The sequence below is a fragment of the Acomys russatus genome, chromosome 20 (assembly GCF_903995435.1).
Source record: "Acomys russatus chromosome 20, mAcoRus1.1, whole genome shotgun sequence".
NCBI lineage: Eukaryota > Metazoa > Chordata > Mammalia > Rodentia > Muridae > Acomys > Acomys russatus.
In genome coordinates this window covers 1,124,542-1,268,720 of record NC_067156.1, presented here as the reverse complement: position 1 = coordinate 1,268,720, position 144,179 = coordinate 1,124,542, and the positions used below count along the sequence as shown (strand labels likewise).

The 144,179-nt window shown below is 42.5% G+C and overlaps 1 protein-coding gene across 1 annotated transcript; it reads right to left on the bottom strand.

Moving 5' to 3' along the window:
* Nucleotides 1-32,940: 32,940 nt before the first annotated feature.
* On the bottom strand, nt 32,941-132,941 carry Mib1 (MIB E3 ubiquitin protein ligase 1). The gene is made up of 21 exons (XM_051163085.1): nt 132,652-132,941; nt 107,531-107,702; nt 105,503-105,632; nt 101,121-101,225; nt 99,184-99,250; nt 96,621-96,825; nt 92,450-92,633; nt 86,283-86,427; nt 83,994-84,127; nt 82,217-82,324; nt 75,566-75,763; nt 72,761-72,912; nt 54,663-54,795; nt 53,256-53,342; nt 51,711-51,872; nt 48,966-49,147; nt 46,758-46,950; nt 44,654-44,732; nt 40,606-40,719; nt 37,704-37,804; nt 32,941-33,265 (listed from the first exon to the last, which is right to left on the bottom strand). Exons 1-21 carry the CDS (start codon nt 132,878-132,880, stop codon nt 33,125-33,127), a joined length of 3,021 nt encoding a protein of 1,006 aa, XP_051019042.1. The 5' UTR covers nt 132,881-132,941; the 3' UTR covers nt 32,941-33,124.
* Between the last annotated feature and the right edge of the window lie 11,238 nt (nt 132,942-144,179).

Sequence of the window (144,179 nt, the reverse complement as noted above, 5' to 3'; positions counted from 1 at the left end):
GTCCCTGCGCCAGTGGAACCCGGCTGATCTTTGGCCCACAGTGCTCCGCTGGCACAGGCTGCAGGAGCCAGGGCCACCGACAAGGCCCCCTAATCGGTCTCAGCAGTCACCTTGGAGACGGAGGCTTCTGGCTCTAGCCCTGTCCTTCCCTTACTGTCTATACAGCCCTTCAAATAAAAGGGGGGCATAAACGAATTCCGTGGGTTTTTCAAGCCTTAAAAAATGGTTTGGGGTTTTGTTTTGTTTAGGGGCATTTTTGTTTGGGGGTGTTTTGTTTTTTTGTTTTTTCTGTATTCACTATTTGTGTCGTATACGTATGAAGATGATCTGAGATGTGAGTAAGGATGTGTGTGTGCCACTAAGTGTCCAGAGGGCTACGTTGAGGACTCCATTCTCTCCTTCAAGGGATAGAGCGCAGGTCTCCAGATTTGGGCTTTTTCAGCACTGTCATCTTGCCAGTTCTGTTTTTTGTGGTTGTTTTTTAATTGATTGGTTGGTTGGTTGGTTGGTTGGTTGGTTTGGTTTTGGAGTCATCCTTGGCTATTAAATGAAGCTTTAAAAAGTAATTTTTTTTTCCGAGACAGAGTTTCTCTTTGTAGCCTTGCCTGTCCTGGAGTCACTTTGTAGACCAGGCTGGCCTCGAACTCATAGCAACCCACCTGCTTTTGCCTCCCGCGATTAAATGTGTGTGCCACCACGTAGCTATACAGTAAATATTTTGTTGTTGTTGTTGTTGTTTTGTTTTGTTTTTTGTTTTTCGAGACAAGGTTTCTCTTTGTAGCCTTGGCTGTCCTAGACTCGCTTTGTAGACCAGGCTGGCCTTGCTGCCTCCCGAGTGCTGGGATTAAAGGCGTGCGCCACTATGCCTAGTGTTAAAAAGTGAATTTTTAAGATGACATATTTACTGACCTGGCCGTAGTAACCATGAAAACTATATATGCATGTACATCAAAGTGCACTGCTATAAACTTAAAATAGACACAATATTTAAAATTTTCAATTAATTCAGATGACTCCGAAGAAAAGAATTCTCCATATTCTCCAAAGGTCCTTGTGCCCCCAATATTTTAAAATAAAATTTAAATGCAGTATGTCATTTGCTACATCAATAAAGGTTTTCACAATCATCTCTGACAAGCAGATGACAATAAACTTTCCCCACTTCTGCCCTCCCCCAATGAACATGCACTGAGTACAGAGTCTAGGCGGAGATGCCCTCCTGCAGAGCACCCCTCAAGCTTTGGCAGAACTGTCATGGGGGCGGATTTCCATCCTGTGGGGAGCACCGAACCTGTGGGACACTGAGGGGTGGCTGTATTCTCAGACAAATTGGCAAATGAGCTCAGCTCTTCTGACCCAGGAGGTAAATAGCAAAGCAAGGTGGTTTCTGCTAGCAAATGAGTCTTTGTTTCCTTTTCATTCTTTTTTTTTTTTTAACAATTTTTTTTTTTTGCGTTTGTGGGGATGTATAGCACTGGTGGGTGTGAGCCCCTGGTGGAGGCGCTGGGAATTGAACCTGGGTCTTCTGAAAGAGCAGTAAGAAGTCTTAACCCTGAGCCACTGCTCCAGCACCTCTTTAGCATGGCGACTCCATTGTAAACCTAACCCTGTAGCTTACACATCATGTGCCTCCCAACATGCATACATACACAAGACATAATTGTAAAAATAGTTTTTCTGCTCTATTTGTCTTTAGGACTGAGATAGCAGCACAGTTGATAGAGTGCTTGTTCAGCACACAGGAGGCCTGGCCTTGACCCCTAACCTTTGTAACTTTCCCATACATACATCCATATCTATGCACCACCATCATGTTCAATATTATTTGCTTTTTATTTTGGTTCATTTTTGGTTTTTACAACATGGCTCAGTGGAGTCTTGAATTTGCTATAATACAGTGGAGGATGGCCTTGAACTCCGGATTCTCCCTCTTCCATCTCCAAATGCCTGGATTATACCATCTACTGTGCCCAGCTTTGCTTCTCCTCACCCTCCACCTGCCTTTGCCTCCCAAGTGCTGAGATGAAAGGAGTGGGCCACCACCACCCCGCTTCCTGTGGTGGTTTTGAATGAAGAATGTCCCTTATAGGCTCCTGTCTTCAAATACTTGGTCCACAGCTGGTGCGCTGTTGGGGAAGATTGGCCTGCTAGGAGATGCAGGCTTGCTGACAGAAATTTTTCACCGACGGTAGGCTTTGAAGGATCGTAACTTTACCCCACTTCCTGTTTTCTCCCTCAGCTTCCTCTGTGTGGGTGAAGACCAGCTTCCTGCCCCCATGTCACACCTTCCCTGTCATGGCAGATCCCAACCCTGCTGGAACCGTAAGTTAACACAGAACTTTCTTTCCTTACCTCGCTTCTATCAGGGTATTTTATCATAGCAACTGAAAAGTAGCTGATCCACCAGCAAACCTGTAAGAATTATTGGAAAGCTCCAGGAAGAGAGGACCATGTCCTCACACAGCCTCACCCATCAAAGCAGCAGCCATGCATCTCAAAGAAAGCTGAGGGCCCCTGCGGAGTGCCACGCTATCTATTGCTGGTCTCTTTCCTGCCTCCCTCCCTCCACGTGGCTCACACCAGCTGACATGAAGACAACTACGTTATCAAAACACAGCACAGAACAAGAGCACCTGCATAATCACAGCCATGTTCCACATAAAGCAGCCTGGGCCCTTTCTTCAGATCCACCTCCTTTCTAAGGAAGTGCAGTATGTCAAGGCCAGGCTGTTATCAGCTGGATTGGTCCTTTTGTTCAGCAGCTATTTATCAAGCACCTACTGCAGCAGGCCCCACATTATCTTTAGGCTCTCTCAAGGAGCTGGCAGTGGGTACCAAGACCCACAAAATGAGATTACAGTCTACCTTCACCCAGGCATGCTGGTGCATAAACCCTAACCTGCAATCCCAGCAGTGGGGAGACAGAGGCAGGAAGATTGCGTCTGAAGCCAGTCTGGGAACTTATTGAAAGAAGTGGGGTGGGGAGCAGCTTACGGAAGAAGTATAGATTTAAACTGAATGCATTCCTTACAGTCTCTGATCGTCCACTTTCCTAGCCTGCCAAATGGGCACCGTAAGTAGCTAGCACATAGCAATGGTGTGTGAAACGGTTTGGTATGTTAAACGCTTGGCACAGAGGAAACGCTGTGTTACGCTAATCATTGAAAATCTCGATGGCCGGTCACGGTGGCACACGCCTTTAGTCCCAGCACTCAGGAGGTAGAGGAGTGAGTCTCTGAGTTCAAGGGCAGCCTGTTTTACAGAGGAGGAGAGAGTGAAAGTGGGGGGAGGGAGGAAGGGAGAGAGCCTCACGTTTCTGGCTCACCTATCGCATATCGCATAAACAAGTGGTTTGTCTTCCTGTAGCTGTAGATCAGCTCACAGATCCTACGAAGACAGAGGAAGCGGTTTCAGTCAGCTTTGTGTAACCGTAACGAAGTCTCTGAAACGAAGTTATAAAGAGAAAAGGTTCATTTTGCCTCAGGTTTGAAAGGTCATTCTTCTGGGGCCACACAGCACTTCATAGTCAAAGTATACAAACGGCAGAGCAAATCTATTCACCCCATATAGCCAAAAAGCAAAAGAGAGGCTGGCGTCCAGTGTTCCATCCAAGGCCACACCCACCACCCACTTCCACAAGTCCTTCCTCTTTTAGGCCACCGCACATCCAGCAGCGCCCCCTAGAGGCCAAGCCTCTGACATGCTGGTCTTTGGAGAAGCAGAACACAGTAGATCTTGGAGATTTTTACCAGGAATGAAAGAAGGAAGATGTTCACAACGGGAAATGAAAGAATCATATCAGTTACTTTGACAAAAAAAAAATGAATGCTTGGTAATCCTGACCACACATTGCACACTAGAATTACTGACAGAATCCTTTTAAAACTTGTTTGGGTTTAGCATTTGGGTTTGGTGGTGGCGAACTGAGACTTTTGCCTTTTGAGATAGCGTCTCACTCTGTAGCTACAGCCTAGCCTGGAACTGAGAGAAAGCCTCCCATTTTAGCCTCCCACGTTCAGGGGTTACGGGCTTGAACCACTATTCCCAGCTGAGGCAGACTGGTTTGCTACCTAAATGACCTTTCTAGGAGTCAACCACCAAAAGTCGATTGACGATGTGGCCTTAGCGGCATCTGTGAGTGCTGGATCCCACAGAAACAGAGTAGTGTCACGCTTCTGCCACACTTACTTCCTGTGTGCCAAGCATCATACCCAGAGCCCTGTGGGTTGGTGAGGCCCCAGCTGGATTCATGGAGGAAGAACTGGAGACAGGGCTGGGAAAGGTGTTAGGACTCAGTGACAGAGAAGCAGGGCCTAGGGAAAGCGAGAGTGCTGGAAAAAAACGCACACTCTTGTACTGAGGCCACAGAGAATGGACAAAGTCAAATCGATTTATTTATGTATCTATTTAATTACTGTGGGGGTGGGGAGTGAAACCAAGGCTGTGCACATGCTAGGATGGCACTGCCCTGTGGAGTTATAACTTTGTTTTTTTTGTTGTTGTTGCTGTTGTTGTTTGTTTGGGGTTTTTTGTTTGTTTGGGTCTTTTGTTTGTTTGTTTGTTTGTTTTTTGTTTTTGAGACAGGGTTTCTCTGTGTATCCTTGACTGTCCTGGACTCACTCTGTAGATCAGGCTGTCTTTGAACTCACCGCGATCTGCCTGCCTCTGCCTCCCGAGTGCTGGGATTAAAGGCGTGCGCCACCACCGCCCGGCAATGTAGAGTTATATCTTAGCTCACAACTTTACTTTAGAAAATAAAGAAAGTTTCACCGTTCCTGTGGCTTTCCTGTCCTCTGGAGCCAGGAGATATCCTGAGAGGTTGTCTTCGATAAGCTGCAAAATAAACAGTTTCCCAGCAGAAACAAGCAAGCCAAGCTGCTCTCTTACTGCAGAGGGCTTTAGGCAATGGGTAAAGCCCCTTCCTCCATTGTGTCACCTGAGAAACCAGCAACAAGTTCTCAGAGGAGGCCTGCAGACTCTTGGACTTGTCTTTGGGATAAATAGGCATAACAGGAACACAGTGTATGTGTGTGTGGTGTGTGTGTGTGTTTGGTTCCCATGGAGACCTCCCATCCTCCTCCTTTGGATTCCCAGTTGTAATGTCATCTAGATTTCAGGGCTAGCCTCTGACAGCTCTGACACATCTGAGCTGAGGCTAACCTCAGCCAGTCACTTGCAAACCTGCTAAGTTATATTCTACCTGCCAAGGCCTGCCTCCACTGAGATTTCCTCCCTGTCTACAGCGGGGCTACAACAACAGACGTGTCCTCTTCAGTTGGCTGACATGATTTCTTCTCTTGCAGCCTGCCCCATGACTCCAACTCTAACTCATAAAAAATAAAAATGAAACAGAAAAGCAGAAAGACAGAGGCCTCTGCTTGCTGTTTAGGTGTGAGGGCCTAAGCTAAACCCCCAGAAACCTCACGAAAAAGCTGGATGTGGTGGAGTGTGCTTGTACCGCAGCACTGAGAAGGTAGAGGCAGGTGGCCTGGGACTCCCTAGCCTATTTGGAGAGTTCTAGGTCAGTGAGAGACCCTGTACTCAAAACAAACAACAAAAAATGTGGACAGTACCTTGAGGAATGAAACCGAAGGACTTCTAGTTTATGATGGTTTAGAAGATGAAATTGTACTTAGGCCTCTGAATTTTTAAAATTTAATGTAAGAGTGTGTGTGTGTGTGTGTGCGCGCGCGCGCGCGCACGTGTGCAGAATGTGCACATGGTGGTGAGAGGACAACTTCAGGAGTAGGTTCTCTCCTTCCACTGTGGATTCCAAGCATCAGGCAGCCCAGTGAGCATCTCCCCAGACGACCTTGTGTTGTAATCTTCCCTTGTGATGTTGGTCCACAGTCAGAGCCTCTCTCCAGACAAAGGCCAGCAGAGGCCGCTGGCGAGATGAGCCTGTGGTGGGGGGCGGGGCACTGTCTGGGAGGCTGCAGGAGTCAAGGCATTTTCTAAGAGTTGTTTCACTTACAGTTATCTAGGGTTTGTTTGTTTTGGAGACAGAGCTCGAGTAAGCCCAGGTTGACCTTGTGGATAGTTGAAGATAACCTTGAACTAATTTGTATCTCCTACCCAAGTGCTGGGATTACTGGTCTATGCACTACAGCCAGTTTTCCATGGTGCTGAGGATTGAACCAGGTCCTCAAGCAGGATAGATAGACAATGGGCTGCATCCCAGCTCAGACACTGGCTTTACAATGAGAACAAACCTCATAAAATAAAAATGTAAAAAAAAAAAAAAAATCAAGGATCAACTATACTCTCAATTGAAAATTAAGACAAAAATGTTTAAAGCACCCTCTAGTGCCCCCCCCCCGCACCCCGCCCGCCTCAGTTCGCCTGCTTTCTCAGCTGGGACCCCTCAGCTGTTTGGTCTGTGTCCTGTCATACCATAATGAGGCCTCTCATTCACATGGTTGTATAGCATTTGACTTTTATATATATTTTCTTACTTAAAGCATTCAACCTAAGGCACTTAAATGTTAATTTCAAAATCTCAGGATATGAATTGAAACTGTTAAACCCTTTACATAGACACTACGGCTACAGTAGTTACTAAAGAGAACAGAGCCTCGGTTTACTCTGAACCATGTGGGCTTCATTTTCCAGTCTGAGCCCTCCTTGTCCTTCTGTTTGTTCATTTTTCTTTCTCTTACTATATTTTTCCAAGACAGGGTCTATGTAGCCTAGGCTGGCTTCAAACTAACTATATAGCCAAGGATGACTTTGAGGCCTCTGCATGCCGGAGAGGCATGCCGGTCTAGTCAGTGCTCTGGCTGGAATCCAGGGCCGCCTCACATCTAGGCCAGTCCCAACCCGATCCCCTGCCCCTGCCCCAGCCCCTGCCCCAGCCCCTGCCCCTGGTCTTGCCCCTGCCCCTGCCCCTGCCCCTGGCCCAGCCCCAGCCCCTGCCCCTGGCCTGCCCCTGCCCCAGCCCCTGCCCCTGCCCCAGCCCCTGCCCCTGCCCCTGGCCCAGCCCCAGCCCCAGCCCCTGCCCCTGCCCCAGCCCCTGCCCCTGCCCCTGCCCCAGCCCCAGCCCCAGCCCCTGCCCCTGCCCCTGCCCCAGCCCCAGCCCCTGCCCCAGCCCCAGCCCCTGCCCCTGCCCCTGCCCCAGCCCCAGCCCCAGCCCCTGGCCCTGGCCCTGCCCCAGCCCCCGCCCCTGCCCCAGCCCCAGCCCCTGCCCCTGCCTCTGCCCCAGCCCCAGCCCCAGCCCCTGGCCCTGGCCCTGCCCCAGCCCTAGTCCTGCCTTTTCTTTTTCTTTTAGCTAGCGGGCATGTACATTTTGGCCATTTCACTCACTTTAGCACCTCACCTAGAAAGGGCACTGTGAAGACTGGGAGTAAAATAGCTATCGACAGTCCCCGTGTTCTGTGTATCAGAACTTGGAGCATATGAAAGCGCTCTTTCCTCTGGTATCTAAAGAAAATTTGAGCGTCTGCAAATTCCACTTGCACTCCTCTGCACCCTTCCTCCACTGCCCGCAAACACAGCCGTCAGGGGCTGGCTCCGCTGGAGATTTACAGGGGAACATATCTGCATTTCTCTCTCCATCGTGGTCTGTTAATGTCCAGTTGGCTGAGGCTCAGGGCAAGGTGCCAGACCTAGATTTGGGGGTGAGGAGGGGGGAGGGGCGGGAGAGGATGGTCCAGAGAGATAGGAGCGGGTGTGATTTGGCAGCTGTGTGCGATCTGGCACGGGGTTTTACGTGCTGCGGTGTTCCGTCTCTTAAGCTCCGTACAGGCACTTAGAAGACCATTCATCACACAGAAGCATCAAGGCAGCACCTACTTGGCACCAGACGCACCCGAAGGTCTTTGAAAAATAGTATGTGAGCGAGAGGCCCAGGAACCGCAGCAGAGTGGCACCCTGTGGTACTAAGAGGTCATGCTGACACCCGCATTTCACGGGAAATTAGGCTATTTTCCTGTTTCTGACAATCAGAAAGATCGCTGGAGAGGCAGGATATTTTCTATCTGTTTTCATTGGAACAGTAAAAAGAATAGCAAGGACATACCTTGAAGCAAAAACATATTTCACAGAGAAATAAAATGATGAAAAAATGGTTGTTGAAATCTTTCACTTTTTCTCTTTGCCTTCCTTGATTTCTTTTCTTTTCTTTTTTTTTTTGTTTGTTTGTTTGTTTGTTTGTTTGTTTTTTTGTTTTGGTTTGTTTTGGTTTGGTTTTTTTGGTTTTTTTTTTTTGTGTGTGTGTGTGTTTTGTTGTTGTTGTTTGTTTTTTGAGACAGGGTTTCTCTGTGTAGCCTTGGCTGTCCTGGACTCGCTTTGTAGACCAGGCTGGCCTCGAACTCACAGCGATCCTCCTGCCTCTGCCTCCCAAGTGCTGGGATTAAAGGCGTGCGCCACCACCGCCCGGCTCTCCTTGATTTCTTATAATTCATAAGTAAAAGCAAAGAAAATTCTGCCCCTCCCCTCGGAGCCAATCTACCTCCTCCCCCACTTGCCAGCTTTTCAAGAATACTTTCCACCCTGCCCGAGGGAGGACTTCTGATAACACAGTGAGCTTGCTTCGCAGCAGGAAAAGTCTTCCCAGCACTGGGAGCTAGTAGGTGGGGGTGGGGTGGGAGGTAAGGGGTGGGTTGGGGGAGGTGGGGGGGATGGGGCGTGGGGGTGAAGTCAGCACTTGTGTGAGGACTCTTGCCGTGCCCTAACTGAACAGATAAGTGTGCTGTTTTTAAGACTCCAAGTAAAAACCTGGAGTCAGCTTTACAGGAAGAAGTCAGCAACAAATTGTGCAAGCATAAATTACCAGGCAGTGAAGCCAGACTGGGTTACATAGTTCCAGGCTAGCACTGGCTACAGTGTAAGACTCTATTTCATAAACAAATAAACAAATACAATCACGTGTTCCTTAAAAATAATTAGCCGGGCGTGGTGGCGCACGCCTTTAATCCCAGCACTCGGGAGGCAGAGGCAGGCGGATCGCTGTGATTTCGAGGCCAGTCTGGTCTACAAAGTGAGTCCAGGACAGCCAAGGCTACACAGAGAAACCCTGTCTCGAAAAACCAAAAAAAAAAAAAAAAAAAAAAAACCATAAAAATTAGTGAAAACAAAAATTGAGTTTCAAAAATATCAGGTAAGGCAACTTTTTGTCCCAGTATGATTTGCTGTTTAATTCTAGTTTCTGAAGGTCTAGGCACGTCCAGTTCCCACAGGGCAACTCTTTCCAAAACGTACCCAGCTGTCACTACATCCCAGTTCTGACCCCTGAAGCCATGTGCTCGGAGTCGGGGGGGGGGGGGGGGGGGGGGGAGCCCTACCTGGGGCAGAGGACACAAGCCATGCCTGCTATTGCTGCAAGCGGAACATGCCCAAACAGCCAATGGGTCGGCCCCAGCTCCTGCTGTCTTCCAGAGTTCTTACCACTCTGGTGAGTGATGGGCTCTGGCCATGTCCCAGTTTCCAGAGGAGGAGGAGGGGATGTGGCCGTGCAGCTGTGGGTGACAAGGCCAGCTTGGGGTCCAGGGGAAGGAGAAGTTAAGTCCGCTCTTCTCCCTGTTCCTCACAGGGCTTCAGGACAGCAGCACGACCAGTGACAGGTGAATGAAGCAGGCACATAGCATGCCCATGGGACACTGACTTAGATCCAGCTCAAACACCCTCCAGATTTACTGCTTGACTAAATAAGGAATTTGTGGTGGGAGCAAGGCTGGTGACTAGATCATCACTCTGTCAATAATCAAGGTGAAAGGGCTGCAGCGAATGGTGGCCACTTCCCTGGTATAAATCTTTGGTTTCTATTCCTAATGCTCCGAGAAGGACTGGTGGCACTTGTAGTGATGGCTCAGTGGGTAAAATACTAGGCACACAAACCTGAGTCCAGCATTCACATCCTGTCAGGCTCACTGGCACAAGCCTGTCATTCCACCACTGGGACGGTGAAGACAAGAGCGTCCTTGGTGCTCACTGGAGGGGTGGTCTAGCCAAATCAGTGAACCCCAAGTTCTGTGAAAGACCTTGTCTCAAGAAATGAGTTAGAGAGCAATTCAGGGGGCTGGTGAGATGGCTCAGTGCTTAAGAGTGCTGCCTGCTCTTCTAAAGGTCCTGAGTTCAATTCCCAGCAACCAGATAGTGGCTCACAGCTATCTGTAATGTGATCTGATGCCCTCTTCTGACCTACAGGTGTACATGCAGGCAGAACACTGTATACATAATAAATAAATAAATCTTTAAAAAAAGAGAGAAATCTATCATTAAAAAAAAGCAAACCAGGAGATTGGAATAGATGTGAGGACATCCTATTGGGACTCTAGGTTAGGAGAATGGGGACATAGAAGGATACAGAGGGTCCTAGAAACCTACAAGAAGAACATCATGATAGGTGGATCTGGGCCCAGGGGGGTCTGCTCAAACTACTGTATCAACTAAGGACAATACAAGCAGAAAACATCGAACCCCTACTCAGATCTAGCCAATGGACAGGACATTCTCCACAGTTGTGGAAGCCCCACATCGGGGACTGACTCTGACATGAACTCTGGTGCCCCATATTTGACCACTTCCCCTTGGTGAGGAGGCCTGGTGACACTCAGAGAAAGAATAAGCAGGCTACCAGTATGAGACTTGATAGGCTGTGACCATATAGTGGGGAAGGAGGTCCCCCTCGGTCACAGACCTAGGGGAGGGGAATAGGGTGAAAGAGTGAGGGAGGGTGGAATGGGAGGATACAAGTGATGGGATAACAATTGAGATATAATCTGAATAAATTAATTAAATTTTTAAAAAAGAGAACAATTCAAGAAGCACCTAGCGTTGACCTCTGGCCACACATACATGAGCACACATATGCATGAGCACACGCACATGAACACACCCAATTTTCAAAGAATAAAAGAAAAACATCAAGATGTCTAATCAATTTGCTGAAAAAATGAAAAATCATTTCAAATATGAGTTGCAGAGAGGCTGGCCCAGAGCCTACAATCAGAGTTTGGGGAACTCCATGAGGGTCTGTGCAGGAGATAACCATACCATCTCCACCCAGCCAGGGCGTCTCCAGTCTACTTAGGAGGATGCTGCCAAGAAATCTGCTCCTGGGGAGGAGTCAGAGCCACATCCATCAACATGCACTTTTTCGCCGACACACCCAGAACTATGATAGGCCAGAGAAAACGTTCTGGTCCTTGTCACCAGTTGTTTATAATCTGACTAAACAGTGATCAACTCACAGAAAATGCTTTGTAAGTGACTCGCTATGGCTGAACCTAAGCGCAGGCTAGCCCTGGATGGGTCTTTAGCAGATACTTGTTACAGACACGGCATTTGCAATCGTGTCATTCAGATAGAGGAAGATCTGTGGGCCTTAGAGTTGCAAGGAAAGCTCCTAGCTGGGGCCAGGACGTGGGATGTCTGCAAAGCAGGGAAGAATGGCCAGGAGTTCATTATTCCTTGGGAAGAAACTGTGCATAGCATCTATCCAAACAGGAGCTAATGCCTAGAGTAAGTAAAGAACCCAAACAAATCAACAGAAAATTAATAATAAGAATAATCCAATAAGAAAGTGATCTGAAGGGGCTGGAGAGATGGCTCAGAGGTTAAGAGTACTGTCTGCTCTTTCAAAGGTCCTGCATTCGATTCCCAGCAATCACATGGTGGCTCACAACCATCTATAATGAGATCTGGTGCCCTGTTTTGGTGTACGTGCAGACAAAAACACTGTATATATGATAAAGAGATAAATTTTTAAAAAAAGAAAATGATTTGAATAGACATTTTTCAGAAAAAGACACACAAACGGACAAGTGTGTGGAAAGCTATACACAACTATGTCACAGATTGTCTGGGAAAGCACAAGAGATGCCTTTCCTCAGTAAGAATGGCTGTTTTCAAAAGATAAAGAATCACAGCAGTGTAGAGAGGTAGAGAGAAATAAAAGCCTTGCACTCAGACGTAACTAGTACAGTATGGAGACCACTCAAAAACTGCTGTTCAGAACAACAAGATATGGTAACTTGTTCCCATACCCAGAGCTTCGGAGGCTGAGGCAGGAGGATCACCATGAGACAAAGGCTAGCCTGCACCTCAGAGTAAGATTCTGTCTCAAGAAATCAAAGTCAGAGCTGTGCGTGGTGGCGCACGCCTTTAATCACGGGAGGCAGGGTCAGGTGGATCGCTGTGAGTTCGAGGCCAGCCTGGTCTACAAAGTGAGTCTAGGACAGCCAAGGCTACACAGAGAAACCCTGTCTCAAAAGAAAAAGAAAGAAAGAAATCAAAGCCAGGAGCTGGAGGGCTGGCTCAGCAGTTAAGAGGACTTGTTCTTGCAGAGGACCATGGGTTTGGTTCCCAGCACCCATGTGGCAGCTCAAACCATCTGTAATACCAATTAGGGGATCTGACTCCCCTTTCTGGCCTCCAGCAGGTCCTGCATACAAGTGGTGCACGTAAATTCACACAAGCTCACACACATACATATACATAACAAGTAAAGCCAGGTGTGGTGTTGCATACCCTTTCTTCCTTTCTTTTTTTTTTTTTTTTTTTTGGGGGGGGTGTTTTTGGGGGGGCTAGGTTTTTAGCTCTTTAAGACAGGGTTTCTCTGTGTAGCTATGGCTGTCTTGGACTGCTTTGTAGACCAGGCTGGCCTCAGACTCACAGAGATCCACCTGCCTCTGTCTCCGAAATGTTGGGATTAGAGGTGTATGCCATCACACCAGGCTGGTGGTGTACACTTTTAATCCCAGCACATGGAAAGTAGAGGCAGGCAGATCTCTATGAGTTCTAGGCTAGCCTGGTCTATACAGTGAGGTCCAGACCAGCCACAGTTATCCAAAAATGACCACAAAAAGTGATAACGAAAAATAAATCTTTAAAAAAATTATATATATATATATTTAAAATAGTTCGATCCATCTGGTCTAGCAACCTCCACATCTTGGAACATACTCAGTGAGCTAAAGGTTATCTGCACGTCCATGTTCACTGTCACTCTACAAAGGATAGCCAAGACACAAAAGTCACCTAGCGTCCGTCAACAGATGAGCATGTATGAAACATATGGGACATAGACAGCACAGGACAGCATTCATCAGAAGCAAAAGGAAATGTTGCCGTTTGTGAGAACGTGGGTGAGCCTCGACGCTATGTGGAGGAGCCAGGCACAGAGAGACAGACAGTGCTCAACCCCACTCCAAACTTGGTCCCACAGAAGAGTTGAGAGCAATCAGTTTAGGAGAGACCTAGCTATTTTAACTTACCACTCCAGGGTGTGGTCATCCATGCAGGAGGCCCCAGCAGGAGCGGGAGGCAGAGAGAGGTGAGTGCATGTGTGCTTGCTGCTTAACGCATAGCCCAGGATGAATCCCAAGAGGGCCACGTAGCGTGGGCTGCTTCTTCAATTCCCAGCACTGCAGGCTCGCTCAGGACTGTCTCTAACTCCAGTTCCAGGGGGCGTGAGAACATGGATGTGCCTCGACACTATTGGAAGGAGCCAGGCATCTTCTCATCTCTTCAGGCACCAGGGATGCACATGGCGCACAGACATATGCAGACAAAACACTCATACACATAAAATAAATAAGAACCAGAAAAAGAAAAAGAAATGTCACCCATGGCCATGCTCACAGGCCACCCTGATTTAAAACTAGCTCTCTTTGTGGCTCTTTGAGATTCTAGATAATTGCCCTGAGGATGAAAACCAACCTCCAGGGGGCAGATAAAGCCCTCACCTCTTGTGCCGACACAGCTGGTTTATGGGTGGCTGGGACCAGACCCCAAGGCTTCATGTGAACCGAGCTGCACCCAGGACCCTCTGCTTCTGCCTTCTTTTCATCACTCTTTCTGTCAGCTGGAGGTAGACAACCCATGGGAACTTCTGAGCCAAGTCAGATAAGGGCACGTCAAGGACACGTTGATTCAGGGTTTAATTAGATAGATGCATTAATGCAAACCACGGGTATTTCTGTGTGAACCTGTTATTTTTAAAATAACTTAGGAGGCTTTGAGGAACACTCCGTCTGGTGTTGGGATGGAAGGGAGGTGGTCACCACTATGCTGTTGCTAAGGTGTCTGGCACTAGAACTGTGCAGGCTGAGCAGGAAGAAGGAGGTTGAAAACAAATGCAACTAGCTGTGGGGTCACCAGAGATTGCACTAACACCAGGTCAAAATGGAGGTGCATCCTGCTGTAAATGCAGCATGGGACGTTTATAACACATCCCTTCCTCTTTCTCCTCTTCCTCCCACTCTGCCTTTTCCCTTTTCCTCCTTCTCTTTTCTTTTGAGATGGGGTCTTGCTCTAACCTATAGCCCAGACTGGCCCCAAACTTACAGCAATCCTCCTGCCTCAGTCTCCCAGGGACTGAAATTATAGGCATGCACCATATTTCCTAGTTTTTCTTTCTAGTCAGTTGGAGGGCAGCCTGGACTACAAGGACTCCTCAAAAAAGAAAAAAGAAAAAAAAAAATGTCATCATGAAATTTGCAGGCAAATGGATAGAACTAGAAAAGATCATCCTGAGTGAGGTAACTCAGACCCAGAAAGACACACCTGGTATGTACTCACTTAAAAGTGGACTTCAGCCATATAGTACAGGACACCCATGCTATAATCCACAGACCCAAAGACGCTAAGTAACAAGGAGGGCCCAGTGGAGGATGCTTGAATCTTACTGAGAAGGGGAAATAAAACAGACATCTGAGGTGGATGGAGGGAGCGAACTGGGTAAAAGAGGAAGTGGGGAGGGGAGCAGGAGGGAATCGTGTGTGTAGAGGATGGTGGAAGACAGAAATGGCATCAGTCTGTGTGCTGGGCGGTATCTCTGGGACAAGCTAAGATCGAGGGCAGTGGAGTCTCCAAGGAGCAATAGGGGATACAGAACACGAACCTGTCACTTCCTGTAAGCAGGCAAGACTTCCAATGAAAAGACAGGGATACCAACCCAGCCAGAGGCAGAGGCAGGCAGATCTCTGTGAGTTGAAGGCCAGCCTAGTCTACAAAGCCAGTCCAGAACAGCCAAGGCTACTCTGTCGCTGGGGGGAGTGGGGGGCGCAGAAGTCAGGGATAAAGAGGGAGCAGAAAGTGAGGGAAGGGACTGGCCCAACTTGAATTCCATGCCATGAGAGACAGCCTACCCCTGACGCTATTAATTCTCCTATACTTGCAGACAGGAAGCTGACATAACTACCATCTGAATGGCTTCACCTAGCAGCTGATGAAAACAGATGCAGAGACCCCACAGCCAAACATTAGGGAGAACTTGAGGAATCTTGTGGGAGACGGGGAGGAAGGATTGAAAGAGCCAGAGAGGTCAAGGGCACCACAAGAAAACCTACAGAGTCAACTAACGGTGACCCATAGGGCCTCACAGAGACCGAACCACCAACCAGAGAGCATCCATGGGATGGGCCTAGCCACCCACACATGCGTAACAGATGCACAGCTTGGTCCTCATGTGGGACCTCTCATGGCAGGAGCAGGGGTCTCTGACTCTGCTGCCTGCCTTTGCATCCCTTTCCCCTGACTGAATGGCCTTGTCTAGCCTCAGTAGTAGATGTGCCCCAGTCCTACTGGGAGGACAGCAAGGGAGCGGGAGGGCGGGGGGGGGGGGCGTTGTTTACCCAAGAGAGACAACTTGCTCTCAGGCAGAGACTGCCAGCTGTTTACATGTCACATACTGCAGAAGCCATGGTGCCTGCCACTTTGATCATTTATTTCATCGTGCTCATTATAGCATTGCTGCCGTAGACATATTACCTCTTGTTCAAAACCTTTAGACACAGTAATGGTGAGATACAGGGTGTTTTACATTTCTCAGTTGCATTTATTTACCTTGTGTGCATGTATTATAGGTCAGAGGACAACTCGACCGTATCAGTTCTCGCTTTCTACCAGGTGGCTCTGGGTCTGAGATCAAACTCAGGTCATCAGGGGTTGGGACAAGCCCCTTTACCAGCTAAGCCATGGCATCAAGCCAAATATACTTGTTTTGTTTTAAGGTTTTTGTTTTTCAATTTGAACCTGGGTCCTCTGGAAGAGCAGTCAGTGCTCTTAAGCACTGAACCATCTCTCCAGCCCTGTTTCTGTTTTTAGTTGGGTGTTACTATATTTCATCTGTAGCAATTTTTGACTGGTACATCACTTACTGAAAAGCAAAGACTGAACTATAACTCCTTCTGCCTGTTTCCCACCACAGGGCAGGGTGAGGACAGAGGAAAGGTAGGAACAAGTGCAGTTGGAATAATTCATGTTAGAAGAAAGGATGCAACGCTGCTTAACATAGCAGTCTCAGCACTTGAGTCACCAGAATTTTACTGCCCCCTTGTGGTATAAAAATAGTGCAACTAAAGGACTCCAGAGACCATTTTCCCCAAAAATCCAAAGCCAAAAGGGAGGTAAACTGTAAAACCCTCTTGTTCCTTTGAGCCTCCCCGGGGTGCTTCCAGGATTGTTGTCTTTCGCGACACAATTCAGTGCTGTCAGCAAAGGCAGGGTGCGTTGTTAGGAGAGGGAGCTTCGGAACAACAGAATGGAAAGTGAGGAGGGGAGAGGAGAAGGGGCACAAGAAGGAGAAAAGGGAGAGGAGGAGGAGGTGGAGGAGAAGGAGGATGGAGAAGGAGAAGGATGGAGGAGGAGGATGGAGGAGGAGGAAAATGGAGAATGATGGAGAATGGAGGAGGAGGAGGAGGATGGAGGAGGAGGATGGAGAAGGAGAAGGATGGAGGAGGATGGAGGAGGAGGAAGATGGAGAAGGATGGAGGATGGAGAAGGAGGAGGAGGATGGAGGAGGAGGATGGAGGAGGAGGATGGAGAAGGAGGATGGAGAAGAATGGAGGAGGAGGATGGAGGAGGATGGAGGAGGAGGATGGAGGAGGAAGAGGAGAAGGATGGAGGAGGAGAATGGAGGGACAAGCGGGGAAGGAAAAGGAAACAATAGTTTGGAAGTCAGGCTTGGTGCTGCCCTCCTAAACCCTAACTCAGAGGTGAGGGAAAGAGGGTCAGAAGTCAAGGTCATGTTCATCTTGAGCAACTTCAAGGCTGACCTGGGCTATGTAAGAGCTTGCCCTCCTCCCCCTCCCCCAGATGAAGGAAGGTAAAGAAAACTGGGTGGACTTTAAGTACAGCTGCTAACAACAGAATAACTACATAACTTCGCTTCTCCGAGGCCCTCCCCCTTCACAGGTCACTGAGCCCTGCAGTGCTGACCTGTCAGTTCTGTGTGGGGCACAGGTGCCATTAAACACGAAGGCGTCACAGTTACTAGGTACCATGATGCTCAATAGTTACAGAGAGTGAGAGACAAATAGGTAAAGGAGCAAAATTGGCAGTGAGGCCAGTTTGACCCTCTCTGCAAACACGCAGAGGTGGACACACTTCCTGCATGGGAAGTCTGGCATCCCTCTTGCGGGGCCAAACTGTAGGTGCACAGTAGGGTGGCTGACCTGCCACCCCTGGCAGATGAGTGAAGACTGGGTGGCACCTCTGCTTCTCCCCAGAGGAGAGGAGATATGGGCTGAACAATAATGGACACTCACCTAAACGTGGAGAGACTAGGACCTTTTAAAAAAAAAAAAAACCACTTGGTTTGATCTCAGGACTGAGCTCCCAATTTTCAGGTCATCAATCCAGTGCAGGCAAGATGGTAACTTCGTAGGTCTCATTCCCAAGAAAGGGTTGAGGCCATGTCTCATGTAGTCCAGGTTGGCCTCAGACTACCAAGCTGTGGGTACTGCTATAGTAGCAAAATGGCAGAGGGCCCCAGTGTTCAATTCTAGACCGGGGAGGCAAAGCTGAAAATCAAAACAAAACCCTAGATCTTCTATGTGATGCTAAACACCACTAAAACAAAACCCATCAGGTGGAGGCTGGATGTGGTGTCTTACAGGAGACAGAGGTACCAATATTGACCTGATACCATCTTTCCTTCCAAATAACTTGTCAGCATCAGTTTACTGTCTTATTTTAACCAAACGGGTGCACTTCTAAACTTTTTTTCTCTTTTTCAAGACAGGGTTTCTTTGTGTCACCCTGGCTGTCCTGGACTCTCTTTGTAAACCAGGTTGGCCTCGAACTCGCAGTGATCCTCCTGCCTCTGCTTCCTGAGTAGCTCGTTTTCATTACTATAGCAAAGTAACTAAGACAGGCTACGTTTTAGAATAGAAGAGGATTTTGCCTCATGGTTCTGCAGATGTAAGGTCTAGGGCTTTATCTGATGCCCATCTTGCTGGAGAGTTCCACCATGGCATCAGCATCACACAGCTGGAGAGAGAGACAGGCACACTTAGTATCTACACATCTGTGTGCTCTCTCTCCTAATTCTTTTTAAAGTATTTTAGTTTTAGGTTTAATTTATGTAAGAGTGTCAGATCTTGGAGTTACAGACAGTTGTGAGCTGCCATGTGGGTGCTGAGAATTGAACCCAGGTCCTTTGGAAGAGCAGGTAGTGCTCTTAACCACTGAGTCATTTCTCCCGGCCCTCTCCTCTCTCTCTCTCTCTCTCTTTTTTAAAATTAATTTCTTTATTTTTTTTCTTAATTTTTATTTTATGTGCATTGGTGTTTTGCCTGCATGTATGTCTTGTGAAGGTGTCAGATCTTCGAGTTACAGGCAGTTGTGAGCTGTCATGTGGGTTCTGGGACTTGAACTCAGGTCCTCTTGAAGAGCAATCAGTGCTCTTAACCACTGAGCCGTCTCTCCAGCCCTCTCCCCTAATTCTTAAAGGGCCAATAGGATTCAACTCTGGAGTCCCACATTAATACCTCATGCAGCCCCAAGGTCCCACCACTAACACACCAGAGTGGAATTCAGATTTCACCTTACCTCACACAGTCAGGATGAAACTTCAACACACGGAGTAATAAAAACACAACGATTAAAGCGCAGCACACTACATTTTACACTCATGTTCTCACCTCACCCATCTTAGTTCTACATGTGATTTAAATAGTATACATCGGCCAGGCCGGCGATGCACATGTTTAGTCTCAGCACTTAAGAGGCAGGCAGATCTCTGTGAGTTCAAGGGCAGCCTGGTCTACATAGTAAGTTACAGGCCAAAAAGAGCTACATAGTGAAACTGCCTCAAAACAAAACAAAACAAAACACCAACAGCAACAAAACGTACTCCATATTAGCACAGTGACCATTTATATTTGGCCACATATTTACTTCTCTAGTATTTATCCTTAATTTCTCAATTTTACATTTTCAACAGTAAGCTCCAGCCAGGCCCAATGAATGACCTTATCTTAAAAACAAGGTAAGCCGGGTGTGGTGGCACACCCCTTTAATCCCAGCACTCGGGAGGCAGAGGCAGGTGGATCGCTGTGAGTTCAAGGCCAGCCTGGTCTGCAAAGTGAGTCCAGGATGGCTAAGGCTACACAGAGAAACCCTGTCTCGAAAAAAACAAAACAAAACAAAACAAAACAAAAAACAAGGTAAAAGGGAGCTGGAGAGATGGTTCTGTGGTTGCTGTTCTTTCAGGGCACCTGGGTTTGGTTCCCAGTGCCCATAGAGTGGCTCACAAGTGTCTGTAACTCCAGACTGTTTGTTTTTCTGAGACTGGATCTCACTATGTAGGCCTGGCTATCCCGAAGCTTGCCATGTAGAGCAGGCTGGCCTGAATTTCAGAGATCATTGGGCCCCTACCTCCCAAGTGCTAGGATTAAAGGTCTGCACTACCATACCCAGCTCCATACCTTTTTATGTAAGAAAGCAGACATTATTCAAAAACTACTCTCAGATTTTAAAAATAGATTTATTTTCAGAACAGTCCTGGGTTTACCAAAACGTTGACCAGACAGTATAGTCACCATACACTGCCTTACATGCAGCTTCTGCTATTATCGATATCTTCCAATAGTGTGGGGTCTTTTGTACATTTGATGAATCAAAACTAATACACGAGGGCGGTGAGACAGCCCAGTGGGTAAATGTTCTTGTCACAAAAGCCTGACAACCTGAGTTGAACTCCCATGAAAAGGAGGAGAGAGAACTGTCTCCACTAAGCTGTCCTTTGACCTCCACAAGCTCACAACAGACACAACAATAAATACATAAGCTCTAACACGATAGCACACTACTGTTGGTAGAAGTCCATACTCTGAAGCAGAGCTCGCTCTCAAGAGTGATGTGGAGGTTCTGGCAGGGGAGCACAGCTGCTTGTCCCTTTGACTGAACTGGTCCTCCCACTTCAGGGAAGGCTGTCCTCATCTGTCAAGCATGAACCTTCAAGAAGGACCCAAGAAGCAATGGGTCTCACCTAGCTCCTCAAGTCAGCCAAATCAAGCCTGTCAATCAATGTGGTGAGAAAGATGTCACAGACAGGGCTTCACATTCAAGGGGACAGACAGGATCTCCCTGTATAGCCCTGGCTGTCCTGGACTCGCTGCCTCCCTGAGTGCTGGGATTAGAGGCGTGCGCCACGGCACCCAGCCTTGGTGCGCCACTGCACCCAGCCGTGGTGCGCCACGGCACCCAGCCATGGTGCACCACGGCACCCAGCCATGAGGCACTCTTTACATGTCACTACACTATCCTCACTAAATAACTTCTCTGCCACAGATATTTTGTGTTCTGCTTATTCATCCGAGTCACCACCCAAACTCTGGCAACCGCGGATATTTTACTGTCTCCATAGTAGCACTTTTCTTGTGTACCAGACAGCTGGACTCACGCAGCGCCTTGACTTCTGCACAGCATCCTTCATTTGATGATGCTTAACACTCCTTTCTATTTCTGATTATTACACTGTATATGCTTACTTGTTGGGCCCTATGGCCGGATCTGTCAGCCCTCTGCGGCCCTGAGGACAAAGACCGAGCCTGGCTCGAGTTTCAGCAACAGTCTCGGGTAAATACTTCCGCATAGGAATGACAGCATGGTCCATCCTGGTGCGAGCCCCGCCTGCCAGCAGCCACAAACCAATTGGTGCCACTTTACATTCTGGGAGACGTCATATCTCTTGAGGCCTTATGCCCTGCCCACTCCCTATACTATATATATGAGAAACCTGCCACAATAAAGTTGAGATCTCACTGACAGTGTGTTTTTCCTCCGGGTGCCAGAGGAGGAGGCTGGGTCACTGACACTCACCATCCTGCTCAGCCCCCAGGGAGAGGAAATGGCAGGTCCGAATCCTCTCCCTTTCCAGCCTGACCTGCCGGGTAAGAGACCCGACACTTACTAACTTTTTGTCAATACCAGTTTTTGACAATTATAACTAAATATCCATGTTCTGTCTTGTGAGTAATTTTTTTAAAAGATCATTTATATAGTATTCGGCCTGAAGAGGGCACCAGATCTAACCCAGGGAAGGTGGGTTTAGTTCAACTCAAAGCTAAAGTAGGGCACCATCCACCATGACTACACCATGACTAGGAATTCATGGCAACAGGAACTTGAGGCACCCAGGCTCACTGCAGAGTCAGGAGGCAGGGAGCAATGACTTGATGTTCAACTAGGTGTCCCCTTTTTATTCAGTTCAGGACCCTAGTTCTTTTCTTTTTCTTTTTAAGATTTATTTGTTATGTTCACAGAGTTCTTCCTGAAGGCCAGAAGAGGGCATCAGATCACATTATAGATGGTTGTGAGCCACCATGTGGTTGCTGGGAATTGAACTCAGGACCTTTGGAAGAGCAGCCAGTGCTCTTAAACCTCTGAGCCATGTCTCCAGCCCCTTAGGACCCCATTTCATGAAATGGTGCCACCAAAGTTAAGGTAGTTCTTCTGACCTCAATTACCCTCATCTAGACAAGCTCTCAGGCATGGCCAGAGGCTGATCTATTCTAGACAAGCTCTCATAAGCATGCTCAGAGGCTTATCTCCCAGATAATTCTAAATTCTGCCAAATTACAGTCATTAACCATCACAACTCTACCCTTGTCAACTTGATACCTAAACACATTACTTTCTTTTTAAAAAATATTTATTTATTTATACAGCATTCTGCCTGAATATGTGCCTACATACCAGACAAAGGCACCAGACCTCATTATAGATGGTTGTGAGCCACCATGTGGTTGCTGGTAATTGAACTCAGGACCTTTGAAAGAACTGACAGTGCGCTTAACCTCTGAGCCAGCTCTCCAGCCCCCCAAACACATTACTTTCAAAGCATAATTTCCATCTCCACGGGCTCATGGCCATCTCATAATGCAAAGTCCTCATCATCTTTAACACTTCTAACACTGTTTTAAAAGTCCACGTCCCATCTGAGACTCATAAACCATGAACTCCTGTAAAAAAGAAAAAAGAAAAACCAAACAAATTACATACATAGACACTGGCATAGCACAAACGTTCCTATCCCAAAAGGGAAGAACAGAGGCAAAGCAAGGAAAGATGAAATGAAAGCAGGGCAAACATCAACTTCCATGTCTGGCATCTGGGAGTCACGACAAAAATCGTCTGTGCTTCAGATGATTTAGGTAGCTCCTTTTTCAGTTGTGGCACCTACAGCATATGGTGTATGGTTGGGCCAACTCTGCTGAGTGACTGCAGCTTTCTTCAGATGTCCCAAGGTCCTGGCATGTCCGATGTTCTGAGTCTCCACTGCAGCTTATGCTCAGACACAGAGACACACACCTGGACAACCCCTCTGATCCCTCATGCTCACTGCTGCCCCTGGGATGGGGCCTGACTCCCTTCGATCACAAGCTGCATTTGTTTCTGTGTGCTTGCCAGATGTTGCTTCTGAGCACCATTCTCCATTTATGCTCTTTCCTTTCTAGTGAATTTGCATTTCACAACACAGAGCCTTTAGTTGGTGGGGTCTTACCCTCACAAGCCAAGTTCCCACTGTCTTGTTTTTCTTAGCATTCATGTTTTTAAAAAAACTTCCATCAAAATGGCCCATTATGCTCTCCCTGCAGTACTCAAGGGCTTTCCTAGTCCAGTGTTTCCAATTTTCAAACCAGTTCCAAGGGCCTAAGAATCACAGTCAAGTTTATCATAGCACTAGACCTGCTTTTCAGTACCAAATTGCACTGTTTTCCTGATTGCTGTGATAGAATAAACACCTGACAAAAACAGCTCGCGGGAGAAGAGCTTATCTGGGTTAACAGTAGAGGTACAGTCAAGTTGTGGTAGCAAAGTCACGGCGGCAGAAGCGCAAAGTAGCTGGTCACCCTGCATCCAGGTGTATGTAGGTGGAGAGTAATGAACCCTGTCAACTAGCTTTCTCCTTTTCATTTCCTCCAGCGTCCTGGTCCACGTCGTGCCACCCAGTTAAGGTAGGTCTTCCCACTCTAATTACCCTCATCTAGGCCATTTTCACAGGCACAGTAGGGTAGCCTCACAGGCATGTCTCCTCGGTGAGTCTAGACCCTGTCCGGTTGACCACATTAACCATCACACTAACCATCTAAACCTGTCACTGAATACGAAGATCTCTCGGTTCCATCCATTTCTTGTCAAATGGCATTTCACTCTTTACAGCTGGGTTGTATGATAACATTTTTCTCTGTCCGATATCTGCTGGTGAGCTTCTGGCCGATTTTGGAACTTCAGCAGTTACATCTTAAATCCTGGAGTCAGAGAGTATTAATCCTCAAACTTTCTTATCTATCAACTTTAATGTCACTTTGTCAATAGTCACAAAACAAGTTTTGGTAGTATTTTTATTGATAGAATTCATAGATCAAGCTGGAAAAGACCCCAAGGATACCGTCTTTTTACTTACACACTTGGTATCTCTCTTAGGAAGTGTTCTTTCTGCTTCTATCTTTTGAAGAGACAGTAGGTAGTGAGAAACTGTGTCTCCCAGTTCTTGGAACTGCTAACCTCAAGAGTTCCACCCTAATTCCCAGAATAGTTACATACAAATTTACAGATATCAGATGTCCTCACAAGAAGTTCGCCCAGGCCAGATGTCTAATATCCATATGGATTCCAGCGATAAGCAACCCCACCTGCTTTGTGGTTTTTGCCTTTAAAACTAGCCTGTAACAGCTACTTGGGGTCCTTCACCTCCTGAGTGCTGAGGGACCCTGACACATCAACAACTGGGACTTCTGGTGTGTCAGTAATAAATTTTACCTATACCTCTCAGCTGGTGTGACTTGGGTGGTTTCTCGCGGTGACCCCCCCTTTCCGAATTGGACTCCCCAGGGTCTAACATTTTGGGCCAGGGTCCAACAGTAGCAAACATAATTTCTTCCATAAACATGTTATAGAATTTGGCATGAAATGGTCTGTTCCTATTGCTTACTTTATTTATTTTTTCTTTTTTGGTTTTTCAAAACAGGGTTTCTCTGTGTAGCCTTGGCTATCCTGGAATTCGCTCTATAGACCAGGCTGGCCTCGAACTCAGAGATCTACTTCCCTCTGCCTCCCAAGTGCTGGGATTAAAGGCGTGCACCAGCACTGCCTGGCCTATTGCTTATTTTTAAGGCAACTTCTTTGATAGCTATCCCAAGTCCCCAGTTCTCCTGGATGGGAACACCTTTCAAAGAATGAAACCACTTAAGTGGTAAAAATAATTAATCTGAATAAAACAAGAATAAAAAAAAAAACAAAGGGTAGAGTTGTTCGTAATGGTTTTTTTTTTTTTTCTTTTTAAACTGGGTCTCATGTAGCTCGGGTGGGCTTGAACTCACTATGCATGTGAGATGACTTTCTGCCTCTACTATGCACATGGCATGTGTGTACCCTGACTGGTTTCCATGTCACATCCATGACATCTATAATGATGCCATCGTCTTTATTTCTAGTGTCTCTTAATTGCCTATTTAACCTAGCTAATTTCTTTAGCTGATCATTTCAAGCTCTCGCTCTTAATATTAATTTTCCTCCAGTAAATTCCTACTTACAAGTTTGGGTTAGATTTTTTCCCCAAGTTCTGCTCAAATTTTTATTTCTTTTGATTAACTTGTTGCTCTTCTAGTTTCCTAAAGAGGCAGCTTGATAAATTTAGATGTTGATAACTTTTGTTTCTTTTGATTAACTTGTTCCTCCTCTACTTTCCTAGAGAGGAGGCTTGGTAAGTTTAGATCTTGATAATTTTCATTTCTTCTGATTAACTTGCTCCTCTTCTAGTTTCCTAGAAAGGAGGCTTGCTAAGTTTGGAAGCCATCAGTTTCCCTTGCAGGGAGGGATATATTCGCTGCTGTCTGCATGCGCCTGTGCGTGTGAACCACCTGGCCACCTCTGACTACTTGAGATCCCTTTCCTTGCACCTCCTAAATTCTATGAACATTTATATGAGCCACCATACCCAGTATCCAAAGTTGTCTTCACTTCTTGAGATTTCCCTGACCTCTGTGTGTGTGGCTTGGTCACCACTAACTTATGACTACGATTTTTAACCATCTCTCTAGAGTTCTAGTTTAATTCTATGTGGTCTGTGAGAACATGGTGTGTTGTTCTTTTAAGTGTATGTGAAGGTCCCAAATATCTCCTTCCTTACTAATGTCTCATGTGGGCCTGAGAATTTTGTGTACTCTGCTGTTGGGGTGAGTTACTCTGCAGATATCTGTGGGGAGCCATGCCAAATTCTGCCATGTCAAATCCTGTGCTTAGGCTGCATGCTGTGACCTTCGAGTTGCTGACCTTTGCCTCATGAGGTCTTGTGTTCTAGGCTATCCTTGGACTATTTACCTTTGAAAGAAGTAGGGAAGTCCCAACTTGGAACCACCCGGAGGATCAAGGAAGCTCTTACAGGGAAGTACTCAGAGAAATAGGAAGTTCTGGCAGGGAGTGATTCAGGTTATTGTATTCTTGCCTGGGGGCTAGGGTGAGTGGGATTAGAATAGATCCTATTGACCCTGCTCTCTATATATTATTAGTCAGCATTAAAGCGAGTCTTGATCAGAAATTTCTAGACATGACACGTTATTTCTCATGTCTCTGTACCCTACTTTCAATCCCCACTCCCCCTTTCAGGTGAACCCTGATTCAGTGTGTCCCACGGGCCAGGACACATCATTTGGCGCCCAAACAGGGACTGAAAACGTGGTTGGTCAGAGAAGTATGGTCTAAGGAATAGTTTATAGCCTTAAACTTAGAATTTTTGTGTTTAATTTTTGCTTATAAGAGACTTAACAATTTTCCAAACTGGTCTAGGGAATGGAGTTAATTCCAAACTCCCTAGCTACAAGGTATTTATAATTTTCTTGTTTCTTTGCTTAATTTTTACTTGAGATGTTTTTAAATTTTTTTTTAAATTCTCAAAAAAGAAATAAAATAGTTTTGTCCTTGGAACTAGACATTTACAGCTGGGAGTTTTCAGCTGAGATCAAACTAGTTAAACAAGCCCAGGCTACAATGTCCTTGAGGCAGATAATTTTAGACACTACTCCTAGCTACCTGCGGGCTCGCCTATTACAGAGCAGAGATGGCTACAGATACATAGCCGGTTGGAGAGGTGGAACTAGGAGGCTGATTAACACAGGCGGAACCCTGATTCGATTTGTCCCGTGGGTTTTCTTTGATTGCTTTCTGAACCTAGGGTCACACATTTTAGTCAAGTGCTCTACCATTGAAGTAAGAGCTGACGGTGCCTTACGCTCTACCATATGGGACCGTCCCTTGGATGTCCACCTCTTAGATTTGTTCAGACCAAACCTGTAATAACTCACCTACCACAGTTCTCTCAGTACTGGCTCCAACAGGAGTCTCTACTCCTGGGTGTCTCAGCAAGCTATGAGTCTCTTGACTACTTCTTTTAGCAATGGTTACTTGTCAAGTATGGTCAAAAAGTAAAGGCTCGCCTTGCTAGTTGTCTTTATTAAGCTAGGATTAACTTCACCAATAGTACTTTCTAAACTGCTAATGTTTTGCTCACATTAATATTAATTGATGAGATGGGAAAAAAGCATTTACATTGTTTTTAAAATTCTGTCTTTTAGACCGGTTGCAGTGACGCACACCTTTAATCACAGCACTTGGGAGGCAGAGGCAGGTGGACTGATGAGTTCAAGGCCAGCCTGGTCTACAAAGTGAGTTCAGGAGAGTCAGGGCTACCCAGAGAAAAAACAAAAAAACAAACAAAAATTCTTTTAGAAAAGGGCTCTATAAATGCAAGGGCTTATCAAGAGCATGCCAAAAGTGCCATGTCAGGGCATTGTACAGCAACAGCGGCGCCATCCAGTCTCCTTGCCATGTCACCCATTCACTGATGGCCTCTGTTCTGTATCTGGTCTTACACTTACACCTACAATCATTGTCATCATCATCGTCTCATCATCTCTCCAGAAAACAAAAGTGAGCTCATCAGTTACTGTTGGTTGTAAATGGGGAAGCTGTTAGCCAAATGCTCACTCTCAGCAGTTATTTTGGCTTTCTATTTACCTCATCTTCTGAACTACTGCTGCTCTAAAAGGGGGTGGGGTGGGGGGAGGGAGGGGGAGAGAGAGAGAGAGAGAGAGAGAGAGAGAGAGAGAGAAGAGTGTGTGTGTGTGTGTGTGTGTGTGTGTGTGTGTGTGTGTGTGTGTGTGTGTGTGTGTGTTTGAGTCCTTGATCTTTGATTAAGTCTATCTATTCAGGCTACTTTCCAAATGCACCTTAGTCCTGAAAGAGTAGGTGTTAGGATGTGAAAGCACCTTTGACTCTTGTTAGTCAGAGACCCCTGACATGTGAGCACTCACAATGAGAGCCTTCTAAATGTGGACGCTTAGTTTTTACACTGAGTTGGAAAGAGTTGTCCTTTTTCCTCAAAGATAACATTAATTTTCTTTCCAATAATAGGATTTTTCGGACACATTGAGATCTGCTCTCAAATGCCTTAGAAATAAAAATTCATTTATATTATTATAAAGAATAATTTCTAAAAAAAATCAGAGAAAAATACACCACATGTTTTATTAATGGTAAATGTTTGCATTTATTCTAAAAAGCTTAGTTTTTACTAAGCTTTTTTAAACAAAAGCTAATAAGCAAGAATCATTTTTCCATACAGAAACTTTATCCATAAACAAGACTTAAATTTATTCCAACATTGAAAGCTAAAAAGAACTGGAAAAGTAAAAAAGCAAAACACTTGAGTCAACCTTTTTTCTACCAGTTGAATATACTGTACTTAAAATGGCAGACACATACTGAAAGAAACACAAAAACATGCATTTAGTCTACAGATCAGCATTAAGAATGACATGCAATTCATGATTTCTTTTTACCTAATTAATTAACGAAGGGTTTGGCTTGGTTTGGCCTCCACTTGAGAGGAAGATGACCTGTTTCCCGAACTGATCCTTTCTGCCCTAGACAGGAGCATGAGCTCTCCTCTCCACAGCCTCCCTGTAAGGTGATGTGCATAATGACAGCAAACACCACTCTTCTGGTAACAGTGCCATGGCCTTGATAATCATTTTCACAAAACCAGAACCAAGTGCAGCGGCACAACACTTCCCTCAGAGAACGTGCAAATCCAGCACACACAGTCCTTAGCAGTGTGATTAGGAGCGCACTGGACACTGCCTACAAGGCTTTTAAGTGCTGCCAAGTTAATAGTTCTTTCAAGGCACTGAAGACGTATGCAGATGGAGTTTCCAAAATATATTAACAATTGCTTAAACTGTTAAAAAGCCCTGAGTCAGAACTTTCAATAGCTTCCTGAAACTGTACTCAGATAAAATGGCATATTTGCTTATTTCATAAAATATTAGAAAACCACTTTGCTTTTGAGAAAAGAAGTCATGTTTATGAAATAAAATCAAGAGAACTCTACAGGGCAGTCCAAATACTCAGCACCACATCTTTCCTAGGCAGTCTACACATCAATTCAAAACTTTTAGATTTAGGCACCAAATTAATGGGACAGGTCACTTTCCCTGTACTTCTATTGCTTAAGTTCTCAAAAAAAGAGGAAGGAAACCTAACTTTAACCTAAGGTTCTTTCCTTTTCACTAACAAATAAGACAAGATGCTAAAAGGGGAAAAGAAAAGCAATATTCTGGTAGAAAAGGAGGTAGAAAATGCCAAAGTAGCAACTTAACTTTATTAACTGTCCACTCCTATTTTACACTGTAGTTTACCCACCGCCAGCCATTCATCAGCCAGTGACGCTCAGGTGAAAGGATTTCTCCCTCACTGCAGTGAAGCAACATACATCAAACTACACTGAGCAGCCTTCTCACATTCAGGTTTAGAAACACAGCTGTAATTACCAACACTGCCGCGCACACGCATGCTTGTGTCAAAGGGCATACATGATTATCAAGTAGCATGGGCAAGCTCCTATTTTAACAGTCAAGCAAGCTAAACTAGGTTGCCATTTTCAAAGAAAAATGTGTTCTGAGACTTTGACAGGTACACTCAGTGACAATTGATGTTTATAACAAGGCACAAATTACTTGTGAAAATCTATTACCATCCCAATATAGCAGAAAACCAAACTCAACTCATATTTCTCATATTTAAAATATGTTTCTCACCTCTGGCTCAAAATGAAATAACAAACATTTTCAATTAATATACATGTAAAAATAACAATTACGGCAGAGGAGAGATGCCCTTCCCTCAAATTTTAGGAACCTGATATCTACCTAGGTTTGTATCTTGCAAACACAAATGACTCTCCTTGCTTTATTTGTAGTCAGAACCCTACTGTACAGAGGAAAGAAAGGAGGAGTATTTGAAGGATGCGGCATTTCAACTGTGCAGGATGACGTTCCACGCTTGTTTCCCAACAAAGGGAGTGACATGTTCAGAAGTCAGGATGACAAACTTTATGATATGTGGTTCTCATTGCAATAAAAAGCAAAACAAAAATGTATTCCATGAGCCAGTTTTTATATAAATTTTACTATAAACGTTTCAGACATTCTAAAAGGATAAGTACTTTTCCTTTTAGAGCTTAAAAAAGCAAGTTGTGTTAATCTGTAATTTACAAAATAAATGGCAAGCCATATGAAAAAAATTGACCTATAATCCTTTTTATTTTATAATTAAATATGCCCTCTCCACTAACACTGTGCAAATCCTACACACTGCTTCCCGCATCTGTGCTTATTGTTTTTTGTTTCCTATTTGTTGCAGCCCAATGTCCTAAACCAACTCTGTTCTACTTGGCACTGTCCTAGTTCACAAGTTTAACTCTTCCTAGTCCAAAACATGTCCAGAATTCAAAATAAGCAAAGAACATCTATGAGGCAACACATGATTACCCAAGATGCTCTTATGTGTAAAAATGACCCAGCAAGGTTTGAATTTTGAACTAGACAAATCTTAAGCAGCATGCATTTTCAACATTTTAAAGTAAAATGTTCTTTCAGGCTAAAATCACCAAAAATATAAATTTAAGAAGTTATTTCCAGTTAGTTTTACATTTCAGTAGACTTCTGGTTAATCTGCCATTATTAAATTACAAATACTTTAAGCATAATTCAGGCAACAAAACTAAATACTTGCCTAGTATAATATTCCTACACTAATATAAAATTATCTTGTCTTGAAAACCTTGCTCCCAGTAAAATTATGCATGTATACAGCCCAGGTAAGAATGTTAAACTGTGTGAACAAGGGCCATTGTGCTAGCACCGTCTGGCAAATTGTATATATTTAGAGTGAGAAAGCTGACAGTCTTAATTGAATAAAGGAGAAGATGTGGTAGGGCAAGGGGTGCAGAAAGGGAATCCAAATATTGTTCCCCACAGCTCTCCTGAGACAGCAGCAAGGGATGCTAACAGTGTCTCAGGATCTTGTCCTTCTGTCCAACTGCAGCACACACAGAGAGTGTACCAAGATGCTGACCTCCCCATCAGTCCCTAAAGTCCAATACTTTAAAAAATGAATGCATGTCATGTAAAAATAATTCTAAGGGAATTAAGACTTCTTCCGAGGCACAGGAAACAGAGTTTGGGTAACAAGAAGGAAATATACCCAAGGGGCCAAGTACTGTGATGAGACTAAGAGGTAGCAGTTTCAGAGAGTGGGGAGGAGTCACTGGCATGAGTCAGTTCTTGGTCTGTCTCCTGTAAACCTAAAACAAATTAACAATAACTTTAGGTTCCTGAAGACTGAATAGAAGACTATCTTGTATCCATAGCATAAACCCCAGGTCTCCAGCACTGCAGACTTTACAGCTTCCCTCACAGACAGTCTCCTAAAAGAATGTGCTCTGCCATGGAGGAGACATGCTGGAGCTCGTCAGCTCAGGAGACAGAGAACAGTGATGTGAGTGAGATGCAGCTGTTGCCCACGGGTTCTTGCATCCACAGACTGCAGCAGCCATCCCTCCTTGCCTGATGGCGAGGATAAAGAGTTGGGCAGCCTATGGCAAGGAAGAAAAGATCCTCACTTTGGCTATTTCCAAGGCTGTAAGAAGACAGCCTGTCTCTTTTATGTAAACATCATGTCATCAGATGTATTTTTTTAACTTCAAATTGTATTTAGAAAATAGCCTCATTGGTTCCTTACTACATAGCTAGAGTCAGAACATAACATTCCTAATTTGAAACTGATAAAGACTACTCCATCCAAAATGATTACCAGCTGTTCGATGTGGTGGGGTCCTCATCCTATAATCCCACAATTTGAAAGGCAGAGGCAGGAAGATCATGAGGTTGGGACCAGCCTGAGCTACACAGTAAGTTCCTGGCCAGCTTAGAATACATAGCGAGACTCTTTCTCAAAAACACAAAAGAGAAATATAGCAGTTACTCAGCTAACCGCGGATATGGAACTGCTGAGTCTGCAATGCAGCCAGCACAGCTCACTATGACGCCTGGCAAAGGTGGTGGCAAGTAAACCACCAGCAACAGAGTGTAGCCAGGCTAGACCCTGCTCTCCCACATTTAGTTGCTACAGCAGAAAAACAGAAACAAGCTGGACAGATTTAAATGGGGGGAATTATTCCTAAAGAACACTATACTTAAGTTTATACACAGTACATAGTAGACACTATTGTAAACAGCTATTTCTTATAGTCGAGCAGTGAGGAATCTCCAAACACTTATGCGTATATTTACGCTAGATACAAAGATTACTCATTTAAAGAAGATAAAATGCTTAGGCGTCTAGCCAAGTCAACATGTTATCACATGCTTTCCCATAAATGCCCCACACCCCCTTCTAAGTAACTACCTGACACTAAGCTATGTAGTATATCTGAGTCAATGGGGGCAGTTTAAAGAGTATTCATCTGTAGGTATGAAGAAAAACTATGTTCTTTATAGTAGAAACTACTATCTGAGAGAGAATGGAAGTAAGGCTTCTGATGAAGGTAGAATCTGTAACACTGTCAGAATTAACAGACGTACAGAGAAGATTGCTGCCTCTAACTGTGCATCACCCAGCTGAGCAGACCTCAGAGGCACAGACAGGATGGTGTGCATGCACTGATGAGACCAAGCCCAGGTCAGCTGTCACTGCACACAACGGAAATGACTTTTCACACATGTACAAATGGCTGGTCCAGCAGTGACAAGTTAACACAAGGAGTGCCGCAGTAGCGGTCAGGTAGGAGGTGCGCCTGCACCTTTCTGTGCTAGCCTTCAGTTCTTACTACAATTTTGCTTTTTCTTTTCACATCTACTGTTGATTTTGAAATTAGTCATTTATTTAAGTTTTCCTTTTAAGTCTAGAAAATAAGGTAATAAATCCATTATTCTCTTAGCCCATACTTCCACTTACCTAAAAATTCATAAACAATCATTTGGATAACTGCTAGTTATCTTGAAATACAAACTTTCCTTCAGTACTGACGTAGCCATGTGGCATCTCCACTACTTTTATCATTTAACACATGTGACACAGTCTGACTTGCCGCACTCACCTTAGGTATGACTTTTTGGAACAGCTATGTCAGTTCACTATGTGAAATCATGACAATCGTGAAATCATGACAGAATATTGACTTTTTAAGTCAAGTTCTAAGGTTTAACATATGTATAAATTAAAAAAGAAAAATGCAATAAAAACATGTGAAAGGAGGTCCTTAAAGAATTTTCCTCCTCAAAGCCAAAAGCAAATTTTCTATGAATTGCCATGGATTTGATTTAAGAGGGAAACACACACACACACACACACACACACGCGCGCGCGCGCGCAATCTCAAACACTGTATGATGTTTTCGTTGTGATGGTGGTACATCTATAGTCTAATTCCATTCTAAGAAGGAAATTATGAAATTACAGATTAGCCCATTAGATTAAACTTCCCATTAGCTTTAGAACTTACTAAGACCTCATGATCACATACTTTAGAACTAACAAAACACTCTGTGTTTCTTAATCAGTACAAAAGAATCCTCCGTTCAATTGCCTTGCGACAAATTGGGCATTCACTCATTCGGTCTCCACAGAGCTGGCATGTCCCGTGGCCACAGAGGAAAATCATGTTCTTCAGACGATCCAGACACACAGGGCACATTGTCTGAAATGTAAGGAGACAATGAGTAAATGTGAGCCATTAAGTATAACATGACAACTTTTTCATGTCATTAGTTTTCTCTTCTGGTTTTGAACAAATAAGCTATTGCTTTTCAGAAATAAAAATTTCAGGTTTTGTTTGTTTTTTGAGACAGGGTTTCTCTATGTAATAACTAGGGCTGTCCTGAACTTGCTTTGTCGACCAGGCTGGCCTCAAACTCACAGAGAATCGCCTGCCTTTGCTTCCCAAGTGCTGGGATTAAAGGTGTGTGCTGCTTTTTGTTTTTTGAGGGGGGATTTGAGACTAGGTGTTGTTATGGAGCCTTGGCTGGTGAACTCACTATGTCGACCAGGCTGCTTTCAGACCCAGAACAGATCTACCTGCCTCTGCCTCCCAAATACTGGAATTAAAAGTGTGTGCTACCACAGTCAAAAATATGGTTTTTTGGCTTTTTTGGTTTTTCGAGACAGGGTTTCTCTGTGTAGCCTTGGTGGCCCTGGACTCACTTTGTAGACCAGGCTGGCCTCGAACTCACAGCGATCCACCTGCCTCTGTCTCCCAAGTGCTGGGATTAAAGGCGTGCGCCACCACGCCCGGCTAAAAATATGTTAGTTATTTAAAAATTAGTTGTTCAAAAATTGTTCTATCAAAGCATCACTCCTACAAAACAGATATTAGTTATTCTTTCAAAATAGTATAAAAGTGATACATAAAACAGACATTACGAAGATCAGGAGACGCCTCAGAGGTTAAGTGCTCTTACTGCTCTTGCACAGGGCCTGAGTTTGGCTCGCAGCGCGCACACACTGGCTCACAGTTCCAGGGATCTGACCTCCACTGCCTTCTACATTTATGAGATGCACATAAACTCTTGCTCACAAATAAACATAACATAAATGAGAACACATCCTGAAAGTAACTATTATATAAGTAAATAATGCTAACTACAAAAGGAGATTGGTCAACGGATAAAAGCAGGCCTGCTGCACCTGAAGCCGACTTGCCACCTCCAGGTGCCCAGGTGTCTTTGTGTGGCACTGAAGTGGGGTGCAGTGGAGGAGGCCGCTGAAGGCCCTTGCTAGGCACTATGCTGGGCACAACACACCCAGTCCTCCTAGTAGTCACTTCCAGGCTAAGCCTGGTTCAGAACACCTTCAGGACACGTCAGCTGGCAGCGTGTGGCCCCGAGGTCTCACTGCACTACTCTGCTAATACGACTGAGGAAAACATTAGTTATGTGCTTTTGGCTACTCTAGTAAGAAGTCATGATTTTTTCATAAAACATACTTTACAAAACCCCATTTTACGGAAATGTAACACTTATTATGAGTTCTTTCTCCTTGCTAACATAGAAAGAAAATGAGCAGGGATGCCTGGATTACTACATGAGGCCTCAAGGCTATGGCAATGCAGCTAGTAACTTTGATGATACTAAGGCCACCATAAAAGACAAACAAAACTGCTACAATTATCCATCTTGAAATTTCAAAAAAAGCAAGATTGAGGGGGGGGGGTGTCACATTTTTAGATTTCTAGAAAGTCAGCCCCTTCATTTAGTGGCACTAACACAGCTTCATTCCACTAAAACTTTCAAGAACTCTGGGCCCCTAGGCTAGGGATGCAGCTCAGAGGTGGAGAACTTGCCCAGCATTTATGAGGCTGTAGCCTCTAGCCTCCATTCAGAGGGGGTGGGGGAGAAATCCTGTGTAATTAATAACTTGTATTTCTAAAAGGAAACACATTTGTGTTATTCTTTCTTTTCGCTTTGTTTTTCCAGACAGGGTTTCTCTGTGTGGCTCTGGCTGTCCTGGAACTCACTTAGTAAACCAGGCTGGCCCCTAACTCATGAAGATCTTTCTGTGTCTCATGGGAAAAAAACTGAAACACAGAGAGCTTCAAATTTTTTAAATCGTCTTATTTATTTAAAAAAAAAAAAGATTTATTTATGTATACAAGTGCTTTATCTGCATGCATGCACAACAGAAAAGGGCATTCAATAGTGAGCTGCCATGTAGGTGCCAAGAATTGAACTCAAGACCTCTAGAAACGAGGTCTTAACCTCTGAGCATCTCTCCAGGCCCAAAGCTGCTTTACTTTATGTTAGAATGAGTCAAAATGTTCCCACCTACATTAATAACCTTACATAAATATGAATGCAGGAAATGAAAAGGCTTCCCATAGCAAAAGCAGCTGTCAACAAGGAGACGATCTACAGTCTGTCATGGTGGCACATATGCTCCCAGCACTCTGGAAGCAGAGGCAGGAGGATCACTACAAGTCTGAGACCAGCCTGCAATACAATACCTGATGACGACCTTTGGCTTCCACGTAGATATACACATAACATGCACAGTCATAAACATATATACCTCATAACTAAAATAAAAAGAGGAGACAACTTCTATCAACTACATATTACACAGGAGATAAAACTCCAAAAAGTAAACAATTATCCAACCAACAAATGGATAAAAAATCAAATAGATAATTCTCAAAAGAAAAAAATACATGGCCAAGAAATATCTTAGAAAGTATTCAACATCAGGAAAATTAAAACTACTTTCATCGGCCGGGCGTGGTGGCGCACGCCTTTAATCCCAGCACTCGGGAGGCAGAGGCAGGCGGATCGTTGTGAGTTCGAGGCCAGCCTGGTCTACAAAGTGAGTCCAGGACAGCCAAGGGTACACAGAGAGACCCTGTCTCGAAAAACAAAACAAAACAAAACAAAACAAAACCAAAAAAAAACTACTTTCATCTCACTCAAGTCAGAACAGTTGCCAAAAAACAAAACAAAACCGTACTAGCAAGCATGTAGACAAAGAGAAATCCTATACATTGGTGGGGCACATGCTGATGCCACTGTTTACAGAAATTAGTATGAGGATTCTTTAAAAACAAACAAACAAACACCAACTAAAGCCAGAACTACTGTAGGATCTAGCTGTCCCACGCCTTGGACTCAGTATAGCACAGGTAACTACACCCACATTCATTGCTGCACTGCACACAGTACATGAACAGCCTAGGTGGCCATCAACAGACTGTGGTACATAGAGATGGAATTCCACCATGAAGAAGAATGACATGATGACACTGATAGGAAAGTGGAAGGAGCTGGAAACCCTGTTACAACATGAAGCGAGTCAGCCTCAAAAAGCCAAATATTTCTCATATGCATAATCTAGACGTAACTTTTTACAAGTGCATGTATATATCCATATTGATTAGATGTGAAGCAAAATGAGGAGTACGAGAGGGATATACGAAGGCAGGGGTCTAAGAACGCAATGGAACACAGGAGACAGAGAAGCAGTAAGAAAGCCTAAGCGGGGGTAGGGGATAGGGGACACCCAACAAGAGGAAGGAAGGCTGATCATGTAAGTATGGGGAGGGTGACAAATAAGAACAAAGAATAATATGTATTTATAGAAATGCCATAATGAAACCCACAATGTATACGCTGGGCAAGTGAGGACAGAGTTGAGACCCCCAGAACCCATGTAAAATCCAGGTCAGCACACCGATCCACTTGTAACCCCAGTGCACAGAAGGCAATCAAGGGATGCCTGGAGCAAACTGTAGCCACCCTAGCCACACAGTGAGCTCCAGGTTCAGGAGGGCAGCTGCCTCAACAAGGAAGGCAGAGAGCTATCAAGGAAAACACTTGTCAACCACACGCCTCTACATAATGTGCATACACATGCTCATGCACTTGCATACCTATGTGTACCTGCAAACATGCAAACATGTACAGATACCACACACTCAAACATATGCAAAAGGAAAGAGGGGAGACAAATGAGGAAAAAAAACCCTTTAAATCATTTATCTTTACTTAGTCACTATACAGCAATTATTGCTAAATCCTAATCTATAGGAAAAACCAGCTCCACAAAAAGTGTTTTCTCTCTTCAGATATGTGAACAAAGGCCTAGCATATACACGCATTGAGTTTTAAACTAGTTCTCACATGGTCATGAGTCATCTTGGGCAGTGGGTCTCATAACCCCTACATATACCTACATACTTTTATGTTCTATTAGAGAATATATACATAGAAATGTACACAAGACACAGAAGTCTACAACCTGACCAGACTTCCCTTTGCTTTTCCCTAGCAGAGAAGACGACTGCTCAGACTGTAACACTGATTTCCAGCAGGTCTGTGTCCTACACAGCACCCTGCTTGGGTCTGTCACAGGAACAGCTTTCCTGTATAGTCTCAGGAGCAGCATCTCTGTCTGCCCCCACTGACACCAACAGCCTCTCTGCACTCCTCACACAGCAGGCTGGAGCGGCACCTCGCTGAGGTTCTTAGGGTTTAGTGGCACTGGTGACTTGCTTTCACAAACTGTGACTCCTGGAGACTAGGCCATTACAGCAGCAGGCGCACATTCAGTGGCACAGTAAGTGGCACTGGGTGGAGGGATGCAATCATTACCTGCTCCTTAATGTCCTGCAGCTGCTGCTGCAGCTTCTGCACATCCGCGTTGACATTGGTGTTGTCCTTGTCCTTCTGCAGCACCGGGATATTCCCACTTGCTAGAACAGAATTCAAGAAAAGTCTTTTTAGTTATTACTGTTTTGACATAACTGTGGGGCTGAAGATTCTTGGTGGTGGGAATGCCTGCATCCACGTGCAAGGCGCTGAGCTCTGTAGGCTCCTCAACGCAGGAAAGGGGTGAAGGAGGCCGATGCTATCCACACTGAGACAGAAGATACAGTGGTGACACCCACATAATACCCATTTATAATCTTCAAGAGGAAGCAGATTTGGGGGGCTACAGAGAGTGCTCAGGAGCTAACAGCACACAATGTTGCTATAGAGAACCAGAATTTAGGTCTCAGCACCCATACTGAATGGCTCACAACCACTTGTAACTCTAGCTCCAGTGAGATGCAATGCCTCTGGCCTTCGTGGGCACCTACACATGCACAGACACACACACATACATATTTTTAAAATAAAAAAGGTGGTGGTGGGGAAAGAGGTCTGTAGCAAAAGAGAACTTCTAAGCTTTGCAAGGGGCTACTTGTTCCTCTGGCAAGCTCACAAGCATGTATGCTCCTTTTCTCTGCTCATGGGCCACTAGAACCACTGCAAAGTAGATACTGCAAGAGTCTCTTAGATGACTTAAAAAAGAAAATGTATCCTCCTTCCCTTCCTTTTCTTCTTTCTTTCTAGACAGGGTTCACACTGCCCAGCCTAGCCTTGAACTCACTATGTAGCCAAGGCTGGCCATGAATTCCTGATCCTTCTACTTCCACCTCCCAAGTAAGGTTCAGATTACAGGCAACCCTGTACAGCAGCCCACCATACTTGGACAACAATAGTGATGATGCTGATTCATATAAGGTCTTACTATGTAGCTCTGGCTGGCATGGAACTCATTATGATGCTACTGCTGCTGCTGCTGCTGCTGCTGCTGCTTATGATGATGATGATTCAGACTAGGTCTTACTATGTAGTGCTGGCTGTCCTGGAATTCACCATATGGAGTATGCTGGACTTAAAACTCAGAGATCTGCTGGCCTCTGCCTCTCAGGAGCTAGGATTAAAAGCATGTGCCAGAGCAGATGCAGAGACCCACAGCCAAACATTAGGTAGAGCTCAGGGAACCCCATGCAAGAGGGAGAAGAAGAACTGCAGAAGGCAGAGGGACTAGGACACCGTGAGAACACTCATAGAATCAACTAAGCAGGGCTCATAGGGGCTCACAGCGCCTGAAGTAGCCAAAGCTGCGGCCTCTGCATGTACGTGGCAGTTGTGTAGCGGGGTGTTCTTGTAGGACTCCTAGCAGTCCAAGTGGGGTAGATCTCTGGCTCTTGGGACTATTCTTGGGACCCTTTTTCTCCTACTGGCTTCTGCCATGTTTGGAGGATATCCCGGGAAGGCTGCTATTAATCTTCTGAAGGGAAATGGAGGAGTGGATGAGGGAGAGGGGATTACAGGACCCTCTTTTCTTTATGCCAAGAGTTCCTTATCGCTAAGGATCTGATCTGAAAGTTCAGAAGGCTGTGTTAAGAGCTCTCGGATTTTACCTTCCCTGCTCTGTCCAAACTTGGCCTTTTATTCCAGCTAATACCTGTGCCTGGGAATTTTATCCTTCTCTACTTGTGAAAAAGACAAGAGCTTTGGGCAGTGGTATATGTAGCAATGCTCTTCCTCATCTGTACAAAACATGCTTATAAAACCAAGAATCAAGGACACCATTCTCCACCTTTACGTAAGCTCCAGGCACTGAACCTGGGTGTCAGGCTTACACAGGAAGCTCTTTATCTGCTGAGCCAGCTCACTGACTGCTGTGGTTTGAAAAGAAACGGCCCCACAGGCCTACAGATTTGAATGCCTGGTCATCAGGGAATGTTCTACTTGACAGGATGAGGAGGTGTGGCCTTATTGGAGGAAGTGTGTCACTGGGTAGGCTCTGAGCTTCCAAACGCCCAAGCCAATTCCAGAGACTCTTCCTGCTGCGCATGGATCCATTTCCAGAACTGTCAACTACGTGTCTAGCACATGTGTACCTCCATGCAGCATGCCGATGACAATGACCCTGTGCGCAGGTCAGCGCCTGCCAGCATGAGCAGTGACTTTCACTCTCGTCTTTCTACTTGTCTGTGCTACAATTCAGCTTCCTTTACTCTGTCCCTAATAATTCTATTCTGTGCAACATACACCACTTACATGATTTTGGAAGCCTGCTATATGAAGGGACCAACTTAATTAACATTTGTAAACTGAAAAAGAAATTAAGTTGGAATTAGTGCCCCATTTCCAGATACACTAAGTTGGGCTGGTACACAGATTATTGGTAGAGTATATACCTAATTAATCTGACTCCCAGAAAGAGACACACATACACAGCCATTAAATTTCATCTTTAAAACAGAAAGCAAACATTTGTTAAGCAAGAACATAACATTCTTCATATTACAAAGCCGCAAAAGTCTGATGTTGGGGTGGCAAGACTCAGTGGTAAAAATGCCCGGTGCTGGCCCTGTAAGCCTAGATTCCCAGAAACCATGTAAAAGCTGAAGAGAGAACCAGTTCCATAGAGTTGTCCTCTGAATTCCACATGCACACTTACTAAGGCATACAGACACCCACATTACACACGCATATACACATTGTGAAAGTTTATAAGCATTCCACACACTAATTAAAAATCTAATTTTACATTTCTTGTAACTTTAAAAAACAAAACAAAACTCACCAAAAACCATATCTGTTCCTCTGTCAACCTAACTCACAAATCTTAGGTTGAATAAGGCAGCAGGAGAGAGTACTGGGGGATAACCCAACAAGAAAGGAAAGCAGGTAAATGCCGAGAGAAGACACTCACAGATATCATCAGCGGGGTCTTCTGAACTCTTCCCCCCACAGCACATGATGAAAGGCACCCTTCGTTCAACTACTGCCCGGCACTGCACACACTTTTTCATCAGGCTGGCACAGTCTGAAAACGAGTAACACTTCTTTAGCTACAATGTAAACAACATTGCCTTTCTCTGCTATATTTCTATTTAATATATTTCTATATTAACCATACACTGAAGTAAAGATAAAGAAACATACCAGATCCTATCTATACCAAGTTACTTGTTTTTGTTGTTTGAGACAGGGCTTTCTCTGTGTAGCCCTGGCTGTCCTGGACTTTACAGACCTGGCTGGCCTCGAACTCACATATATCAACCCGCCTCTGTCTACTTGAGTGCTGGGATTACAGATGTGTGCCACCACTGCCCAACAAGTTATAAAAAGAAATAAAAAGTCTACCTTATTGTCATGTTATTAACCTAAGATTGAGAATTGTCTGTTAGAACAAAGAACCTACTATGAAAACATTTTCTAATGTAACTGAATGGTGATTTTTTTTTTCAAATAAATATTTCCAAATCTTAGTGCTTAGTAGGGAATGGTGGTATACAATTATGATCCTGCTTCAAAAATCCAAAACAAAACCAATAAAAAAACAAAATAAGATCTTAAAGTTTAGGAAATGGAGAGAAATACTGTGGACACATATGCTGCCACACTCAGGCTGTAAGCATCTGAAATGAGGCAGGTATAGTGCACTGTCTGCACACACTGTGACACTTGTAGGCAGTCCCCAAGGAGCTTTGCTCTTTTCCCATTAGCTCGTTCTTGATATGCCTGTTCCAGGTCAACAGGACAAATCACTAAGAACTCACTGGGGAAAGTTCCTCTGCTTCGCTAAAATACAGCAGCTGGCCTAATACTAACTGCCTAAGTTAGAACACTTTCCACAGCACACGGCCTAATGCTAACTGCCTAAGTTAGAACACTTTCCACAGCACACGGTCTAACGCTAACTGCCTAAGAACACTTTCCACAGCACACGGCTCATTCTTCTTTTCCCATGTGTTCCTTCTGTCAGCTACCATGTACTTATCTCTAATGTACTGTTTAAGGAAAACACGAAAGTGTTTCCCCGAGACTACCTTTCTCATGATCAGTTTTCAAAGACTATAAGCTACATTTTACTAGCCTTTCTCAATATGGAAAACAAACACTGGGGCTGACGAGACAGCTTAGTGGTGATTAAGGACACTGGCTGCTTTTCATGAGGATCCCCACACATGGCAGCTAACACCCATCTGCGATCCAATCTCGGGGGACCTGGCTCCTTCTCTTGGCCACCTCAGGCCCTGCATGGACATAGTGCACAGGCATGCATTCCAGTAAAACACCCATATACATAGAATACAAATTTTAAAACCATTTTTTAAAAGATTTACTTATTATTATTATGTATACAGTGTTCTGCCTGCATGTACACCCACAAGCAAGAAAGAAGAGGGCATCAGATCCCATTATAGATGGTTGTGAGCTATCATGTGGTTGCTGGGAATTGAACTCAGAACCTTTCGAAGAGCAGTCAGTACCCTTAACCTCTGAGCCATCTCTCTAGCCTGAATTCTAAACTCCCCACCCCCACAGACAGGGTTTCTCTGTGTAGCCCTGGCTGTCCTGAACTCACTTTGTAGACCAGGATGGCCTTGAAATCACAGTGATCCACCTGCCTCTGCCTACCGAGTGCTGGGATTAAAGGCGTGCGCCACCACACATGGCTAATTTTAAAACTCTTAAAGAAAGAAAACTAGGCACAATATACATTATTGATTGTTGATATCACCTTACGTTTGAACTTGTTAATTAATTGCATAGCACGTCAACATGTTCTTTTTAAATCAGCATTTAGCATGCAAGTCTGCTTCATTTCAAACTTTATCAAAGCATGGAATCATGGATGCGGACAGGCTGAGTTACTACATCCAATGACTGACACCAAAACATGAACATTCAATGTCCTCACACTTGATTATGTAATATGCAGTAGGCAAGCACTAACAAGTTTGAGATTAGTCTTCAGTCTGAGGGCAGATTTTTTTCTTAAAGAATTAATGTATGACATACTAATCAAGTAGCACACCACCACAATTACATGAACTATAACTTTCTATAGTTATATCTTTCTAAAAATAGAGGTGAGTAGGTACTACAGAGGCCATGTGGCCTACAAAGCCAAAAAATACATTGAGTATTTGGCCTTGTACAGAAAAAGTTTGCCAACCTCTGACCTACAAAAGTTTACTTAAGTCTTTCATTGTGTCCTTCTGACAGCTGATGACAACAGCCTTTATACCAGGCCTTGGTAAACCGAAACAGTTACTTGAGGCAAACTGTTAACAGCATAAATCCTTGACCTTCTCTACTAGTTGTCTAGTTATTTACCAGAAGCAAACAAACAAACAAACAAACATACATATTCAGGGGACCTGTAAGATGGCTCAGTGGGTGAGGGCTGGAGAGGTAGCTCAGAGGTTAAGAGCACTATCTGTTCTTCCAATGTCCTGAGTTCAATTCCAGCAACCACATGGTGGCTCACAGCCATCTATCATGGATCTGGTCCCCTCTTCTGGCATGCAGGCACACATGTGGGCAGAATAAGTAAATAAATCTTTGGGGGTGAAAAAAAAGAGATGGCACAGTGGGTAAAGATACCTGTGGCCAAATTTGACCATGTGAGTTTGAGCCCTGGAACTTTCAGGGTGGAAGGAGGGAAGGGCTCCCTCAAGTGCCCTCTAATTCCCACACACATTAGGCACACACTCATATATACATATACAACCTATAGACATACAAAGAAATAAATAAATATAAAAAAAAATTTATCCCAACATTTAAAGGGCATGTATACCAACTGAGATTGAACTACCATGTAGTTAGCATACTCTATATGCTAACCAGATAACATATTAAAAACCAACACTTGTTGACTAACCTATTTTATAATATGAAATACTATTTTTAAAAGGTGTTAATCTTTTTGAGATCTTTTATTGATAAGTAAGAGAAATAAACAAAAAACAGCAAGAAAAGAGAATTTCACACCCTGAAAGCTGTGAGGGGTATAAAGAGCCACAGCCTTCACACTGTGCTTAGGGAGATGCTAAAGCAGTGCTTCTCAGCCTGTGGGTCCCGACCCCACCGGGAACTGAACAACCCTTTCCCAGGGGTCGCATATCTGATATTTACACTGCGATTCATAACAGTATCAAATCATAGTTATGAAGAAGCAGTGAAAATAATTTTGTGGTTGGGGCCACCACACATGAGGTGTTGCAGCATCAGGAAGGTTGAGGACCACGGAGTCAAAGCATCTTGAGAGCTTCAGCACTGTCCTCCTAAAGAAAGGATTTCTTAGACTTCTACCCCAAGAGCTAACAGAACAAGGTCACAGCCCCAAGCAGCATGTGCTGTGTGAGCCCGAGGAGTCGGACAGCCATACAGGAAAGGCAAGTTAAGGCGAAGACAAATGAAGGGACATTCAAACAATGTTATAGCAAAAAAGATGAGCTTTCTAATAGGAAATAAAGATTTCTAATATTTTTAGAAATAAGTTTTAACTGTGTGTGAAAATGATAGATCCTTTGTAGGAATACAAAAATAAACACAAAATACAGAATAAATTTTTAAAAATCCAGTCTGATAGAACACAGAATTTCAGTAGTCAAACTGTTCAGTATACTTACTCTATTGCTTAAAAGTAGAGACCAAGGCCGGGCGTGGTAGTGCATGCCTTTAATCCCAGCACTCGGGAGGCAGTGGCAGGCGGATCACTGTGAGTTCGAGGCCAGCCTGATCTACAAAGCGATTCTAGTACAGCCAAGGCTACACAGAGAAACCTTGTCTCAAAAAAACCCAAATAAATAAATAAATAAATAAATAGGTAGAGACCAAAAAGGCACTAAATGCTTGCCCAGATTTTCTGTACGTTATCCAATAAACAAATAAATCAAATATGTAAATTTTAATTTCTTCTATATTTATGCCATCACTGAGGAGGTTCCCAAAAGGCTACTTACTCTCACAAGCACACATGTGTCCACAAGGTTGAAAAAGAACAGCAGCTTTCTTGTCAGAGCACACCACACATTCTTCAATCTACAGCAAGAAAAACAGAGTGAACAACTGCAGAGAAAGTGCGAAACCCCAGCAGCGTGCACGCAGTGTGCTCCACCTGTACGGAAGCCCCGCCCTCTGCTCCTCTGCCGGCACCTGAGCTCGGCAGGCACTATTTCTGCATTCCTCTCCCTACTTGACACAAAGAGCTGTATATAAAGATTCCATTTCATCTGAGGTCAGGGACAAGGAGCTAAATGTTAATTTTCTTTAAAAAAATTTTTTAAGTTAATTTTTATTTTATTTATTTAGGTTTTTGAGACAGGGTTTCTCTGTGTGGCCGTGGCTGTCCTGGACTCACTTTGTAGATCAGGCTGACCTTGAACTCACAGAGATCCGCCTGCCTCTTGCCTCCCGGGTGCTGGGATTAAAGGCATGTGCCACCACACCCGGCTGAAGTTAGTTTTTAAAAGGAAATGTTAATAAACAAGTACTAAAACATTTGACTGTGAGAAAACTAAAAAACAACAAAATCTTACCCAGTTTAGTCAAACTGTTAAAAGTTCAAGAGGGGGAGTTTGTGTTACCTCCATCCAGGGAATTCTTCATAAAACCCACACTTTTAGGACCTCATCAATTCCCATGCTGCCTGGATCCCAAAGCTATTAGGCTATTCCTCACCCTCTCCCACCACTAAATCCTCAAGTCTTCTACAACCTATTCGTAATTTCCATCTGACGTCATCTACAATGTATAAACCTTGCCATGTACTGTGACAGCCATGACTCTAGCGCCCTTTTCCCTCTAGCTCATACCACTGAGTTTCGCATTTGTTTCCCAACAGTCTACTCACAGTATAGCCACATTTAACTTTTATTAGTGTTACTGTCCAGAAATGACCACCTGTAACACCATCCAACCACTAAAACACTATGCTCTTGCTAGCTTTCATATATGTGTGCTCTCGCAGCCTATGCCTCGGTGCTGTAGAAAGCTGGCATACCTGGCATACTAGTTTAGTGCAGCAAAACCTGGTTGGACTCTGATAGTCTTTTGTTTTGCTATTTTTTTGGTTTTTCAAGAGAAGGTTTCTCTGTGTAGCCCTCGCTGTCCAGACTCACTTTGCAGACCAGGCTGTCCTTGAACTCACAGAGATCTGCCTACCTCTGCCTCCCAAGTGCTAGGATTACAGGCTTTGCCACCGGCACCTGGCTTAGTCTCTTGATATTTTTGAACTCAAAAACTACCACCAATGCTAATAAATTATCTAATATTATGTATACAGGTTTAAAATAACAGAACAAATTCATTAAACAATCACTTATCTACCTTTTCTCCTATTTAAAAGAAAAGTATTTCTAAGTACAAATTTCCTCTTTCTGGGTTATTTCTTCAGGTTACAGTCTCATGAGAGGAACAGCTGAATGAAAGCATTTTGTGAGTCTGAGCAGAGAATGGACTTCTGGCCTCTTTGACTATTAGAACTTAAAATTAAAATCAACAAACAAAAGACTTTTATTTCCTAATTCAACAAAAAAAATCTGTATTAATTTGGAATTTATTTATACTTTCCTAATTACTAAAGAATCCAAATGATTTATCTAAAAACACCCTTTCCTCTAAATACTAATTTTACTATTTTTATTAAATGAAATTGTTGGTTCCCCCTTCATCCACTTGGTGTCACTATTTCCTTGTGGTCAAAACAGCTAATAACAGCCAATCTGTTGAGTTGGTTAAACATGTCTGCTTTTTACATTTTCCAGATTTAAAACTCCATAGTACACAATACAAAATAAAATTCAATGCATCTAAGTTGTAAATGGCTTTGAAAGAAGAACAGTAACTATTTTTTAACTACTATACTTTGATATAAAAAAGAAGTGTACACTAAGAAAATTAAGAGTTAAACTATGGCTTTCAAACTCTAATAATAATCAATGTGGCAAGGTACAGCAGTAAGATTAGACTAGAAATCAACTCACAAAACCTGCACTGAGCTCTTTACAGCAAGCCTGGTCATGGCCTCACAGAATCCCACGGCACAGCAGGGCAGCGGCTCATTACCTTTGTCCGGGACTGAACCTGCTCTTTACAGATGAGGCACTTCTTGACGCGCGGGGAGCACAGAGAACAGGTTGCAATGTGTGCACATGGGCCAAAGAGCGTGTCCCTCTTCATGTCTGAGCACACCATGCACTCCTCTAGGGTCTCAGAGTCGCTGCTGATCACACAAGGGCTCCGAGAACCCACCTGGCCACTGATAAAACAAAGGGTTTCAAACCAAGCCGATTTGGGTACACTAGACAAATTTGTTAACTTTCTAACATGCAGAATGTCATTAGTACAAATAAAGACAGGTTGTACTAAAAGATAAAATGTCAACAACTTTATGTCAAACCTTTTTTCCTATTTTTAAAAAAAGTTAAATTTGCTCATTTTCACAGCTCTACTGTTCAAAAGCATAGACCAAAAAAGTACTAAATGCTCCAGTTTTCCAAGTTATAAACCTCTCTGTATCTTCACAGTTTTCTAATATCAGTCAATCTTCAAATTAAATTAATACACAATGAAAAAGGTTGAATTTCTAATAAAGAACTTAAAACACAAGCAAAAGTTAACTTAGTGAGCCAGGTGAAGAGGTGCACACTTGTAGCCCCAGCACTCAGGAAGGCGGCAGGGCAGGTGGGACTCTTGAGTCAAGAGCATCCTGGTCTACAGAGTGAGTTCAAAGACAGCCAGGGCAACACACTGAGTCTCTGTCTCAATATAATCAAAAACTAATGTAAATGAAATTTAATTTAAAACACATTCTATGTATATAGAAAAAGCAGAAGAAACCACAGGAAAACAACAACAACAAAAAATCCTAAGTAGCACTATATTGCTATATTAATTTAAAAGCCTCACTAGAGTTCACAAAAAATGAAAACTTAAATAAGGTACTTCGGCTGCTGCTCTGCCATTCCATTGAATGTGTTGTTAAGGAGGATAAAATTCTACTATAGGAGCCGGGCGTGGTGGCGCACGCCTTTAATCCCAGCACTCAGGAGGCAGGGGCAGGCGGATCGCTGTGAGTTCGAGGCCAGCCTGGTCTACAAAGTGAGTCCAGGACAGCCAGGGCTACACAGAGAGACCCTGTCTCGGGGAAAAAAAAAAAACAAAACAAAACCTATTATAGAAAGGTAGACTACTTCTTATAAATACGCAGAAACAGGCAGGAAAATGCATGTATGTATAATGAATATAACTATAAAAAGTAAATGCAGGTTTAGAAACTTATGAATGTACATAAAGGTTCTATCATAAGACCCCACTGCTCAAGATCATTGCTTCAATAATGAGAATACCTTGTATCCATTTATAGATATATTGTACATTCCTATAACAGAAGGCTAAGTTCCTTAAAGATATACTTTAAAAAATAGATACATTAAAAAAAAAATTAAAATACATACATTAAAATACTTACATTGAGCTGGTAACCTAGCTCCGGCTCCCATTTAAACTATTTAAATTAAAAGAGAGCTGAAGAGATGTCGTAGTGGTTGAGAGAACGCACTGTTATTTCAGAGGACTCAAGCTCAGTGCCGAGCATCCCCAGCAGATGGTTTACAACCTCCCATAACTCCAGCTCCAAGCGGGTTCTGAAACTTTCTACCTCCACAGATAGACACACAAATAAAACTAATTAAAATTTTCTTCTTCTCTTTTCTTTTGGCTGTCCTGGACTCACTTTGTATACCAGGCTGGCCTCAGAATCAAAGAAATCCACCTGCCTCTGCATCCCCAAGCACTGGGATTAAAGGCGTGTGCCACCAGGGCTGGCATAAGTGGTTGGCTGTTTTGTTTATTCCATTAACCTTTTATTGTTATTATCTGTCTTCGAGGTCTTGGTGGAAGGTGCAAGAATCATTACAGACTTTCCATGAGAGCTGCTCTGTTCATGGAGAGTAAGCTGTTCTTCACTGGAAAATACTGCAACATTAATCACAGCATTTTCACTAGTAAGGCTTTTCCTTAAAACTCCAGATTGGCAGGATTTCCTAGAAGATCAAACTGGTCTAGAAAAGTTATTTAAGCTTATCGTAAGTAAAGTAGTATACATAATGTGGGACTGTAACATGAAATGAGGTTTTCTTCATAGAGGAAACGGTTCCCAGGAAGGAAGTGGCAGCGCAAAGGTCAAGACACCTACAATATCAGGTCCTCCATTACAGAGCTGCATGGCACGTACCAACAGTGTTGAGTTACACCATAACAGAAACTACACACCTGACTTTTTCCTTATGACATTTTCCCAGCGCTTTGCAGAGACTTGGGTCAGGACAGAGGTCAAGTGGTGATTGACCCTTCTTATTTCGAATGCTGAGGTCGGCACCATTGGCTGCCAAGAAACAAGCAATTGATGCTGCACTCTTCTTCTCAGCCCCCTGGGTACCAAGTCCCATTATTAACTGAAATCAAATGGAAAGAGTCATGGTTTTCCCTTATGCAAACCTGCCACCAACCATCACAACAGTAAGCATGTGTGTGCACTGGACATTTATGAGTTTTAGTCCTAATATGGACTGATTTCTGCCCACTCACATTTCCCTTGATTTTACCACATTTGAGAACTGACTGTCCAGTGTCCAAGTGGACCGACAGTGAGTAAACCCAGCTGGAGGCCTGCCTCCTACATGACTGACTCAGAGCCGGACACAGAACTGAAGTCAGGTCAATTAAGGCTGAGGATCTCAAGCGCAGGTTCTGGTTAAGAAGAAGTAACACTTTTGCTCCTGCTCAGTGTAGCTCTGGGGCTGCTACCAACCACCTCGCAACGCTTCTGAGCCAAGGCAGAACGAGAAGAACGAGAAGAACTATAATCTGATTGCGTTACCTGAGCTATGGACCCAAACATATCTGAGATTGTTAAAACAACTATCAAGACTCAGTGAGCATCCATATGGGCCATGCAGTGTTTTAAGTACTTTTATCATCTTATATAATAATCTAGGTGTGATTCTCTCAACTTTAAAATAAGGAAAAAGAAAAAAGAGGGCACAAAGGAGTTAAGAACAGAAACATTTTGGCCTCAGATTCACTTATACTCCTTAAAATGATAGTAAAATTCATTTGGAAGTGTAAAGGCTTAATTAAAATAGCCAAACAAAAGTACTTTGAGGCCTTCCATTGCCTGATTTCAGCATGAGCAAATGTTGAATTACAAAGCTACAAGGCGTGCATTGAGCAGGCCTCCCATAACTCAGAACACTGAGCAGGAGACCTCCAGACACACAGCTAACTCATCTTAGACAGAAGAGCAGGCACCAAGCAGAAAAAGACGCTTCTCAACAAACATGCAGGGACACCTGGTCATCCATCAGTGATAATGGCTTCAGTCTGTGCTGCGCTCTCCATAAAAGCAAGAAATCTGAGTGGTCTCCATTTTGCCAAAGATTTCTTAGGACACATGAAAAGTATACATAATAAAAGAAAAAGGTGTTTATATTTCCTCAACACTAAGGCAGTGCTGGGCATGGTGGCTCACATTCGTCACCCCAGGCACTCAATGGGTAAGGCAGAGGACTGAGAGTTTGAGGACAACTGGGCAAGACAGAGAGGCCTCGTCATAAAACAGCACTGTCCAAGGAAGGGAAGGAAGTACGCATGTGCAGTACAACTCTCTGCTTACCCAGGGCACTGCTGACAAGGACACACCAGACTGATTTTAGACTTCTGGGCCCATCTAAATTTAGAGAAGCATCTTGGGGGAAACAGTAGATCAAATGGAGCCCCATTTCTTACAGCCTTCTAAGAATGAAAATCAGGTTTTGGAAAAGGTAAAAAGGATCCAATATCCATTCTGGGACTCCTCTGCTCAGGAATACAGAATGTACAGACACAGCACAGCAGCCACTAAACACAACTGGTATCCCTGCACTTCTTATCTCTACTTGAAGGGCACAGCATCTCTGCAGTGTCTGGGAACTGTAGGGTATGTAATTATACAGGGCAGCTCTTATTGTTTTGATTATTTGAGACAGGGTCTCACTCTAGTCTAGGCTGCCTGGAACTCAAATATAGTACAATCTGGTCACAAATCCTGTCTCATTCTCCTAAGTGGGGGATTATAGTCAGGCGCTAGCACGCCTGTGTTTACATACATTAATTCTTGAAAAATATCACTGAATATTCTTGACTAAGCTATCACTTCTATATAAAAACACTGCACAATAAATTTTGTTCATACCAATACAAAAGCACTGGACCATCATTTATTATCTTCCACTATCATCCCCAAAAGAAGAGAAGGTGGCGGTGGCAGCAGCAGCAGCAGGAGCAATGCAAGCCACAGAGCAGGCAAAAATATGTACACGCCACATCCTTGATATCATCTTGTTTTCATATTATATAAACAATTATTGAATAATCAGAAGAAAACAAAAGACTTGGGAAGTGGGAGAGTGCTTACCTAGCAAGCATGAGGTCTAACTAACACCTCAAAAAAGAAAACACAGAATTCAAAAAATTTAATTAAAAATATTTGAGCATAGAGCTCATCAAATACATGTGGGATTGATCAAGTGAAAAGCTGGTAAAAATGAACAGGCATTAGGGGTTTCAAATCGAGACAACAACAGAGCCAGGTAGGGTGTGGTGGCGCACGCCTTTTATCCCAGCACTCGGGAGGCAGAGGCAGGTGGATTTCTGTTGAGTTTGAGGTCTACAAAGCGAGTCCAGGACAGACAGGACTGCACAGAGACCCTGTCTAAAAAAACCAAACAGACGGACAGACAGACAAATAAAACCACAACAGATATTCATTCCACCCATTTGTATTGCTGAAGTTATAAAGACCAAAATAACTCTTGGTAAGATGCAGAACAAAAGCACTTCATAGCAACCAGTAGTAGTATTAACTTTTTATAAAGCCAAGTACACCGCTGATAAAATGTTTTATCCAATACAAATCATATAAGCAGTAAATATAAAACACGGTCTCACTAGTAGTGACGGGACTTCATCTTTACTCACAGTGTTTTTTGATGGTTCCCAGGCAGCATCTACCTTGCCCACGTCTTGCATGTCCTGTAGCTGGCGTAGCTGAGACAAAGTGTGATGCCTCAAAGCCTCATGAAGAGGAGTGTCTCCATCCTTATCCTGAATGTCTAGCTTAGCACCTGCACGGACCAAAAGCTGAGGGAAAGCAAAGATCCTTTATTTGGATAGTGTCCACGCCTAGGAGAAACTGCAGCCTATCTGAAGTAACAGTGAACACTCTGGACCTATGTGAAAGTTGAAATTTCAAACAACAATAAATGTAAACACTGCTAAATCCCAATCACTTGGCAAAATCAGTTATTTACTATTTCATTATGTGACTTGTGCAGTAAATTGTAAATTCACTTTAGACTGTCCTTGTAGTGTTTTTTGTTTGTTTGTTTTCTGTAGTGTTTTTTAAATCCTCTTCCTAACCCTTTGTACAAATACCATCATCAAAGAGCTCTAACCAAAAGCATGCACAGAAACGAATCTCACTTTTTGTCTTGTTTTGTCTCTTTTTTGTTCTAACAAGTTATATAAAATATAATTCTAGGCCATACTTTTCAAACTTGAAAGCATCAGAACTACCTGAACACTTGCTAAACCATAAATTTATCCACCTTTGATGGTTAATTTTCATTGTCAACTTATCTGGATTTGGAGCCACCTGGGAGACACACCTCTGAGTAGGTGTGTCTTTGACAAAGTTTCTGGAGAGGTTTAACTAAGGACAGACTCACAGGGACTGTGTATGGCCCTGTGCAGTGGTCTGTGGTACCAGACTGAATAAAAAGGGAAAAGGAGAAAGTGAGCTGAGTATCAGCATTCAGCTCTCTTCTTTCTGACTAGGGGACACACTGTGACCAGCTACCTCATGTTCTACCTGCCATGACTTCCCTACACAACAGACTGCGTCATTTACTGTGAGCCAAAAGAAGCCCTTAGGTCGCTTTTTGTCAGGTGTTTTGTCACAGGAAAGAGAAAAGCAACTACTAAAGGACCCTGCCATGTTCCAGTCCTGCTGCTCTGAGGCAGAGTGCAAGGATTAACTTTCCTGTCACATTTCTAGGTGATATTGTGGCAGCTATTTTAGTCTCCAAACTTTTAAGAGTCACTGCTCTGTAAAAATATTTAAAGCAGACGGGCATGGTGGCACATGCCTTTAGTCCCAGCACAGGCAGGCTGACAGATGTGAGTTCGAGGCCAGGCTGGTCTACAAAGTGATTCTAGGATAGCCAAGGCTACACACAGAAACTCAGTCTCGAAAAACCAAAAGAAGGATGTAGTTAATTCAAATTAATCATCACTTTAAAATTTTCTTGCTTAATTTGAGAATTCAGAAATCTGAGAACATAATGCAGTCTTTGAACTAGATATTAACTCCTTACCCAACAGACACAAAATAAAGTTTTAAATTCCTTGGACTATGTCATTTTGAGAAGTGGAACACTGTATCATTTCAATTTTCATAAGACTCTAAACCTTAGTATAGTTAAAAAGCTATTATAGCTAATATTAACAAGGATAAATACTTACCCTAACGATCTGGGTATGCTGCCGCTCAACAGCGAGGTGTAGGGCCGTTTGCTGGTTCACATTCTGGATATCCAGGTTTGCGTTTCCCTAACAATGAACAGATTTTACGTGGTTATATCTGGGCAACAGTGAAGAACATACAAACTGTTAGCTATTGACAAGGAGTAAGTAGCTCTGTTGACTACTGTTTCATCCTTGGACGCTACTGACACAATTTTCACACAGACACTGAAAACTGGACGGACAAACAGCAAACCCATGGTTAGAACAGTTAATGTAGACGTAAGTGTTTCTTTTACAATAACTACCTTAAATCAGCTCATAGACAAAGTACAGTATGGAGCTGGCACTGTTCTCTTTCAATAGCCCTAACAGCAACTTCTATAAACTGTAAATGCCTCTGAAAAGCAATTGTGTCTCCACATAGGATTCAGACTGACATGACGTTCACTTCCTTCCTCAGTGAAAAGAAGGGAGAAGGAATCTGAGTAGCCATCAAGTCAGTAAGGTAGAGCAGGAAGTCCCATGCAGGCGCAGGGGAGCAGTGAGCTAGTGAAAGTACTGAAAGCAGCCGATACCACACACAAGGCAAAGAGGCAATGAATAGGATTATACACTTTGGGATCAAAGCACTACTTTGTCTTCAGCTCTGCTACTTACAAACCATGTAAACTTTTGTAAGCATTTCACCATTTAGCCCTTTTCTTCAGTTCCAAAATGGTGTCACAGTATAACCTATTTCACAGGGCTTATGTAAAGATTAAGAAATACAGCACAAAACTTTGCTAAGCATAATGCCTGCCATAGCAAACCAAAATTAAGAAAAGAGTCAGTGCTTCAAAGGAAGCCTCTTACTCCACCAGGTTAAGGCAGCCTAAGCACAACTCTGCTGGTCGCCTGCACTTTCGCTTGGGCAGAGCTGACACTCCAAGTCATGCCACAGTCTAGAAGACAGACCTGTCTTTGACTGGTCATGAGGTGCCTGATTCTCAGCTCATCCTGTTACGCCTGTTTAAATGTGAACACTGGGGAGATTATAAGCCAGTATTAAAGAGAGGCTGGCAAGATGCAGTTAAGTCTGCTGTGCTGAGTTGGTTTTCAAGGTCTCCATGATGGAAGGATGACATCATTTCCTGAACATTGTCTTTTGACCTCTACACATACACCACGGTGTAAACACAAATGAGGGGGTGGGGTAGACAGCCAGGTGTTAGCTAAGCCGGGGCCACACAACAAGACTGTTTCATGCAAACAAACAAAAATAATCCGTGTTAAAAAGCAGAGAATACATTGAGTTAATTTTCACCATCATGAGGGTTTTACTGCAGCCTATTAATATCCACTTGGTGAAATAAATTAAAGAATTAGAATGTTCTAAGTTTGTTGAAACATAACTGGCTCTCCTACCTGATGTACCAACAGTTCAGCCACTTCCACATGATTGTTCAGGGCAGCCAGGTGCAAGGCAGTATAACCATCATCTTTCTTCTCATCCACAATCCATGGTCTTGGTAATTTTGAGAGCAAAACACGCATTGCACTGAAAGGCAAATTTATATTGTCTTTACACTTGCATAATATGATCTTTGTTTTCTTTAGAAAATTATTCAAAAGAAATCTTGTAATCAAATGAAGACATCTTTTAAAAAAAATAAGAAAGAAAAAAATCATGTCCCTACAGACAGGCAGAAGTCATTGTTTTAATTCTCCAATATTTACTTTTGTGGTATTTTGAGAACTAAACAATCAGCATTTCCGGAATGGAGGCAGCATGGAATGCAAGTGCTAGAGAGGGACGATACTGTGAGAGGAAAAACTCCTAGGAGCAAAAGTCAGAAAGGATACAGTCTGGCTTTAGTTTCTACCCATAAAATAAGTAACAAGCCAGGCACAGTGGTGCATGCCTGTAATCCTAGCACTCGGGGAGGCAGCCTGGACTACAAAGTGAGTTCCAGGACAGCCAATGCTATACAGAGAAGCCCTGTCTAAATAAACCAAAAAACCAACCAAACAAACAAAAATCCCAAGACAACAACAAAAAACCCTGCTGTTATTCTTTTTTTGTTTTGTTTTTGATTTTCTGAGACAGGGTTTGTGTATGTAGCCCTGGCTGTCCTGAAACTCATTCTGTAGACCAGTCTGGCCTCGAACTCACATCGATCCATCTGCCTCTGCCTCCCGAGTGCTGGGATTAAAGGAGCTTGCTACCATGTCTGGCTTAAGTAACAACAGGAAATAAGAGCAAGCAAGTAGAAAACCAGTCATCAGACATACTTGGTAGCTTGTCAGGAATAACAGAATTAAAATCTGATATATGTTTAACTAATGCTAAAATTCAGTTTGGCTCATAATGCATAAAGTCACAAGCATAATTCAATACTTGCAGTTTTGAAATTGTTAATATTTTTAAAGCCAAAGAAAGTCAAAGATATCCTAAAGAACATGAAAGATTTAAAAGTCTCAGAAAACTAAAATATTAAGAAATGGGTGCTTCTTAAAGAAAAACAGCTGAGCATATCTTCAAAGAGAAAAAGGCAACTTTTCCTCACGAGAATATTTTGTATGGAAAACTCACTGAGGTGTCAGCCTCTAAAGTGACACTACGCCCAGAGGACTGGAATGCAAGTGTCTCTGGTGGCAGAGTTTTATGAATCCCACGTAGGAAGTTCAAAGAGTCTAAGAATAGGCTTTGACAGCACAGATGAGATGAGAGCCTGACTGCCTGAGTTGGACTCCAGGGACTCACATGGTGAAAGAAGAGAACCCACTCCTCCTCCAAGTTGTGCTCTGACCTCAACATGGGCATCATGGGGTATCCATGCACACATGTGAATACATGCTTATACACACACATAGACATACACTAAAAATAAATAAATAACTGCTTTTAAAAATTAAGCTTTGGGGGGCTGGAGAGATGGCTCAGAGGTTAGGAGCACTGACTGCTCTTCCAAAGGTCATGAGTTCAATTCCCAGCACCCACATGGTGGCTCACAGCCATCTATAATGAGATTTGTATACAAAATAAATAAATAAATCTTAAAAAAAAAAATTAAGCTTTGGAGCCAGGTATGGTGGTGTGCAACTTTAATCCCAGCACTTAAGAGGCAGAGACAAGCAGATTTCTCTAAGTTTGAAGCTAGCCTGGTCTACAAAAACGAGTCCAGGATAGCCAGGGCTCTTTTATAGAGAGAAAAACCTGTCTTGACAAACAAAAGGGAGAGTGAGGGTCAGAGTGGGGATTAAGCTTTGGAGGAACCAAGAACTTTTATACTTGAACTTATGCTGTCAAGTTTCTAAGTTTAATCATTTTGTTTTGTTTTGTTTTTTTGTTTTTAGAGTATTGCTATTTACGTAGGTAAGGCTGGTCAGAACTTTAATCTCCCTGCCTCAGCCTCCCAAGTGCTGGGATCACAAACATGAGGCACCATGCAGAACCCGACTCAGATGACGGAAAGTCACTGGTGACACACTACACTACACAATGTGTGCATATGACTGCAATATCATCACCGTCACGTCACACATCAGGCCACATGAGAAAAGACTTGTAAGATGTATAGTTTTTCTAAAAAGTTTAAAAGACATAAAAAGCATTAAAAAAAAGATTACTAAAAATAAAATGTTATGAGGATGTAGAGATAGTTCAGAAGCTAAGAACACTTGTTTTTTTTTTTTTTTTTTTGTTTTTCGAGACAGGGTCTCTCTGTGTAGCCTTGGCCATCCTGGACTCACTTTGTAGACCAGGCTGGCCTCGAACTCACAGCGATTCGCCTGCCTCTGCCTCCCGAGTGCTGGGATTAAAGGCGTGCGCCACCACGCCCGGCTTAAGAACACTTGTTATTCTTGCAGGGGACCCTGGCTTAAGAAATGGATGCTTCTTCCACCACACAGTGGCTCATGGCTGTCAGCAACTCCAATCCTTCTCCTCTTGACCTCTGGGGCACCAGGTACAAATGTATATAAATCATATACATAAATAAATCTAAAACAGCTTTTATGAAGAAATAAAATGTTATTACTTAAAAGCAATGTAAGAGGCTGGAGAGAGACCATGAGTGGTTAAGAACTCCACTCTTACGGATGACCTGGGTCCCGCTCCCTACACCCTTAGGCAGCTAACAACTGACTCCAACTCCACTTTCAGAGAATCTGATGTTCTCGCCTGGCCTCCTCGGGCATTGCGTGCATGTGGCTCACAGGCATGCATGCAGGCAAACACCCATGCACTTAAAATAATAAAAGGTGCCAGGTGTGGTGGAGCATGCCTTTGATTCCCGGCACTCAGGAGGCAGAGGCAGGTGGATTTCTACGATTTTGAGGCCAACGTGGTGTACGTAACAGCCAGGGCTCTGTCACACAGAGAAACCCAGTTTCCAAAAAACAAAAGGGGCATGGTGTGAGCATGTATGGGGTAATGTAAACCAGCCACAAGGCAATAGAACAACAAAATAGTAGATGGGGTGTGAGTCAGTTAATAGAATACTTCCCTAACAACACGTAAGGCAGAAGAACGGCACACGCTAGCACTCCTGGCATTCAGGAAGCAGCGGCAGGGAGACCAGAAGCTCAAATGCGCTCTCACCTGCACAGCACGGTCACCTTGAACTAAAGAGACACAGTCTCAAAAGGAAACAATAGCTAAAATCCACTGTTGACATTACTGACTTAAATCAAAGCTGTGTTACACTAAGAATTGATAGTGGTGAAGTGTGTTTAGTTTTAAATCTTTGTTTTCCCTAACTTGAAATGATTTATAAAGACTTTGACTGATAAATCTAAAACCAGGCAAGTTACAAGTTACTGGGAGAAGGACTAAGGCAAAAGAAGAACGCCACAGAAGACAGCTATCTTCTTGCAGTATAACTTTTGCAGTACCACTTAACCATGGATATAGTTCAATTAGCAACTTCTAAAAAAAATCAAACACTAAGACAGCATTTGGAATTCACTATCTGTGCAATCAAAGTTCAAAAGAAATACGGCATTATTTAGACCAAACGTTTCATTTTAAGTAGTTAGAAATTACAGTACTAGCAAAGTATTTTTATTTTAAAATTTATTTTTTGTGTATGAGTGTTTGGCTGAAAGGGTATGTGCATCCTGGTACCCACAAAGGTCAGAAGAGGTCCGCAGAGCTCCTGGAAATGGTGATGTTGTGAGTCTTCATGGCGACGCTGGGAACCAAACCAGGGTCTCTGCAAAAGCAGCCACTGCTCTTAACCACTGAGTCATCTCTGTAGCACCTCTAATGAAGCACTTTGAATGGAAATGGTCACTTCTGATTTCCTATAAACTGTTGTATTAGTGCATGAGATGAAGAAACTAACTGTTAAGTAAATTATGAACGGAGACAACACAGAGAAACTTGTGGAAGACATGCAGACATCTAATTGGGCTAAAGATTAAACTATGAAAATGAAATTACAATAAGAAACGATGAAAAGTATGTGTTTGGAAATTCAGTCTTTACTAACTGCAATGGTAAATAAAGAAGGCTGGGCTGGAAGGACGTCTGCTCTTCCAGAGGACCTGGAGTCAGCTCTCAGCACCCACAGAGCAGCTCAAAAACGTCTTTAACACCCTCGCCAGCATGTGGTGTCACTTGAATTTTTGATCTTAGCCATTCTGATGGGTGAAAGATGGAATCTCAGAGTCGTTTTGATTTATATTTCTCTGATGACTAAAGACGTTGAGCATTTCTTTAGGTGTTTCTCAGCCATTTGATATTCCTCTGTTGAGAATTCTCTGTTTAGTTCCAAGCCCCATTTCTTAATTGGGTTATTTGGTTTGGTGGTGGTTAATTTCTTGAGTTCTTTATATATTTTGGATATCAGACCTTTGTCAGATGTAGGGTTGGTGAAGATCTTTTCCCAGTCTCTAGGCTGTCGCTTTGTTCTGTTGACAGTGTCTCCTGCCTTACAGAAGCTTCTCAGCCTCATGAGGTCCCGTTTACTAATTGTTGACCTTAAGGCCTGGGCCGATGGTGTTCTGTTCAGGAAGTTGTCTCCTGTGCCAATGTGTTCCAGGCTCTTCCCCACTTTTTCTTCTAACTGATTCAGTGTCTCTGGTTTTATGTTGAGGTCTTTAATCTACTTGGACTTGAGTTTTGTGCATGGTGACAAATATGGGTCTAATTGCATTTTTCTACATGTAGACATCCAGTTAGACCAGCACCGTTTATTGAAGATGCTATCCTTTTTCCATCGAATAGATTTGGCTTCTTTGTCAAAAATCAAGTGACCGTGTGTGTGGATTCATTTCTGGGTCTTTGATTCGATTCCAATGATCGACCAGCCTATTGCTGTGCCAGTACCATGTTGTTTTAATTACTGTCTATAGTACAGCTTGAGATCGGGTATGGAGATTCTTCCCGAGGATCTTTATTTATATAGGATTGTCTTAGCTATTCTGGGTTCTTTGTATTTCCATATGAAGTTGAGAATTGATCTTTCAATGTCTTTAAAATATTGTATAGGTATTTTGATAGGGATTGCATTGAATCTATACATTGCTTTTGGTAAGATGGCCATTTTTACTATGTTAATGAACATGGGAGATCTTTCTATCTTCTGATGTCATCTTCAATCTCTTTCTTCAGAGACTTAAAGTTTTTTTTCAAACAAGTCCTTCACTTGCTTGGTTAGAGTTTCTCCTAGATATTTTATATTGTTCGTGGCTATCGTGAAGGGTGTAGTTTTCCTAATTTCTTCCTCTGCATGATTGTCATTTGTATATAGGAAGGCTACTGACTTTTTTGAGTTAATTTTGTATCCAGCCAATTTGCTGAAGGTGTTTATCAGCTGTAGGAGTCCTCTGGTAGAATTCTGGGGGTCACTTATGTACACTATCATATCTTATGCAAATAGGGATAATTTGATTTCCTCCTTTCCCATTTGGATCCCCTTGGTCTCCCTTTGTTGTCCTATTACTCTGGCTAGAACTTCAAGAACTATATTGAAGAGATATGGGGAAAGTGGGCAGCCTTGTCTGGTCCCCGATTTTAGAGGAATTTCCTTGAGTATCTCTCCCTTTAATTTGATGCTGACCCCCAACACCTGGATGAAGATGTGTGTCTCTGTTGCACATTGCTTCTGCTATTTCCACACTACCCTCTTGACAAGTCATTGCACAGCCCACACTCAAGGAGTCAAAGCTATGTCCCCTGTCTGAGAGAAACATCTACACATGCTAACTGGCAGTCAACACTGGAGCTGTGGGGCAGCCACTCTTCTGTTAAGATCTTTCTCTCACTCTTCAGACACACACACACACACACACACACACACACACAGAGAGAGAGAGAGTAAATTTTTAATGATTTATTTTATATGCATTGTTGTTGCTTTGCCTGTGTGTATGTCCTTGTGAAGGTGTCTGATCCCCTGGAACTGGAGTTACTGACGGTTGTGAGTTGCCACTTGAGTGTGGGGAATTGAAGCTAGGCCCTCTAGAAGAACAGCAGTGGTGGAGCATCTCTCCAAGCCCCTCTTCAGAGATCTTAACTAGAAATGTATCAACTCTTTCAGAAAAATAAACACAACACATGACCTTGAGAAGAGAAACCAAGGTTGGGCCCGGCCTGCAAGGTAAGTTCTGGGGAAAGAGGCCCTGGTGCCCTCACCCCAGTACACTGAGAACACATCAGAGCAGTCTTTCTTCTTCCTACAGCATGGGCAATGTTAGAACGCAGCACAGAGCCTGTGAGGACAGCTCCAGGTTCTTCTCTGCAGCACTTCCTGCTGGTTAGTAGGAGAGCCTACTGCTATGTGGCAAGCACTGGACCAAGAAGTTACATGCAAAAAACACTGTTCTGGCTCAGTAAGCAAGTCAATTTCTTCTTAAGCCAACAGAGTGTTAATTGCAGATTTAGTGTTGTTTTTCCCAGAAGGGACACACTTTTCCACTTCTCAACTAGTTCTTTTCCAGCAGGTTAAGGACATAGATATTTTATGGATAAGATCTTACTACCAGTTAAGCAGGCATTTGTAAACAGTGCCAAAGAGGCATTGAGTTCCAGTACAACTAAGAGTGGTGCCTAGCCTAATCCTTGGCACATGGCAGTGCTGAGGCATTTGCTGAATGACGAACAAATGAGTTCCAAGAAGCAGAGGGACACGCAGCTGTCTACACTGGCATGTCGTACTCAAATGGCACTGGGTCAATTTCTAGTGCCTGCCATGCTATTCCTAATGTCTTTCTTCAGCAAAAGGGGGAAGATTTTCTCAAATAAATCCAGCAGGTAAACTATGCAAGTATTGCATATTAGTATCATTTAATGTTAGAACAACATTGCACTGGGTGTTCAATAAATGTTTGCTTAGTTACTTTAAGAATTCCTTAAATAGAAGGTAAAGTAGGTTAGGATAGAAGCCATGAAGAACTTCAAGAAAGTTTAATCAAGCACAAACAGAAGTTTTTGGGAGTCATTTCAAACATTACTACACAATTGTATACAAAAGGAGATTCTTCACACATGGAAAGCACAGAGCTCAATGTTTTGCTGAGTGTAAAAAACCGAAGAAACACAGGGAATCCACTCTGAGTGTCCAGGCAGGTACTAGTAATGGCAGGTTTCTGGTGGATGGCTGAGCCCCAGGAGTCATTTCAACGTCACAACCCAGCACAGGAACATGGCCCAGTGTTCACTGCCACCAAGCAGGAAAGTGGGGTAATTTAGGATCAGAAAATTAAGTTCTTTTTTTTTTTTTTTTAAGTTCTTTTCTTAATGTGTATACATTTTGAACAGCTAGAAAAGGTCAAGTTTTCTAAAATTTGAAAGTATCTACAGAAGCATTCCTTTGAAGCCATCACCTCAGCAGAGTTAACCTGAAGACAAAAGGTGTCAAGGACAGCCCCCTGTCGGTGTGAAGGGACAGGAGTTCTACTTGACCCTTAGCTCCATATGCACTTAAGAGAATACTTCTGAATTAAGAACAAGAACACTTGGCTTCTCCTGCCCATTTTTTCAGGCTTTTGAGATGTAAATTTTATCTCCATATATTTGTTGGGTCATATTTTAATGCTGCTCATTTTCTGTTAAAGACAAATGTCAATATTTAAATTTAATCTGAATGTACAAGTAAAATTGAGAATTCTGATATAATTATTGTTTTTAAGACACATACTACATAGCAAAACTATGCCAAATTCACAACCATTTTACTTTGTGGGCATTTATACCTAAATGCTATTTTGAAAACTGGAGTCATGGCTTATAGGAAAAGAAAGCAAGCCCTTCATACTTTGGTTTAAGGCAGAGCTTCACTCACACTGAAAGGCGCCTCTGACTTGCACACGCAGAGCTTAAAGCACATACTTCCCCAAAGGCATTCCCACCGCATGTGCACTGCGCACTGCACGCAGCGACTGCAGTGGACTATGAGCCCCACGTGCTGCTCTTTCTTTCTGGGCTTATGTCACAAATACTATATAGATTTTATTCACTATTTTTGCTTTCATTCAAGTACTAGTTTTATGTTTTAAAATTATCTATAGAAATAACTGTGCCCTAAATATTAACTGTACAAAATGCCTACAGGCCGACAGCTGTGTAATATATTAGTATACAAAATGTTTTAACCAATAAAAAAAGGTCAGACTATGAAATATTTTGGCAGCAGAGGAATTTTTACACGCCCCAGATGTGCCCGAAGACTGTCTTGTAGTAGCCGGGGCAAATTTTGTGCCCCTCTTTCTCTGTTTCTTTGCAGTGCTTCTAAGTATAGTGACAGCCGCGTGAGGTTTTCCTAGCCGCAGCACAAGCTCGGGGAGAATCTGGGAAATGTAAGTGGAAACATGAGACACCGGCTTTATTTGGCAGTACTTAAAAAAAAAAAAAAAAAAAAAAAAAAAAAAAAGGCAGGACAAATGGCAAAGCAGTGTTGGGACCACAGGAAGAACAATCAATAGGCAGAAAGCAAGATGCAAGCTTCCTCGGCCTTTAGATCGACAATCGACAGCTGAGAGACTATTTTTTGCTATGGTTGACTAAATATGGTCAGGGAAGAGAGAGGGACAAGAGAGACTGTTTGCCTGAGAGTGCATGTTTCAAATGCTTAGCTGCCTATAAAGCTCTAACAGCCTAGGCTGTGGTCACTGAGGGAAGGATATAAGGTGGCCTCTGTGGTGACTCTGTGGAAGTCCTGACCTCGCCTGCAGACTCACCTCTGGATATGACAAGGCAGCTGCATTCCAGATCTACCATTTACCCTGGATACGCAAATTCCTGTTTCCCCAAAAGAATCTCAAAGCAAGAAAGACGCAGACTATTTCCCGAGGCATCAGAAGAACCCAATATACTCTGGCGGGCACAGGAAACAGGGTGAATGTTTATAGCTACTTGGAAGAGTGTAAGGTGTGTTTGGGGTTTTGTTTGCTGGGGTTTTTGTCTGTTGGTTGGTTGGTTTGCTTGCTTGTTTGTATCTATCTTAGATTAATTAACTTCCTCTGTAACTTTTTTCCTCTTGTGAATCATTTCATCTAACAAATTAACTAGGTACATTTTCTTTGCTACTGTAGCAATCTTTCCCCACTACTTAACTTTCTCTACATATCTATGCAATAACTGATATATTACACTCCAAATCATATGACCAATGTTGATTCAACTTTAGGAAGTGTGTGTGTGTGTATGTGTGTTGAGGAAGGGCAAGGAAGAAAAGCAGATTATTTATTTTCTTTTCTGTGTGTATTTATTGTCTTTCACATTTATCTTAAAAGGCAAGGGTCTGTGCTCACGCATACCCCTTACTTCACCCAGTGCATAAAAAGAAGTGCTGAGTCAGCAAACCTGTGCCGGAGCGGTCCGTGACTGAAGAGACTCCCTACGTCATTACCTCTCTTTCCCTGTCGTGTCGCAGACGCTAAGCGCACAGGTGACCAAGCACGAGGGCTGACTTGTAAGGATGCTTCGACCCTCTCGGTGTTCATCTGTGTCTGGGCATAGGCTGATTTCAAAGCGCAGAGTGACAATTTAGTTTTCAAAAAGCTATTGTCCAAACAGCGTGCCAGGTAACTTCACACTGTACCGTCCACCACATTACTAACGATTTAGCCTTTATTGCTTGAGATCAAAGGATTGTTTCAATTGCTTCTCACTTCCCCAGTAACTCTGCATCCCCCGCCTCCAGAGTACAACGGCTTTTAAAAGCTGCTTCAAGGCTTAGGTAAGCAGGAAACATGGCAGGTTACAAACGTTCCCAGCCTACCCCGTGTACTGTTCAGGCCACAGGAATATGGACAACGGTGCAGGGTGCGATTCTCAGCTGCACTGCTGGCTGGGACCGTCCAAGAGCTGCAGGAGCTCTCTTCACAGGCTGTAGAAATTCTACTAACCTCCACCACCTCCACCACTCCCTTTTCTTTTTTTTTCTTCTTTTTTTTTTAATGATGTTCAATTTTTAATTAATTACTTCAACTTATTACTTCAGACTATTTTTAAAAGATATTTCTCAAGGCTTTCTTCTTCTTTTCAAATTTTCAACAACATTCCTTGCAATGGCTTTTAAAAAAATCACCTATAAATTATTGCTGAGGAACTATTAGTGTTGGAATGTTGCTTAGAGGTTGTACAACCAACACAAAAGCCAGCTAGTCTTTCAGGTGGCCTCTAAGATTCTGCTTGTTTAATGGTCAAGAACTATATCTTACCCCATCACAGACCACATCTCATTTTCTTTCTTTCTTTTTGTTTTTGTTTTTTTGTTTTTATTTTGTTTTTAAACAAGATTTCTCTGTGTACCCTTGGTTGTCCTGGACTAGGCTGGCCTCAAAACTCACAGCAATCCGCCGGCCTCTGCCACCCTCCTGAGTGCTGGGATTAAAAGCATGCACTACCACACCTGGCTCAACACTTCCTTTTCTATACTTTCCCAAATCTCAAATTTTCTCGAAGTGTCCTTTTGAATTGGCCTAATAAATGCCATAGTGACTACTGGCTACTCACACAAAAAAAAATTATTTTTCCTTTTTTGTACTAAATTTTCAAGGTAAAACAGAGACTCAATCTAAAGTGCTTCTGTTTGTTGAGAACTTTGGAAACGTTGTTTTAGTACTTTTCCTTTATATTAACCACTTTTTAAAAAGTAATCTGTACAAACCAAATACATGTCTATTTGAATTTGCAATTCAATGCAAACAGAAACAGAAAATTCAAGAATAACAAGAAAAACAAAGAACTTGCCAAGTGATAGTGAGTTTTATCTGCTACTTTGAAAATAATTTCCCATTTAAAAACATTCATTCACATATGCAATGAAATGACCTAATTTCAAAGCCTGTGTTAACTGTAAAGTCAATTCTAGTTATAGTAATTTGTTCCTTCCAATAAATTTTAAGTAAAAGTATTTGATTTATAAGAGTAATTTAAAGCAAATTAATTATCATCTGTTTATAGGATCTAGAAGCAAATTATAAAGAAGAAAAAGGGCCTGTGGCTGAGAGAACAGTAAGCAGGAGCTGGCATTTCTGAGTATACTTAGGCCTCTGCACTTCTTGAAAAAGAACCGAGCGGGACAAAGCATGGCAGGAACACTAAGTGGCATGAACGGGATCAGGTAAATCTCTTGTAAATTTCAGTCTCTGATAAGCTAATCTCTGCATGTAATCTATTACTACTGTCCCAGATCAGTAGTCAGAATGTTTTACTTATGAATGGGAAGCGGCTGCTCCATGTCTCCACAGCTGAAGGCTTAGTAGAGCCTCCTCAGATCACATACTTCTTTATGTACCCATATGAACATACGATGCTATGGAATGTAAAGAAGTATGTATTCTGGGTAGGCAATGGCCACCAAAAGGAGCGGAACTGCAGCTAAAGGAAACACTTTCCAGGAGGATGAGCTTCATATTCTGAATTAACCTACATCAAGTAAATGACCATGGACAACACTAACATCCCATTCCAAAAGTGCCAGCCACTCAGGTGCAGACTCATACCACCGATACTATAATCAAAGAAAACGTTCCATGCAAGTGGATTCCAACTCTCACTTTAAAACATCCGCTATATTGTCTGAGTACTCACATGATTAAAATTTGACTACTAGAAGGGAAACTGTATTGCTAGCACAAACAGTGAGACACAGATCAACCATTTTCTATCTTCACAATCTGATCTTCATTTAAGTGCATCATATCTAACAAATCAGGACCAACAGATCTAACAAGAAAAATAAAGCAACAAAACGTTGGTTTTACTCATATTTTAATAGCTATTCTTCACTTGTGGTATAAAATTTATCACTTATTAAAATCAGAGGACTTTCTAAGGCAATTTTGTCAGTTTTATATTTTCTTCTCTGTCAGCTATAGAAGCCATAAGTTTAAAAGACTACCTTTTAAGTAAAATTATGAAATCATTGGCCCTTCCTCTAGTTTGTCTTCATTCTAAGTGCAGTTATTATTTAAAGCATGATAGAGAATGATAAAAATGACAAAATGCTGGGACACAACTAAAAGTAAACAGGAAATAATAGTAAAAAGAATTGTCAAATATTTAAAGTCTGTATTACGTTTGCTTATAGGAAATGGCATTATTTTGCTCATAATGAACTATGAACAACTATATTAGTTATTCCAAAGGTCTGAAAGATTTCATTAATTCTTTAACAAAACCTTTCAGCAACTAAGAATTTCTGTTACAATCCTTAGAAAATATAAAACTGAAAACTGGTTCTGTTGCTTCAAGTTTAGCTTAACATACCTAGGAGTGTTTTCAGTCACTCTGAAAGGTCACATCCAGCACTGAGATCAGCTGTCACTTCTGAAGTGCGCACATGTTCAACTCTGGGCATCTGCTGACACTGCTATAAGTCAGACATTTCAACTGTCTCCCTGACGGGGATGACAGATGCTGACATTATCAGACGCTGTACTATTTTTTCCCATGGCTTCTTCTTGCCCTGATATGGCCAGTACACGAAACTGAACTATCCAAAAGCACACTTGAGCAACTGGACTTGCTGAATGGCTGCCATGTAACTACTAAAAATAGAACCAGCCTAGTGCTATCTTCAGCACTTAAGTTCAGGCAACTGAATACCTGTCTCACTGTTAGGGAAATGATGGCAAGAATTCAATTACACTACTTTCACTAGCAGGACAATGACTACCAGCAAGCAGACACAGGACACAAGAGTAAATTATCTGCGTATTGTCTGGGCTTGTTCTGTCTTTTTCCCAGGTTAGTTTGAAACACTAAATCAATATAGTATTTCACTTAGGGCTCTTAGTTTACAGACAAACTATAATTTATCAAACTTTTGTAAGTATGTTTCAGAAGACATTCTCTTCAGACAGGAAATCCACAGCAGCACCATACTGACAAGTACTTAAGTGCTGTTTTTAAGTATCACGGGCTAGATTTTAATACTCAAAATTCATGGTATTACCGTTCTTATAGATTTATACTCAAAATAGCACAGAATTTAGTCACTGAAATAGATATATTTAAAAAGGTTAAATTATGACCCCAAGGTTAGTATGCCAACATAAGCAAAAGCAAAGAATGACATGACATGTGATCTATTTATAAACTAAAGGGCAGAGGCGTTTCCTTAAGGTCATTCCTATCTTTCCACTTCCTGTCAGCAACATGCTTAGTCCTCAGATATCACACTACAGTAGAAGCAGTGCAGAAATGTGTAGCTAAAACGACTCTTTCTCAACTTCTAATTTATTATTTAAAAACCAGACTTGCAGCGAGGCATGATGGCACACGGTTTTAATAGCAGTACTCAGAGACAGACAGATCTCTGTTTGAGGGCAGTCTGCTCTAAAAAGGAATTTCCAGGACAGGGCAACATAGAGAGATTCTATCTTAAAAAAAGAAAAAAGAAAAAAGAAAGAATGCACCTAGTGACAAGTTGGAAACTTTACATGGAAATACACTATGCTTTGTTTGTTCTTTTAAATGTTGTTGGTTTTGAAAGAGGTTATTGTGTGCATTTCAGAGTTAAGATGCACATTAATGTGTTAAAAAAGAAGACTTCTGAGCTGTAAGAGGAGCAAGTAGCAGGATATATGCCTAAAATGGGGGTTTTACACTGAGCGACTAGAACACCAGTGTGGGAACGTCTAATACTTGTCATGATAGATTTTTACAAAAGAGAACTTAACCTGTTTGGATCCTCAACTGGCAGTGGCAATGCTTTGCTAAAGCTGGTAAAATGGAACCAAATCGCCTCTTCAATGGATTTGGTCCCCTTCAACCAGCTGTGGCTATGCATTGATCACCACGGTCGGCCAGCACTTCACCTGCGACTATGGACGACATGTCAGCTAATTGCAACTCTCGGGATTCATTCAGACTGTAACTAAAAGCAAGTAACTTCCAACTGCCAACTGTATCTGGAAGAACTAAAGTGGTTAAAGATGTTTATTAAAAGCTTTATGAAAAATATGTGACAAAAAGGATTTCAAATAAAGTTATTGATTGTGGTCTTTGGTACAACTTTTAATTTTAATTAATACATTTTTAAAACTTAAAAAAGCACTGCACATTAAAAAAAATTACATTATTAATTTTGTTATGTTTTGTTTTTCGGTTTTTTGTTTGTTGGTTTTTTGTTTTTTTTGAGACAGGGTTTCTTTGTGTAGCCTTGGATATACTGGACTCGCTTTGTAGACCAGGTTGGCAATTAAATTTCTTCTTTTTCTGAAAAATGATAATAAAATGTCTACTGTACTCCTTAATGAAAATGAAGAAAGTATCTGAGAAATTCACCAAAAACTCACATAAAAACATGATGTGCACTTGGGAGGCAGAGGCAGGTGGATCTCTGTGAGTTCGAGGCCAGCCTGGTCCACAAAGTGAGTCCAGGATAGCCAGGACTACACAGAGAAACCCTGTCTCAAAAAACAAAACAAAAACAAAAACAAAAACATGATGAGAGTAGCATAATATGTTTCACATGGATGTGAGTATTTTAAGAGTTATTAAATATAAGTCTTAAAAGATATTTAATGTATATTTGCACATGTCTGCGTTGTGGGCATGTGTGGGCAGAGGCATTTGATTCCCCTGGAGTTACAGACAGATGTAAGCCACCTGCCATGGGTGGCTGAAACTGAACTCACATCCTCTAAAAGCCGTATGTGCTCCTAACTGTTGAGCCACCTCTCTAGCACATGGTATGGTTGTTTTAAATTATGGAAAACCATTATAATATTTAGCACTCCAGAATGCAGTCATTATCTTCATCAGGACTAGTCTTCAATTTTAGCACTAATTAACTGAATTTTAGCATAATGCTGCAGAATGCTGTCTCAGGAACAGACTTCACAATAAATATTTAATTCTTCTGACCCTGAACCTGAAGCAAAAGCTTTTACTGTTCAGAACAGAAAGAAAATACTAAAACACCACTAGTCATTATTTATGAGGATCTTCAGCTCTCCACAACCCTCACTCATAAACATACTACTTGTCCTCTTGTTGTCTCTAGTGGAGTAAAACTGAAGGAGACAAAAACAGAGACCAATATGCAACCAATTTTGTCAGTAACTACAACAGACCTGTGGATGGCTTACTGTTGCTTAATAAGCAAACACCTCAGCAACTGACGAAGGCCTGCAGGCAAGCACCTGAGCAGCCCTTGGATGATTGCTCATCCACATAAATCTGGCTTTCATGATATTAGCACAAACAATATTTTATCTCGTGTTACAACTGAAATTTTACCCAATGGAGATAAAGTAACAGGAATAAACTCTAGAGGGAAACATCTCTATGAAATTCAAATATTTGTCTGGAGATACAGCTCAAGGGTACCTCAAATATACAATGTCCTGGGCTCAATCTCCAGCACCCTCAATACAAAACAAACAAGCACACCAAGTATTGGAAAACATGACCAGTGTTATTCTGAGTTAAAATTCTTAAACCTTATCAGCTTTGAAATTTACAATCCGTATTGATCTTCACCTTCAAGTCCAGGTCTCAAAACAAATCTTCCATAAATATAAGGTACCTACACATATTTTCAAGTCCAAGATAAAAGTTTTCCTTCAGAAAAAGTACATCCAATAATTATCAGTTTTACAATGTTACTGATGCACTGCTGAAAAATTACTGTTCTTAACTAAAAGCAAAGCCAAGAAATGTACTAATTTCCACAGGCATACACATAAGTGCCTATGTAAATTCTAGACATTTCCTACATTTTCAATCATAAAAAGGGGAAATGATCACAAGCAAATACTTGTCCTGAGACTAGCTTATACAATGTTGGAGGAAAAATTAATGGGGGAAAAAGTACAAACATTCTAAAAGGAAAAAGAAAAAAAAAAAAAATCAGAAACACCCAAGAATTATACTAACTAAAGAACTATTCACTAGTTACAATTAAAGAGGAACACAAGTCCCACATGCAGCCCATCATACTAGGGAAAAGCAGCCAGTGCCAAAACAAGGCCACAAGAACGGCCTCAAACACTCAGTATGGAGGACAGACATATTCACAAGACTAGAGAATATTCAAAGAAAGGGAAGGGTCAGCACTAGGAAATAACAATGTGCCATACCTACTTCCCCACCCCCACCCCATACCCTCTGACACAGGGTTTCTCTTTTAAAATATTCATCTGCATGTGCGCATGGGGGTCTGTGTGTACTGTGATCATGTAGAGAGGTCAGAGGACAACCTGCAGAAGTCAGGTCTCTCCTTCTATCATGGGTCCTGGGGAACTGAACTCGTCATCAGACAGCAAGCGCCTTCACCCACTGAGCCATCTCCCCAGGCCCTTTGCTTTCTTTTCTGATTGTCATCTAATACAAATTATCTGGTTGAAGAAGTCACTATTAATGTATCTGCTGAAGAATTCTCAAGAATTCACAGGAATTGAAGGAACAGAAGAAAAGTGTCCCTCCTCGGTGTGTTTAGATCAGACGACACTATGCTCACATCTAATGACAACAATTCAAAATACTTAAGACACCCGTTTTCCAAACTCTTCACGCTTCTAGTCTATCTGAAACTTCATAATATAACATCATACCCTAACTTCCCTCAAAATCTCTTTGACCAGTTAATCTGAAGTGGTTCTACATCTGAACACCCAGTTTTCCTACGAAGGGCTCCAGTCACTCAGCCTGGCTTGGTCATGTTCACTTGCCTGTAATCCCAGCACTGAGGAGACTGGGGCAGGAAGGTGACAGTTCCAAGGCCCACTTGAGCTACACAATGAAACTGTCTTGAAAAACAAACAGAAATGGGCTTGAATACAACTCAAGGCATATAAATTCTTGCATACTTCATCTATATAGAGGCTGTAACACTCAACCAAAAACTGTGCAAAGGGCCAGGTCGACAGCCTGACGGCACAGTGCTCCCCCAGAAGCTTCAGGGCCTACATACAACCACCAGCAGTGCAAGCAAAACATCACACTAAGACTTTAAAACCCGGGCTTTGAAAATGGTTAAAAGAATGGGTCTAATGCACTTAGCAGAGGTGAGGTAAGTGGTGCCCATCACTGCCACCGTCTGTCTGAAGGGCAGAAACACAGTCATTACTGTTTCCTTCACAGCACAAAAGAATGAAGAGTTCAAATACTTGTAATCTGAAATAAAATTCAATGTGTAATGGACAATACGTTCCTTCAATCCACCCCAAACATCGGTCCCAATAATTCTGTGACCACCCTCAAGTGGTTATCCAAAACGCTTTAAAAATGTCAAAAACAAACAAAAGAAACATGTTATAAAATACATAACATGTAAAATGTTTTCAAATTAGTAAAAAGAAAAAACACATTTAAGGAATTCCAAAGAATAAGAATTCATGATAGGCCGGGCATGGTGGCACACGCCTTTAATTCCAGCACTCGGGAGGCAGAGGCAGGCGGATCGCTGTGAGTTCGAGGCCAGCCTGGTCTCCAAAGGGAGTCCAGGACAGCCAAGACTACACAGAGAAACCCTGTCTCAAACAAAACAAAACAAAACAAAACAAAAAACAAAAACAAGCAAACAAGAATTCATAATAGATAAAATTACCAAACATCAAAGTGAACATTTTTCTTATTCAAAATATTAAAGGGTTTTACTCAAATATAAAGAAACAGAGGTAAACTGTTCCAAAACGTTAAGTCTATGAAAACCTCACCATTTGCATTTGTTTCCAAAGACACCCTCTCTCAATTTTAACCACCAATCCTTTTCATCTGGTAGACAACCCACTAAGAAAACATAATTAGGGTTCCTTGATGTTACACATCCAAATAGCCCAGTATTGATAATGATCACACTTAACATCATGCAAGTGGATAATGTGAGATTAGAAGACACCTTGAGAACAATGCTGAAGAAGGAAAAAACTCATAATGCATTTATTAAAACTTTAGCTATTTTATATCTGCATTCAATAGGCATCTAAGCATTTTATAATACTTACATTAGAGTAACGTGTACCTAATGGATAAGGGCATGTTCCCTAGAGAGCTTTAACAGCTGTGATGCTGAAGTTGGTTGAGCCATGCTCAGCCCCTCAACAGGAGGACCGCGTACCTGGGATTCCCTCTCAGCGCAGCGTGGTGCAGGGCATTGAAGCCGCTATTGTTAGTGATGGTCACATCGGCTCCAGCCTCCAGGAGAGCTGCCAGGATGTCGTCCCGCTTCTTGCTTATGGCATCGTGGAGAGGGGTGTCGCCTTCAGAGTCCTTTTTTGTTTGTTTAATTTAAAGAGACCTCATTAGTTCCCCTCCATTGATCACCACAAAGACTTTCAAAGAACTACTGAACAAAGCAGCAGGCTCTCTAAGGAGTAAACATGCACCAGTCAGCAATCACTCTCAGGGCCTTTGTTGGTTTCTTTTCTGATGGAGGTGCTGGTTGTTTTTTGAGACAGATTCTCACACTGCAGCCGAGCTAACCTTTAACTCTGTAACCTTTACTCTATAGCGTTGAGGCTAGCTTTGAACTCCGATTCTCCTGCCTCTACTTTCCAAGTGCTGGGATTATAGGCATGTATTAAACACCCAACACCATGCTCTATTAAATATCAAACGCAGCCAAAAAAAAGTCAGGGCTGGAGATGGGCTCAATTGGTAGAGCACCTGCCCAGCATCTGGGAGGGGAAGGCACAGCGAAGTTCAAGGCCACTATCATCTACAATGTGAGCTCAAAGCCAGCCTGGGCTACAGGAGACCCTGCCTCAAATATTGACACAAACAACATTCAGCAGCAGTTGTAGGTCCCAAAACAATGAGTTTAAGGTCAGTGGTTTTCAGCCTTGATTACACAAGAACCAATAATTTCTCAGTTCCGTATATAAATATAATATGCAGCCACAGGTGAGAATCAAGGACCGGCGTGTTTTCAAAGGGCAGGAGTGGTTACTTAGTTCAAAGTAGAAAAAAATCTAATCAAAACTCTACTTTCTAAACTACTTTTTAAAAACTTGTGTCTGTGTGTACATGAACAGTGTGTGGTAGGAGTATGTGCACCATGCATACACACACACAGGCATTTTCCTCTACTCTGCTCCACTCAGTCCTTTAAGACACACCTCTGAGCTAGGTGGAGTGGTGCACGCCTTTAATCCCAGCACTCGGGAGGTAGAGGTAGGTGGACTGCTGTGAGTTCAAGGCCAGCTTGGTCTACAAAGCGAGTCCAATGCTATCAGAGAGAGACCCTGTCTCGAAAAAATTAAAATGACAGGTCTCTGATTAAATCAGAAGTTAACTGTTTCTGCTAGGCTGGCTAGCCGGTGAGCTTGTAATCCACTGTCTCCATCACCCTGGTGCTGGGGTTTCAGGCATGTGTAGACATGCCCAGTTTGCTGTGGGTGCTAAATATCTCAACTCCCGTCCTCTTGCTTTCATTGGTGCTCTTACTCAGTGAGCCATCTTTCCAGTCCCTCCCATCTACCTTTTTGGAGATATTTACCATTCATCAATTTACTTAGCAATAATTTCTAATTTAGTATCAATCATCTGAAAAATGATTTTTTAAGAGTATATATATAAATAATTTGTAGTTTTACAAAATCATATGTATTAGCATACCCTCTATTATATACCACAGTTGTCAGATAAAAATTGCCATCTGTTTTTATAAATTAAATTTTACTATATTAGCCATACCCATTCACCTATACATGAGCTATGATTACCTCATTCTATAATGACAGAGTTGTATGGTCTTGAAACAAAACACATGAAAACCTACTGTATCATCTGATCTTTAAAAAAGATGTCTTCCAATTACAGGCACCCATCTACATAAGATATCCCTAACCCACATTTAATCCAGCCCCCTGTCTCCTACTTGGTGGCACTAAGAATGTATAGCTTCTCACCTGAAGTGGACTAACATGCCCAGAATACACGTCCATGGGTCCCTGGTCTGTCCTGCTTTCTCTCCCCACAATAGGTACTCCAGAGCACAAGTCTCAACCATGCCTTGACTACCGTGACCCCAATTCACATAACTCTGCCTCCCATTTCAGACAGAAAGGCTACTAGATCTAAATTCCTTCTCCAACAGACCAACATGCTCAGCTCTTCCCCCACTCTCCAAGCCTGCCACCTACCTGTAAAGCTACATCCTAGCTCAGAAAATCACTTCCTAGTAACAGTGTGCTGAGTAGCACCTGCTACTCTCTTCTGAGTTGCTACTCCTGGTGTTCAGCTACTTCCGAAGATGGAGGAATTTACCTGTGCTGAGAATCATCCATGCCAGAAGCTATTTAAGATCATGATTATACCCATTGTCTTCTAATTATTATTATTATTGAGTTTTTAATTTAAATAAAAGTTTTACAATTCAAATAATGTTTCAAGGACCACAGTATTTCAAGTCTATTTTGGTAAAGATCAAAATAGGAAAAGGCTAGAAAGAAATGCAAACACTGACATGATTATGTGCTATTTTATTTTGCCATGAAGTAGTCATTCCAAATTTTAACCTTATATGTATGCAAAGAAAAAACCCCACCTGTGTTTAATAAGTAAAATGAGCGCATCATGGACACAGACCATGTTTCTCTTACATATGTGGTTTAAGTTCATCTAGTTCTTAAAAGTAGTTTTTTAAAAAATCATTTTTAGGGAGTTTTTTTTTTTTCCTTCAAAAAATCAGGCTCCTTTCCTTCCTACTCTAAATCAACACAATGTATTTTCCAAAACAAACTTGAGCCAAAAACCCAGAAATTAAGCTACAATGGAACTATTTAGGTAGTTGTGAAGTCAGTTACTTTGTATGGCTTGTATCTTGAATATCCTTCCCAGTCACAGATTTGCCAAAGAACCTGGTGGTCACTTCCACAGCATCCTGCCAACACCTGCTCAATACACTCCTTTCAAGTCTTACCTGGAGACTGGGATGACAACCAAAGTCCAACAGAGTCTTCACAACCTGAAGATGACCTTTATTGACAGCGATATGAAGAGGAGTCTGCCTACGCTTATTGCGAGCATTCAGGTCAGCACTGCCTCGGTGCAGGACTTCTATGACAGCGCCCTCGTCTCCAAACGCTGCATGGTGCACGGCCCGATCTCCATCTTTATCCTGAAGATTAGCATGGAAGGGCAATCAGTGAAGAGGTAAGAAAGAAAATCTAAAGCTATAAAAGACCATGAACCAAAGTAACTCAGAAAAGTTGTGGAAAAATATGAACAGTGAAAGCAATAAAATAGCTCTAAATTGACATGAACAACAAGAAATGCTGAACTCGATGGTCACATTAGACCACATTAAACTAAGCCAGTACGAAGAGTACTTCACTAAACTGTAGGGCTAGGGGTCAAAGCGAGTCTCACCCAGGCGAGACATCCAGCTTCTAACAATCCATCTTTAGACAGAAGCCCACTATGTAGCCTCCGCTGGCCTTGAGCCCTCCTGCCTCAGTTTCCCAAGTACTGACATGTCCAGCATAGACACCTAACCCAAGCTCAAGTCTTTTAAGTTACATGAAAACTGCACCAACATTAGTTGAGTGCTAAGAGATGGATGCAAAACAATATGGTCTTAATTACCTTTATATAGGAATTTGACATTTGTTAGAGTAAAATCTTAGTGCTGAACATACCCACTTCTGTGTTATTGGAAGCATAAAAATCTTCCTAAATAATGCTTTTTTAAATTTTAAAAATAGGCCAAGCAGTGGTGGAACACACCTTTAATGCCAGCACTCAGAAAGCAGAGGTAAGCGGATATCTGTGAGTTCCAGGCCATCTTGGTTTACAGAGCAGGTTCCAGGACAGCCAAAGTTACACAGAGAAATTGTGTCTCAAAAAACAAAACAAACAAAACAAAAAATCTAAAATTCTAAAACTCTTGCAGAGGAATTAAACTATGCTTGCCATATGGTCTATAATAGTCATATTTCTAAAGATTAACTTTTTTTTTTTTTTACATAAAAGTAAGAAACTACTCTGTAAAGGGAAAAATGTTTGTACTGCACCATAAGGGTAATATATATTACATATCACATAATTAGTCTTATTCCCTGTGCAGAGGCACATATACATAGAGAATGGTACTATAATGCTACAGTCATCATGAGAATAGTACACTCCAAGAGTCAACACCAGTACACTTGAATGCACTGCCTATTCAAATTTTCCTCAACAGTGACCCCAATCTCTGCTGGTATCTAGCTGACTCCCTAGGTTTTACAAAAGGGTTTGAAGACTAATTTGGTGCCCAGGATCACTTAAACTACTTTTAAAGGATCACACAAGTAAATACTGTTGTAATTAAATACATCTAAAACAAATGAATAGATACAAAACAGACACTGAATTCAAGATAGGTTTGCTTTTTGTTTTTTAATATTTATCTGTTATTTTTCTTTCTATTTTTTTTTTTTTTTACACAGGTTTCTTTCTTTCTTTTTTAAGATTTATTTTATTATTATGTATATATTCTCTGCCTGCATGCACACCTGCAGGCCAGAAGAGGGCATCAGGTCACATTATAGATGGTTGTAAGCCACCATGTGGTTGCTGGGAATCGAACTCAGGAACTCTGGAAGAGCAGTCGATGCTCTTAACCACTGAACCATCTTTCCAGCCCCTTATCTGTTATTTTTCAAACAGGTATCAAGGGTAATATTTAGGTATAAATTTGGTTCAATAAAATTTCTTGAAAAGGTCAGAAATTTCTACCTTGTGGCTATTTCTAGCTTAATCAAATTAGAAGTCTTTGTTACCTATTAACTCTGAGAATGAAGGACTGGCAAGCAACCACAGAGAAGGCTCAATTCTCATGCTTCTGAACAGCACTGTATTCAAATACCCCAGAAAAACAAGTGTATGTACATGCATACATATATATACTGGGGGGACGGACTGATTTTCCTAACCTTTAATCTGGATTTTTTTTTCTATATAAGTTTTTAAACCTCTGTGTGTGTGTGTGTGTGTGTGTGTGTGTGTGTGTGTGAGAGAGAGAGAGAGAGAGAGAGAGAGAGAGAGAGAGAGAGAGAGAGAGAGAGAGAGAGAGAGAAGGGGGGTAGAAGAGACAGGCAGACACACAGACACATACACACAGAGAGGGACAGAGAGGAAGGGAGGGGAAGGAGGGGGAGGAGAGAGGGAGAGGGACAGAGAGAAGGGGGAGGGAGGGAGGGGGAGAGAGAGAGTGAATATGAGTGTGTAAGTGTGTTAGCTTGTGGATATGTGCCAGAGGCATTTTTCAATCCCTGAGCTAGAGTTGTGGACTTGTGAGACACCCAACATGGGTGCTAAAAGTGATCTGAGGTCCTAGGCAACAGTAGTACATGCTCTCAACCAAAGCCACCTCTCCACCCCGTCTATAATTTTTAAGACTATCACTTACCTTTCCTTTAAAATGGAACATTGGTCTACAAACACCAATACAATAAATTTAGGAATTATTTATGTATATGAATTTATTATGATTTATGGCTATTAGAAAATTATTAACTGAAACCAGGCACCTACAATCCCAGCAGTAAGGAGGCTGAGGCAGGAGAACCAAATTTCAAGGCCAGCCTGGACTAGAGTTCCAGGACAGCCCAGACTATACAGTGAGACTCACATAATCAGAAAGGCAGGTAGGCAGGCAGGGAGGAATGAGAATAATAAGAGAAAGAAAAAAGGAAAACTAAACAAACACAAAGCCACTAACTGAAGCATGCTGTGTAGGTCCTCACCACAGTTTGTTTATGTAAAAACAAATACTAAAAAAATTTTAAGTCCTGACACATGACATTAATGGAAAATTCATTCTTTAAAAAAAAAAAAAAAAAAAAAAACCCTAAAGATTATAGAACACATATACATATAATAGGACACTACAATTTAGTCTGTTTTCAAAGTTTCTCTTCAAAATTAGAAAATGAGTTTACCGTAGCTTAATTCTAAGTTTTACTGCTTTCTTTTGAATCACTCCAAATAACCCCTCAGCAGAGGCTGTCTCTGTGCTGGTGCATACAGGGTCCTATGGCGACTACACCTAACACTACCCTCCTCTCCTGCCCTCTCTCTCCTTTTAATCCCAGCCAACATGGTCAGCAAAATCAGACCTGCATGCATCTGCTTCCTGAATACCTGCATGTGTTCATCAGAATCCACAGCTACTATTCTTAAAATGATTTTCCCATCTAGTTTCTCTTCTCCAACAGGCCTGACTCACTGCCATAGCTCACCCTGCGTCCATTTCACTCTATGCCAACGACATGCCTCTGCACCGCAGTGCTGCCGCCACGCTGTGTGGCACAGACTGGCCCTGATGCCCTTCTGCTTGATTTCTGCCTTCATCTCACTGTGGTTGAGTGACATTGTGCTATTTATCTTTTCACTCTACTGAGTATTTGTGACTGCTGCAGTTTGGCAGTACAAAATACTATGATTATCTTGAAGAATATAAATGTCTAATTATCTAAGGGTTAAAAAACAAACAAACAAAACCCAAAAAAACTAAACTCTGGAGGTATCTACAAAGCCCCTCCCCGCTCCTCTCTAAATCAAGTCTAACAAAGATTTAAAAAAAAAAAAAAAAAAAAAAAGACAAGAACAGCACTTGGGAGGCAGAGGCAGGAGGATCTCTGTGAGTTCGAGGCCAGCCTGGTCTACAAAGAAAGTCCAGGACACAGAGAAAGCCTGTCTCAAACAAACAAACAAACAAAAAGACAAGATTCCACTTAGTATTTTGACAAAAGACAGATAAAGAAAGCACAAATAAAGCTTTAATTGTGTGAAAATATAACCTAATGAGCAGGAGTGGTTTCCCAATCACGTCCCTTCAAGATGGCTTGTGTTGTTTCTCTCTTTGACTGTTACAGTCTGATTAAGGCTTTCATCTGACCCTTCCTTGTCAGAGATCCCAAGAAACTGTACTGACACACAAACGTCACTTTCACACTGTGTCTACAAGGTATGTAAGTCTGCAGTAGCAGGAAGCACATGGATGGAAACCTGAGTGGGGAGCACAGCACAAGTCCCCAGGGACTCAATGTTCTAGCTAACAGACTGTTTCCAAAAGGAAGAGCTACTTACAAACATCTCCCCTGCAGACACAGCTCCAGCCTTACATGCTTATAGCATTAACTGCCCATTATTTTATATTTGAGTTCAATTAAGCAGGAATAAAACTTACTGATGAAAGTTGGTCAATGTCATGACAAACTCCTCAGCTATATTCCTGAGAGCTTCTTCTGAGGACAAGAGCTCTAGATACACAAACACAGATAGTCCCAAGTTGTTGATTTAGTGATTAAGCCTAGACATACGCTTTTTCTGTTTTTAAATAAGCAAAAAGGAAACAGCAGTTTCAGCCTCTTAGTTCATTAGCTTTCTGATTGCAGAAAAGCACTGGTTAGTGCCTCTAACTAATATAGATTCTGGTGTTACTAAATTTAAAGATATTCAGCTCGGTTTCACACTGTTTCCAACTATGTAGTTTCTTCTCCAACCAAAATAACAAAATAAAACTACCCTCCATTTACAAAAGGCTAAAATTAACAATTCTTTTTTTTTTTTTGCAGAACAAAAATAACTTTCATGTATATATAGGTATGTATATGTGTGCACGTATATGTGTGTGTGTCTGTACGTTACATGTGTACCACTACATATTTTGGTTTTGTGATACAAAGTCTTGCTATGCACCCTTGGAAGTCCCTCAGACTCACAGCAATTCTCCTGTCTCAGTCTCCCAGTGATGAAATTACAAATATGTGTCACCATTCCTGACAAAATAACTTTTTCCTTTTCTTCCCCTTTTGGATTTTTTGAGACAGGGTTTCTCTGTGTAGTCCTGGATGCCCTGGAACTTGCTTTGTAGACCAGGCTGGCCTCCAACTGACAGAGGTCACCTGCCTCTGCCTCCCAAATGGATTATAGGCATGCACTACCACTGCCTCGGTACAAAATAGCTGTTTAACACACATCTGGATTCCTAAATTCAGTCAGGAAAAATTCAACTTATATACTACTGCAAATGAAAAGTCAAGTTATATATCCCATTCATAATGAAACATCACACTAAAAATAACTGTTATGTAATTGGTATCTTCTTTAATTTTAATTTGAAGTTTAGGCAACACCTGTATTCACATGTACACACACACCACACACACACACACACACACACACACACACACACACACACACAAATTTTACATAAAAATAAAATCATTTTTAAAAATTCAAGCACTTGCCCAGCATGGTAGCACGCGCTTTTAATCCCAGCACTCAGGAGCCAGAGGCAGATGGATCTCTGTGAGTTCACAGATAGCCTGGTCTACAAGAGAAACCCTGTCTCAAAATCAAGACTGCAACCAAGGAGGACACTTGGCATCAACTTCAAGTCTTCTTTTCTATCTCTCTCTCTCTCTCTCTCTCTCTCTCTCTCTCTCTCTCACACACACACACACACACACACACACACACACACACCCCTCTACCAGCAAATGTATACTGACAGACATATAAACACAAACATATGTATTCCCTCTCTTCCTGCAAAAAAAGAAAAAAAGATTAAAAATTCAAATTCATTGAAGTACTCTCCATGGGCAAAGAAAATTCCAACATCAAAAATGAACTCCTTAGTGGTGAAAAACCACATGGTCTTTAGGTGTCCAACAGAACAAAGTAGAAACAACTGAGAAAAAAAGAAGGCACATAAGATCAGGAAGACAAAAACTATACCAAAAAGAAAGACGAGATACTATAGAAAATCCTCCCACAGGGGAATTTGGAGGCAAAAACTACTACATATCCTGCCAAGTCTAAACTAGAGTAAATATAATCCTATATCCACCCCCCATAATGTTACAGATAACAAAACAAGCTAACATTGCTCAAACACGAAACAGCCAAAACGCCAATGACAGTATTTATTGCCCTTTTATAATACAAAGTTAAGCATATGTATATGTGCAGGGATAAAAATGTACTGTAAATGCTTCAAAAATAACAATAAACAGGCCAAGCAAAATGACAGTTAAATTGTAAGAAAAAGAGACTTCTACGTGTTAGATAAGAAAAACCTTGAGCCCAAGGGTACACATCCCGAGTACATGTCTAGCAGGAAGGGCAGGTGCAGCCAGCAGGGCTCCCAGCAGCATTACTGCCCTAAAAGTAAGCTATGTCCAACGTACTGAGAGTCACTGAAAACAGAGCAGGAGAGTGGGAGGGAGAAGAGACAAGAAAGCTTTGAACTGTTTGTTCTCAATTTTTCATTTGAATTTGGACAACATGAAGTGAATATTAAATTTCAAGAATGAAATTCTGGGGGCTGGAGAGGTGGCTCAGAGGTTAAGAGCACTGGCTGTTCTTCCAAAGGTCCTGAGTTCAATTCCCAGCAACCACATGGTAGTTCACAACCCCCTATAAAGAGATGTGGTGCCCTCTTCTCACCTGTAGGCATACACGCAACCGAACACTATAAATAATAAATAAATACTTTTTTAAAAAAGAACGAAATTATGTCGTCTATAGAATTATTTCTAGAAAGTTCAATTAAGTGTTCTCAGGGTTAGTCACACACCTCGGCTTCCACATCTACATTTTGCTTCAGCAGTAACTTCAAAATATCGACATGTCCGTTCTGACTAGCCGCCTGCATCGCTGTGTGGCCAGCGCACTGTCCGTTTACCTAAAACAGAAGGAAAGAATTAACAAGTGTCACAAGTCAGAAATAGCCAATAAATATGATTTATTAATATCTTGTGTAGTATATGATTCTTTGAGAACAATCTGACATTATAAACATGACAACACAGACCATAAAAATTATTTAAAGAAGTAAAAGAGAGTGTGAGTCTGCACACACATGCATGTGGAGGTCATAGTCCAGATCAGTATTCCTTTCTCAATTGCTCTCCATATCTGGCCTTTTTTTTTTTTTTTGAGACAGGGTTTCTCTGTGTAACTATGTCCTGGACTCACTTTGTAGACCAGGCTGGACTCGACCTCACAACGATCCACCTGCCTCTGCCTCCTGAGTGCTCATATCTTAGCTTGACTTAGCTCGAATACATTAACTGCAAGTAGAACTTAAGCTACACTATATAGTCTGAAGAGAAATGACTGGAATAAACACAACATAGGGCTTGACTTGTCTGTACTACTCAGAAAGCATGCAACAATCTACAACACTTTAGTCAGTTAAGTCTTTGAACATAGCAGCAGCTATGAATACATCGCAAATAATATAAATGTATAGTGTAAGCTCCTTGATATTTATTTTCTGTATGAACTCAAGTGATTATGCTTAAGAAGTTTAGAGAGGAGCAAAACAAAAATTTTGCTTTTAATTTTTATTATAAATAGCATTGTGAAAACTAAATTTAAGGAAGATTCTGTCTGAAAAACCCAAAGGAAGGAGAAGGAAAGGAATGTTAAATACAGAGGGGAAAAGGGAGGGAAAGACAGAAAGATGGAGGGCAGCCCTAAAGAACCTACCAAAAACCTGCCTGAGTGAATAAACAGCAACAATAGCGAGATGCGAGCAGCTTCTACACTGGCAAAGCTCAACAGCAAGCCATCTAAAGGAGAAAATTTTTCAATCCCACTTACAACCGGTACCCCAAAAGTAGCAAAGAATAAATTTGACCAAAGAGGTCAAAGATTTCTACAATAAAATTCTAAACTGCTGAGGAAAGAAACTCAAGAGGACACATAAATATAGTAAAATGGTGAAAGTAAGCTCAATTCTTGACAGAACAACAACAACAACAACAAAGCCAACTATGCTGGGTGTGGTGGCGCACGCCTTTAATCCCAGCACTCAGGAGGCAGAGGCAGGTGGATTGCCGTGAGTTCGAGGCCAGCCTGGACTACAAAGCAGGTCTAGGACAGCCAAGGCTACACAGAGAAACCCTGTCTCGAAAAAACAAAAATAAATAAATAAATAAATATAAAAAAGCCAACTGGGGGAGGGGGGGAAGAGACAGGAGACACAGACACACAGCCATCGTGAGCAGGAAGAACAGAGCAGAGGACCCTGTTGGTACTCTGACTTCAGGATATACTCAGAACTACAGTAATTAAAACATTGACACAAAAGCAGATACAAGAACAACCAACTCCCGCATCCGTAAGCAGCTGATGTTTGGGCACTGGAAGCCGAGGATATATACCGGAGAAACGACTGTTTCTGGACTTTCCAATATCCAGTACTAAAAATACTGTGTGTCTACATGAAGAATAAAATAGGTTCGTGCTTCTTACCAACCGCAAGAGCCAATTCTAAATGGCTTGAAGACTTCAGCCTGTATTAATCATTAAACTACTATTTTTGCATATGCTTTTGAAATGCTCACATCTACATCTGGCCTTTTCAGCAAATCTTCCACTTTGGCCACATCCCCATTGGCAGCAGCCTTAACCAGCTCTTCATTGAGGTCACCGGATTCTTGGGTTTCAAATAATTTCTTCAGAAGCTGTGAGAGTCTTTCTGCAAAGGACAAAACAAGCTGCTAATAGAGGAACAGATGTTCTCCATGTTCCTAAATGCTTTTCCTGTTTTGTTACTTCTGACATTACTGTTACCCATGCAAGTAATAGCATTAATAGAAGGGCTCCGTAAATTCAACTCCATAAATATTCCAAGTGCCTTCTAATCATGTATTTCAAGTACAGAAAAAGTAGAGTTACAGACTAAAATAATTTCAGATTTAATGTCATACTTACAATACCATAAACATAATAATATGGTGATCCCACAACAATAAAAATACCTCTTAGGTCTTAATTCTACAGTACAGATCACAGAACATTTCAGACTGTAGAAAACTCAACAAAGCAACAATTATAATTCTGATATAATGTATCCTTTATGGTATCTGGGAATACATTTTAGGAGAAAATCAATTTTCAGCTGAAAATGAACATATAAATGATACCAGCATGCTTTGTTAAGTGCCACTTGACTGTTTTTCCTAAATAGTATAAGATACCAAGTCCTAGTCTTTAATTATTTTTTGGTTTTGTTTTGTTTTTCGAGACAGGGTTTCTCTTTGTAGTCCTGGCTGTCCTGGACTCACTTTGTAGACCAGGTTGGCCTTGAACTCACAGAGATTTACCTGCCTCTGCCTCCCGAGTGCTGGGATTATAGGTGTGCAGCATCACACCCAGCTTCTAGTCTTTAATTCTTTGAGACTTACTCAAAAACAGAGGAATCACAAAGTAGGTTAAGAGAAAAATTACAAGGTATGCAAAGCCCAATTACTTCAGAGTAGATTCTAATTGCTCTTCACTTTTATTTTATATGCAGCCACACGAGTTTGACGCACCTAGCCTCAAGATAGAAATCAGCACTGCTTGCCTTATCAGTACACTAGCAATCTGCAACAGGAACTCAGAAGGGAGAAAGTAGAAAGCAGTACAAAATTCAATCTTAAATATTTCTTTCCTTTTGAATACAGGGTCTCAAGCTGCCCAGGCTAGTCTCAAACTCAAGATTCCCTTGCCTCTCCTTATCAAATATGACCAAGGCTTATACCGCATGTCTATTAACCCAATGGGCTTCTGAGAGGTTTTATGTTATGTTCCATTTACTATTATGGTTCTGTCTCCCTTACTAGCAGGCAAGCGTGCACATACAGTAACTTAGGAAATGATGCAGAATAAACCAGCCTGCACACCAAGCTGGGAGACAAGAAGGAACGACAAGAGGAACAAGTTTAGCCACGCATTCATCAAATCACCCTTTACCACATTTTCTGATGGTAATATGACTGACATATAAAAATACACAGGAAGAAAAACATCTGCTAGCAATAATGTTGGAAATAAGAAGTAAGCCGAGAAAGAGAAAACACAAGTTCTGATTAGAGGTAAGAACTGAACTTCAGGCCGGGCGTGGTGGCGCACGCCTTTAATCCCAGCACTCGGGAGGCAGAGGTAGGTGGATCGCTGTGAGTTCGAGGCCAGCCTAGGCTACAAAGCGAGTCCAGGACAGCCAAGGCTACATAGAGAAACCCTGTCTCCAAAAAAAAAAAAAAAAAAAAAAAAAAAAAAAAAAAAAAAAAAAAAAAAAAAAAATTTAAAAAAAAAAAAAAAAAAAAGAACTGAACTTCAAGTCTATCACAGAAATTTGATGTCGAAGCACAAATCCATGGACTTCTCCAGGGAGTGCCTCAGCCAGAATAAAAGCTGCTCAGCACACTAAAAGAGAAGAGGGGACAGAAGGGTGGTCAGGACACAAGCCTTTAATTCCAGCACACAGGAGGCAGAAACAGGTGGATCTGTGAGTTCCAGGCCAGACTGGTCTACACAGCAAGTTCCTGGATAGCCAGGACTACAGAGAAACCCTGTTTCGAAAAACCAAAAATGATGATGATGAGGAGGAGAAGGATAAATAAAAAGGTTACAAAGTATTCAATACTCAAGTGAACCTTTGTCATCTGGAAGAAAGGCAAGTACATACAAGACCATCTGTGCATGAGAATCACTTTTGGTGTCAGGGTTTTTCTGTGTAGCCCTGACTAGCCTGATATTAAATGCGCTTTGAATGCGGAGATCTCCCTGAGCGCTGGGATTAAAGCTTGTAGCACTGTGCCCAGCCTGAGAACTGGGCATTATTTTTAAGGAAAGAAAACAAAACCTACCACCAGACGCATTGCTAATAGCTGACCCTGCAGACGCCACCTTGGAAACGGCTGCAGGGTTGTATGTCCAAGAAGTTCCGCAAACTTCCACCTTTAAATCACTGTCCGAGTAAATCTGCTGTACTCGGCCAACTTTACCTAGAGTCTTAAAAAAAAATAAAGTATTATTAAATGTCATCATCGCCTTCTACATTCTCAAATGTTGATTTTACTTACTAATTTAAAATTTTTAAGAGATAATCATATTCAAACAGATTATTAGTCACAAACTTAATTGTATCTTTAAAAAATATTGGAACGGGGGCTGGAGAGACAGCTTAGTCATTAAGAGCACCTGCTCTTGCAGGGGAGCTGGGTTCTGTTCCCAGCATCCCTACAGTAGCTCACAACCAACCCTAAATCCAGTTCCAAAGGAGCAGCAGACATGCAGTGCACATACATACATGCAGGCAAAACACTCAAAACACATAAGATATTAATTATTCTAAAATAACATGTAAAATAACTACTTCAAAAGAAGGGTGTAGAAATAGCATGCATACTAAATGGAGCCCTGCAGACACCAGGAGCAGTGTGAGTTCTCACCAGATGGGAAGCTGTCCTAGGGCCTTACCATTCCTGGGGACACCTAATACACAGTTCGGAAACGAGCACTCTATGCGCCCCTCTGAAACTCAGACACAAGAGCAATCTCTTACCTTTTTGGTTGTGAGCCTAGAGTTTAATGGCTGAGCCATCTCTCCAGCCCAATTTTTTTGTTTGTTTTGTTTGTTTTTCGAGACAGGGTTTCTCTGTGTAATGGCCCTGGCTGCCCTGGACTCACTTTGTAGACCATGCTGGTCTCGAGCTCACAGGGATCGTCCTGCCTCTATCCTCCAAGTGCTGGAATTAAAGGCATGAGCCACCATGCCCGGCTCAAAAGCACTCTCTTAAGCATCACATAATCACAGCTTGACCTGAAGATTGGTGAGAACACAAACGCTTCCTACTTCCCAACAGAGATCAGAGGAGCCTGTCCAGTGTTAGCTTGTTTGACTTTTCCAACTTCTTGAAAGGAATCCCACCATTTCTAGATGACAGCCTGGTCTTTTTGCCCATTCCTTCTCTTCCTCATAGAGATATAGATAGATATGTACATATAAACATGTAATAAATACTACATAAAACTGTTTTCATTTCTCTTTCTTTCCCTCTTTGATGTTTTATTATGGGAAGCTTCAAACAAAAGTACTTAGGAGTATACTGAATTTTCACATAGTCTCCAACAGCTAAAACTAATTATCAGCTCATGGCCAGTCTTTGTATACTCCCCCACCCATTCTCCACTCCACAATTACATCAGGGCCTACATAGGAAACAGACACGATTAACAGATCTATACTACTAGTATTTACACACTCAGCACTGTCAATAACTCTGTATCGCAAAGCATAAAATATCAGTATTCAAACTCCCAACTGTCAAATAACTTTTTAGTGTGTTTACAATGAAGATCCAAAGTTGGTGAGCTGGAGAGACAATGGCTTGGCAGCCGAGAGCACACACTGCCCTTGCAGAGTAGCTAATTTCGGTTCCAAGCACCCACTTTGGTGGATTCACAATCACCTGGAACTCTAGCCTTCTTCTGGACTCCAGAAGCACATGTGCTCACATGCACAGATCCATAGACAGACAGACAGACGTGTAAAAAAAAACCTTGAGGGCTGGAGAGACGGTTCAGCAGTTAAGAGCATTTGCTTGTGCAGAGGACCAGGTTCAATTCCCAGTACCTACATGGCAGCTCACAACCGTCTTCTTCCAACCCGTGTGGGTATTAGGCACATATATGATGCATATACACAAGAATAGGCAAAATACTTATAGACATAAAATAATCTTAAAAAACAAAGTCTCTATGTGATTTTGCCATCATAAATAGTATGAAGAAATCGGGCTATTTGACTCACAATCTGAATTGTGTTAATTGGTGTACCTGAACAGGCTTGTCTGTCCTCTGTAAGTGGTCAATGAGAAGTCTTCAAGTTGGTTGTTCTTTGAGCACAACTCTACAACTTGCTGATAGCTTCTTTACTTTGTGGTATAAGGTCCATCCTCACCTAATTCTCCTCTTTACTAAGGGAAAGTTTGAAGTCATAAGCTACACCAAGTTGGTCACTGCTGCTACCTTCTCACTGCTTAACGGCTTCTCCGTGGACAAAAGTCAGAAATAAGGTTTTATTTTTTCATGTTTTTATTTTTGATTACTTTTTAAAAGCTATTTTCTTAATTTGAATGTATGCATGCATGTCTGAGTGTATGTATGTGTACCACATGTATTTATTCAGGTGCCCACAGAGGCCAGTAGAGGGCATCAGATCTCCTGGAGCTGAGGTTACAGACTACAACAAAGCCAGCTGTGAGCACTCTACCAACTGACAGTAAATCTCCAGTCACCATTTGGTTTCTTGTTTTTTTTATATAAAGTTTATACTGTCCTAACAGCTATATTTAACTAATATCTTTATATAACTACAGATTAAAACATAACTTTCATTACTCCTTTTTAAAAAAGACTCATACTTGAATGTCTACAGTATGAGCAACACTGAAGTCAGTCATTCATGTATTCTTACCACCCTTCCCTGACCCCTCCCAACATCTTCACACACACACTTTCTGTTTGTTTCAGACAGAGTTGCTCTGTGTAGCCTTGCTTGTCCTGGAACCACTTTGTAAGCCAGGGTGGCCTCGAACTCAGAGATCTGCCTGCCTGCCTCAGCTGAGATTACAGGTGTGTGCCACCACGCCCAGCTATACGGACTTTTAAATTTTCTTTCTTTTCTTTTATTCTTCTTTCTTTCTCTCTTTACACACACTCTCTCTCTCTCTCTCTCTCTCTCTCGTTTTGTTTTTTGGGTTTTTTTTTTTTTTTTTTTTTTTTTTTTTTTTGGTTTTTCGACACAGGGTTTCTCTGTGTTAACCTCACTTTGTAGACCAGGCTGTCCTCAAACTCACAGCGATCTACCTGTCTCTGCCTCCTGAGTGCACCAGGAGGCGTCCACCAGCACACCTGGCAGACACTACCATCTGATGATGGTAGCACACACCTTTAATCCAAACAGTCAAGAGGCAGAGGCAGGTAGATCTCTGTGAGTTCAAGGCCAGCCTGGTCTACAGAGCTAGTTGCAGGACAGCCAAGGCTACATAAAGAAGGCTTGTTTTGAAAAATAAAAAATAAAAATAAATAAGTAAGTAAATAAATAAATAAATGCAGACTAGACATGATATCTGTTAGTGACTGTGACTAGTGGGGTGTGGCACTCCAGCACAAGAGGAAGCCCTCACGAGCGCAGGGCCTCACCAGCTTCCCAGAAGACAAGAACTGGGAATGCATTTGATCTCATGGACATCTGGACTGAGCCACACCATGTTCTCTGGCATAAAACAGTGAGCTATTTTTCTGTAAAACAAAATATTCCTCTTCTCTTTATGACCAATCATTTGACCTTTTGTCTCAGAGGTCTGAAGAATGTTTCCTATCCTTTGAAGACTCAATTACTCTGTCAGAGTAGGTTTCCCCAAGTATGTCACATGTCCTCCCTTTAAAGTTTAGTCTCAAATCTGTTTTCAATTTCAAGGTTAGCTGGAATTACAGTGCTAGCTTAGTGAAGGACAGTTGGCTGGCATTCACAGATCTTAGCTACACCAAAAGCAATTCTGTTTGTTCCAACCCTTTGCCTTTGCTGGGGTTACATATGCATACATCCCATTCATATTTACATTTTTCATGCTTTTGGCTCTTCTATTGCTCCTAAGACATTATCCATGATATTTGTTGTGTGTTCCCTCCAACTTAATCATTACTTTTTAAAAAGCTTATTTGAACATGTTCATGTAGTATGAATGTGTCAGTGTGTGGTATATAAGTTCTTAAAGAGAGAGAGAGAGTGTGTGTGTGTGTGTGTGTGTGTGTGTGTGTGTGTGTGTGTGTGTGTGTGTGTGTGTGTGTACACGTACGTACTCTCCACTTCATTTTTATTACATTTTAATTTATTTTGTGTGTAAGACCACAAGTGTCTATGTATACACAAAAATCAACATGTGCACCCATGACCTATTATATATTATAGTCTCTCCTCCTACAATGTGGGTCCTCAAGATAGAACTCAATCATCAGCCTTGCTGGCAGGTGCTCTTACCAGCTGAGCCACCTCTCCCTAGCCTCCACCTTATCTTCTGAGAGATGATTGGGGGTCTGTCTCTGTCTCTGTCTAACTTGTGAAGCCAGGCACTTACCCACTGGCTAGAATGGCAGGCAAGCAAGATCCACTGATTTACCTCTCTGTTATGGTTTACTTGGGCTTTAGACAAAGGAAATCAGTCCTTCATGCTTGCTTGGCAGGCACTTTACAACTGAGCTGTCTCCTCAGCCAATAATGTTTTCTTCTTTTGAATTCTTTCTTAAGTTCTAAACTTTGTTCCTGTTACTTCAATCTTCTGTATCTTGGCATGTTCTTGATTTATTTTAGCTTATTTTGAGTCGCTTCACTTATCTTTTGTCAGATTTCCGTGTATATCTTTCTCTATGTGTAGTGCTATTTGTAACCCTGCCCTCAGTGATGACTACATATGGAGTACCACTATCTCTATACCTGCCACTCCTTTGCCAACACTGTCTCTATTTCACTCAGTTGCATTTCTATCCTCAGCATTTTTTTCCTTAAAAGACTACATTGGAGGGGAGCTTAGGATGGTCTCAGCTGACGTTAGCATGAGCCTATTATATTCAGTCAAACTGAAGTCTGTATGAGCACTCTAAGATTCTGCTTTAGTTAGAGCACTAAGCTCCACAGTAGCCAATGAGTATCTGATAGTTACTACAGCAAATAGGTCCTGCTCTCAGGTCTACCAGATGCCATATCAATTCATTCAGCTGCAAAAAATCTGATGTGGGCTGGGTAGCTACCAGCTACTCATTCATATTTTAAGGTAATGTACAAGAGACTGCATTTTCCTTGTTTTACTTACAATTGTATTCTTAAATCTAACTGGTGTATGCTATGTTCTAAAATAGCTATTGAGGGAGTACAGCTAGAAGGATGGGTATACTAACAAAACAGACAACAGCAAGGGCAGGGGGAGGAGAGTTAAGGCAGGAGCCTGAGGGCGGAGAGGAAGAAACGGTAGCATTGGCCTGTCTAAGAAAGGAGGTTGAACAACACAGGGCAGGGCGATGAGATTCTACGAGGGGGGAGAAGAAGCCGAGGATGGGAAGTAGAGGTACAACCAAGGGCCAAGTAGACTGAACAGGAGGGCACAACAAGGTGAATGGGGATGGGACACAGAACCAGGAAAAAATGAAGCAAGGCAATACAGGAGGAGGCAGAAGAAAAGCTAAAGCTGGTGTAAGAAAAGAAAAGATAAATGAAACCCAAAAGACTTGTTTATTATCATTGAACCATTGATAATATGTACTGAGTGAAAAAGTAAACCTTAAGCTGTACTCACTGAGAGCAAAAGCCCCCTTAGAAAACATGCACTTGAACTGCCCCACATGACCTACATATTATGCTCCCAACAGCAGAAAAGTTGTAGTGCTGTCACACTACTGAGACTGAAGAGCATGCTGTCCTCTCGTTTGGGAACTGAATACCAGGAAAACCTCTGCCTCCTAATACTATATTCACATCCACCATAAACAGTGTTATCAGAAATATTAGCCTCTTCTGGATCTTCCTAGGCTAGTCCAACTGCTATGAGTACACCTTGCTGCCTAGTACAGCTAGGAAGGGATGGAGGGAGGGTGGGAGGGATGGAGGGAGGGATGGATGGAGAGAGGGATTGATGGAGGGAGGAGTGGATGGATGGAGGGAGGGATAACGCAATCCTTTGCAATTACATTCTAAGTGATCTTTCTTTCTTCCTTTCTTTCTTTTTTCTTCTTTTTTGTTTTTTTGGGACAGGGTTTCTCTGTGTAGCCTGGGCTATCCTGGACTGGGCCTCGAACCCACCGCGATCTAACTGCCTCTGCCTCCTGAGTGCTGGGATTAAAGGCATGCGCTACCACACCCAGAGGTTTTTCTTTTTCATGTTGCTTTCAATTCCAATTGTTTCTAAAATAAATTTCCTTTAATTAATTCTATTAACATAGTATACTATTTCTTCCCAACTATTTTACAAATACTTACTGGAAGCATCGCTTCAGCCCATTCACCATGTCCTCTTTGCAGAAGTTTAATTCTTTCCAGATCATAACAAACTTGCACAAGATCACCCACTTGGAACTGCGAGGTGCCTCCCTCAGCACCCTGCGCAGCGTCCCCACTCCGGACAATGTTTGCCTTAGTGAGAACAGCAGGGTTGAAGGTCCACCTACAAAAGCAGATCCAGGCTCAGAACAAGTGAGTTTATTCAATCTTTAAACACTGCAGGGAGAAAAAAACCTTGCACCATTTCAAAACAATAAAGCAATCATCCGCAATTACATTTTGAGTGATTTTTATTTCTTCTGTTATGGACCTTCCAATGTTTATCAATGCACATGATACATAGAGAACATCCTGTAATGTACATCATAGTGCACACAGAGTTGCTTTCTTCAGAGCTGCTTAAGAAAGCTTCCTGATCACAACATGTACTTACTTACCACTCCGTCCTGGCCAAACTACCTACCAAGTACATAAGGGTTTTCAACCTTTTGGGGGACACATATCAGATGTCCTATATTTCTGATATTTACATTATGATTCATAACAGTAGCAAAATCACAGTTATAAAGTAGCAATAATTTTATGTCTGGGGGTCACCACAACATGAGGAACTGAATTAAAAGAGCGCAACATTAGGAAGGTTGAAACCACTCCCTATAGCACTGCCACCTCACAGATAAATGACTATCTAGTTTTAATTTGTCATGCATAAATGTTTTCCATAATTATAATCCCTGTATTAAAATTAACCGAGTCTGGGTCTCAACTTTTCCCAGGACCACAGAGAAATCAAATTTCTTTTGTTTTTGTTTTTGTCTTTTTTTTTTTTTTTTTTTTTTTTTTGGACAGAATCTCATATAGCCCAGGCTAGCCTCAAATATACTAAAACAATCTCACTTTTCTGTCCTACTGCCTCTGCACTGCACGTGGATCACAGGCATGTGCCATATCCCACATCTGTGCAGAGAAGGGATGGAACCCAAGGCTTGCCATACCAACAAAACACTCTATCAATTGAGCTATAATCTCCACCCAAAATTATGGCTTCTTTATTTTATATTAACATTTCTCTGTGCTGCTATCATCTTCCTGACTACTCAGTGTCTCATAAACAATGTACCACAACATTCACAACACACTCCTCTCAACTACACACTTAACTCCAGCATGCACACGCACGCACACACATACACACACACAAAACACATGCACACACGGACACACAATTCCTTGCCAAATCAATTCATAATTATTTGCATCTCATATACTCTCTAGAACCCAATATGGAATAAGAGAATCTGAAAAATCAGACTACATTAAAAAAAAAAAAAAAGAAAATCAACAACAACAAGCCTGTTCCTAGATTCCTAGAATCATACAAGTTGGGAATGGTTATATGGCTCAATGGTTAAGCCAGTGTTTCTCAACCTGTGGGTGGAGACCCTCCTGGAGTGCATATCAGATACCCTGCACATCACTAAAATTTCATTAGGATTCATAACAATAGCAAAATTATAGTTATGAACTAATAACAAAGTAATTTTAGGCTTGGAGGTCACAACTGTATAAAACCGTATTAAAGGCTGCGTCATTAGGAAGGCTGAGAAGCCTGGGTTACGCACACTCACTGCTTTTGCACCTGGTTTGGTCCCCAGCATCTACATGGAGGCTCAAACCCACCTTTAAGTGCATCCCGGAGGACCCAGAGCCCTCCTTTGGCCTCCACCGGCTGCTGCACAAAGGTGGTGCACATAAATTCATGCAGGCACACATACACTGAATAATAATATATTACAAGCAGAAAGTAAATTATTTTCGTAACACAAGCCCAGAGGGAAAGGGTCTCTAAAAATCATATTTAGGGACCAGTAAGATGGCTCAGCAAGGAAAGGCATTTGCCACCAGGCCTGTCAACCTGAGCTTCAACCCCAGGACCCCTTATGATAGAAAGAAAACCAACTCCTACAAGTTGTCCTGTGACTTCATGCACACCTACATATACATTTTTTAAAATAATAATACACAAAATTCTATTTTTTTTCTTGTCAACCAGTGTCCTTTACCTCCAAAACTGCACTGTAAAACTGCCAGACTTACAGAAGCACCTGAACACAGCAGTGTGGGTTTGATTCTCTCTTACTATACACAGAGCTTCCCACTCTCTGATGTTTGTCTTTTCAAGTGTTTTTCTGACCTAACTTATGTGTTCTAAAGTACTTCTGTATCTATGGTATGACTGTGTGTGCCCTGGCTATCTGGATACACAGCTAGTGGCTGTGGTACATGTTTCTAATTCCAGCATGGGGCAATGGGCCAAAGGCAAGAGGATTATTTAGTTTGTGAACAGCCAACAGTACAGAGTGAGTTCCACGTGAGCCTCATGTCCCAAAAACATAATTACCAAACACACATGTGTACATGCACACACAAAAGTATCTGGATACTATCTCAGATGATTCCATACTTAGGCAAGCTGTTTTACAGTTTTCCTTCTTGTAAATAAAACCCCACCCCTAAAAAACACAGTCATACTACCTTTCACCACAGCTTCTAACATACTGTAACTAGATTCAAAATAAAATAAAAGGGACATACTCATCCTCCAAGAAATTTGAAATCAAAATAGTCAATAATCAATTTAACAGATAATAGGAAATTTGAAGCCATAGTGTGTAGAGGAAGCAGAAGGTTGCCAAAGCATGTATAAAGGAGTAAAATCCAATGAAAAAGGACGAAAAAAAAAAAAAAAAAGGGAAAGCTGTTTACCACACACAGGGAGGTATAGAAAGGGTCCCAAAGGAGGAAATGCACACAGTCCTACAATGGGCTTGGTGCTCAACGCACGCAGTGTTGCACTGCTGACAGGATGAAGGGCTAGCCATGTGCCTAGAGGAGCAAGGAACGCTGTGTTGTTAAGAGAGGATCCCAGAGACTGAGCCAAAGGAATTTTAATGTTACTGCTCTTCATTCACAAGAGTGTTACAGTCCACCATGACCTAATGCTGATAGCACATAGAACTGCTTTTATTCAATTTGAATTCTTTGAGATTCTCTTCCTGTGATATGCTGGAGGTTGGTGTGATATACACGGATACTAATTACTGCTTGCTATCTCTATTTCCCACAGTTACTATGTACCTTCACCTAAGGAACTTCCTGTTTGACCAATAAAAGGCTGTCACACCTGGGCAGGGAAAGTAGGACAGGCATGGCTAAGGTTCCCAGGCTTTTGGGAGAGAGAGAATCTTGGGAAGGAGGGGAGACTGAGGAGGAGACTGAGGAGGAAGAAGGTGGCACCATGAGAAGCACATGGCCGGTGTGGATGGAGACTTGGCCCAGAGGAAGAGGTTAGCCAAGTATTTGGGATTATAGATGGGGAGTAGCTTGACAGAACTCATTAGAAGCAGATGGCATGGGATGTAATTTAGGGCATTAATATCTACCCTGCCCCAGGTTAACTAAAGCTATTTTAAAATGCAACAGGTGTCTGTGTCTTGATTGATTGCTAGCAGGTTAGAAAATACCACCATAAGTATAGGCCTGATAACATTATTAGGTCATACTGGTAAAGTAACTGCAACAGTGATAAAATACCAGGACCAAAAACACCTTACAGAACCAAGAGAAAATGTTTGCTTCCAGTTTCAGAGAAAGAATCCGTATGGAGGGAGCACGACAGCAGGTGGCTGGAACGAGAAACTAAGAGAGCTCATCTTCATCCACTCACAGGAAGCAGGGCGGGTTGGGAGCTCAAAGCCTGCCTGCCACCACTGAAGTGCTTCCGTTAGCAAGGCTCCGCCTCCCCAAACAGCGCCACCAAAAGGGGACCAAGTGCTCAGATTCTGAGACTATGGGGGACATTTATCATTCAAACCAGTATGCTGGCTTTGAAGTTTTTCAACATCCTCAAGGCAATTGTGAGCCACCATGCCCCAGCTAAAGGTATAAAATTTTTATCAGAAATATATAAACACACACACACTTATCCCTGACTGCCTTACCCACACACTCTGAATTCATGCCTACTGTCTAAAAACTAGCTTATACTAGTTACATTAAATACATTAAACGAGAATACATTATTTATTTTTTTAAGGCTACTGTCTCTGTGTGTTAACTCTGTCATCAAAACCCAGGAAACAGTACTAACCTATTGCCACTTGGATACTGTACTACGATGTCGTGATCTTCATCAATGCCACAGACTGTTCCAGTTGTAGTTAAAGTCTCAAACATCCCATCAGTCCATCCTCCGTGACCATGCTGCAAAGACTGTACAATTTCTAGGTCAAGGTCTATATTTACCAGGTCACCAATCTGTAATCCACCAGGATTCCTGTTGCCATTCTGCTCACCTGTAATTTCAAACACAATTAATAAAAGGGGAAAATGAATGAAAAAAAGATAGTCACTCAAGTATGCAATTGCATTCATGGGTGTTGACCACCTTGCTTTCGTCACTGATTATAGGTTAAATGTACTGGCTGGTTTTGTATGTCAACTTAACACAAGCTAGAATCAGAGAGGAAGGAGCCTCAGTTGAGAAGATGCCTCCATGAGATTCAGAGATTCAGGTATTTTTAATTTAGTGATCAATGTTGGGTGGGAGACAGCCCATTGTGGGTGTTGCTACTCCTGGGCTGGCGGTCCTGGGTTCATGGCTGAGGAAGCCATGAAGAACAAGGCAGTAAGCAGCACCCCTCCATGGCCTCTGCATCAGCTCTTGACACCAGGTTCCAGTCCTGTTTGAGTTCCTGTGCTGACTTCCTTCAATGATGGGCTATGATCTGGAAATGAAAGGTGGTAAGACACATTTCCCCAACTTGCTTTTTGGTCACGGTATATCATCATGGCAATAGAAGCCTCTAAGTCAGACAGAAGTCTAGGTTAACTTTCCATTTCTTTTTTTATCTTCTCTAATCAGTTGTGTTTTTGTGTAAGGCTCTGTTCTTTACATTTAGTTTATCCTGTTTATTGACCAAGTTATTCATGTATTTCCTTAGAACTTACTTTTAAGCTTACTTTTAAAATGACACATGGTAATTGTACATATTCATGGATACATTATGATAATTTAATAGATGCATACAATGTGTAATGAGCAATGAGGGTAATAAGCATATCCATAACTTCAAAAATTTATCCTTTTTTACAATAAAAACATTGCAAATTCTCTCTTTTACCTATTTTGAGATGCAAAACAGACATTAGTGTTAACTAAAGTCACCAGACTGTGCTATAAGATCCCAGAACTGTAATTATCTAAGTACAAGATTTTAGAATTGAGTTTGCAAATACAGAAAAAAGCAAACAAATATTAACTCAAAAGCCGCACTAACATGGGCCATGGTGCAAGTGGTACACCTCTTGTCAGGCAAAGGAACTAGGCTCAGTCCTCAGAACCACAAAAAAGTAAAAGAAATTGTAACATTATAATCATTCATAAAAATTATGTAGAAGCAGTATTTATGAAAGACTACCAATCCCACGTCAAAATACAGTGTTCTAGGGCTCATGGTTTTGCTCGGATGCCTTACTAGCACAGCACTAGAGCCATGGTAACCATAGTAACCAAATACAGAATGTAAAGGGAAACCAGGATTTCTTCCTCAAATGTGCTTAGTGTTATTTTTAACAAACAAAATCTGCATCTTTGTCCAAGGCCAACTAAAAATAAAGATTCTGGGACAAAGAAGACTTAAAAGTAGAAAACACTACACTGAGGGATAGAAATGTTCATTCGTCTACACTTTTCTTATAAAAGAACAGAAGAAAGTAAGAAAATAAGAGCTCACTAAAAACATGGGTAATTTCCTACATTCTCCTTTAAGAAGCAACAAAAGTATGCTGAAAGAAAGTAGCACTTTCTGACACAAAGGCAAGTCAAGTCAAGCAGTTCAGAAAGAGGAAATCACTGCACAGCGAGGAAAGGCTCCATCCCGGCAACGTGGCAACAACAACGGATTTGTAACGAAAGCAGTTTTGGTTTCTTACTCATTTTTTTTTTTTTTTCTGAGACAGGGTTTCTCTGTGTAGTCTTGGCCATCCTGGACTCACTTTGTAGACCAGGCTGGCCTCGAACTCACAGCGATCCGCCTGCCTCTGCCTCCCGAGTGCTGGGATTAAGCAAATTTATGTTACTTGAAATTGTATGTTCTATATTACCTTGATCTTATAGTAAGTGTGAGGTATTTATAAGCACTAATTTGTCAAATTTCTTCCTTAGTAGTGTGGAAGATACAACATTGATATAATCTAATACAAAAATTTCCAATGGTGTAAGGTCAGCTAAAAGTGTATTAAATAGGCTTGGCAGTGGTGGCACTCACCTTTAATAGCAACACTCAGAAGCAGAGGCAAGTAGATCTCTGTGAGTTCAAGGGCAGCCTGGTCTACAGAGTGAGTCCAGGACAGCCAGAGCTACACAGAGAAACACTGTCTTGAGAAAAAAAAACAAAAAAACAAAAAATACTTGGGGGGAAGGGTTAAAAACACATTATGACAAATAGTACATCAATTTCCAAGACATGGCAACTCATTCTGAGTTTAAATAAACCATAAAAAAGAAATGTTTTAAAATTAAAGTGAAACTAAGTATTTCTCTACATAACTTTAATTGTAATCATTTTTTTTTTCCTGTCCAAGTTAGACACTATACTGATTCTATAAACCTGACTCACTATTTGGAAATTTTCTTTAATCTGTTAACTCACCTAGCACAGGGCAATGATCTCTGTAGAAAGAACCTCCTTTGGCATCTTGGACACACTTCAGATCAGACTATAAAGAAAAGAAACCAGAAAAGTCACCCATTAAAACTTGAAATATGGCGCAGTACCTGAAGCAGGTAAGCTGCACTCAGCAAACACAGCAGAGGTAGTGTGGTAGGCGGCCACACTCAACTCTGCTCTCAGAAACGTCTATTAAACCAAACACTGGTCTTCAGAAAGGCCTTATTTACCATCAGCTATCTAACTTTAAAGGTCAAATTTAGCACTGAACCTTCAACATTACAGTATTCTCTCCCTCCCCCTCCCCAACACCTCTCTCTCTCTCTTTCTCTCTGTTTTTTGTAGACAGGGTTTCTCTGTGTAGCTCTGGCTATCCTAGATACCCTTTGTAGATCAGGCTGGCCTCGAACTCAGAGAGATATGCCTCCCTTTGCCTCTCAAGTGCTGGGATTAAAAGGCGTGTGCCACCACAGCACTCTGTGCAAATACTTTATTAATGCCAAATTTTATCATCTGATATAAGGTCAGTTAATTTCCTTTCCTACTTCATATTCATGATTCAGATGCCTCTCCATGCTTTGGAATTTGGCCTTAAAATCAAAGAAACTAGTAACTGTTGTTGTTAGCATTTGTCATACAAGAAAAAAAACTTAATGAAGTAAGACATGAAATAAGAGTTGTTTCCAACACCAGGCACAGTGGTGCACACCTGTGATCCCAGCACTCGGGAAAGCAGGAGGTGGTGGATCTCAGAGGTCGAAGCCAACCTGGCCTACAGAACAAGTTCCAGGACAACCAGGCAGGACAGCCAGGTGACAGAGAAACCCTGTCTCAAAAAAAAAAAAAAAACAAAAACAAAAAAGAAAAAAGAAAACATTTGCTTAAATTTATATGTAGCTTCCATACGTAAATGAAATATTTTAAAGAGACAATTGATTTCCATTAGGAAATAATAATTAATGTTAATAATTACTTAAATGGGAATATATTCAGAATTGAGTATTTCTTTAATAACCTCTTAATTCTGAAAATATTCCCATTTAAGTAATTATTATACTTTAATTAATGAAGTGCATGCTAGGCAAGTGTATTAGCATTGATATATCCCCAGCCAAGGATTCTTTGTTTCATTCTTTTCTAAGCTGTGTTTGCCTATTTTCTGCTTTCCTAATGAAAGGTTATTAAAGAAATTTGTATCACATAATTAAAAAACCAGTAAAGTTAGGCTGGATATGGTGCCCACACTCCCTGCATTCAAGAGACAGAGACTGGCAGATCTCTCTGAGTTTAAGGCTAGTCTGATTTACACAGCAAGTTCCAGGCCAGCCAGAGCCACACAGTGAGAACCTGTCACAAAATGAACAGTAAAGTCAGTTTTCAAGTAATGACTCATGAAATATAAGAAAAACAAAGCAATCTGTTGACTAAACCTAAACTATTCTCCACTTAGTTCTAGATGTTTCCAAGTCTATCACTTTCTAGCTTTATCTTGGGGGGGTGTGTGTGTGTGTGTGTGTGTGTGTGTGTGTGTGTGTGTTAGTTTGAAGACATCTCACTATGTGCCCAAGCTGGTCTTAAACTTGAGATCCTCCTGCCTTCAGCTTGGAATGCTAGGATCCCATGTGCCACAAGATAATCACGTTTAATCATCTGTACTTGAAAAAAAAAACTCTCATAAAAAATTTATTCTTTTTATCTGCTACTACAGCATAGAATACAAAACCCGCCTTGTTTTACTCCTAGCCTCCAGGTCTACTCCAAGGAAAAACCCTACAGAGTCTAAGACAGGTATGAAGGGTGAAGCCCTCACTTTGCAGGTCTCCTTTCCTAGTGAATACTCTTGGCTCACATACATGTCCTCATGTAAAGCAAGAAGTGCACACACAGTGTGTGCTGCCAGCTGGCTTCTTACTACTCACCATGCCCTCAAAGCCGACTCTGTAAAGGTTCTTAGCACCGTTATCCCAGAGGACATATGCTGCACTGTGTGGGCTTGATGCACTCCAGTCTTGGATTTCCGTTACCTAATAAAGTTTAAGAAAACAAACTTTTTTTTAAGTGAAAGAAGTTAAATGCCTTAATTATACTGAAATTTTAAAAATATTTTCACCTACCAATTTATATACCAAAATCAAGAAAAATACTTATTTGCCCAATATGTCAATTTTAGTATTGTTGAATTATCAATAAAGTCCTTTTTTTCCAGAATTATAACTGCTTTGTTTTCTTAAGATAGAACATCCCTGAGTAGCCCATCCTGGCCTCTAACTCACAGTTCTTATGCCTCAGGGCACAGGACTGCAGGATGTATGCACTAACTTACACAATTGTTTATGTTGCTGTTTCCTTGTGGTACTTAGCACTGGGCTTTTCCATATGCTGGGCAAGCACTCTACTTGGTCTATCCCCAGCCTGGGGTTTCGGTTGCTGTTTGTTTGGGGCAGGGGATGCTGAGTGTGAGAATACAGGCCCAGGTGACCTCACAGTTTGTCTTTGCATTACTGATTATATCATCACACCTGAGAATTACGGAGTACATTCTAATATCATTGTAGAAAAATTTTAATGGGAAGCAAAGGAATTGCATTAATACATTATCATAAAATGAATAATGCAATTGGGGGGTAGGTTTCGAGACAGGGTTTCTCTGTGTAGCCTTGGCTGTCCTGGATTCACTTTGTAGACCAGGCTGGCCTCAAACTCACAGCGATCCACCTGCCTCTGCCTCCGAGTGCTGGGATTACAGGCATGATCCACCACGGCCTAGCCGAATAATGCAAGTTTTTAAATCCTTTAAGAACACGGTATATTCTTTTTAGCCAATTACCCTATACACAACTTAAGATCCAATGATGAGCCTGTTTTCTAGTCAGCTGCAAGGTGACAAATCCAAAGTTGCAAAGAATGTCAGTGGCACTGTGCTGCAGCTGCCGAGAAAGCGGGCTACCCAGCTACAACAGCATGCTATGGTGGGCACACAAACACAGTACCTCAGCCACAACAAAATGACTCTAAAACTTAGCTGGTTAAACTCTACCGTATTCTCTCTCTCACTCTCCTTACTCTCCTCCACATATAAACACCTGCACCCACGCACACGGGTACTAGTTACTACTCCTTTAAGGCCTAGACTCAAGTACACAAAATGGCACCCAGTGAGTCCCAGAGTTGGCAACTCTCAGTCCATCTACAACTATGAACAGGGAACTGCTCAAATACAATTCAAATGATTTTTCTCTATTCTAGCTTTTTGTTTGTTTCTTTGTTTGAGACAGGCCTTTTCTGTGTAGTCCTGGCTGTCCTGGGACGAGACTGGCCTCAAACTCAGAGGTCCACCTGCCTCTGCCTCCCAAGTGCTGAGATTAAAGGTGAGCACCATCACCACCCAGCTTCCCCTCTAACTTACAACACAAAACTGTCACTAACAACAACAACAACAAAAAACCAGACTCATTTTACTTTATTTTTTAAATTTAATTTTATTAATTTATTCATATTACATCTCAATGGTTATCCCCTCTCTTGTATCCTCCCATTCCTCCTTCCTTCCCATTTTCCCCTTACTCCCCTCCCCTATGACTGAGGGGGACCTCCTCCCCCTGTATATGCTCATAGGGTATCAAGTCTCTTCTTGGTAGCCTGCTATCCTGACTCATTTTACTTTAAATAAAACACACAATAACTTTTTTTCTGCTCTGTAAAAAAGAAATAGTTTTGTGAGGTAAGTATTTGCAGTGCTTTTGTAGACATAAAAGGATTTCTTTTAAGATATAGTGAACCATATGAGACATATTTTATATTACTAATAAGGCTGTATATTCTTTTAAAACTTTCTATGTATTGTGAACATACAAAAATATGTATGCTTTTAAGAATAAAAAAAGAAATGAACTCCCTTATAATTATTCCACTGTTTTAAAAATGATGTCAAGAGTTCTCAAGTCCCCACATGCACCTCCTCACATCCACACTCCGCCTGTCTTTCTAAGAAGGCAGCCATCTTTCTAAATTTATTCCATCTTTGCTCCACTGTGCTTCTGCTCTCTGCCTGGCTGCCCTCCGCGGATTCTGAAGGTGCTGAGCTGACCATGCAGCATGCCGTCTGCAGAAACACCTCTTTCAGATTTTTATCTAACCAGCACTTCATGTTGTAAATTTAACACTATCTTAAGTGGTTCTAATTCACATTTATTTTTACTTATGTGTGATGCACCTTTCTGGGTTTGTGAGCTCCACATGGGTGTAGGAGCTTCAGATCCCCTGGAGCTAGAGTTACAAGCAGTTGTGAAGAGGCCATATGGGTGCTGGGGACTGAACCCAGTTTGTCTGCAACATCTGATGCTGATAACCAGTACGTCATCTCTCCAGCCCCCAAAGGCCTGTTTTAATATTTATTTACTTATTTATTTACCTATCTATCAGTATGAGTGAAGTCCTAGGTTCAATCCTCACTACCACAAAAAAGAACATAGATGACGGATCAGCCAAGGCTAAAAATCTTGGTTTCTTCAACAAATAAATGACATTTTTAAAAGGCTCATAATTTTTTAAATGGAGTGATGAATTCATGGACATCTGTTATGCCATTCTTTCTACTTGGATGTATAATAGAGATCCTTAAAAGAAGGAATATGACTTAGCATACATGGCCTGAAACTCACAGAGATCCACCTGCCTCTGCCTCCTGAGTGCTAGGATTGAAGGCGTGCGCCACCATTGTCTTCTCAATGTTTTATACATTCTCTGGTATAGCTGATGCAGGATGACTATGAATTCTGCAGGGATGCTCACTACCAAGGGGCCTTGCTGAGGAGTGGGGGCTGGCATGGAGTGCCTTCATCTCTGCCACTGGCTTGGCAGCCATGCCTCTCTGATGATCCACCTACTTACGAGTACAGAGGTAGCATCTTCTCCAAACCCACACTGCTCTCTTTTTCTCTGCGAGGCAATGCATTTCAAATGTCAGTGTGCATACAAAGGAGCCAGGGACCTTAAAATGAAGGTCCTGGTCTAGAAGGTGTGTGAGGAAGCACATTTATTACTGCTCACTGCCAATACAATATCAGGCGGCACTGATGTGGCTGTGTTATACATCCTATCACACTCGCACAAATCAGATGTCAATTCTTTTCCTTTACTTCTCTCTGTTAATTAAGACAGTAAGAACTCTTTTTCTTAGTGCTGTCTCCTTGATGCTTAGAATAGAACCCTGAACATAATGTGTTAAATAAATTTGTTGGATTAAGAAAAAAAGGGAAAAGTTTATTTCCTTAATTAAACTATTCAGAAGCATAGTAAAACACACTTGTCTGACTTTCAAATATTTTTTTAAATGCTCTATTATTTAATATAAAATCAGTGGTTGGGTGTGACGACTAATCTTTCTCTTTTGATCTGGTTTAACTTGGGGGAAGCGGTAGTCAGAATTGAATTTTGTGCAGGTAGGCAAGTGCTCTTTTACTAACATATATATCCTATGCCCCAAAACAAAGCTTTCCAAAAGCTAGCAGAACTGATAGTGACTGGCATGCATATTTTGAAGCACTACTCATTTCAGTACATAAATTGTCCATTGTAACACAGAAGAGCATATTGAATAGTATTTGTTAATTACATGAACCAATGAGTTATCAGCTAAAAGAATATGAGATCCAAATAACCAACTTGCTCAAGTACTGGCCGTAAAGGCCTCCTCAGAATAACTGCTATGGTAGCCTGACCTGAGCAGACAACAGAGGTCCCTGGACAGAAAGGCCTGCAGCTGCCCAGAACTTAGGAGTGAGCTCAGTGACACAGCAAGGCCTTTAGTTTGATCCGCAGATACACACCCACAAAAGGGGGGAACTGCTTACTCAGTAACAGGCCTTTAAAAGAACAGAACGTGTGGGCTTAATGTTTATACTTTCCAGCAGCTCCGCCAATCAGACCCAGGCACATACTGAGGCACTCTTGTTGAGCTACAGCTTTAGCCCCTTAGACAAAATGTCAGCAGCAGGAAAATCAAGGACATGAGATACTACTTAGAAAGACCTGGCCCAAAAATGAAGTCTGCAGGAAGGCACCTCTGGGCAAGAGCTATATGAAGTAAAACCCACTTAACACTCTTGTCAAGAAACAGATGCACTTACAAAGAAGCAGGAGCACTGTTTTCTTCCAAAAGAAAAAGAAAAAAATGACAATTTTAAAAACTTGTTCCAGGCATGTAAATAAACGGGCCAAGACACAGGCTCTCAGCAGCAACAGAAATCTCCACCCACAACAATGCCGAGCGCACGGTGAGCCTCATGACGACCGACCGTACCTTCCCTCTGCGCCCGTTGCCCCCGTCTTGATCCTCCCACTGCCAGTCAACGCCTCGCACCACTCTGGCACCTGCAAAGATTCCTCTGGCTGTAATCTTCTTAGATTTTCTACGAGACTCTAACAGAACCCTAAAAACAAAAGTTTTGTTTTCATTATAAAACTAAGTAATAGCAATTTATACATAAGAGCATTTACATGGCTGTGTTAGCTCCTTAAAAGAAAGGCAACACTCTACTGCCCACTTTACAAATGAGGAACAAGGCATGAAAAAAATGTTTTCTTCATGTTCAAAAATTTACAAAGCAATGTATGAGAACAGGAATCCAGTCTAGCCGTTCCAGGCTATGTCTCTAGGTGTCCCCTGTGAAGGCCTTTTGGAGCCAGTATCTCAGGATGAGCGGCAAATCAGACTCAGCTCTCAGAGAGAACAGTTAGTGGCAGCACTTTGGTCACCTCAAGGGCAGGAACTGCTACAAAGAACAATAGATCCTCTGTTTCTGCCAAATGTTGCCAAGCACAGTAAGCTGGGTTCCCAGCAGAGATGGGGGCGTCCTTAAGAATCTGTGGAAGGTGATCAATGAGTCAAACACTCAGAGCACTGCATGAAAGAAGAGTGAACCTGAGGTGCAGGTCACTACACTGCAGTGCCTCCAAAGCACTGCACACCTATGAGCATTAAAACCTTGGCAAAGACTCCACTTAATTATCTGAGCCAGCTGCTTTCTCCAAGGCCATCTGCCCCTTACTGGTCTACATTGTTTTTACTCAGAGATTGCAGACTTTTGTTTTTGAATGTTACATTCATTTAAAAACAAAAACAAAAAACAAACAAAAATGCCCAAAAAACAAAACTATTTAGAGCCGGGGGCTGTGATGCACACCTTTGATCCTAGCATTCAGGAGGCAGAGGCAGGTAGACTTCTATGAGTTCCATGCCAACCTGGACTACAAAGTGAGTTCAGGAGAGAGAAACCCTGTCTCAAAACAAAACAAAACAAAACAAAACAAACAAATAAAAGTAACAACAATAAAATTCTACCTTAATTCTACTCCTTAATTTTAAGCATAAGCAAAACCCAAAAGTAACTGTTTTCAAAGTACTCAGTTTGAGTGGCAGGACATAATTTGTAACAAGATGCTGTGATTCAACCTCTGTTAACCTCCCCCTCCTCCCTGTGGCTCTCAGCTGGCTGTGTTCCTCCTCAAGTGCAGTATTCTAGCTATATGCGAAGACTCCACTACCTAAATTCACACTCATCAGCCATGCCCCTCAAATTGCTCCTAAGAACTACGGTATTATCCTACCATAGTCCAAAACATCATATGATAATCATCCATGAGCCATCATTCCTCTTAAATTATAAACTCCTTAAGAAAACTATCTTCAAAACGCAAACAGAGTAGTTGCCATATGGTCTCTCTGTGTATATATTCATGTATGCATGCATCTGTGTGCAGGTATGTATGGACATGTAGAGGCCAGAGGTCAATGCTAAATGTCTTTCTCAACCACTTTTCCACCTTATTTTTTGAGACGAGATCTTGCACTGACTCTGGAGTTCAATGTTCAGCTAGACCAGCTGGCCAAAGCTCCAAGTATCTCTCCTATGTCTCACCAGCACTGGAAATGTGCCACTATGCCTAGCCTTTTATAGGTGCTGGGAGGCGGGTAGGGAGGGAGGGGAGGGGAGGGGAGGAGAGGGGAAGGGAGGTGAGGAGAGGGGAGGGGAGGGGAAGAGGGGGGAGGAGGGGAGAGGAGAAGGGAGGGGAGGGGAAGAGGGGGAAGGGAGGAGAAGGGAGGGGAGGGGAGGAGAGGGGAGGGAGGGGAGAGGAGGAGAAGAGCCACATATAACGAAGTTCTACCTTCAGAGTTTCTCACAAATCAACCAGCCTGATCCATGTCTAGCCTGCTATTCATTTCCCCAATACTAAATCTAAACTTCCAAAAGCTACTTCCTATTCCTATATTTAAAGCTAACAGGACAAAACAAAAAGACACGACTGAAGAAAAACATCTTTCCCTTACCGTTCACTTCCTGGTGTAGTAATCCTGTAAAATCGGTGCCTTAAGTGATGTTTATCTCCATGATAACAAACAGTGCACAAATCATAATTTGTGCACTCTGCACATTTCCATCGAATGCCAATGATTGGTTGTTGTCGGCACGTATCACACATTGTTCCATCATGCTTGATGCCTATGGGGACAGTCGCACGCAGTTACTTATTTGCACACTACCGTGTTGGGAAAAGAGTAACAGTATAATGCAGGTTATTTTAACAAAGGACAGGGAAAAAACCACAACATATCTAACTTTAAGCTGACAGATCTGAAGTACTTTGATCAATATAAATCATAAATTAAACATGTTTTCTACTCTCATTTTACTGATAAAACACAAACCAGTAGCATTTGCCTAGGTCTCATCCATAAATGGAAATCCAGGCTTAATGCACAGAATCTTTTCTCACCATCTGAACATTTCTGACTATAAATGCTCATAGATCAGAGGCTGTGGAGAAAGCAGCTGATGCACTTACTGTGAGGGCATGGAGACCAGGGTTTGAAAGCACAGGATCCATGTAAATGCCAGGTGGGCTGCCTGCCTGTGTCCCCAGTGCTCAGATGTGACCCAGAGCCAGCCTACACTAGCCTGTATCAGTCGAGCTCTGGATTCAACTCAGAGATTCTGCTCCAAAGAAAGGAGAGCATACACAACGTCAACCCTGGGCCTCCACATGCACATGTGTGTGCCTACACACCTGCAAACATGCATGATACAAATAATACACACATATACATGAAGAAAATAAAAAACCCTCAGGATTGTTGAGAGAACTGCAACCTATTATCTAGGTAAATAATTATTTTTAAAAATGGACTTTTATCATCATGGTATCATGGAAACAAGCCACCAATAAACGTAAGTAGTTAAGTATCTTCCCACCAAAAAAAAAAAAAACCACTAAATTTTAGAACATTATTAGCTAAGGGTGGGTATGGTACACACACTGCAATCCCAGTACTTAAGAGATGGAGGGAAGGGGTCAGGAATTCAGTGTAAGCCTTGGTTACTCAACAACTTCCAAGCCAGCCCAAGGCACATGAGGAGGCAGTGAGATGCCTCAGCAACTAGAAATGCTTACCAAGCCTGACACCCAGAGTACCATCTTCAAGACCCATAGAGTGAAAAGAGAAAAACAACTCTCACAATTGTTTTCTGACCTCCACATACTGTCTATGGCACATGTGAACCTGCACATGCAAGCTAAACAAATATTTTTTTAAAGGAAAGATTGGCAACTGGTGCTGAGTGGACTCAGAGGTTAAGAACATAAAGTGTGCTTCAGAGAAGGCATACAACCACCTGTAACTCCAGCTTCCAGGGGATCCAACATCCTTTCTGGACTCTGTGGGACTTATGTATACTAAAACACTCTACACACATGAAAACACAATTATAAATCTTAAAAAGAAAGATTACCAATCACATTTCCTTATTAAGTGGAAAGCAGTACATATGGTGTATGCTCTTCCTTTCAAGGACAAAACTTGTTACAAATTTGTAACCTCCCTCAGACTGCTCACATAAGGATGAAACAGACACTAAAAGAAAGCATAACAAATTATTGAAAGTAACTTGAAGACTGGGGGCAAATGTCCTTTATTGTCCTGTGGCATTATTACCACTGTTTAATAAATTGAAACCAGAATTTTTAGCGGTATGTAGCTTGTGACACTAGTGTCACCACTTTACAAGCACATCCTCGCAGCTGAACTCACTGTTGAGCTAAAAGCTAGCTCATGTTAATTTTGTATCCTTTAGGAAGTTATTGTAAAAAAGGATTTGCATCTGCCTGCATGTGAACCAGCAGACCAGAAGAAGGCACCAGATCTATTATAGATGGCTATGAGCCACCACATGGTTGCTGGGAATTGAACTCAGGACCTTTGGAAACCATCTCTCCAACTCCATGCATATAAAATATTGATATACATTTCAAAATAATTAAAGACAGGCAGAGATGATGATGGGATTTAGATGAACTAAGATTAGCCATGCTAAAGATGCCTGGTAGCTAACATCGAGATCTCTTAAGTCTGTATTTTGTCTAATTTAGGGAGCTTTCCATATTAAAGAAAGGAAGTCTTTTCACACTGAAAACTTTAGCCTCCTTTGGAGAAGGCACAATGTTCTTTAGTGGTGAGGTGGTATGTTCTAAAACTCCAAGACTCTGCTGTGTGTTCAAGAACTAGGACAAAAATAGTATATTATTGCTAAATCCTAAAAGGAATAGTAACTATTGCTATTCCCTAATAATATTTTCTATATCAAAATAACCAGATCCCAAGCAAGGGGCTAAACTCAAGCACAAGCCTGTGTTTAAGCCACAGTAAAATTGGGGGGGGGGGGGGGGGGGGGATTGAAGGTGAAAACACACACTACAGTTAACTAGGTTGGCTACTGCACAAGCCAAGAGTGTGACATTCCAACGTCAAATATGTCTTCTGCACAACCTCTCAGTCTCCTACTTTACAAATCTTTGACTGTGAAGACAGAGAAGGCAGTGGACATCAGTGTCTACAAACTCATTCAGAATTATTTTTTAGCATGTATGCATGTGTACTCGCATGTACCTATGTGTGCTATGTGTGCATGTGTGTATACATGCTTAGGGAGGCCAGAAGACGAGTTTAGGAGTCACCCTTGCTTCCTTTGAGACAGGGTCTCTCGCTGGCCTAGAACTCACCAATTCGGTCAGCTAAACGGACAAGGCAGTAAAACCCAGGGCACTTCTGTCTCTGGATCACAAGCACTCTGCCATGCCATCTTAACATGGCTTTCAATAGAGTTCCAGCACTTGTGCTTGAGAGGCAAGGTCTTACTGACTGCAGGGTTTTGATGAAGAGGGTCTCCATAGGCTCACAGAGGGTGCCATCATTTGAAAGGATCCGGACACGCCTTGTTGGAGGAAGTGTGTCACTCACGAGGGATGGGTTTTGAGGTTTCAGAAGCTCAAGCCAGAACCAATGGCTCATTCCCTCTTCCTGCTGATCCAGAACCAGAACTCTCAGCACCAGGTCTACTTGCATGCTGTCATGCTGCCCACCATGACAACAGTGAACGAAACCCTGGAACCTGAAAGCTAGTACAAATCAATGTTTTCCTTTTTAAGAGTTGCCATAGTCATGGTGTCTCTTCACAGCAACAGAAATCCTAAAACACTGACTGAGGTAATTTCCCCGCTGCCCTTCCTTGTATTTTTTTTAACACCTGGTAGAGACAGGAAGGGATTCAAATATAACTCTTTCTATAATATCAAGAGATGGCAGAATCCTAGTACTTGAATTGTAGAGGCAGAAAGATTGAATCCAAGGCCCACCATGGTTTCACAGGGAGACCTTATCTCAAAAAACAAAACAAAAACAGAAAGAAAGGAAGAAGAGGAAAGGAGAGGGGAGGAGAGGGGAGGGGAGGAAGGAGGAGAGGGAAAAAAGGAGAGCTATCAACCAAAAAGCAGTACTAATTTCTACTTAGCGCTGAGGATAAACCCTGGCAGCAGAACATATAGTATCTGTGTAGCCAAGTACCAGCACCAAAACAATTGGAATCAATAAGGCAAGAGTTCCACAGAAACGATAGATGAGCAAGGCTCTCAAAGACAGGAAGAAATCACAGAAGAGCAAGCACAGGAGGCTTCACACTTTAGCAGGGCCATAAAATATAACCAGAACTTGGAGATAAATTACAAAGTTAGACTAGGAACTAACAAGTTCAGACATGGTTTCTGACCTGTAATTTACAGTGTTACATTAAATGATAAAAACAAGGGTATGTGATTTAAGACCCTAATTCTAAAATGTATAATTGCACAAAATATTTTATCAGTTTAAACTATGCTGGGTCCAAACTATGCTATTGTTATCTGAAAACTGAGAAAAACTTCCTTTCAAATGGAGGCCAAAGCAATATAGAGGTGAACACACTTTACGGACCTTATATATGCATTCATTAGATGTACTAGGTTATCTACACTTAATGATCAAAATTACATATCCTACCAGTCAAATTCTACAGTCTTTAAACAGAAGTGAAGGGACTTTTAAGAGTGCCCAATTCTTCAGACAACACTGGATACTTAAAGTCTCCAATCCCTCAGAGAATATTCGATCATTCATGTGTGAATTAAGCCCATTTTATCAAGTGTTTCTCCTTCTCAGCAGCCCCTATTACTACTGCGTCTGTGCTCAGAGCTCTGGTGTCCCAGATACCCGTATCTTCATAGTTCCTTTCAGATTTTTTTCACTCCAAAGCTGCCAAGGAAAACAGCTTTCCAGGCTAGTAGCTGACCCACCCGCCATTTCTCACCAGTTAATCATGATACGATGGCAAATTAAGTCTGACTATATATCAATCATGAAAGTTATCATCAGCCACAGATCCTAAAAAAACTATACTCCCACCTAAGTGGAATGTAAACTGCAATGTAAAGGCACAGCAGCGCAACTTAAATCTATCAATATGCACATGCTCTACGCTTCAATCACTGAGTTCACATCAAAGGGCCGAGCTGCACCTGTCACCTGGGGTCATGAAAGAACAGAGCATAAGGCTCTTTTTCTTTAATCACAGAATGACTTAGGGGGGAAAGTATACAAATAATCCTCAAACCAGACAAAATTATTTGTAATCATCCCTTAGATTAGTAAGAATGCATCTTATTTCACCATATAAGCAATGGTATATAATTTCATTTTATAATACTAATTCTATTAATTCTATTGTCATTACTACCAAAGGTCAAAAGTGAAAATATGTTCTCTCACACGTTTTATCAGTAAATTCTTAAGTTCATCAGTGGATAAGTATTTTTGAAGAGTCATAATTATCTGGTCAGGACAATAAAAATGATCATTCAGTTTTCCTTAAAATAGAAATTTGTGTAGAAATGCCAAGAATCTCGGCATATTTATGAATTTTTTAAAAAATACACAGGTTTTAGAGCCTGTGAGATAGCTCAGTGGATAAAGGTGCTTGCCAACCAGCCTGATGACATCACTATGTTAGGTCAGTAAAACGCACATAGTGGGAATAAGGGAACTAAGGAGGTCCTTTGACCTCCATACATACACAATTTTAAAAGTGTTTAAAATAAAAAGAAAAATTCAGATTTTAATACTGAAATCAGTGCATCCTGTTTCAGATGTGCATTATACTAATTACATTCCTAAAGACCTGAAGAATATTTTTTTAAAGAAGGGAATGTGACAACCTGCATTTTCAAAAAAGATCCCACCACATATGCTCTTAGTAGCAGACAATGATATTCCATCATGAAAAGGTGGAGTCCACTTCCTAGCCAGAAACAAGAGTGTGTAACTTCTAATGTCAGGTCATGACAGCTTGTCAGATGGCAGCTGGTGGCCGCTGTCTGCTGCTCTCACTCCTTCCTGAAGCTCAAGCCTGGCTGCAGTGCATGGCGGACAGAGCTGAACAGAGAAGCCCTGGGTACCACAGATGCCCAGCTGACGCTCAACGCTGTGAACACAAGATATTTCTTGTGCTGGTTCCAAATTTCTGACCTACAGAAGCCAGCACGTAAACCGCTTTGCATAAGGTGTGAGTAATCTGTGAGGTAGCCATAGTAACTGTAACAAAGAAAGCTAAAAATATTTAATATTTGTGACAGTTCTCCTACAATACAATGCACCAAAAATGAAGAGTTAAATATAATTTTAAAAGGGAAAGAAAGGAAATCACGAAAGCAGTAGTGAAGAGTTTGGTAGAGTAGCTCAGTAGTAGACAGCACTGCCTATGATGCTCCACAGCATTGGGTTCCCAGCAGCACAGGAGCAGGAAAAATGAACAGAAGTTAACTGGCAAATGGTACAATTTGAAAGAGAACTTTCTAAGCAGGAACCAAATCGTAGAAGCCACATGTGGAGTGAACACACACGTTTGTCCACATGTGGACTGATGCTGAGGACTAAACTCAGACGCTCCTGTTTGCATAACAAACACTTGACTCCTGAGCCACCTCCGCAGCTCCCACATGCCGTTATTTATGTTTCTAAATTGCTTACATTTTTCTGAGAAGCATATTGTTAATTTGGAGAAAAACAATGAAGAACAACCAGCCAAGGCTACACAGTGAGACCCTGTCTCAAACAATCAAAAATAAGTAAAAATCACAAGTAAAAGATAGGAAAGATGTCTTGTCTTCTTCAAGGCTGCCAAATACAAATAGCCAAAACACTAAGAATCTAACATTTATATAATTGTGTCATGGTTCTTCCTGCTGCAGGTAGCTTACTGTATATATGTGTAATAATATAAATGTGTATGTAAAAATATTTAATAAAAAAATTAAATGAAAAGTAAAAGTACAAAAATAAAAATACTATTCTAGGTTTATTAGCTATGTTAAGAAAGTCAATCAGGTACTAGTGAGGAAAAAAAAATGCCCTGACATAACTTCTATGGAAGACAGCTGCAAAATGTTTCAAATCACTTAAGACTTTAATCCTGCTTTCAAAATTTTAAGGAACAAAAATACTCAATTATTGGTATAAAGACAAAAACTTAACAGATGTTAAAATATGGAGCTACATGTATACAAACTATATTAATACACAGAGGAAATCTTATTCAATTAAAACATATAAAATGTTGCCATGGTAAAATATTTTATCAGTTTACCTAGTTTGCAAATGTCTACAATGAAACATTTTATTTTAAAATTACATAATATACCTACATAGACAAACTAGAAAGAAAATTACCAATACATGCTATGGAATTGCCCTTTGCAGTTTTCCACAGAATCTACACTGAGTATGTGTTAATTCTAAGAGCGCCTGGAAAAACAGAACACTTAAAAACAGACCTATAAGCACCAGAGATGTTGAGTATCTCACTTAAAATCTAACTTCAAGGACACAAGCTGCTACTGAGATTCTTTACTAACCAACCCTGACCCTGCAGGAAAGCTGGCCAAAGTGTCATCACGCTGTTTCTGAACAGACCAGAGTAGACCTCCAATTAGTTATCACAAATGTAAAATTTACTGACCCAATCAACACCCACAGAACTAACTGTGCAGCTGATGAGGCAGCCAAGCAAAGGAGATGGAAAAGTTCTGTTCGGAAGTCCCCACTTCACAGAAAGGCAGTTTGTAAATACTGCCATATCTATGTATTTTTCATCTCAAATTCATTTTCCACGAAGTACAATGATAACATTCATGAGCTCATATTCTGCACACAGGCTTTCTTTAAAAGTAACCATTTAAAGACACAATGACAACTGACATTAAAAAAGAAAAAAAGCCAACCTACAATTTACAATTCATGGTTTAAAAGAATACTTCAGGAAAACCACCAATGCACACAAAAGCATAGCTAAATCCTTTCTTGGTTCCCACAGTTCAAAAGCCAACAAAGCCACTGAACAGCTGTGAAACAGCCTAGCTCTGAGAATAAAAAAGAAAGTAAACAAAGCAAATGGCTTCACTACCATCAAGAGTGCTGTAGGACTTTTAAAGAGAATACAACTGACAGTAAACAAAAGCTGATGGTTGCGTGAGGCCTTCCACAGGAGGAAGGGCACTAAGCAAGGCTAACCGGCCCTGACCTTAGGGTGCTGAGCTCCCCACTCATTCTCCTCTAATACTGTTAGCTCCAGCAGAGTTCCTCCTTAAATTTTTCACTTCAAAAAACTTAATTCCCTAGCTAAATCTATTAGTGCCCTGTCTCCTTGGTGCTGCGTGCCACATTACCCTGGGGAGTTAATGTTCTTTTTCCCCATGCTTTATAAAGACACCTGCCACCATTAAAGGAACATAAAGGACATAATGAAAGCTTGACTCATTCAAATAAAATTCAAATGACCATCTGCTCTCAGTTTTCATAGCATCTCTCCTAAGTTCAACAACAAAACATGTATATAGCTAACAATTTTTGTTAGAAATACAGTACAACATGTTGCTAAGATCAATACTAATAAAAAATAAGCTCTTAAGAGAACCAGTAAAAAAAAATTCAAATTCACAAAGTATTAAGATAAAATATTAAACCTATAAAGAGAAAAGACAACAGAACTGAAGTTTCCCTACAAGGATACTCACAGTGAGGTAAGAATATCTAAATCGGCCGGGCATGGTAGCACACGCCTTTAATCCCAGAGACAGAGACAGAGGCAGATCACTATGAGTTCAATGCCAGCCTGGTCTACAAGGCAAGTCCAGGACCGCCATGGCTAACACAGAGAAACCTTGTTGGGGGGGGGGGAGAATATCTAAATTGACACATTGTTGTTATTACTAGTTATGTACTTAGAGATCTTAAGTATTATGTAACTGTTTTACCACTATTTTACCAAACTTGCTGCTCTGTATCATTTACTTAACTTTCCCAGCAATCCTAAAATAGGTATTATTACCCCGTTTTATAGATGACGAAATTCAGGCTCAGAGAAATGGCTGGCCTAGAGGGACACACTCAAGTTCAAATCCAGGTGGGACTGACTCCAAGGCTCACCTCTTTTTTTTTTTTTTTTTTAATATTTATTTATTTATTATGTATAGAGTATTATGCCTGCATGTACACCTGCATGCCAGAAGAGAGCACCAGATCTTATTGTGGATGGTTGTGAGCCACCATGTGGTTGCTGGGAATTGAACTCATGACCTATCTGAAGGAGCAGTCAGTGCCCTTAACCGCTGAGCCATCTCTCCAGCCCCGAGCAGTACTCTACCTAGCTGGGCGTGGTGGTGCACACCTTTAATCCCAGTACTCGGGAGGTAGAGGCAGGTGGATCGCTGTGAGTTCGAGGCCAGTCTGGTCTACAAAGCGAGTAGAAGAGTAGGCAGGAGGGAAAAAAAGACAAGCAGTACTCCAAAAGCCTCAACATCCAGGGTATATTTCCCATTCAACCTACTGGATTCAAGATGTAAGTTATTAAATTCCAATAGTAAAATAAATTCCAAGGGAAATACATGTTAAATATTTAAAAGATTGTTTGTAAAATTTGTTTCCATAGTATAGACACACACATAGTATAGTATCTCACATTTAAAAAATGTCTGGAAATTCTTCAACTAAATCTGCAACCCTGCCACAGCAACCCTGCCACACAGAGGCAAAAGAATAGTGTTGAACCAGCAGGTAATCAGAAACTAGTAACTGGCCAGGTGGTAGTGGTGGCGGTGGCATGCGCCTTTAATCCCAGCACTTGGGAAGCAGAGGTAGGAGAGCTCGAGGCCAGCCTGGTCTACGAAGTGAGTCCAGGACAGCCAAGGCTACACAGAGAGACCCTGTCTTGGGGGCAGTGGGGGGGGATGACTCATTATTTGATTTTTAGAAACAGAACACTTGAGTATCCTTTTTTATTTGTAGGTTTAAAAGCTAAGGCTTAAGCCTTGGAGGCCTGTTGGGAACAGGACTTCTAAAACACAGCTATGTCTGGAAGGCTGTAGTGCAAGGCCATTTTTGTTGGCTACAAGAGAGGTCTCCGGAACTAAGGAGAACATGCGGCTCTTAATATTGAAGGTGTTTATGCCCGGGATGAAACTGAAGTCTATTTAGTCAGAAGATGTGCTTATGAGTATAAAGCAAAAACCAACACAGTGACTCCTGGAGGCAAAGTAAACAAAACCAGAGTGATCTGGGGAAAGTAACTCAGGCTCATGGAAACAGTAGCATGGTTCCTGCCAAATTCCAAAGCAACCTTCCAAAGCAACCTTCCTGTGAATCCGTGTGATGCTGTAGCCTTCCTGGATCTAAACTAATGAAAAGTAAATAAATAAAAGTGGATTTGTGGAAAAACAAAAAACAAAACAAAACAAAAAAAAGAAGTAAGGCTTAAAGCCAAGGAGGGTGAAGACTAACAGATTAGATCTGAATCTCCCATTCAACTGACTTCAGATGGCCTGGTTTGTCATCAGCACAATGAAGCCTACATTCCCTGTAGGGCTAAGAGGAAACCTTTACCAGTATCTAACGCCCTCACTTGGTAAAATCAGAAACAGTAACTATCTTGACCCCGACTGCCAAGCTTTCCATTTTCTGTTGCTCCCTAAACGCAAAGTATGTAAGCTCCCAGCTCTAATTATTTTCTATCACTAACCCTGAAATTTTCCTATAGATCAAATGATTTCTCCTAAATACAAAGGTTTTACTGCATATCTTGTTTAAAAAAACAAAATCACCATCAAGACAGTCCTGGGGTGCTGGTGAGACAGCTCAGAGACTCAAGTCAATGTGCTTCCTAACAAGGCTGATGGCTTGAATTTGATCCTCAGGACCCAAGGGGTAGAAGGAGACCCAATTTCTGCAAGTTGTCCTCTTACACATGTGTTGTGGCACATACATGGACACAAACATATACATACACAAAATAAACGAATGTAAAGAAAATAAAAAAAGGTTGGAGAGATGGCTCAGAGGTTAGGGGCACTGACTGCTCCTCCAGCGGTCCTTAGTTCAATTCCCAGCAACCACATGGTGGCGCACAACCACCTATAATGTGATCTGATGCCCTCTTTTGGCCCGCAGGTGTACATGCAGGCAAAGCACTGTATGCATAATAATAAATAAATATATCTTTTAAGATGAAAAATAAAGCAAGCCCTGGAAAGTAACCAAATACTCCTATCTCTAGTGTGTTCAGTTCTGAACAAAGTAAATGCCTACAAAGGTAGACACTTTAAAAATTAGCATAGTGGTCAAGGAGGAGGAAGGACATCTAAACTCTATTTGCAGTTATTTATGATTTAAAGATTTAAAGATTTATTTATTATGTGTACAGTGCTCTGCCTGCATGTACGCCTGCAGGCCAGAACAGGGCATCACATCACACTATAGATGGTTGGGAACCACCATGTGGTTGCTGGGACCTCTGGAAGAGCAGTCAGCGCTCTTAACCACTCAGCCATCTCTCCAGCCCACCTCATCCACTTAATTAAACTCACTTTATCTAGGATATTATATCTCACAAGTTCATTTATAAACTAATAGGTTAAAAACTAGAATTGATTTTCCTGAAGAAACAAATGCAAGGTAATGGTAGAACACAACTATTTCACAAAACCCATTTACTCCAAAAATACAATCTATAGAGTACAATGGTAAAATTGTTGCTGTATTGTAATAGTTGTAATTCCAACGATTCTTTGTTGCAATTCCAAACTTCTTATGTGTAATTCCAAAATCCAGATTGTCCTAATTCATCTAAGACATAATCCAATCACCGTTACCCTACCGGCACAAGACAGCAGTGTGAGGGCTACTTAGGAACATGGGTAAAGACATGATCTCGGACGGCAGTTCTCAACCTGTATGCCACGACCCCTTTGTGGGTAGAATGACCCTTTCACAGGGGGTCCCATATCAGATATCCTACACATCAGATATTTACATTGCATTCATAACAGTAGCAAAATCACAGTTATGAACTAGCAAGAAAAAATAATTTTATGGAGCCGGGTGTGGTGGCACACGCCTTTAATCCCAGCACTTTGGAGGCAGAGGCAGGTGGATCGCTGTGAGTTCGAGGCCAGCCTGGTCTACAAAGTGAGTCTAGGACAGCCAGGGATACACAGAGAAACCTTGTCTCAAAGAGCAAAACAAAATAATAATAATTATTATTATTTTATGGGGGGGGGTCACCACATGAGAAACTGTATTAAAAGGTCATAGCATTAGGGAGGTTGTGAACCACTGCTCTAGGAGAATAAAGGACTGTCCCACAGACACCCACAGTCCTCTAGGAGGATAAAGGACTGTCCCACAGACACCCACAGTCCTCTAGGAGGATAAAGGACTGTCCCACAGACACCCACAGTCCTCTAGGAGGATAAAGGACTGTCCCACAGACACCCACAGTCCTCTAGGAGGATAAAGGACTGTCCCACAGACACCCACAGTCCTCTAGGAGGATAAAGGACTGTCCCACAGACACCCACAGTCCTCTAGGAGGATAAAGGACTGTCCCACAGACACCCACAGTCCTCTAGGAGGATAAAGGACTGTCCCACAGGCGCCCACAGTCCTCTAGGAGGATAAAGGACTGTCCCACAGACACCCACAGTCCTCTAGGAGGATAAAGGACTGTCCCACAGACACCTACAGTCCTCTAGGAGGATAAAGGACTGTCCCACAGACACCTACAGTCCTCTAGGAGAATAAAGGACTGTCCCACAGGCGCCCACAGTCCTCTAGGAGGATAAAGGACTGTCCCACAGACACCTACAGTCCTCTAGGAGAATAAAGGACTGTCCCACAGACACCTACAGTCCTCTAGGAGGATAAAGGACTGTCCCACAGACACCCACAGTCCTCTAGGAGGATAAAGGACTGTCCCACAGACACCCACAGTCCTCTAGGAGGATAAAGGACTGTCCCACAGGCGCCCACAGTTCCCGTGTGTTCATTGGTTTCAAAGTAAGAAGCATGACCTAAGGAAGATGACTCTGTGAAATGCAGGGTAACGTGTCACACACTTTTCACCTTTGGAATGAGTTTTACTAGGAGAGTGAGCTCCACAGCCATGGGAGGGTGCACAATTGATTGGGCCTGAAAGTGGGCAAGCAGCACCTGTGCGTAGTGGTGCATACCTTTAATCCCAGCACTGGGGAAGGCAGAGGCAAGCAGATCTGAGTTCGAGGTCAGCCGGGTCTACAAAGTGAGTCCAGAACAGCCAGGACTACACAGAGAAACCCTGTCTTGAAAAAAAAACAAACAGAAAATAAAGTGGGCGAGAAAGCAGGAGAGATGTTAGCAACATACCGGAAGACAGTATATGAAGGAGCTTTGAATGATTTTCCTGCAAAACCTGCTTTGTTACAAGTGCCTCAAGAAGTGGGAGAGCATTGTGGGGAGGGACCTGAAAGGGCAGACAAGCCAGTTTCTTATGTGTAATTCTCAAATCCAACAATTTTTTAAAAAGTAGCAGTAAACTCACTCTTGGTAAGCTCTGACCTAACCAAACAAGAGCAATTCCCTTGGGATTACTCATAACCTTCACTACAGAATTTCATGTATTTGTTTAAAATGCTCCTGTGAGCCTCAAGGTGTTAAGTGTTAGGAAGCAAACACACCATGCCACTTGCTCTACAGTCCAAAGGGAAATAAACGCAATCTCACCCACCTGACTAACAACTTAGAGAAATTCATTAAAACTACTTTTGAGCCAGGTGTGGTGGCACCCACCTTTAATCCCAGCACTTGGAGGCAGAGGCAGGTGGATTGATGTGAGTTCGAGGCCTGCCTGGTCTACAAAGTGAGTCTAGGACAGCTAAGGCTACACAGAGAAACCCCACCTCTGAGAAAAACAAACAAACTACTTTTGAGCTATGTGTATATTATTTATTAATTGTAAACTGGTCAGTAGGTCCCTCTAAAATTCATACATGGAACACGGGTGTCCCTGAGAACACGAGAGCTAACTAGGACCCTGCCAGCAGTGGACCTCTGGCACATTAGCATATGCTGTGACTTCTGGGCCCCTACTTAGGTCTGAGTTTCCAAAATAACTGAGATTACAGCCAAAACAGCCAGAACTAAGGAAGAGTTCCACATTTCTCTTCTACAAAACAGACAGTATTCTAAAACTGCATCACCTTTTCCACACTGAAAAGTAGTCATTACTAGTTCACCTAGACTTTAAGAAAAAATACACCTATTTTAAACTACCCCTCTTAGGTACAGGTGATGTCTGACAGTAAATAAGAAAATACTGCCCCATCTTAAGAAACCAGATGGATGGAACAATGTGACACAACTGTTTAAGGATAAGGGAACAGCAACAGTGTTTCACAGGTAGCTTAACTACCCTGGAACCAACTATGTAACCTAAGCAGGCCCCAAGCTCACAATCCTTCCACATCACCAGACACAAGACTCCACAACCAGCCCATATATAGATTGCAGTGCTGAGATGAAGTATATTACCAACAAACTTTCATACCTGTGTCTTAAAACAATTTTTACTTTATTTTAGGTTCAGAGGATTTTTAACAGAGCTGTTTAAAATTTAAATATCAAATCCTTCAAATAACTTGTAAGAAATGACTAACAGCTGGGCATGGTGGCGCATGCCTTTAATCCCAGGACTTGGAAGGCAGAGGCAGGCGATCACTGTGAGTTCAAGGCCAGCCTGGTCTACAAAGCAAGTCCAGGACAGCCAAGGTTACACAGAGAAACCCTGCCTTGAAAAAAAAAAAAAAAAAAGAAAGAAAAGAAATGACTAACCTGAATTTAGCCAAGCAGTGGTGGTGAACGCCTTTAATCCCAGCACTCAAGAGGCAAAGGCAGGCAGATGTCTGAGTTCAAGGCCAGCCTGGTCTAGAGTAAGTTTCAGGAGCTAGGGATATACAGGAAAATCCTGCCTCAAACAAAATAAAGCAAAACACCACCACAACAAAACCTGAATTTGATCTGAGTACACATTAACAAAAATAATTAAAACAGGCACAGTAGTACACATTTTTCTCCTTTAAAAAAAAAGTATTCATTTTACATCCTGATTGCAGCCCCCACTCCTTTCCTCCCAGACACACACACACACACATACCCCTCCCCTCCTCTCCATCTTCCTTTCTCCTCCTCAGAGAAGGGGGGGGGGGTTCCTAATGGGTACCAACCCACCTTGGCATGTTAAGCTGCTGCAGAACTATGTATTCTCTCCCACTGAGGCCAGACAAGGCAGCCCAGTTAGGGGAACAGGATCCAAAGGGAGGCATCAGAGTTAGGGAGGGTGCTACATCTGTGCAGGGCCTAGGACCAGTCATGCATGTTCTTTGGACCAGTCATGCACGCTCTTTGGTTGGTGGTTCAGTCTCATGGGCCCACGTTAGTTGACTCTGAAGGTTTTCTTGTGCAGTCCTTGACCCCTATGGTTCCCCCAATCGTTTCCCCCAACTATTCCATAGGACTCCCCGAGCTCTGACTAATGTTGGGCTGTGGGTTTCTGCATCTGTTTCCATCAGCTGCTGGGTGAAGCCTCTCAGAGGAGTTATGCTAGGTTCCTATCTACAAGCACAGCAAAGTAACATTAATAGCATCAGGGATTGGTTCAGCTTTATTCATGATAGCCAGAAACTAGAAGCAACCTAGATGTCCTTCAACAGAAGAATGGATAGAGAAATTGTGGTACTTTTACACAATAGAATACCACTCAGCTATTAAAATCAAAGACATCATGCACTTCAGAGGCAAATGGATAGAGCTAGAAAAGATCATCCTGAGTGAGGTAACCCTGACCCAGAAAGACACACATGGTATGTACTCATTTATAAGTGGATATTAGCCATAAAGTGCCTGATCAAAGGCACCAAGGAGGACTCAAAGGAAGATGCTTGAATCTCACTCAGAAGGGGAAATAAAATAGGTATCTGAAGCAAACGGAAAGAGAGAACTAGGTAGGAGAGGGGGGCAGAGGTAGTGATTAGGAGTAGGGAGGGTATGGAAATTGGAGGTGGGGACATCTTTGGGATTTGCCAGAGTCCTGGGATAAGAGAAGTCCCAGGAAGTCTATGGGGGTCACCCTGCCTCAGACTCCTAGCAATGGGGGATACAGAGCCTCAAGTGACCCTTCCACAACCTTTGACCCAAAATCTGCCCTACCTGCAAGATGTTCAGGGACAAAGAGAGCAAAGATTGAGGGAATGGCCAACCAAAGACTGCCCCTGCATGAGACCCATCCCATGGGAGTAGTGCCCATCTGTAATCCCAGAGCTGGAGAGGTAGAGACAAGCAAAGTCCAGTGGAGCCCTGGACAGCCAACCTAACCTCCGTCACAAGCCCCAAGCCTGTCTTTAAAAAGAAAAAAAAAGCTGGGCATGGTAGCACACGCCTGTAACCCTAGCACTTGGGAGGCAGAGGCAGGAGGATCTCTGTGTTTTCAAGGCGGGCCTGGTCTACAAAGGTAATCCAGGACAGCTAAGGCTACACAGAGAAATCTTGTCTCACAAAACCATAAATGAAAAGGAAAAACCAAAAAAAATTTTTTAATTAAAATTAAGAAAAAATATAGATTATAAAAATGCAACACTTCCTGCCAAAGGATTCAAGGGTAGGTGGGGGTGTGATTTTAGTTAGTTTTCTTTTTGTCAGTTCTAGTTACTTTATCAACTACTATATTTCACACATAAATGTATCATTGTACCTTGCTCACACTCACCCCTCACTACCCTCCTCCCTCTCCCTAGATCCCCTCCTCTCTCCTCCCACCACCTTTTTGCTGTCTTCTCCATTTAATCCTCCTCTGCCCACGTCATCTGGGCCTGTCCATGCTGAGTGGCCAGTTTCACTGTCATTCTCACCCTCCCCAAACACCAGTTGCCTTGGAGATGTTTTAGAGACAGACAGACCCAGGGGCCGAGGCACGTGTGGCACCTTTGCCTCTGGGCACCTAAGGTACACAACTGTGATGTCACAGATTGCATGGAGGAGGCCGCCAGTGTAAGATGAACCTGGATGCAGGACAACCGAAAAGAACTGCACCATAGCCTCTCTGAGCTGATTAAGAGTGTGCCCCCACCAACAGCTTCAGTTCTGGGTCTTACACTAGATCTTTGTGTGACCCATTTTGAGTTGATCTCTGGGTCTGGTGAGAGACAGATTTAGTTTCATTCTTTATGTGTGGATAACCAGCTCTCCAATCTGTTTCTGACACTTTCATCAGAAATGGCACAGCTGTGGCTGTGTGGGCTTGTTTCTCGATCCTATCCACTGGCCCATGTCTGTTCCTGGGCGAACACTATGCTAGTTTTGCCGCTCCGATCTGTTAGGTTTGAAGTTAGGGGCTGTGATAGCCTGCAGCACTGCATTTCCTGCTTGGCTCTTCATGCTGTCCTAACAACTCTAGCATTGTTTGCTTTTCAGTGAGGAATGCTTTTGGAATTTTGATAGGTATGCATCCAACCTGTAGATTGTTTGTGGTAATAAAACTATTTTCCTATTAATTCTGCCAGTCCACAAGCACCAGTGAGGTTCTCTGCCAGTCCATGAGCAACTCAATAGAAAATACATGACAACAGAAAAGCATTTAACAACAGTAGTCAACCTGGACTCACAAATCCCATCAACCATGAATTTAAAATATTGAGAAAGATCATGGCTAAGACCCCATGTTCACTTCCCCCCTCTCAGTGCTGGGACTTTATCTGGCCTGATAAGGCCTTGTCCAAGGAGCCGCTCTGAGTTCATATATGCATCTAATTCACTGTGTCTCCTCTCCCACAATGATCCCTGAGTCTTAAGGGGATGGGTGTGACAAAGACATCCCATTTAGGATTGATTGAGTGCTCCAAAGTCTGCACAATGTCCAGTTGTGGGTCTCTGTGTTAATCCCCATCTACTGCAAGAAGCAGGTTCTCTGATGCAGGCTGAGTAAGACACTTGCCCATGGGTACAGTAGTAAGTCATTAGGAATGACTTTATTGCTATGTTCCATCAACAGAATAACAGTAGTAGGCTTTCCCACATACCCATGACCTATCTAGTCTCAGGATCTTGGCCAATTAGCAGTGTCAGGTAAGCCTTACATCTCATATTGGGCCTTAAATCCAGTCAAAAAGTGGTTGGTTACTTCAGTAACATTTGTATCACTATTGCACCAGTGTACCTCTGTTATAGGCCATAGGGTTTGTAGCTGGGTGAACTTCTCCAACAGGGCTCAGAAGAGTACTTTCTAACACCATCAACACTAGCAGGGGTGAAGCTTCTAGTCAGGCATCAGCTCGAATTCCCCATGTTCAAGGGCATCAACAAGTACTGTCCTCAGCATTAGGGCAACCAAAGCCTTGGCAACAGCCTGTGATGCTTTGTGTGTTGAGGGGGAAGGTCCCATAGGTCCTTTGGCCAATGACAAGAAGCTATTTGCAACTGCTACCCACTGCAAAGGAAAAGTCCGCACACTCCAATGGAGTGTCACTGGGTATGCCAATCATACGCTAGGACTGGCTCCATGCCTAGGAGTATTGCCTAGCACCAAACTCCATGGTTTTGTTTTGTGGACTTTTTTGTTTTGTTTTGTTTCACTTTCTTTTGTTTGGGCATTTTTGGTCTTCCTGGTGTTTTGCTTGTTTGTTTGGACTTTTGTTTTTGTGAAGGGTTTTTTGTTTTTGTTTTGAAAGAGAAAAAGAACATAAAGTTGAGTGGGGAGGAAGATGGAAAGTATCTGGGAGAAGTTTGAAAAGGGGGAAAATATGATCAAAATATATTGTATGAAAAAATTTTAGTGATATATATATATATATATATATATATATATATCAGAAAAGTACATTCATTTCTGCTTTCTGGCTGTAAATATCATGTGACCAGTCATGTCACACTCCTGCTATCATAATGAACTGTGTGCCTTCAAACCCTGAGTGAGAATAAAGCCTTCCTTCCTTAAAAAAAATGTTCAGGAAAACTAAAATGCAAGTGTACTGAACATGTATATTATCACCTAAGTAACACAGCATCAATTACCATACGCACAGCTTTGCATTGTTAGGCTTAGGTATCCAGACATGACTTAAAGTAAATAAAAGGATATACATAATTTATACACAAATGTTATACTATTTATCAAATGACTTGAGCATCTTAGATTCTGGAACCAGGAAGGGTTCCTAGGACCAATTCTCCAAAAATATCAAGAGACAACTACCCAATAAAATCTTGAGCACGAAAAAAAAGTGCTAAAAGAAAAACTTTTTTTTTTTTTTTTTTTTTGGTTTTCTTTGAGACAGGGTTTCTCTGTTTTAGCCCTGGCTGTCCTGGACTCACTTTGTAGACCAGGCTGGCCTTGTACTGACATGAGATCCACCTGCCTCTGCCTCCCTCAGCGCTGGGATTAAAGGTGTGCGCCACCACGCTGGTCTGCAAAGAGAAACTTTTAACAGTATACCAAAGTACCTGGCTTTAGGCAACAGAGAATTATGGGTAGCTTTAAAAAGAAAAATCACAAGTGCTTGTTACAGAAATTCATTTTAAATAACCAGCTAGTATCATTATAAAAGAAAATACAAATAAAAATCTTTTAAAAGAGTACTGGCCAATTTATAGTATTTTATAGCACAAATTTCACTTCTAATGTTTTAAAATCTTATAATCAATTTCCTTCCTCACAGCGGTACTGCGGGTGGTAACCATCTCTGAACTACTGTACTACAAATGAGAAGATAAGGGGAACTCAGTGGGCTGACTGCTCATCTCTCCTGTCACCCATCAGTTGTGTAAGAAGGCGCATGCACCTTCCCAGGCTGTGGGGCAAAAGAGCAGCTGGGACAGGGGATCATCAGCTTCTGGTCTGCCTCATCTTCGTGATAAAGGCACAGGTGATTTTTTTAGGGAAGTAAGCACCTTTGTTGAGTAACTAGAGTCTACAGCAGTATGCCCTTGTTCAATAACTCTCTTCCCAGAAGGTCCAAAGAGAAATATTTCCCATGATGTGTTATAAACCTATTTCTCTGCTGGATCAAAGCCTTTAAGATCCTTCAGCAGCTCCTTGTAACTGTCAAGTCCAACATCCGGGATGCCTTTCACTCTTTCCCACACCATTCTGATGCTGTCAGGAGTCGACACACAAATTTGAAACATTTTTTTATATTTTCCACAGGGACATAAACAGAGAGAAAGAAGACAGGTGAGAGGGGGTGGGGGGAAGAAAGGGGGAAAGAAGGAGGAGAAGGGAGAAAGAGACTGGTTCCTGCAGAATCAGAGCTGTTAAAAGATCCCAGCATGATCTTTTGAAGTTTAGAAACATAACATAGTGCCTACTAAGCGGCCTTGCTGAGGCCCTCAATCCAACAAGAGCAGTAACAGTAGGAGAACATGCTCAGATTACCCAAGACTCTGGCCTCCCAACAGCCCATAAAAAAATTTGAATGGACCTTCACTTAAAACATTGTTTTAGAAAACAAATAAAGTCATTCTATAGAAGCCTTTATAAATAGTTAGAATCTGTAAGAAAACCAACTTCCTTTGCGGATCTTATTAACTGTTACTAAGCAGCAATCTTGGCAGCAGCTCCCCCTCCGCCTGACATCCTAAGGCTCTGCCCCCTGACAGTATACTTTTCTAATATAGTTCTAGAAATGGACCAGTAGAGAATCTCAAAAAAGAAAAATCTAATCACTTCTTTCTTTTAATCCTGGGTTAGCACCTTTAAAACCCATACTTGACTACAAACAACTGTGGGGTTCTTCCACATGTAACCTGGGAAACACTCTTAGCTGGAGTAGAACAAGACACAAGGATCCACACACACCCCAACATTTCGTGCCACCAATGACTGGAGGAGTAGGAATAATCCTGACTTCTTACACATACCAAGAATAAGAGAGGGATCCTAGTCCTAGTTCATGTTCTCCATGATCTTTGGAAATACAGTACGGCACTCAAATGATGACAGGACAAATCTTCAGTAAAAATATACCTCTCCCCAAGTCCTCTAAAACCACTGCTTAAATGATCCAAATTCAACTATACCTACCTGATCATAAACTTCACAACCCCAAACTAGTAACTCATGCATTTCTACAATCTTTTTGGTGACTACAAATTAGCCAAATGTATTTCTAGGACCCAAGTTATATCATAAAAATTTCTACCAAATGTTCCTCTTCTTAAAGTCTGACTAGCCTAGGACATAAATTTAAATACTGCAACAGAGCTGAGAAGATGACAGGTAACGATGACTGTCTCAAAGCCTCACAATCTAATCCCCAGGCTTGATTCCCAGACACACAGTAGAATGAGAGAACCACTATGCCTACTGTAGGACACACACACACAAATGTAATTTTAAAACTAAGTACTCAATAGTAATGTTTTGCATTTTAACATATCAGAGGGGTTTTTTTGTCCTTCCGGATAATCAAACCCAGAACCTTGTACCTACTAACAAATGTTCGCCGACTGAGGTGCAGGCTCAACTCCAACACTCCACACACGCTTCTTTTATAGCTCAGTCCCCTACTATCTCTCCTGCACTACCACCATGTCACTATTCAAATATGCAGTTCTCTCATTTATTACCATCACTATTATTACTCATCCTATTTATATACTGTATATACTTAAGGTTTTTTTGTTTGGTTTGGTTTGGTCTCTCTGTGTAGCCCTGGCTGTCCTGGACTCACTTTGTAGACCAGGCTGACCTCGAACTCACAGAGATCTGCCTGCCTCTGCCTCCCTAGTGCTGGGATTAAAGGGTGCTGCACCACCACGCCTGGTTAAGTTTTTTTCTAACTTTTTGCTTTTACATGTAACCAACACTGCTGTGAACATTTTTATTCAAAACTCTGTTCCATGAGAGAAAGTCTCTTAGGACAGTAATTCTCAATCTGGTTCTTCAACAACCCTAAGGAAGACAATTTTGTAGCCTTCATGTGGCCAAAGATATTGGTATGATGAGATGAAAAATATTACTCACACCTTCATATTGACATTGCACTGATAATACTACTAGGAGATGAAGAGCTGCTGCACTAACAGAAACAAGACTAATCGATTATGCGTCTCCCAATGCAGTGCACTGCAAAGGGCAAAATACCATTTCTAACAAACTGTTGCCAAAATACTTAACCCACATTTAACCCTGATGAAACATTAGATATTCTGAGGGATAGTCTACATGATTTGTGGTTGGTACCTCTGAAAGGCAAAGAATGAGAACACGGCCCAGAGGAGACCAGTAAATGAGAGAAAGCAAGAAAAATTTTACTAGTTTACAATATTTTTGTAAGCTTAAAATAACTTCAAAGTGAAAGCTGAATTCTGTAATATTCACTATTACGTAAATAACTATCAAGTACTAAATATAACAGAATAAATGAAGCAAAAACAAAAATAGCTTTATACAGTTTAGCAAATAAACCAGAGCTAAAAGCGTATGTTTGTTCACTACTTTAAACCACCACAACAACACACTCCAACAAGCATTCGGCATGGACACTACCTAACTTGCACACACAGAGCTTTCAAGTGTTACGGACTAGAATGCCGCAGTCACAGACCGTAGGCCCGGGCTCAATTCCCAGCACCAAAACAGTATTTCAAAAATAAGATGAGCAAGATGAACAGCTTCCCAACAGATAATGTCAGATTACCCTGAAGTAAACAAAGGCTCAGAAAGTTACTTCTTAAAAGTACACGTTTTCAGGGCTGGAGAGATAGATGGCTCAGAGTTTAAGAGTACTGCCTGTTTTTCCAAAGGTCCTGAATTCAATTCCCAGCAACCACATGGCTCACAAGCATCTACGATGAGATTTGGTGTCCTCTTCTGGCATGCAGGCACACATGCAAACAGAATATGGTATAAATAATAAATAAATAAACCTTTAAAAAAAAGTAAATGTGGGCTGGAGAGATGGTTCAGAGGTTAAGAACACTGTCTACTCTTCCAGAGGTCCTGAGTTCAACTCCCAGCAACCACATGGTGACTAACAAGCATCTATAATGTGATCTGATGCCCTCTTCTGGCATGTAGGTGTACATGTAGGCAGAACACTGTATGCATAATAAATAAATAAATTTCTTAAAAAAAAAAAAAAAAAAAAAAAAAAGTAAATGTTTTCATACTAAGCTGTTTGATACAACAGTGGACTCCATGTTAGAGCATGAGCCAGTATTAACAGCCATTGGAGAATCATGGCAGAAGAAAGGAAAAATGAGTTCTGGTGCTCAACTGCACAGGAGGGTGAGTATCACCAATAACAGTGTGCTATAGAAAAAAGGATCTTACCTGGGTGTGGTGGCAGGAGGCACAGGCAAGCCAATCTCTGTGAGTTCCAGGCCAGCCTGGTCTATGTAGTGAGTCCAAGCCACCACTGGCTACACAGAGAAACTCTCAAAAAAAAAAAAAAAGAAGAAGAAGAAGAAGAAGAAGAAAAGGAGAGAGAGGGGAGAGGGGATCTTAATGTTTTTCACCACAAAGAAAATGATAAATGTGTGAGAGGATAAAAACACCTCTACCCTAGAAAGACACTTAAACTTTCTCCATAAACCTACAATTACTGATCCTAAGAATTCCTCCAAATTATTATACTGTGGTTAGACTTCAGACCCAGCTAGCATAAAAACGGAACTTCAAAAGTGTACATAATCAGATACAACTGCTGGGAGTATAAACTGGTCACATATCTTTGGGGGCACTCAGTCAACACCTATGAGAATATTAAATAGGTGCGTACTTTGGTGCAGCAATTCCACTTCTGCAGAAGTAGCGTATATGCACAAGGGCAGTAGGATTCACCCATGGCGTCATTGTAAAAAGACCTAAAATATAAACACCTATCCATAAACCACCAGGGAAGTACGTTTCTGCATCCAAGTCACTGGAATACTATTCATCCATGAAAAAATAAAGTAAACTTACTGCAGTACAAACATGGGAACAACCACCAATATGAAACACTAAATGAAAGAAGCGAAAGTGCAGAGCCCTGGGAGATGGCTCATCAGTACCTGTGCTGAAACACGCCAGGCAAGACTCCCACATGTGCCTGTGATCCAGTGCTGGAGGGCTCACAGCCAGTCAGTGCGCTCCAGGCTCAGTGAGCAGCCCTGTCTCCAAAGCAAAGAACTGACTGAGGAAGACACCAGACATCAACATTTGACCTCCATACACTTGCACACCCAGATGTATACCCATCCTTGCGTGCACACAGGCACACACGCACAGACACAAAGTGCAAAAAAATAAATATAGTTTACTGCTATTTGTCTTTAAAGGGAGAAAGAGATTTGTATTTTCAGTACATTCCTAACTGTGCTTGCAACTGTAAAAACATACAAGAAACAAGTAACAATAGTTGTCGTTTTGAGTTATGCACACACATCCTTTTCAGTGCCAGGTAAAACAAACACGATTTTCAGCTGGGTATGGTGACAAACACCTGTAACTCAGCATTTGGGGGACGGCCAAGAAGGAAGTTCAGGAGTGCAGCCAGCCTCATCGACTCATAAAACCTTCTCTTTCTTTAAAAATGAAACAAAATTTTATAAATTACTTGTTCAACTCCCAAGGCAAGTTTACTCATGTTAATTTTTTCTGCTGCTACCAGTAACTATTCATCCATTTCAAGACTTAGGCTCTGCTCAACGCATTGTCTTAATAGCATCTTATTTAGAAATTCTGAAATGTAATATAATTTTAATTTGAACTTTCTAAATAAATACAATTATCAAGAATAGATCTAAGTAACACCAGGCGTGGTGGCACACGCCTTTGATCCCAGCACTCGAGAGGCAGAAGGATCTCTGTGAGCTCTGAGTCCAGCCTGGTCTACAAACGCCAGATCAGGATAGCCAGGACCTCACAGAGAAACCCTGTCTCAAAAAACCAAAAATTAAATAAATAGACCTAAGTGAAAGTAGGTAAAAATAATAAAATCGCTTAAAAAAAAACTCTACTTGTCACATAAAAACTGTAGTATCAATAACTCATAGGCACCTATAATACAGCAAACCAAGAAGGTCACTAACTCTTCAGGATGAATGTGCAGAATTTTACCATCATGTTTTCGAGACAGGATGCTAACCAAAGAACATGAAGGGCGTTTCCTATGTCTGTCTTCCCCTTGGAAAAAGTCACTCTCACACACACTCACGAAAGCTCAATAGCTGACAGTGTTTCCTCCTCTATTACTACAAAGATATATATACTTAAACAATTTGGATGAAAATGCATTTTTCAGTCCCAAATGGCATTTAACAACTAAACTCGTAAGTCATTCTGTGTCACAGGCAAGCAGGAAAAAAAACTAGCTCAACAAAGCGAAGCCACCAAGTGATGGACCCCTGGCAACTCCGCACCATATGGCAAGGCAAGCCTCCCATCAGTTATCACTTGGTGGCTGATTAATGTCAATGCTTATTAGACAGCCTCTCCGTCCCCCTGCTCCAGAAGAGGAGGCAATCTGTTGTCTGCAATGCTTTTCATCTAGGAAACCTGAAAGCATCCTGGTAATGGCCCTTCCGCGGGGTACCGGGGAAAGGGGGGCTCTTTGGCAAGTTATTTGTTTACCGAGTCTGGAACCTCAATCTCCCCGCGGCCCCGCACTGCACCTCAAGGCAGGCGTCCACGACTGGCCTCGTCCCTCCCTCCCTCCCACTCGCTTAGCCCCGGGCCGGGTGGCCCCGCTTACCGGTGGGCGCGCTGTCCAGGATGCGCAGGTCGTAGGCCCCAGAGCAGCGGTAGTTGGCCGCCGTGCCGTTGTCCCACACCACCACCACCTCCTCCGGGCTCTCGAAGCTCCGCACCGTGCCCACATGGCCCTCGCCGCCGTCCTGCTTGCCCCACTTCCAGTCCGGGCCGCGCACGACGCGGGCGCCGACCCCCTCCACCATCACCCGGTTGTTACGGGAGTTACTCATCGGGGCCCGGACGGTGGGCGGCGCTGCCGCCGGCGGGGGGGCCGTGAGCGAGCCGAGCCCGGGCCGCACTCGGGGCGCCGGCGGAGGCGGCAGCGAGCCCCGCGGGCCGTGGGGCCGACTCACCGGGGCGGCGGCGCGGTCCCCGAGGAGCCCTTCACCCCGGCCGGGCCGTGGCCGTCGCGGCCCCCGCTCCGACTGGAGGCCCGCCCGCGGAGGCTCGCAGGCGGCGGCTTGCAAGCCGAGGGCGAGCGGCCGCGGGCGGGGGCTCTGCCGCTCGCCCCGGGCTCCCCGGCCGGGCTACAGCGACGGCCGCCAGCAAACCTCGCTCTCCCCCGGCCGGGAGCGCGGAGGGCCGGGGGAGGCTCGCCCGGGCGCGGCGGCGGGCGCGGCCGGAGGCCAGGCGAGCCGCCGGCCCTCAGCGACCCCCGGCCGCTCGCTCGGGCCTGGGCGCCCGGGAGCCGGCTCCGCGGTGGGCAGCGGCGCTAGCGGCGGGCCAGCGGCCGGCGCCCGGGCCCCGGGCCCCGCTTCCCTCAGCCCCCGCGCACGCCGCCGCGCTCCGCCCCGCCACCGAGTCCCCGCCGGGCGAGAGCGGCTCCACATCCGGGTACCGCCGCGTCCCGGGTCCGAGCGGCGCCTCGTGAGGGACGGCGAGGAGCTCCTCGGCGAGAACCGGGTGAGAAGGCTGTGGGGACGTCGCGCGACCCAGAAAAGAAAGAGAAGGAAACGGATCCTTAAGCGTCCCCCGGACGCAAAGGGAACGCGCATGCGCGCGACCGGGACCAGCAGGCCGAAAGCCCCGCCCCCGTCTGGAGCGGCGAGGAAGAAGGCTGGAAGTGGGGTAAAGGAAGTGTGAGGGGGCTGCTGCGAGCCAACTGAGGCTCTACTGAGGTCAGTGTTGATGATCCCGGGTGTACAGGATATGAGTAGGGGACTGAGTGCTGTCTTAGGCTTCTTTTCCAACGGGAGCGGGAGTAGGGCACATGACAGCACAGATTAAAGGTGACCTGTATTCCCTGTACAAATTACAAACAATTTAAACTAGAGTGGGTGACTGGTGGTGTGTTTTTAAGCCTTTTGAAAAATATGCTGTGCTTACTGCAGTCAGGATAATAAGCCGAATCCACTCGTGATATTATGATTATTATGACATTTAAATTGATTTTTGGAAGGGGATGGTAGTGATTGAACATAAGGATTTTCTCATGCCAAGCACATGCATGGTGTACTGCTGAGCTACAGTTACAGTCCCAGCCTCTGGACTTTTACTTTTAATGCCGTATCTTTGGGATTCTGTTTGAAACAGAATTTCTCTATGTAATCCAGTTTGGCCTCAACCTGAGACTAGTTGCCTCAGCTCTCAAATTGCACCCACCACACCCAGGTAATCACAGAAAATTATAATGCCAGCATTTTGTTTTTCAAACCTAGCATCATTGTGCACACCTGTAACGAAGCATTTGGGGAACTATGGCAAGCAGACAGTAAATCTGTGGCCAGCCTGGGCTACATATTGAGACTGTCTCAAAAAACATAAAACCCAAGAATTTTACTTTATCTTAGATGAATAGCTGCGCTTTCTTAAGATGGGAAGGGTTTTAAGAGGTAATATAAGCTAGTGGCTATCTATAATGGAGAGTGGCTTTTAAGACAGGATCTCAGGCTGGAAAGATGGCTCAGAGGTAAAGAGCACTGTCTGCTCTTCCAAAGGTCCTGAGTTCAATTCCCAGCAACCACATGGTGGCTCACAACCATCTGTAATGAGATCTGGTGCCCTCTGTACATGCAGACAGAACACTGTATACATAATAAATAAATAAAATATTTTTTTTAAAAGGACAGGATCTCATGTAGCCCAATGCATGTCTACATTGTGTGTGTTACCATATAAAATAGACATTAAAAAAAGATTGTTATAGTCTTTAGAAAAGTTTTCAAGCTCTCAAGCCAACCTAGATCATTGGCATTTTCCAAACTCACTTTGACTCATCATGGAAACTACATGGGTCTGTCATGTTTGTAATGCAGCTGTTGTACATGGGTCTGTCATGTTTGTAATGCAGCTGTTGTACACCTAAGTTTACCTTACTCCCATTTTTAAAAGGAACTATTTGGTGCCACTCACCACTTAGGAGATTTCTTCTCTTCTAACCACGGCTGAGATGCATCCTTGCTGGGTGTGCTCACACACGCCTTTAATCCGAGTACTCTGGAGGCTAAAGCAGGTGGATGCTCTCCTCCAAGTGCTGATGCAGGAATCCATGCAGTTTCTAAGTCCCCTAACACAGCTAACAGAGGGAGGGAGAAGATAGAGAAACAAAATTCTTTTTTGTTTGTTTGTTTGGTTGGTTTGTTTTCTGTTTTTCAAGACAGGGTCTCTCTGTGTAGCCTTGGCTGTACTGGACTTGCTTTGTAGACCAGCCTGGCCTCTAGCTAACAGAGATCCACCTGCCTCTGCCTCCCGAGTGCTGGGATTATAGGCGTGTGCCACTGCACCTGGCTGGCTTGAAGACCAGAGTTCTTAAGATCCTTACTCCAAAACCACATGTTTCAGTCCATCATCTAGACGTCTGGCACACCTACTTGAAGAGGGAAAATGTAATCTAGTTGAGTACCATGTGTAATGTGTCACTTAACTGATGACTTTTGAAAATTCAAATCACTCTTAAGCAGCCAAACAGCAGAAATTTAATATAGCAAATTGACTGCAAAAAGTGCTGGGAGAGCTGCAGAAATGAAAAGACATCAATGAAATAGAAAGTGCCATCCCTGGTACTAGAGAAGCAAAGGAGGGCATGGGAGGGGAGCCATGTGACTGTGCTGCAGCTTCTGGCACTGTTAGAACTGGGGCTATTTTGCAGCCAGCCAGGGTCTCTCATTCACACTAATACTGAGACAAGGAGCCCGATACCACGCACCACTGTCTCGACTCCTACCAGAAACAGGGCTTGTGAGTACAGGGCACACCCTGATCCTGCAGTTGCTGGAACAGGCGTGCCTCTGTAGGTATCCAGAAACTTCCCAAATCTCCCTGTATTAGTTTTCTATTACTGTAATAAATCACCACAACCAAGGTAAGTTACAGAAGGCAGGCTTTATTTGGGCTTACAGAACAGCATGGCAGCAGATGGCAGACGTGGCAGCAGGAACCAGACGCTGAGAGCTGAGTGCTCACATCTCAAACTGCAAGCAGGAAGCAGAGACCAAATTTGAAATGACACAGATCTTTACACTTGCAAAGCGCACTTCCAGTGACATACCTTGGCCACACCTCCCAAGCCTTCCCAAACACCACCACCAGCTGAGCCAAGGATTCAGATGCCCAAGACTGTGGAGGGCAGCACACTCAAACCACTGCAGCTGCTGAGTATGGTGGCACACGCCTTTAATCCCTGCTCTCCAGAGGCAGAGGCAGGCCGATCACTGTGAGTTCGAGGCCAGCCTGGTCTACAAAGTGAGTCTAGGACAGCCAAGGCTACACAAAGAAACCCTGTCTCAAAAAACAAACAAACAAACAAACAAACAAACAAAAAAACCAAAAAAAACAAAAACAAACCACCACAGCTCCAGCAAGAACAGGGCAAAACTTGACTTTTCTCTCCTTCCTTCTTTTACAAATAACAAAAATAGCCTGCTACCTCGGGTGGTCAGCACATTGTGACCATCCTACCAAACTTAAATATCCATATAACAAAAGTAGCCTCATGCATGTTCAATGTGAACGCTCTTCCAGTGAAGTCTTGAGAGGGTGGAAGCAGTCTGAGACTCCGGAACTCCCAACACCGCAGCTCACCTCCTGCGCACACTGCCTGCTGACTGTATTAGTCAGGGTTCTCTAGAGGAACAGCACTGACAGAATGAACACACATACATATATGGGGGGGCGGGATTTATTAGAATTGCTTACAGGCTGTGCTCCAGCTAATCCAACAATGGCTACCTATGAAAGGAAATTCCAAAAATCCAATAATTGTTCCGTCCCTTGAGGCTGGATGTCTCAGGTGGTTTTCAGCACCTGACAGAATCCTGAAGGAGTAGGCTCTAACACCAGTGGAGGAGTGGGCTTGCTAGCTAGGGAGGTGATGGCAAGCAGGCAGAGAACAAAAGCTGCCTCTTCCATGTCCTTACATAGGCTGCCAGCCGAAGGTGTGGCCCAGAAAGAGATGGGTTTTCCCAACTCAAAACTTATCTGGAGTAAAGGTGTATATTTCTTCCTGCCTCAAGATTAGGATTAATGGTGTGTCTTTCTACCTCAAAGTGTTGATTAAACTATCCCCTTTCAGCACTTGGCCCAAACATTTATAAGATAACTATTTAGTAGTGTGATGATGAAAAAAAGCCAAATAAATACCTTGCTTCCTGAATCTACTGATTCTGACTTTAGGAATAGCATATATTGGTCACGTATTCAAAGCAATGGCAAATTGCATGGCGACAGGCAGGAGAAAAATGCCCCTGGAGCAACAGCTGAGAACTCACATCTGATCCCCAATGTGCAGGGAGAGAGAGAGAGAGAGACACTGACTGGGCCTAGCATGAGCTTTTCAAACTTTCAAGCTCACTCCCAGGGACACAGCTCCTCCAACAAAGCCACGCCTCCTAATACTTCTCAAACGCATTCTCTAACTGAGGACCATTCACTCAATCAATCACATGAGCCTCTGGGACCTGTCCCATTGAAACCACCACACAGGGTCTTACCACACTGCTCAGCCTGGCCTGGAGCTCTTGGGCTCAAGTAATCCCCAGGCCTCAGCTTCCCCCACCTGCAACTAACTACAAGCAACTTCCCCGGCTATTTGGCTTATGTTTTGAGACAGGATTTTACTGCTAATCCCAAAGTGACCTCTAACTCATAATCCTCCTGTCTCAGCCTTCCAAGGGCTGTGATTATAGGCATATGCAACCAGGCCTGATTAGATAGGCCTCTTGAGAATTGAAACTGAGTATAGTCCTAAACAATTTGAATTCTTTCTTGCCTTCTTTATTATTTTCTGTGTGTGGATGTTTTGTCTGCCTGTATATTATTTTCTGTGTGTGGATGTTTTGTCTGCCTGTATATATTTTCTGTGTGTAGATGTTTTGTCTGCCTGTATATCTGTGCACCACATGTGTGCCTGGTGCTTTTGGAAGCCAGAAGAAGACGTTGGATCCCCTGGGACTGGAGTTGTGAGCTACCATGTGGGTACTGGGAATTTAAACCAGGTCCTCTGGAAGAGCAGCCAGTGCTTTTAACCACTGAACCGCCTCTCCAACCCCTGTTTCAATTTCTTTTCTTTTTTTCTGGTATAAGGAATTTTTCCGGGGGGGGAGGGAAGGGGAGAGCAGATAGGGCAGGGAAGGAGAATAAAAAGGGGAATGCCCATGACAAAAGAGAAAGATCCAGAGAGAGAGAGAGAGAGAGAGAGAGAGAGAGAGAGAGGCTTCGAGGCTGAGAGGCTGTTTGAAAAATCTTAATATAGTGTGTGTTAATATGTTATTTCAGAAATTTATTCTTTGGTGATTTCCATTATCTTCTTTCCTAAAGTTATTTTGCTTAAACAATAAAAATCTTTCTGTGGAGCTGGAAAGATGGCTCAATGGTTAGAAGCACTGGCTGCTCTCCCAGAGGACCCAGGTTCAATTCCCAGCACCCATATACCAACTCACAACTGTGTATAACTCCTGTTCCAGGCATCTGAGACCCTCATGCACACACACATTCAGGCAAGACACCAATGTACATAAAATAGACATAAATAAAATTTTCAAAACTTTTTTTGTTCGTTGGAAATTTTTATTTTAAAAGACAGAAAAAAAATATTTAAATTGGCTTAACTGAAATTAAGTTGATTTCATTGAATTATCTAACAACAGGATACTGGACAGTGGTGGTGCATCCCGTTAGCCCCACTACTCAGTTGACAGGAGCAGGCCGACCTCTGCATCTGAGGCCAGCCTGCTCTACAGAGTGCCAGGACAGGCAAGGAAACATCTTGGAAATTCCGATGGTTGTGTGTTGATTTAAGAGTCCAGGCAGCATCTCTGGACCCAGGTTTTCCATCCTCATTCCTGCCTTCCCTTGTCTTGGTTTTCTCTGTGGGTACTAGTGGCCTCAAGTTCCTGCCTTCTTACCCTGGCCACTAGAAGCTCCGGGAAGCGAGGGAGGCTCTTTCCCAGCAATCTCAGCAGAAGTACCTTTCTCACATGGTGACTTTAAAGAGAGTGTATACACACGCTTTAGTCAAACCCTGGGACACAAACACTACCATAGTTATTGCTCACTGCTATTGCCCAGGTCTATTGTGAGAAGCAGCAAAGGGAACAGAAAAATAGGGAAAGTGTGCAGGTCGTGGCGAATGGACCACGAAGAAGGAGAAGGGGAAGCAATTGTGTTTAAAAAAAAAAAAAAGTACCCACACTGCACTGGAACAACAGGAGCAGTACTTGAAGGAAGGACTCTATCCATCAAAGGGGCCAACTTAGAAACGTGCAGACATTTGAAAACAGAGCACCCAAACTGAGAGTTCTGCTAAAACGCTCCCCTGTTTGAAAGCAACTGCCTAAGATTGTGTGTTCTCAAGTTCATCTAAGAAGGCACACGGAGACCACTACAGTTGTGTTAGAAGTGAGCCGGGCTACATCTTGAACTGGCAGTAGAACTTAAGGGCAGTGTCCACCTGATGCTCTTCGTAGTTTGAACGTGATGTCCCCCATAGTCTCAGGCACCTGGCAGTGTTTGAGGAAGTGTGTTGCTGTGGATGGACTCTTAAGAATTTAAAACTCACACCATTCCCAGTTCTTTCCCTCTGCTTCCTGCGTACTGTTTAAGAAGTGAGCCCTTGACTTCCTGTTCCAGCCCCATGGCTCTGTTCTGCCACAGTGGACTCTTATCCATCTTGAACTGTAAACACAAATAAACCCACCCTTCTATAAGTTGCCTTGGCCGTGGTGTTTTATCATAGTAATAGAAAAGCAACAAATGCTGTACTGGAAGAATGCAAGAGTTACAGAGGTCATGCAGGGTTATACCAAGGTTCTAGAATATTATCAATATCAGGCAGTATGTATGAGGATCTGATCCCTGCAAAGAGGCTCTGAGCAGCCACCTGATAAATCTAGGAAGGTGAACCCCACGTGACAATGGAGACCTCAAGAATATTGAAGATGCCAGGGCCTTGGTATGTCTGCTCAGCTAAGCTGCGAGCATGGGTGCAGCTACCCCTAGATAGAGGCTGTGTGTGCCCTTGGCAGCAGAACGTGACTGCTGGGCTCTCTAAGCCCCTTGCATCCCAGATGATGCTCCATAAGCCCGAGATGCAGATACAGAGCTGTGGTGTTTGTTGTTTTCCCCATTGTTTCAGTGTTGCTTTGGTCCAGTCTTTCTTCCATGTACCCCCATCTCTCCCTTTGCAGTAAGAGTGTTTTTCACCGGGCAGTGGTGGCACACACCTTTAATCCCAGCAGTTGTGAGGCAGAGGCAGGTTGGTCACTGTGGGTTCGAAGCCAGCCTGGTCTACAAAGTGAGTCCAGGACAGTCAAGGCTACACAGAGAGAAAAAAAAAGAATGTTTTTACTGTGCCACTGTGTATTGGAAATATGTAACTTTTACTTTATATGAACTCACCTTGACTGTGTCTATGGCTCAGGAGAGGCACTACTCTTATGCTTTTAAAGACTTGGAACTATCTCGATTTGGGGAAACTTCTAGATATGAACTACATGAATGTTACATTATGAAATGAACATGACTCTTTAGGGGCTATGAGTGAAATGTTATCATTTTACAATGTTTGGGTGTCAGGTTGACAAGGGAAGAATTTATGATCAATTAATCTTGATTGTCAAGTTTACAAAATTTAGAACCACCTAAGAGACAGGCCTCTCGGAGGAGTGCCTGTAAGACTGTTTGCAGAAAGGTGTGACTGAGGTAGGCAAAATACACCCTGAATATGGGCAGCACATTACATGGGTTGGGGTCCTACTCTGAATAAGAGAAGGAATGTGAGCTAAATATAAGCTTCTCTCCCCTCTCCCCGCCCCCTCCTCTCCCCTCTCTCTGCTTTCCCTCCTCTCCCCTCTGCACTCTCCCTCCCCTCAGCTCCCCTCCCCTCCTTTTTCTAGGTCCTGTCTTAGCTGCCAGCCACCTCACATGCCTGCCACCTCACACGCCTGCCACCTCACACGCCTGCCACCTCACACGCCTGCCACCTCACACGCCTGCCACCTCACACGCCTGCCACCTCACACGCCTGCCACCTCACATGCCTGCCACCTCACAAGCCTGCCACCTCACATGCCTGCCACCTCACAAGCCTGCCACCTCACATGCCTTTCCCTCCATGACCTGTTCTCTCAAACTGTGAGGTACAATAGACTCTCTTTTCCTTATGTTATGTTCTCAGGTATTTTGTCACAGCAATAGGAAAAGTAACTAATACACCCTGACTGACCTGGAACTTGCTATGTAAACCAGACTGTCCTCCAACTTGTAGCTCTCCCCTTGCTTCTGTCACCCAAGTGGGAATTATAGAAGCACACCGCTCTGCCTAGTCGCTGCTGGTATCTTGGTCTTGGCTTCACAGCCTCTAGTACTTGAGTAATAAACTTCCATTGCTTATAAATTGCGCAACTTAAAGATAACAACACAAGTAGACTAAGGCACTTCACGAATGAGGCCCTGATTTTGCTAAGGCCTCATGTGCCCTGTTGAGTCTAGCTAAAAATGGACTTTCCCCCAGGTCCCATAAAGGTAGTGTGGCCATGTGGCCCAGTGCTATAGAGTGAGGTATAAGCTGGTCATTGAGTGATGCATCTGAGATCCCTCCTTAAAGGGGTGACAGTCCCTTCTATTACCTGCTTGTAATACAGTTTAAAAGGAATGGGAAAGTCATAAAAGCAACCATAAGATTAAGGAATGGAAAACAGTATCTTGGGACATTGAAGACATCCTTTGAATTGCTGCCAACATCCGGTATTACCTGCCTTCATGTGAAAAAAAAGCAAAGCCTTATCTTGTTCAGTCCCCTTATGTAAGCTGTATGCAGCACCACACTATTCTCTCAAGATGTCTAGCTATTACTTGGAGGCAGCTAGACCAAAAACTACATGGGGACATTGATTAGGAATAGATTTATAAGATTAGACGATTTGAACTTGTTTAACTGATAAGAAGTACCTAGAGGAACAAGAAAAAAGGATAGACAAATAGATGAAAGGACCAGAGGATGGAGATGACTGACAAGATGTTATTACTTTTACATTACTGCTTTATAAGCCACAGCAGACACAGTCTCTGTGAGTACCTGGCTCAGGGTCTCACAGGGCTAGTTAAGCACAGTGACCATAGCTGTAGGCCAGTCTGAAGTCTGAGGTCCTCTTCCAAGCTCACAGTTGTTTACAGAATGCATTGGCTTGCAGCTAGAACTCATGGCAGCTGCTTCTTCAAGGCCAGCAGTGGAGCCTCTGACCTCTTCTACCCGTGATCTCAAGTCTCTGTTTTAAAAGAACTCAACCGGTTAGATCAGATCTGCCCCAAATAATCTTACTTTTGATAACTCAAAGTCAACTGACTACAGACTTAATTACACTTGCAGCATCCCGTTACCTTTGTTATATGAAGTAATAGTCACCAGAGTGATGCTCTTATCATATTCATGAATCCTGACCCCTCATCAAGGGGAGAGATGGTCCAGGACTGTGCGTATCAGGAATCTCGTGATGACTAAAATGAGAGTTCCCCAGTTGGTAGAACTGTTGGGGGAGGATTACATGTGGCCTTGTGTGAGGAGACACATCCCTGGGGAGCAGTGAGCTCAGAGGTTTTAAACGCCTTTGCCATTCCCAATGTGCCTCTTTCTTCCCACTGCATAAAGATCAGGATGTGAGCTCTCGGCTCTTCCTGCCACCTGCTTTTGCTCCTTCATCATGGACTCTAACTATCTAAACCAGTGGTTTGGGACCTGTGAGCTGCGTATCAGAGATCCTGCATGTCACGTATTTACATTACAACTCACAAAAGTAGGAAATTATGGTTATGAAGTAGCAACAAAAGAATTTCATGGTTGGGGTCATCATAACATTAGGAACTGAATTAAAGGGTCATGGCATTAGGAAGGTTGAGAACCACTGCTCTAAACCATAAGCTTATTAAATGCTGTCTTTTACACATTGTCCTGATCCCGCTATTTTGTCACAGCAACAGAAAAGTAGCTCTTTGTGAGGGGAAGCATTAGGACTCTGCTTAGCACAGTGATTGTGAGGCAGGAAAGGACGTGCCTCCACCTGTGCTGCCGTTCCTGTATTCTCACTTACATAGTGTATCTGAAGCTAAACTTGGAGAAATCCAACTTAAATGAGTGACTTGCTTAAGAATGGCATGGCACTGCATACCTATTAGTCTACAAGTCAGGAGGCAAAGACAAAGGTATCAGGCCATCCCGATCTACCCAGCAGATTCCAAGCCAGTCAGGCTACATAGCAAGACCCTGCTCCAAAACACCAAGGAAGGAAGGATGGTAGGTAGGTAGGTAATTTTAGCAATCCTTAGAGCATTTCACATGACTATTCTATACTTATGGTTATATGTCCTCGGAGATATTTAAGAATTAACAACTCAGAATGTTTTTTCCCATATGTCAAAATCACCAAAGAACATTTCTCTTTCCAACTCCACATGATCAGAAAATTGCTTCTTGGGCCAGCCGGATGGTCCAGTCGGTAAAGGGGCTTACTACCAGGCCTCATGACCTGAGTTCAATCCCCAAAACTGCCTCATGATGGAAGAGAAACGACCACCACACGCATCACACCCACACACTCAGAAGCACATCCATCCACACACATAAATTATAAGCACACATTTAAAATGTTTTAGAGGTATTTCTTTGTGAGCTGGCTTGGCAGCTAAAGAAAGTTGCTTGGCAACTCAAGTTCCATCCCGAGAGCCCATATAACTAAGGGTGGATGGAGAGAACTGACCCCACCTCATTGGTCTCAGACCTGCACATGTGTGCTGTGATACATCCCTACCCACCTCAGGCCTGCATGTGCATGCTGTGGCACATCCCTACCCACCTCAGACCTGCACATGTGTGCTGTGGCACATCCCTACCCACCTCAGACCTGCACATGCGTGCTGTGGCACATCCCTACCCACCTCAGACCTGCACATGCGTGCTGTGGCACATCCCTACCCACCTCAGACCTGCACATGCGTGCTGTGGCACATCCCTACCCACCTCAGACCTGCACATGCGTGCTGTGGTACATCCCTACTCACCTCAGACCTGCACATGCGTGCTGTGGCACATCCCTACTCACC

Excerpts from the sequence above, each read along its gene's own strand:
- Mib1 (XM_051163085.1), bottom strand. The coding sequence starts at position 132,880 with ATGAGTAACTCCCGTAACAACCGGGTGATGGTGGAGGGGGTCGGCGCC. Across the intron at positions 54,796-72,760 it reads GCGCTGAGAGGGAATCCCAG|TGCAATGCGTGTTTTGCTCT; the intron begins GTACGCGGTCCT and ends TTTGCCTTTCAG. Across the intron at positions 49,148-51,710 it reads GGGAACCATCAAAAAACACT|TTAATAATGGGACTTGGTAC; the intron begins GTGAGTAAAGAT and ends ATTTGATTTCAG.